Source organism: Caloenas nicobarica, chromosome 2, assembly GCF_036013445.1.
Source record: "Caloenas nicobarica isolate bCalNic1 chromosome 2, bCalNic1.hap1, whole genome shotgun sequence".
Taxonomy (NCBI): domain Eukaryota; kingdom Metazoa; phylum Chordata; class Aves; order Columbiformes; family Columbidae; genus Caloenas; species Caloenas nicobarica.
This window is the reverse complement of record NC_088246.1, coordinates 39,769,297-39,913,475: the sequence shown is the minus strand read 5'-3', so window position 1 is coordinate 39,913,475 and position 144,179 is coordinate 39,769,297. Positions and strand designations below refer to the sequence as shown.

At 38.8% G+C, this 144,179-nt stretch overlaps 5 protein-coding genes across 6 annotated transcripts; 3 read left to right on the top strand and 2 right to left on the bottom strand.

Moving 5' to 3' along the window:
* The first annotated feature begins 27,853 nt into the window (after window positions 1-27,853).
* SGO1 (shugoshin 1) lies at window positions 27,854-32,228 on the top strand. The gene is made up of 8 exons (XM_065629697.1): window positions 27,854-27,989; window positions 28,072-28,265; window positions 28,621-28,725; window positions 29,356-29,420; window positions 29,580-29,731; window positions 30,320-31,174; window positions 31,687-31,858; window positions 32,087-32,228. Exons 1-8 carry the CDS (start codon window positions 27,854-27,856, stop codon window positions 32,226-32,228), a joined length of 1,821 nt encoding a protein of 606 aa, XP_065485769.1.
* A 2,072-nt stretch (window positions 32,229-34,300) lies between these two features.
* On the bottom strand, window positions 34,301-77,704 carry KAT2B (lysine acetyltransferase 2B). Of its 2 annotated transcripts, XM_065628897.1 has the most exons (18): window positions 77,459-77,704; window positions 69,077-69,203; window positions 65,108-65,253; window positions 64,499-64,588; window positions 62,599-62,780; window positions 60,073-60,264; window positions 56,659-56,765; window positions 54,790-54,915; window positions 52,395-52,531; window positions 50,788-50,996; window positions 48,091-48,217; window positions 44,830-44,940; window positions 43,102-43,245; window positions 40,637-40,751; window positions 39,842-39,878; window positions 39,471-39,534; window positions 39,289-39,373; window positions 34,301-36,253 (listed from the first exon to the last, which is right to left on the bottom strand). In XM_065628897.1, exons 1-18 carry the CDS (start codon window positions 77,657-77,659, stop codon window positions 36,060-36,062), a joined length of 2,394 nt encoding a protein of 797 aa, XP_065484969.1. In that variant the 5' UTR covers window positions 77,660-77,704; the 3' UTR covers window positions 34,301-36,059. The 2 variants fall into 2 exon arrangements, with proteins under 2 accessions (XP_065484969.1, XP_065484970.1); XM_065628898.1 differs by lacking the exon at window positions 39,289-39,373 and having other exon boundaries at window positions 36,152-36,253.
* Window positions 77,705-78,744: 1,040 nt separating this feature from the next.
* Window positions 78,745-93,852, top strand: PP2D1 (protein phosphatase 2C like domain containing 1). The gene is made up of 4 exons (XM_065628777.1): window positions 78,745-78,825; window positions 83,756-83,901; window positions 87,945-88,966; window positions 92,482-93,852. The coding sequence occupies exons 3-4, from the start codon at window positions 87,946-87,948 to the stop codon at window positions 93,726-93,728; spliced, it is 2,268 nt and encodes a 755-aa protein (XP_065484849.1). The 5' UTR covers window positions 78,745-78,825; window positions 83,756-83,901; window position 87,945; the 3' UTR covers window positions 93,729-93,852.
* Window positions 93,748-112,510, bottom strand: RAB5A (RAB5A, member RAS oncogene family). The gene is made up of 6 exons (XM_065628778.1): window positions 112,241-112,510; window positions 105,483-105,733; window positions 101,507-101,658; window positions 100,298-100,420; window positions 98,354-98,447; window positions 93,748-95,407 (listed from the first exon to the last, which is right to left on the bottom strand). The coding sequence occupies exons 2-6, from the start codon at window positions 105,643-105,645 to the stop codon at window positions 95,292-95,294; spliced, it is 648 nt and encodes a 215-aa protein (XP_065484850.1). The 5' UTR covers window positions 105,646-105,733; window positions 112,241-112,510; the 3' UTR covers window positions 93,748-95,291.
* An 8,279-nt stretch (window positions 112,511-120,789) lies between these two features.
* EFHB (EF-hand domain family member B) lies at window positions 120,790-133,696 on the top strand. The gene is given in 14 exon segments (XM_065629784.1): window positions 120,790-120,855; window positions 121,150-121,212; window positions 122,342-122,485; window positions 124,286-124,466; window positions 124,970-125,080; window positions 126,164-126,293; window positions 126,670-126,753; window positions 128,545-128,612; window positions 130,009-130,163; window positions 130,946-131,153; window positions 131,525-131,731; window positions 132,257-132,438; window positions 133,536-133,647; window positions 133,650-133,696. Coding segments are annotated over 14 exon segments (1,758 nt in total).
* Window positions 133,697-144,179: the final 10,483 nt, after the last annotated feature.

The window sequence follows — 144,179 nt, the reverse complement described above, 5'->3', positions numbered from 1 at the left end:
GAATTTATCCAAAAGAGGTCTTACTGACCTCAAATCACAGGCTGCAGTGTTTGCAGGATCAAGGCTGAAGGTCTGGTACAGTTTCAGCATACTGACAGGTTGTCAAAGATCCTCTGTCATACAGGATAAGACTGGAACTGTTGGTCTGAAAGGCACGAGAATTGTAAATTGAGGGTATGCAAACTGAAATGTTTAAGTTCAGGCATCCTTCTTTAAAGTTGCCCTGACCTGGTAGAGAGTTTGAGCTGGAATAAAAGGGTGATGCACCAGAGTGTACCAGGCTGCGACACAAAGAGCACACCACTTGGGCCCAACCGTCTGTGTTAAAGTCTGCAAAGCCATTAATACCCATGAAACAGAAATGTGAAACAATACTGATATGATATCATGTCTTTGCACATACTATGCTTTGAGAGAGGTAGCAAAGCAAGATACAAATTAGTTGAGAACCAGAACTTCTGCACAATTACATATGATTCACTTACCAGAGCTCAGCTAACTGAAGGTAATGGAAGTCAATCAGGTCAACTCTGACCCTGCATTCTCCTAACCTGTCAGTCATATAGACAGACAGAAATACAAACCTGTTAATCTGACTTAAACTGAAATTTTAAAAGTCAATGATGACACCAGAATATTTTTAACAAAACCTCAGTCTTGCATTTGTTCTGTTTTCTCATTTTCTTGCATTTAAAATTTATGTTTTGCTTCACATACGGGAAACGTAATAAAAGCTGTTAACAACATGATATTAAGCTTCATTTGTGAACTGTTTGAGAAAAATCAGAATCTGTCCAGCCCATTAGTGAAACAAAAATTGTACAGGCAGAATTCCAGCACTTCTGAATAATTGAATCTAGATTTGTTCATTACAGTAACCTTCAGGGAACTATACCGCAGATCCATGACACCAGCAGCTTTAATAGGGATAAAAATGTGAATTTGAGAGATATTCTCAGAATTTTTCAATGCTAAATTGCATTTTACTCACAGACATCGAGTATATGCTCTTTGAATTTTCTTACACAATAAGTCATTAGCTTTATCTCATGTAAACTGGAGAAAGTGACATAAATACATAAGTGGTTTTGTGTGAGGGCTGGAAGACTCCTCTGTGCCATCTCCAGCTACAGGGTTCTGAAGAGGCAATGACTATGACAACAAAATGACTCAGTTACTCCACCATACCTACCAAGTATCAGTCAGACTGCTACTATAGGACAGATTTCTCCGTTGCATCACGTGCTTGCATTCACTTCCTGCCTAATTCTATGGCTTGGTTCTTGTAGTAATTATATTTATGTCAGAAAAAAAGTATCTCTGTTTTCTAGGCCTGTATGCTTGCAACAGAGTGTTAAAATCTTGTTGTCAAATTCTAATTCTCTCCTTATTTAAGCTGTTTCTACAAATTTGGCACTAAACTGGATGGAAAAAAGGTTTGCAGGTAGAAATGTTAGGATGTCCTGCTGTATTACACCTCAGCATAATGACTGCATATCTTAATCCCTCTCTATCTTGACTCCTTCCATATTTTTCTTCCAGGATCAATGAGCACAACTGATATCACATCTTCTGTACCCTCTCTTGCTTTTCTAGTCCACCATTAAGATGGAAAGAGAGATTTGAGAAATGGATGTGGCTTCACTTTCTGTGGACAGCTGAACCAGATCCATCAAAACAAAATACCACCCTACATTTGTAAGCAACTGATGCTACATTTGGGGTTAAATTGGGTCCTTTGGTAAATGTGGCAGACCATGCAATATTCCCCAACCAGAAAACTGCCCAAGTTTCTTCACTTTTAAACTATTACATAATAGAAATGACAGAGCAAACAAAATGCAAACAGTTTTTACTGGTTACAGCTTTCCACTATTTATAGCTTCGTGTCCCTTTTGGGAAATGCCATCCCAAAATTAAAACTTAATTTTAGTCTCCAAAATTAAGCAAGTCCTATGACTCAGTGGAGGAGAGAATGCTACACATGCACACTTCTAAATGGGGCAGGCAGTTTAGTCTATTAGAATTCATTAGAGAGTGAGTCATGACTGTGAAACTGAATTTACCTAGGACAATAACCTTCAAGTGAAAATAAGTATGACAGCAAGCCAGTTCTCATTTCAACAAGAAGTCAGGCAGCCTCCGTGCTTTCTTAACTGTGGTAATCCCTTCAAGTTCCTGCCTGGCAGGATTCAGGCTGCCTCCTCTACTTACATATATAAAAACTTTGCCACATATGATACCTGCAAAAAAAGGTCACATGAAATTGGTACTTGGCTTCCTGGAATGTTTAGTCTGTATAGCATTATTATCAAGACACTAAGAATTAATTCCCAGTCTAGTTAAGGAGTAAAATCAGAAAGGGACCACATACAAAAATAACATGAATAAGTGGAAACAGCTGAAGTAATTCCCTCTGCACACAGCAAATAAAGTCTAATAATAATTTATTAAAACAAAATGTTACATGTCAGTTGAAGATCTGAGGCTAAAGTTAAGTATTGGGAGTAGTATTTCAAGAATGAGAAGCCTTCAGTACATCACTCTTGATCACAGATTATTGGCTGTTGCTGAAATTAGAAATAGCTTCTAAATAATCAAATCATTGTCTGTCAACAGCTTCTCAGCTTGGCAGGAGATAGCCATACCCCACTATGCAAGGATATGGTTTGAGTACTTCTCACAAGCCAAGTGCAATAAAGTTGGACTCTTTCTCAGTTCTGACTTTGGAAAGTGCTGGGGATGGAAAGGATAACTTTAACGGTAGAGGATTTCCATCAATTTGGGTTCTGTTACAGGGTCATAGAAGTAGTGATGCTGAAGACAGGCTAGCTCAGTTTCAAACTTTGATGGCCACTGGCGAACAGCAAGCGCATGCTTTTCATTCTTTCCTGGTTGAGTGGTGTGCGGTATTCATGTACACTCAGGTGGTTCTCAATTTAATTTTGTCCCTAATGTACATAATTAACAATTAATACCGATGCTTCACAATTCATTTAAGCATACAGCAGCCCTCTGTTTTTCACAGTGGTGGTTGTGTTTCAACTCAATTGGGACCCTCCCTAAATCCATCCTCTAATAGCTTGCTTAATTTTATTTTTGTATTCCACAGTCCTTGATAACAGCAAACTAATTTCTGTAACTCTGTTTGATGAAAATGTGCTGATGGAACTCATATTTCACTTCATTGACTGTAATGAGCTATTTCATCAAACTGTCCATGTGACACTATTATAGAGAAAATGATAAATTTACTAATTTATTCACTAGAAATTCCATTGGAAATTTTAAAAGGAAAAGAAAAGACCCATGAAGTGAGTTACATTAGACTTCCACCAAATGATATGTCAGGGTCTACATGAAACAAAAGCACTGACTACTGCTACACTTAATGGAGTGTAAACATTAAGTGCGTTTTGATTAATCACTAGGTTGGCTGAAACTCAGCACAACAAAAACACTCACCACAATGCAGGTTTTCCCTTGTAACTGTTTTCAGGCTTTACCTACTCAACACATGTGGTGCTGCTACCATTAGAAATCAGAACTTCACTCATACACCACCTGCCTGTTCGTGAGACCTCTTACCCATGTTATGCACACAGATTTGGATAAATTCAGTAGCTGACAACTAAGTTTTTGGGGCAAAGAAACAATTCCTCATTTTTCCAACGATTATTTGCATTTACCTCTTTTAAAAAGGAGGTATCTGCAACCACAATGTTGTGTAGGATGAAACAGTATTTTGGGAGAACAGTAGGGAGTACATAATTAGACTATTCATCTCATGTTAATATTAGGCCTGAAAATAGAGACAGTATCACACAGCCTGCCTGACTTATTTTAGTTAGATGTCCTCCACCTGCGATTACAGTTATAATCCACGTATTTGATTGCTCTGCCACACACCATCCTGAAACCCAGGCACCAGCCTAGAGAGCATATCAAGGGGAAAACCACAGAAACAGCTAGGGACAATTACTGACATTCTTCCTTGTTTCTCACTTTGTACCTATGCAGGGGCTTTCCTCATCTGTACTCAAACCTGTAGCACACTCCATCTGCAATTGGTTATTGTGGAAAGGGATTTTGTAGGAGGTTAAAAATAATTAAAAAAAACCAACCACACACACACCCCCTTTTAATTACCTTCAGAGAAGTCCAAAAGCAGTAATGAAATTGGAAATAAAATAATATATCATATAGTGGAATATTAGTTTATTGGACCTTTCTGGTCCACACAGCATATGGGAAGCCATTTTACATAGGGAAGTGTGGCAGGGGTTGGTTTAGTTTTAAATCTACTTAACTAAGCTTGTCACTTTCAAAAAACTGCTTTCTTCGCTAGTCTAGTCTGCTTAAATGAGAAGATACCTGGAAGACTAAAATCCAAAACAGATGATTGCATAAAGAGCCCAACAACTATTTGCATGACATATCTTGTATGCACTTAAGGACACGACATTCACACATAGAGAACTACCACAGGGACACAGCAAAAGGGCTTGTTTTTTTCCCTCAGAACCTGAAAATTTTAAGACATCCTACTCCCTGCTCAAAGCTGGTGACAGCTGCTGAAGGCAGTGACTGAGGAGTGATCATCTTGCTGCTGCACAACGGATGTCTTCTTACAAGGAAAAACTGCTCAATTCACACCGTTTAAACAAAAAAAAGCAATCCAGTGATTTAATAATAATGTAATTAACTGGGATACAACACAAACCACAACACTGGACATTTCCAAAATGTTAATGGATACTTATAAATTTCTAAGCACACTAGAACAAATCCAAGGAGTTACAGCCCCTCTGAGTTCACAGTTGTACACAAACCCCACTGCCTTACACTCTTCTAGGAATGCAGATTCCCCTACTCACACCCACATCTTGCTGGAAATGTGGGTGCTCTTGCTTTGTATGTACCCATACTGACCCCTGCAAGCCCCATGTGGCCAAGAAAGCACCTCACAAGTTAACATACATAGGTCTCTACTTCTTGCACCCTGTCCTCTGAGTGCAGTCGCTGGGTTGCTCCAATGGAGACGATGCTCTGTTAGGTCTAGACAGAAGTCGTCATTCCAATGGGTGACTTGTGACACTATCAGAATAAGTTTTGACTGCTGCTCTGTTCCCACTACTTCTCTCTCTCCCCTCCTGTCACAAATTTACATGCTGCTTTTAAGCTTCTTTTCAAGTTGACTCATCCATTTATTTAAAAAGTTTCTTGGTTAGAGTGAGGGCCTTGTGGATACCCCAATGAGGTTATACCAACAGGTCAAAGTGTAAAAGGAGGCAGTGAAGAAGGTCTTCCCAACAGGAAGGATTTATCAGCTTGGCCATGTTTTGACCCTCATGTATCTAAACAGCATCTAGTCAGAAAGAGCTCATGCTCCCTCAATGCAAAGTATGCAGGAAGCTCAGCACTGATGGTACCTGACCAAGAAGATGGTGGCTTAGATTGCTACCAAGTGCCTTCTGGATTGAACTCTCTCTGCTTGGACCAGGCCTCTGGGGAAGTGCCGTTCAACCTCCCACCCTGGCTCCAGCTTTAGTTAGTCCTTGAACTGCCATAACATTGAGACATACGAATGACCAGCACCTTGCTATGCTAAGGTAGATAGTCCTTAGGAATATAACCTCCATAGATCCTCTAGAAGTACTAACTGTGCTTTAAAAGTAGGTAAACATTGAGGAATGGAAACTGCTCTCTTTTTATGAGACCAAGTATGCCACTCTCTAATTAAGATGTATAATTATACAAGTCCTGAGCACATCAAGTGTCATCAGAATCTTCCTAAGAGATTTCTGTGTAATAGGCCAATTAGTAGTCCCTGGATTCCTACCCTGGAACTTGAAAACATTGAGAGGATCCAAGAAGATCAGTTTTGATGCTATTAGTAAAACAGACCACATAGTCATCTTCATGCATGATTATCAGTAATCACTATGCTGATGATACTTGTACACTATTTGTCTGAGGAGAAAAGTTCAGTTTCAGCAGGCTTTTCATAAAGCGTAATAAGACAAATTAAACTGGCTCCAGTAAATCTGCAGTCTCTACAATACCACTGTATTTACACACCTCTGTTCCAGTGCCATTTTAGTCTTTTTCCTATTGCATGGATCGATGTAGCAATCGTCTATAACATAAACATGAATATAGTCTTGGCTTAATTTGGGGGAAAGAAAAAAAATAATTCATTTCCTCAGTCCTCCTTCAGCTCAGGCCAGATGGCCTGATAGCAGTTTGTCTGCAGAGCTTGTAGGCAACAAGGAGAAGTAAGCAGCCTCCAAAAGTCACTTCTGTTCTCCACACTGTGGCAGGGGAGCAGAAAACATAATCTAATCGAGACACTAAAGACGCTTCATTCCTCTTCACCAAAGATCCAAGTCTGGAGACTGTTACTATAAAACGCTACTGTGGGGTTGTGGGTTTGTTTTTTTTTTCCCTAGTGGAGTCACAGTCCTAAAAACAGTAAACAGAGTGGGAACACAGCGGAAAGATCATAAGCCTCCCAGCTCAGTACAATCAATATTAAATATTTGATCAAGTCTATTAAAATGGATATCAGTGCAAGTCTCCAAGGAAAACAAGAGCAAAAGTCATTTAACAGAAAAGACTTGTAAAATAGTTTTCGGAACCTGACTTTGTATGCAGAATAACCAAACATGGAAGACAGCAGACTAATAAAACCTTTCCCAGTCTCCTTACATATGTTCCAACTCCTATACAACCTTACAGCAAGATGGGTGTCACTCATCTATACAAATATGAAATCACCTGTTTATCACACTCTCAGGCTATGTTCTGCCCACTGTACCTTAGCTATGGGCATTATCATGATGCCTCTAATTTACATCCTGTTTCTTACAGCAGTGATGAGAGTGATCCCAGAATCACTTTGTGAAGCAATGGACTACTAATCCAAGTAGAAGTTGATCATAGAAAAGCTCACATTAAAAAATAGACTACTCAGCTGGCCAATCAGCCATCTAAAACACACATTTACCATAATTAAAAGAGCATAAGACACTTGAAATTAAAGGACAATATAAGGTAGAGGCATATAGACATGCAGAATTACTAACAAATCTCATTATGAAAATCACATGCAGGCTTTGTATCGCCAAGCTGTTGCCAGTGGAATTGAAACAGCCATTCCTTGACTGAAGTGCCCTAATATCATACCAAATAAATACAGAGACTACTTAGGAAAGATGAGACTAAGCAGAGCAGAAGAGTGTTTAGCAATCGCCAGACTACAGTTCAACTCCGAGGAAATTATCAGCATTCAATTCTATATTGAAATATCTTGTTTCATATCAATTAGAACATAATTTACACAGTACAGAAACTATTTCAAGCTACAAGTCATCATAAAACACATTCTTTCTATAAGATGGTGAATTCTATACACACCAAGATCTACCTATTTCTTGAAGCATGTGATTCAGCTGAAATTTAAGCTCCAGTCTCTAACACAGTGCCAAAACACTCCTGGCCAGCAACCTTGAAAATAAAACACACTTATGCACTGATTCAATTGCACGCTTGCTTTGAGCTGGCACAAGTCATTCATTAGGCAGTTCAGACAAAGTTTGCAAGCTTAACCAAACAGGTTATTTTGCAGCTTAAAAGAAACTCTTGTTGACACAGCAGTCCACGTGGCAGTGTAACTTATTTCAGCCCTGTTTGCATAGACAAGATCAAAACACCTGTTATGGTGCTTAGAGGCCAACAACCACTTGCATGTTTGATATCTGCACAGAAAATATGAAGAAGTTTTAAGAATGTTCCTAAAAAATGCCAGGTTTTCTTTCAGAACAAAGAGGGAAATAATTAAGCATTGTTTTAGACATCTAATCTGAGTCATATTAACCACTTTAAGAACTTCTAGGGCTCAGAAAGAATAAGAATTAACAGTATTCAAAAGCAGCCCAATTTCTATCCTGCCAATATAACCTTAGCAACACTTGAGTTTCTAACCAGATTCAGGTGACACTTTACTAGTACAGAAGGCAATTTCTTGCACTCTATCGTTATTTGGTAATGGACATTTAACAACCTGGCAAATCTGAAGTGTATTAAAGAGGAACAAACATGTTTTAAGGAATAAAGTAGGTGTTAAAATTCCTTTGATACATCACATTCATTTAAGAGCAATTCACTTTCAAGTTACAGGTCTCCTTGATGGGCATATAAAAAGGTCTGTTATATATAGATTTTTCTCATTAATCACTTTCAGAGTTCATTTACCTTTGATTCATTTATTAATTCAAGCAGGCTTCATTGTTCTCAGAAAAGGAAAAAACAAACTATTTCATATACTTTGGCATATTTATGGTAGAGTTAGAAAGAAAAAGACAGGATATAGAAAAACAATCCATAACCCCAAAAGAACAATATACTTCACCTATATTGCTAATTTCTCAGTCTCCTATAATTTTTCTGTCCTATAACAATGATATATCTAAGGGCTAAACCCATAAGGCTTCAGAAGAGAGAGCTTCCACTTCATGCAGGGGCAAGGTGAACTCTCATATCTGACCCTAACTATTCAGGTGACAACTATGTTTTATTAGACAGTGAACAGTTTTTAGTGCATTTATTCATTAACTGAAATTCAGGGAGATTTTGTGCAGTGCAAACCAGCAAGAGTTTTGCTTTATTTCCTGTACAAACAAGCAGGAGGTATGAAACTGAATTAACTGTTCTTAATTAAGAAAGGAAAGAACTAAGCAAGGCTCTGAATACTTATCAGCTAGAGAAAGGAAGAAGGAGCAGGCAATAGCAAGCAACAAAAATCACCTAAGTTACAACTGGTTGCCTTACCTACACCTAGAAAAATACTACAAAAAGTTAGGGAGGTTTCCTGGACTGGATCCTTAAAGTCTAGATACTCAGACTCACAGGCAAGCACCATGCAATTTCTTTTTTTGAGACCTAAGGAGCTCTGCTTCAAGGCACTTAGATAGTTTCGTTTGCCCCACTGCCGTAAGCACAGCACTATGTTCTAAAACTTACTTCTGACACTAGTTAGAAGCATTCTTAAAGTCTAAGCCTGCTTTTCCTTCCAGTCAGATTTTACTCATTTGCCTTTATATCAAGGTTAGTACTTACCATTATTTTTTTTTCCCCCCCCTTCTCTCCTCTATGGCATAACTGGACTCAGAGGCTTTTTCTCCACCTCTCGCTTGTGTTACTAAACTGAACCACCAGGTTCTAAGAAACACAGAAGTCATTATCTTGGCAACAGCTGACCACAATATAACTGCATCAAGGTGGTATTACAGCTGAAGCAATTAGCCCTGCTGAGTAACACCACTCATTAGCCAAGGAATTCAGCTAACACACCCATGCTGCCTCTAATCATTAGCAAAGTAGGTAGTTACCAAGAGTTGCAAAACAGGCATGGCTCTCTATCTACTTTGTTTATGCCAGGCATCTGGAAAACCAAGCTGACTACTTTTTCTGAGGGAAAGGGTGAGACATGTAGATTATTAGTTGGGCCAGCAAGTTAAATTAGTATGGCTGTTCCTCTGCCTTTCCCTTCTCTAGTTGGCATTTCTGTAGAAAAAGCAACTTAGCCTTATACTCAGCATTCAAGTGACAAAATAAATTCAGTCTACGGTGATGAGAATCCTTGAGCTAGCAATGACACTGCCTTTGGGATCAGGACCACTCTGCACACTTCTCTGATGGACCATTTTGTTCTGGCTGTTTCTGGGATCTGTCAACATGTCCCTAATTTCCTTTTGTATGACATACTTTCCATAGAGCATGCCAAAAAACTCATTTGGCTAACTGATCCGGCAGAAAAACCATCACATCTCTATTAAACTGTATAAAGGACAGAACAGGAACAGACATTAGACCTAGATAGGCCAAGATACTTTCTAAGATTTGAGGTACTGATGAACTGGACTGTGTACAGTTTCAAGGTAGAGTTGCATGATTGAATTCTGTCCAGAAATGAAATTCCTAAGGTCTTACTTGCTTTACTTTTACTGGCTGTAATTTTCTGTTTGTAGCTGACTACATGTCGAGACAAAAGGCAACAGAGGACATGAATAGCGGTTAGTATTTCATCATTGTTACTTTTTTTGGTAGGGATTGTCAGAGGGTTTTTTTCCCTAATTATAACTGTTCCTTTGAGAAGATAGTCAAATAATGATCCCAATAACCATGGCATAGATCTTTTTTGTTAGGCTATGTTTTATCATTAGCATTTGGCCTTCCTATACAATTACAGTTCATCAAGTATAAAAAGTATTTGTCAGGCTTTTAATTTTCCACTGGAATTCTCCATTATTGCTCACTTGAGTGTGCAGCACAAGCTTCTTTGAGATCCAGCTGGTAGTGACCGCTGTCATTAAAGAGGAATTCCAAGTGCTGCTCAGCTCTCCTCCTTGTCAGCAGCTCCCAACTTTCTCATGCAAAATCTATCAAGCCAAAAATGTCTGTGACTGTTCTTAGCCCAGTGCTGAATTATTTTGGAAAGCGTGAGTAAAATCAATTCAGTCACTTGAGTTAAGCCAGCATGAAAAATAAACTGTGCTTTCGCCATATGTCCTGATTGAAATTTTCAAGCATGGAAATCTTAAAAATGGCTAATTCTCCACACGTCAGTCCAGGTTGTTTTATAAATCCTCACAGAGGAAGGAAAAATTTTTCATGGCTAATGAAAAATGGTTCAGTAATTGTAAACTTATGAGCATTTAAAGTCACACATTTGTTTAAATTTCCCTGAAATAAGGGATGAGATAATGCTGCTCAAGTTTAGAGCTAACCAATTACCAGTAATGCTCCTTGGTGAAGTCTGGTTTAGCATACAATTAAAGTGTGGTTGTATCACATTTTAAAGTACTTTTTCTTTAAAAAAAGTGCAATAAATAACACCAACACAACATTAATTAATCAAGATCTATGATTCCAAGATATGCCCAGAAATATGTTCTTCCTCCAGTATCAACAGTCAAAGTATAAAAAAGAAAGTAAGGTAAAAATATTTAGATGAAACAAATGAAAAGAGCCATGGCACAGAGTATATTAAACCATTACAAGACCTACAATCCTTCAAGGAAATACCACTATCTAAAATGCAAATCAGTGGAGACTATTGAGCTAAAGACCATTTTCTCTCCCAATTTCCTTACTGATCACTTTGCTGAAAGTTCAATCTGTCTAGAATTAAAAGGACCAAAAATTGCATAAAAATTAAATAAAGATCTCAGAATTTGGCCTCCAGTATTTTCATCTGACCTATTTTTCACATCACTAGTAAGCTACAGCTTTATGTTAGAAAGGTAAAGCATCTGTGTAGTAGTAGTCAATAGTGTTCTCATTAAGAGCAGCCCATGTTCTTACAATTGTTTGAAACACTTTATTTGCCATAGCAGCGAGGTCAAAGACTTGCAGAAGTAAATTAATTGTAGAAATATTTGTCCTAGTTGAAAACACCTGCAGCTGCTCCTGAGACATGATGGTCAATGTCACTAACCTAATCTAGGAAGTAATGATATGAAAGGTAATGACCTTGCTAATGAAATAATCTTGTTGCTTTTAAAGAGGAAAACTTAAAAAAAACCACCAACAAAACCACTACCACCCTACAATAATGTTTTAGCATAAGTAACAACATTTAAATAACTATTAAGTCACTGTAGAAGCAGCATGATGGGATCAGTACCTCCAATGGTTCATTATCACCTATATTTATTCCTTTACATTTCTTTTGTTTATTGGAGTTACATGTGTTCAACTCTGCTAAAAATTGAAGTGTTTCAGAGCTCCATGTTTACATTGTGTGCAATGCTCAGTGACCCTTCATACAAGTCTGTTCACTGATCTACCAAATCTGACCACAGCACAGGCTCTCTCCCTCAAACAGTGTCCAAATGCTTTCAAAACAATTCATGTAATAGTTGATCTTGGTCATGATTTGAGGCTGTATGCTAGAGCGCTAATACCTTGTTGTTAGTCAGTCGTGAAATGTTTCTCAATGAAAAAATGCTTGCTGCCTCAGGCTGTGTCTCAGACAATTTAAAGTCAGATCCAGTATTAGGTTTTTATGATATTATATTTTTACTCTCTTCCTGGAAGTTCCCAACACCAATATAAATAAATGAGAGATTCATATTTTTAAACATTTTGATGCTTTTGCATAATTCTGAAATCATCATGTCAAGCAACTACTTCCTGTGAAAATCAATACCAAAAAAAATTTCACATTGTTAATACTGTGAATAGATGCCAATAATAGCGAGTCCTTCCTAGCAGAGCAGACATCACTTGACAGAAGATCCATCTGCTATGTGAGAAACTAGGAGTAGGACACCTGACATGTATATATCTTCCCCATGTGACTTGGTTTGGCAGGGATTCTCTGATTTGCACAGGACTTTGCACCAATGTGCAGCAGCTGCTTCTTTTCAATTTAAGTGTTTTTGTTATGGCCCTGCTCTCCCAGTAATTGCTTAGTGGCCTGTACGCTCAAACAGGGTGAAAGAGAGCAGGACCCAATTTTCCTTTACCTCAGGGGACTAAGACTTACTTTGCCAGGAAGCTTAATTACTTGGATATATAAGTTAAGGGGAAAGGAGATGCTCTGTGCTCTTCTTGATGTGGTTGTGCCACTAGGCAGCCAAGAGAACCTTGAGAGGCAACATTTCAGCAAGACACTGTTGATAAGACTTCAAGCTTCTCAATTAGTTTGCCCAGTCAATTAGCCAGGTTGCCAGTTCTCATACTGAGAATAAAGTCACTTTTTAAAAATCACCTTTACTTCCCCACTGTGCCTTTTACAGGCTGGCAACCAGTGGGTTTCCAGAATGGACAAAATCTGGCCACGCTCTGCTTCACCAGCAGTGTATAGATCCCAATGCTGGAGTAAGGACATACTCATCATGTGGCCACGTAGCACCCATGCCTGATAACCTGGTGTATCAAGCCTTCTGGAATGTGACAGGACTGTTTCAGCTGAAATGCAATTTGTGAATCTAAATCAGGATTTTAATTTGTGGAGCTATAAATATTGGGTGAATATCTGGATCTTCACTCAGTTCAAGAATAGGGTATTCTAAATATTCTCACAGAGATGTCTTTTAACAAGTGTAAAGATGAAAATAGAAGACAAACATAGGGCCCTGAAGATCCTCAGTTAAACATCCACTTCCATCTGTTATCTTTTCAGTTAATTCAATCCTTAACTCCAACAACTACAACTCAGTGCAAAATCTATGAAGCAGTGCTGCCATCTTACAAATACATGTGTACGTCCCAAGAACAGAGTATATACTGTGCACCCAGACACCTTTTATTTAGTAAATAACTCATGTTTAACATGAAACCTCCTTGTGCTTCTAACACAGTTGCCTAGTTGCAAATGCAATGTCAGGTATTTTTGTCTTGTGCAAAACTACGCTTCCATAAGCAATTATAATCTAATTAAAGCCATTAATGTTTATGCCCTAGGGAAACATTCGGGTATTTGTAGGCATCTATGCTTTTCCTGTCTTCCAATCCTTGTTGTAATTTATGCTTTATTGAGCACTTCTAAATATCCACAAGTTATTTCACCACCACTCCAAAGCTGTGCCACCCTGTAGCCTATTTAGAGCTTCTGTGCTTCTATTTAGAGTTAAATTGAATAAAACCAAGTAATATATCTATTAAAGTTTCAGAACTGGAGCTACAGCTTTTGGAGCCAGATTTTATAAACTTTTCCCTTATACCAAAGGATGTTCAAGGTTTTCATACCATAAATCATACCTTAATACAGTCCAGAAGTCTCTATGCCTTTCTAAGGCAAGCAAATATCTTGGAGTGTCTAAAAGAATACACCAGTGATTTCAAAACCTAGAGCACTACTAGAACACTCTATAAAAATTATTTTGGAGCTAGGAAGAATACATATCGAAATACCAGTGATGTAAAGATTTTAAGATAGTGTTGGAAAAGTTCCTGTTATTTGCCAATTATATAGCAAATCTTTTCATTACTAAATGAATAATATTTCATCAAGCACTAAGGATTTTTTCTCAAAGTTCTGGTAGGACTTGATCCCTAGATATGAAAGCCAGTATAAAGGATTCCACTGATTTAAGTAAGCTCTGGAGCAAACTTCTGTGTCTCTCTTAGAGCCAGGACACTCAGGCTATGAGGCAAAAGAAGGAAGGGTGCCAACATTACCAAAGGGTGTCTCTAATAAATTCCAAGGTTCCCAGGGCAGGACCTTTCCTACTTGGAACTGAGAATGTTTGGGTGCAAGGTGAAACAGCTGGTGAAAGAGCACATGATTTCATTTCAAGCAATCTAACTGAATTCCTGCAGAGGGTGTGGGAAGTGATCTGTGCGTATCATTGCTGTCAGCCTGAGGGAAGATTGTTGCTGATGGCCTGTGACAAGTGAAACATTTTCCCAGCTGTGTCTATACTAGTCTACCACCAAAAATGTCCCCATCACTGCAGAGAACAAGGTATTTTGACTACAGCAATGAAAGAAGTATTATCTCACCCACCGTAATTCCAGATTTCAAATATTTTTCACTCCATGTTGGTGTGAAACCAAAACTTCTTGAAGGTTTTCACAAAGAAAGTATGCTTTCGCTGGCACTCCCAGTTCAGGTTCAACATGTTGTACATCCTGGTCTAAACAAGAGACATAAGGCTAAGCCTTTTTCTAAATGTATCATAAGCACCAGGCTGTCTTGGGATAGATTTTATTCCCTAGTGTTGGAGCTGTTACATATATATGCCATCTATTATATAAACACTCAAACTTTCTACTGCAGCCAAGGACTTGATCCCAGTAGAGTTTATGAACTTGATCGTTGCGGTTTGGGACTACATCTACTTGTCCATCATCACCTTTTTTTGCATCGGGTCAAGAGAGCTGTCCCAAACAAAGCTAAATATACTTCAGTTTGACAACTAGTCATTTTATGACAAAAGGAATTTCAGTAAAATATTCCCAACCAGTGGCAGACCTCCACAGACCTATTTTTTTAGCTAAAGTACTGTTTAGTAGGGGTCTGATGCCCATATAATACAGTCCCATGATCAGGGCAGCACTTGATTGTGTCATTAACATGAAATTACTTAAGCCCATATTGTTACATACAAGTCATCCTAACTACGGATTAAGAAATCATTGTTCCCCCAGAATTATTCTTAGTATGCGTAGAATTAAGAAATGCAAGCAGACATCCTGTGCGGCATTAGTCTCAACAGTGTAAATATTTGCAATGTTTTTGAAGCTGACTTAAGAATATATACAGAAATAGCCTTCGTTCTACATGCTGTTCCTTCCACCATCCTGAGAAAAAAGGCAAAAGCTAAAATATTTTTTTCCATATTTTCAAACTAGGAACACGTCAAGCAACTCTGAACAGCTGCGTTGCCTGTAGTACTCAGCAGAAGTGCTCATCAACATTTAAGGATGCAAAACCCATATATGTCAGGTTCCTTCAGCATACTCTGTTTAGTGTCCATGTCAGGACACCATAACTTCAAATATAATGCTGAGAAGCTTTAATTATCTACTACTTCTATCACGTATCTCCAGCCTACACTCCACTGTCCAAGCTATTAACTGAAAATTTGGAATACAACTACAGATGAAAATGGATTTATTTGATTAATGTGTGTGTACAAGTGTGGGTTTTCTTGTGAACTATTCAAGTGTTGAGTTTAATTGAGCCACAGCTGGTGCTGACTGTGTTTTCAGAGAGTAGGGATTTACTGACTGATTGACTGTCTCTCCCTTTTAACCTGGATGAAGATGCCTTCAGTAAGAAGTGACATTTCCTGATGATCCAAAACCACAGGGAGAATAATAAAAAAGAGAACAATAAACTGAAGAGTACATAAAACCAAGTAGCTTATACAAAAGCAAGGCAACTAGGCATACCAATCAGAAAATACATTAAATCAGGGATTTTATTTGTAAATCTCCAATTCAAGCTGGGGAGGAGGGTGGGGGGAAAGAAAACAAATCAGAGTTACTATTCCAATGACAATGGAAATCTCCTTTGGAGAGGCAGAATAAATTAAATTAATGAACTTTTTAAATGCTTCAGCTGAGAACTTCTCTTCCTTGTTGCGAGAGTTAGATACAGCTGTTTAAATGCTACCACAGAGGGAAAGCAGAAAATTGTAAAAAGAAACAAACTAAAAAATTGCCTCCCTCTGTTCATGCAGGTCAAACACCCTGTGTGACCTGACACAAGTACTGCTTATCCTAACAAAAAGGGGTGAAGCCAAATGCAAACTGCCAGGGTGCCAACAAAAGTATAAAAAACCAATAAAGCTATACAGTTAAAAAAAAATTTTTAAATCCTCAAAGCCTCCACGGCCTTCATTATCTGGAAAAACACTGCAAAACTCAACTCTTTTCATCATTTTGGCTGAAAAGAAGTTCTGGACAATCACCCAGAAATAGACCACCACAGGGGCTCTTTCCAGCTCTTCTGGGTATGCAAAACCAGTGCTCCATGTTCACCCTGCCCCATTCCATCTTCCATCATTAACAGAGCCCATCCTGCCCTTCTGTAAGTGGGAAAGTCACTTCTGTATTTCATTTACTTTTTTCTGTTTGACCTTTGTTCTTTTTCACCAGTAATTTCACCGCTGTTTTTCCATAAACTGTGATCTGATCTTTACATGTAGGTTTAATATACTGTTGTTTTTACTTTTTACATTTTTCTTCTTTTTATTTTTTTTTTTGTATCTTGAAGGCAAATAATACTGCAGTTTTAATTCTACATAAGATACAGGTCTTGTTGCTGCCCACAGTTATAAATTAAGATGTTCTAGAAACATGGGTTTTTTTCATGATGTATGTTTTCCTTCACTGCAAAAGAATGGGTTATACATAGAAATAATTGAGGAAATGTAATTATGTAGAAAATATTAGTAGTTCTGAGTAATGCCCCTAATATGATTTTGTATGTAAAATCTAGGAAGCTGTAACACTAGAATTTCCTGTTCTTTCTCACTTTTTTGTACTAGTATAGGAAGAGTTATAAGAAGACTCTGTGCTGGGTTTGCCACTATCTCAAAGGCTTAAAAATCTCAACTGTCATCTGACTCAGTGGGTCATAGAGGGAGATGCACTTCTAAACAGACATGAGAGAGCTGTGAGTGAAGACATATAACGTGTGGGACTGTGATGTCATTATGTCGCTGGGAATTTTGCCTTCTAACTTGTTTTCTAAAGCACAGACTCCTCTACCTGGCTAATCTTAAGCTCCACACCCCCAGTGCTGTGGCTTCTCTCCTATTCAATAACTCTGTTTGCCAAACATATCTGTGAACAGCTGGATCACTGGGACAACCGACTTCTCCTGGCACACAGGGTCACCACTCAGAAAAGAGCTATTTGGCTGGAGCTCAAACAAAAGAGTCTTTTCCCAGTAAATGAGATCTGAGAAGTCTAAAGAATACATTGAAAGTGTAAGACTTTATTCATATACTACTCAGAACAACTCCTCAAAATTATCTATCCAAATCCATATGTCATGAAGGAATTCAATGCAAACAAATACAAAATAATGAGAGGGGAAAAAAAAAAAACACCACACATACAAAAACGCCAAAAAATACACACACTCCCCATAGTAACTTCTGATCACTGAGTATCATGATGGCAGAGACAGCTCTAAATTCCCCGAGTTCTTTGTTACAGTGTGCACACTAAATACATCGTGGAACAAGAACAAGTAGGTGCTTCTACTGTGGACACTTCTTTAAATAGTCTGCCATGCATATGGATAGAAAAGAAACAAATTAGAGGCAAAGTTGCTGAGAGTTCTCTATACTCAGCAGAGTATAGAGAAGGTGTTTACGGTTTGGTATACTCTCCTTTTTTTCATCTGAGAATGCTCTGTTCTCGACACCACAAACAAATTAGATGCCCTTCTGGATTTTAAGAGGAATATTTAAAAGAGAGATACAAAAATGGCATAGATTTAAAATATTAGCAGTAAAATAAAAAAATACACTGCAAGCTGTTAATAAGCTTAGCATTAACAGCCTGCATTTCTTTAAATCGTACCAAGAGTGACAGCTATTGCTTCATCCTTGCAGGTTTGCACATACATTGCCAAATATTCACACAATGTATTCCCAAATATAACACACTGTATTCTCATTTTATTCTAGCAAAAGGAGATAGCCTTTGCTTCAGCCAGCAAGTCCTTAACTTCTGTGCTAGAGTAATTAAAAGCAAAGCTATAAGACTTCTAATTCCTCCAAGGATTTATTGAAATCCCACAATTTTTTTATTATCTTTCTCCAACGTACTATTTATAAATCCTGCCTTTGAGACCTTTTATGCAAGCTAGTTGTAAAGCACATTCAATTTGCAGAGTAATCTGGCTCCACCAAGTGACGATTGCTGTGATTGCTGGTCTACATCTGGACCTAAGATAATACAAATGGGTGCTAAATATTAAACTAATTTGGTAATATTGAGATTTTGTTGGAGAGCATTAAACTTCAGTAATTCATATTTTGAATATATTATTTTGTTTTAATGTGGATGATAACTGAAAACACCGAAGCATTTTAAGGAGCTTGTTTGCCCCAATTCTCCTGGATCATGCTGAAATTTTGTCTTATTATTAGTGATTCCAGCATTAACACCTCTGAGAATAATTGTAGTAGGGTGGAAGGGAAGCAGGAGAGCAAATTATTTCCCTTAAATCCATTCCACAGCTTCCAGATGCTATGCAGTAGATAACTAGAGAAAGTCTGTTGGAATAGAAGGAATGTGTGTGAATGAACTTACTATGCAGTCTTTAATATAAGGTTTGAAAGAACATGCTTTGGAAGGCTCAAAACAAAGTGGATGCCAGTCACAGGTGTAAGGAAGGCTATTCTAATATGTTCCCTGCAACACTCCTTTTGAATGACAGCATATCCTAAAGGAAAATGTTTTAAAGCACTCCAGAGTGAGGAGCCTGAAGGCCAGGGAGATACCACGCAAAGCCAGACAGTGAAACGGAGATTGGTTTGGATGCTGCCTGCCTCAGCTTTGCAAACCCACTCGGAGAGTGGGATAGCTTTTGCAAGCTCACAGAGGCAAGAAAAAGAACTGCTGAAGCCTGAAACTACCATGAGGCAGTTGATATGTTTAAAATATCAGTTAGCCAGCTGTACATTTTACCATAAACAGTAGGATTTCTTTCACCACCATTAATACTTTTCAGTTTTGTCAGGAAGACTATGGAAAGACTGAGCAAACTGTCTTTCGTTAGCTTAGAGTTTTACTTCAATGAGATATTAGCAGGGAAAGCAATAAAATGGGTCAGCAGCTATTAGGAACTATTATAAACCCATGCACACAGATAGGCACGTGTGCACACACACACGGGGCATATCAGATATTAAGTTAATGTCTTTGACATTATAGTGTTCTCTGCCACTGTCCCTAGCCATAGAGGAGCAGATGGGCTATACAATAACACAGACACTGTTTGTTTTACTTGTCTTTTCTCAGTTACATGTTCTGTTCCTTCGAAAAGGCTGGAAGAGAAGGAAGCCCGCTCAAGACAACAGGAGATAACTCAGCATGCTCAAGGGAGACAAAGGTCAGAGGGACCACAAGAAGGGACAGGAGGTTCACAACGAAGAACAGCCTGGCTCCAGAAAGGCTGGAAAGAACTTCCCAAACAGAACTACCCAGAAACTGTGGGCACCCAGCAGCTGGGATCCAGGATCTGCAAAATGATGGTGAGCAAGGAGACAACAGTGCATAAATTTCATTTCTGTTCTGTCACCTCAAGATGCCTTAAGTTTTCCTTATATAAAAAAGTAGAAATGCAACTTTTTATTTAAATTAAGTGTGTCTTCTTTTTAGTTTAGCATTTTTCTGGTCTTTTGGGGAGCTCATTATAAGATGAAAGTCTGAGGCATTTCCACATCAAAGCTGTACTCCACTCTGCATCTTGTCACAGGAGGGAACAGACAACCTTGAAGACCAATAGAAGCTGCTAGTGTCCTAGATCCTGGTGTTATTCTCAGGAAGGGCAGGGGGTTGTGAATAAAATAACAGGGAAAAATCACCTTTGGATCTGAACTGATTACTTTTGAAGAACATAGAATCATTCCTGAGTTGGAAGGAACCCACAAGGACCATCGAGTCCAACGGTGCTTCTTAAAGACAGATCTTTGCGTAGATTCTTCGCCACCTTGTGTTAATCTGTCACTGTATATAAAGTAAAAAAAATCTTCTTTTTTCCCCAGATTTTAGACCAGGATTCTGTCCTTAGCATTCTGGGACTTTATTCCTTCAGAGTTATAGACTCCATACGATTTATTGACTTAAGTATCGATTAGTGCAAAAAGCAGTCCTTGGAATCCTGAACGATTAGTGTTAGTGGTGTTGTCTCTAACAAATGTCTCTTCCTACTCTAGGGTTAAAATCAAATTTACCCCAAACTGTAAACTGCCTGTCCAGCAAATAGCAACTTAATCAGATGAAATTGTGGGAGTGAGAAGCTGCAACACTGGACACTATAGTACAGTTGCAAAGTAAGATAATAGAATGATAAAAGGTAGAGAGCTACAGAGAAGCAGAAGTAGAGAAAAGTGTAAAGATAGCAGAGCTCGAATTCTGCCACTTTTCTGCTTTTCTGTCAGTCAAAAATCTTGTCATGTTTGAAGTTCATATCAGCAGCAATCCAGTTGCCTTTCAATATCTCTTTAGCACTGCTATGCCACTTACAGCTTTCACTGGTGACAGATTTGCTTCAACTGTTCAAATAAACATCAGAATGTTAGTGGCAGGCTAAGCTATGGAAACAAAACAACCGCAACTCTTATAAGCTATTTTAATGTCAAACATTACGATGTCAATCTGGCCATACCATTACTACTTTTGTTGATCCTCATGAATGCCGGTCTTTCAAGTCCCTCACTTCTTACAGAGATAGGGCAGCCTTAGCATGGGCTGAGATACATTATCAACAGGAGCACCAAATGATGGTTGGGGTGTATTGCTTTGTTATAGCACTGGCTGCTCTTTTTTTTTGCCTCTGTTTTCTGTCTGGAATTACCCACAGCATTTCACACAAAGCATTTAAGTAATAAAATGACTCTGCTTATTTTAACACGGGCAGGGTACTGAGAGCAGAACCAAGTAACTACTCCTGGGTAACGATATCTACTTCTTTGTATATCCTTGGTTGTAAATTACACCCTATCTTCTCTCCATTGTTCTCTGTGGTAGACTGAAGTCATTAAAAAGTGCTTGCGCAGGACCTGTTGTGAGAGAACAAAGTGTCAATCTATATCTATGTCTTCTACCTATGAACAATGATTAGCTCTTTGAAAGTCATTCACCCATGACCCAAACCTCTGAAAGCTGACTGCAGCAATCCAACCCCAGCAGGATGGAAAATTGCTTTTCCACACTTCATAAAAATCCTCCTTAACTGAATATTCTGATCTAGAAGCAAAGCTAGTTGCCCAGATGTTTTATCCCTGCCCAATGCCAGTGTGCATGCAGAATGCTGCTATTAATCTCTTCTGTCTTCTGTCCCTCATTGTGTTTAACTAGTGGCTTTAGGAGCTAATATGGATTGTACAGTACCTACTGCTATAAGGCCTCAAAGAAATAATTGTATTTAACTTGTACATATAGTCACATTTAAAGAGAAAGGTAAATAAAAAGAGATCAGGTCTAATCCCAGGTTTGCCCATATAAACCAAGACCCTCTCCACTAACATCACAGTACCTATAGAGAAGGTATATAAAAGCAGGAAGCTGGTGGCACTCTGCTCCACCAAGATCCACAGTTTCTGCATGTATCAATATATGTTTAATATTCACCTCCCAGATTATGACATGTGTATTAGTATTAAAAATCACTACACTAAGATGAATGAATTTCTTTCCATTATGTCAGATAGTATCATCATCACGATCAAGATCCACTATGCAGATAAGAGAGCACATTTTTGCCACTGTTATACCAGTGTGTCTCTGAGCTATTTATTCATCAGGAAAAAATGGGTGATAATTAGGGGAATACCACATATTTATACAGACACTATAAGGAAAAAAACCAGATTTGTTAGTAAATATTTCATTCAGCAGTTACACAAACTTTAAAAAAAAAAAAAAGTTTCCTTACTTAAAACTACCTGGAAACTCAGAACCAGTGAAAAGTCTCACTTCAGTAACGTGAGATAGGGGTTGGTATGAGATTTGGGGGTAGAAAATTTGAGGAGAACAAGGTTGCTTCTGACTGCATGCTCTGTAACTGACGCATATTGGAGAAAGTCAGGGTACCAGTCCACTGACAGATGGTATAATGAAATCAAGACACATACTCAACGGCAACATTGAGAAAATGTTAAACATTGATATACACTTCATTGACCCATGGTTCCTCCTTTGCTCATTACATCCACATAGGTTCAAGATTTCAGACTGGTACTTACATTGCTGTAATAGTGCCATGGGATCAAGGCACCCTTCTGGGATTTGGGTTTGCCCTGGCACTGAAAGGAAAGATTTGTGGTTGTGGCAACTCATACAAGTATGTACCACAGTACTTATAATAAATTACATCTGTAGTGGAAGGGACAGCTGTATCTCACCTATGTAATAATCATTGCATATATTAATATGTTCCTCTCTGGAATTTCTCTCATGAACAGATCCAGATACTTATTATTCCTTCACCTCCTTACTTATATTAAACTGATTAATAATTGAAAACATTTTAGAATATATATGTACATCAAAAAGACACTGATAATTAATGTAGGTATGCTGATTTATAGCTTATTTACTTTAGCTTAATGAAACACATGTTGTCTCACGCTTCAATTATCTCATGCTTGTTTTCCTCTTATATATATGGGTTTAGTTGTAAGTAGAACAAAGTATTTTTGAGAAAGGAAAATATAAAAATTGTAGTTAGAAAGTAGTTATGGATAACTTATAATAGAGAATACACTACTAATAACATGTTCCAAAACACAAGTGTTCTGCATTTTAGCAGCTCATGGGTCTAATCGGATATTTTTTTCTGAAATGTGAAAGAAATAGCACATATGGGCATACATAAAAACTAATGACACCTAGATGATGCTCGCAGTTCTTTTTAACCGTGCTGAAGGACAAATATCAATTGTCTGGCTGTCAAAATCTTTTCAGGTCATTATTTCTAAAGGATTTTCAGCCAAACTTGGTCAAATTAGTACAAGACCTTTTTGCTGTGCCAGCTTCTTCAAAAATGTTTGCTGCTGTTTTGTTCTCAGGGAAGCAGTGGGTGCATCAGCATCTTCCAGTCCCCACAGCTTTCACGTACCAAATATTCTTAAACTCCTGATACGACACTTCCAAGCTGATGATAGCTACACACATCCTATACAAAACTGAGGAGAACTGAGCATTTTGAAGGCAGTTCACAAATGAGCCATCTGATGGTCAAGGAGAACGATTCTATGATTCTATGAGTGTGCAAGTCACAAGAAACAAGAACAAAGCTGACTCAGCGAGCCATAGGAGCGTAAATAATCTTTCCTAACCCCAAAGGTAAGGGAAAGAGTGACAGTCATGTGTGCCACTATTCAGTTCACTCTCCAGCAAAAGAAAGGAAATACTGATAGTGCCTAAGAGCCACTTCTAAGGATGTCCTCTGAGAACACTTTGCAATATTAATTAATTTGGTATTACACATAATAGTATATTGTACCTACTTCTTCTTTGTCCTCACATTATGCACTGCATCGTATACATTGTCGTTTCTACCTCTGTATCTTCTTTTGATAGAAGTAGTGAAATATGATTTATATCTACAACCAGAACCTAACTGAGCTACTCTAACAGTTAAAACCAGGTGGTATGAGTATCATCACTGCAGTTGCCTGATGTAGGGCTGGATATGGGGCAGCTGAAAAGATGGGCAGGGTATTTAAGTTGGGTATCTGGAGGTTATCCAGCTACCTGCATGAACAAAAGCTTGGCATCGGTCACCACGGCATGGCTGCTCTTCAGTCCCCTACTGGTGATCACCAAAAATGAGTGAAAAAGTAGATATAGTGAGTCTAATAATCTGTCCTTACAGAGCCATATAAATTCATCCTGCTATTCAAATCAAAAGGAGTTTTAAAAATATTTTCCAGCAAGGACTGGATTATCAATACCTCTCATAAACGTCCACTAAAAAGTTAAAATTCTATTTATTTGAAGGCTTTGATATTGGTAGCAATAAAAATAACTAATTAACGTTCCATAGAATATTTCATATCTGATTGCCTGCTTAGTTGAGAAACACTACAACTTTCCAACTTTGAGCCCTTTACATAGACCAATAACAGAACACGTTGGAGATCAGTATGTAACATCCCACTCAGACTTGAACTCTGACAAGAAGTATCTAGAATGCTCCCAGAATCACAGCTCTAATTCCTGTAATTTGCTGTAATCATATGAAGCAACTCTTTCTTTGTAATATAAGTCCATAAATCCGAGAATAAATCTTTTAATACTCCAATGCCAGTCACCACAGCAGCTGTTTTGCCACATACGTACCTCTACTAGAAATAAACTAATTATCTAGAGCACCTCTGGTATCAATCACAACATCAATCTTCATAGAGGAAAATGCGAAACTGCTTACAGCAAAGAGTCACATGAGCTAGAAGATTCACTACTAGGAATCCCACACGATAAATAAATAAAATAATACAGAGAGTGTAACCTGCAAATAACCTAACAGAAATACAACCGTCTTGAGATGAGAATAATACAGGAATGAGCACACCTTGGTAAAAACGAAAATGCCATTATCAGGATATAAAAATTCGTAATAACCAAAAGATAATCTGCAGAAATATTTCAAAGTGTTTCTGAAAGAGGTGTGGCAAAATTGATGGGTAACATTAAATACAATAGAAAGAAAAATGGTGAAGAGAGTTTTTTTAATCTTGATGTAGGTATACTTAGGGAAAAAAAAAAGAAGTAATTAAGAGTAGCACTTAGATAGCAATGTGGAAAGCATTCTTTTTCAATTAAAGCATGGTTCATTTATTCACAATCAGTGTATTCGTGTCAAGCAAATTAATGACTAATGGTTAAAAGACCTTACTGGCATTGCTGGAAACTACCAATTGCTACTCAGCCAATGCAAAACACCTGCTATCTTTAAGTGAGACAGTTTGTATGGAAATGTATCACTTTTGGTAAGAATAGCTGGAGCTTAGTTGAAAAAAAAAGACAAAAAACCCACCAAAACAAAAAAACAGAAGTTGAGTTCAATGATGTAATTTCATCTGCTGTTCAGAGTGAGCTGTTTGCAATGGTTCAGATGAGGCTGTTAGCTGTTGTCGGGTTAAGCGTGCCCAATTATTGCATGTAAAACAGCAAGAGGCCTGTAGGAAGTGGATGTGAGGTTCATTGTGCAACATCAGAAAACCATTGTTTCTACTGTGTGTGTAATTCTTAACATCCAGTACTTACTTTTTTTTTTTTTTTTTTTTTTTTTTTTTCCCAGGCCTGTGGGATTTTTTGTTCAGTCTTGGGAAGGTTGTTTAGGGGCTGGAAGGACAGGTCACTAGGTGTTTGGTAGATTCAGCAAGCAGACAGGAAGAAGCAAAAAGATGTAAAGATAAACTGAAATCGTGATGCTCTGGTTTTGTGTGACACTACTAACTAAGATGGTCTAATGTGTTTAATTTGGTCATAACTTTTCATGCTGAACCCTAAAGAAATAGTAATTATTTTTAATGTAATCTCATGTCTCAAAAGGAAATCACCACACTGCATAATGAACTGTGTTTGCAGGGCTACTTACTTGCTGACAGGAAATACAACCCCAGCTTTAACAGTATCTGTTGACGAAGTAAGTTAAATTATATCTATTTACAGTACTGTAAAAACTACATAGATGAAGCCAGCTATCCTGAGCTGGAAAAACAAAGACTACATAATCTTCCAAGCAGCGAGAAAGGATAAATGCATACATATCATGGACTATGGTTTCTGTCATGACCTAATTTTTCAAGTTTGTAATCAGCTTGCCATACCACATCCAAACTGTAATGAATAAAATCAAGTGGGCAGGAGTAGGTGTTAGAAAAGAAAAAATGTAATAGCTACAAAATGCAAATTTCTCAGATACAAGACTACTATTTATTCTACTGTTCATAAGATATTGCTTAACTGATTTTTTTTAGTTCTCCCATCACAAAGCAGTGTTTAATCAGAATTCAGCACTCTGCGCTAAATATGCAGAGATATTAGCATATACTAATCAGTTACAGTTGTTACAAAAGTGACATAATCAAAGAAAACGCTCGTGGGCGGGGAGGGAGGTGAAGAGTGGCCTCAAGGCTGGTTCTGCAGGGGAGGCTTCCCTCAGGGCCAGGCCACGACCCAAACCTCAGCTCTGAGTCTCCAACAGCCCAGTCACACATGAACCTCACTAAGGGGCAGCTGCCATCATCTTATCGATGGGATTTTGGAATGGTTTCTTTCACAAAATAAGTGTTTGAAGATACAAAATTTACAAAATCTGCAGATTTCGTAGTATTTTCATTTCAGGCTGCCAACAGCAGGAGTTGGGAGCACTCCACAAGAAGCATGGTCCAGGAAGAGCAGGAAAGGCTCATCATGTTACTGCTGCAACAAGCAGTTGTTGTAAGTAGAACATCCAAGAGTGATGATTTTTCTCTCCTCGCTTTGCTGTTTTAAAAAAAAAAAAACCCAAACAGCTGTTGTTCTGCCTCGGGGTTTTTACAGTATGGCAGCTGAGGTGCTGCGGGTGAAAAAAAGGACCCAAGGCGAGCGCCTGGCTGGGGAGGGCGAGGGACAACATCCCCGCCATGTCCTGAGGAACCGCTAACGGCTGCAACCGCCTCCGGCGCGCGACACTGCCCGCCCCCGCCGCTCCCGGCTCAGGTGAACGATCGCGACAGGCGGGGGGGGGGCGGAGCCTCCGGTGACGCCCAGATGAGCGCGGCGGCCGCGGGGTGACGTCACGCGGCGGTCCCACCAATGCCAGGGCGCGGCGGTGGTTTTTGAACGTTGGGGAGCGGTGTCAACCGTCTGACCGCGCGCGGAGGCCGGTCGCGCGGGCAGCCGTTGCTGCCGTTGTCAGGCAAGCTGGGGCTCCGCGGGGGCCGCCTGCTGCCGGGGGCTGACGGCTGTTGGAGCGTGGGGGTGGCCGGGGTGAGATCGCCATCCCCTGAGGAGCAGGCGGCCCTGTTTGTGTGTGGGAGTTGCCCGGCGGTGGGTACGCCTTTCTGAGGAGGTACGGCTGGTCGGTGGGGGGGTGTCGCGAGGGTCTTCCTTTAGTGTCCCACGCTTCGGGGACACCCCCCCCCGCCCCGATTACCCCCTGGTACCACCCCGGTGCGGGCGCTTAAAGGCCTCGGCCTGGTCTTCGTCGCGGGCGCCGTTGTGTTTTGCAGTTTAAATAATGGGCAATAGTGACAGTAGCCGTGTTGCAAAAGTTGTTTTGAAAATGGCCACTTCTGTATGACTTTTCGTGTTTGTGGGTCTCTTCTGTATGTGTATATTTTATATTTCTGCATATTTTATATATTGAGGGTGACAGAGCACTGGAACAGGCTGCCCGGGGGGATAGTGGAGCCTCCTCTGGAGACATTCAAAACCTGCCTGGATGCCTTCCTGTGTAGCCTCATCTAGGTGTTCCTGCTCTGTCAGGGGGATTGGACTAGATGATCTTTTGAGGACCCTTCCAATCCCTAACATTCTGCGATTCTGTGATTTAACTCAAAATGCTATAAACTTTACTCTTGTTTCTTGGTTTCTATTCTGCTGTGCAACACCAGATAAATCAGTTCTTCACCCTTTATATTTCTAAAGGTAGAAGATGGCTAAGTGCTTGAAAAAGCCCTTCAAAGACAGTCTGAATGATATAAAGGAACGAATGAAAGAGAAAAGGTGTCAGAAATGGACAAGATTGGGTAAAATTAGCCAGATCTCCACTGTAAAGTGCAAAATAGCAAGTAAGATGCTAAAATATCTTAATAGTTTTCATAATTATTTCTGGTTTTGAACCAAGTAGAAATACTCACTATTCTGTTGCAGCCAACAGCTCAATGCAAATGAAGAGCCTCCAAGCAAACAACAAAGCTCTAGCTCAGGCTTTGCAAGAAGAAAAGATCAAACTGAAGGATGCCCAGGATACCATTCTTCATTTAAGGAAAGAGTATCAAGATCTGATGGTTCGGATGTTTGACTTGCAAAAAAATCATAGGTTCCAGCAAGCACAAGAATTTGAGGTATTTTTAATAATAAATTTATGGTTTAGTGAAGCTAGATATCAGAATCTGTGCCAATCCACTGATATCTTTATGATCTTAAATGTTTCATTAAATATTAACTCAGTATATAGAACAAGTTGTTTATATTTTCACCTAATCAGGTCATCCACTATTTTTTTTTTCTGGCTACTCTTTCTTCTTTAATTAAAATCTATCTTCTTTGAATTTTATTTTTTTATCACAGGTGAAAATACATGACACAATTATCTTCAGGATTTAATCACCTCATTAGACTGTTAAGAAGTTATTATATCGGTAGTTGATACTAGAGTATGACAGTAACAGTGTTATTTTCCTTCTTTTTTTCCCTTAGAATCAACTTTCAGCCTTGAATGTGATAATTTCAAAAGTTTCTCAGAATTTACTGGACTCAGTTCATCTACTTGGCCCAGTAAAGGATTTGTGTTCAATACATGTAGTAAGTACATTTTCCTCTTGAGAGGCAGGAAGAATTGTCTTTACCTGCAATATGCTGTACGCTTACCTGGGGAAGTGGTGGAGTCACCATCCCTGGAGGTGTTTAAAAGACGTGTAGGTGTGGCACTTAGGGACATGGTTTAGTGGTGGACTTGGCAGTGTTAGGTTAACAGTTGGACTCGATCTTAAAGGTCTTTTCCAACCTACATGATTCTATGATTTCTTTTAATTCTTACTCCTTCCAGCATAGATGCACTTAGTTCTTGAAACTTGAGCCTTATGACATGGGGTCCATGCTGTGGGAGTGTGTAACAGGTTGTTAGTGGGACTGAGGCTCTGCTATGAGGTGGTAGGGGCTGTCTGATTTTCTATAGTTTTGTGTCTTGCACCCTGTACTGTCTTCACAGTTCCTTCTCCTGTGCACTATCTGATTGGGCTGGTGATTAATGTGCTGGCTTGCAGGAGTGGAGTATGTGAGACGCCTCAGCACTTTGTGTTAGCCAGCCAGAAAGAATAAGAGTCAAGGGCTTCTCTGGTGTTTCTGTGGGTAACTTGACTGTTGTCTAGAATTTGTATATGGTGCAAGTTTGTTTCGGCTATTTAGTCACAGTAAGATTTATTTTGTTGACAGAATGAGAGAGTGCTTTCTTCAGTTCTTGAAAATAGTTCCAGTGTCGTAGCACAAATATGTTCAGTGTAAGTATATTTTATTAATACCTACTTATATTTGAAAACTCTGGTACACTAAGATTAATTTTCTGACTGGAAAAAAGGAAGAAATCCACTATAATGAAGCAGTGCATTGTGAGAAAATATATTGCTATTCAGTAAGTACTACCTTTGTATTTTCTCTAGAGGACCTCTGCAGTGTGCTGATGTAAATGATAAAATAGTTCCAAGTTGGATGGAGGCTGATAGTGATAGAAATGAGCTGGCTTATGCTGCGTCAGAGATCTGTGAGGAATCTGACACTGCCACTTCCTTAATCAAAATAGTTCCAGACGAAGGTAACTAAATCAAAGCTATCAGACATTGCTCTATTCTGAAACAGGAAAAAAAAAAGTGGGTACAAGTCTAAAATGTAATTCCTGCTTTTGAAGTAACTGTCAAGTAATTTTCCACTTACTATCATAAAGGTTAGTTATTAGTGTTGGCAACTGGTAAACTTCTTGAATGAAGATGCCTAGCAAAATGGGGGAGGAATTTGAAAATACTTGTCTTCTGTATAGCTGCAATCTAGTTTTATTATCTACCAGACAGATCAACAGGGTAAAGTCATCTTTAGTCATGCTTTATCATTTATGAAATCAACAACTGCTAACAAAGTAAAATACTCAGAAAAATAAATGACCTGTAGATAACCTTTCCAAACGGAACAGTTTAGAGCAAAATTCTAAGGTAGTATACCTAACTGCTTTCTGTCTGGAAGCTGTATTAAATGGAGTTTATCTTCATTGCCATGTACTGGTTTATACAAATCTGTGGAGAAAATTCTAAGAATAGTCTTAATTTTTGATAGGCTCAGAATTTGTACAAGACCTTTACAGGCTGTTACTATTTAGCTTTAATATGACTCTTTCCCCTTCAATTACAAGGGCAAACATCTGATTTTCATCTGGACAACACAGGGTCAGAGCTGGAAAATGTTTCTTCAAGTGGAGAGGATGAATTTGGTAATGCATTACCAAAAGGTATATCCACCAGGCGTCGCTATTCAAAGATGAGAAATCACAATGAACTTTGCACTAGTGTCTTGGACCATTCAGAAGCACCTGATTCAACAAGAGAGCTTTCTAAACAGGATGAAATTAGACTTACAAAAGGTCTAGAGAAGTGTACTGTAGAAAACATAAATTCAGATATTTCTCAGTTGAATGAAAACAAAGTAAGTTCAGAGCTGGTGTTGAGGCGGATAAATTCTGAAACGGCACAGTTCAACTTGGACAATAATTCTGATCTTAAACAACGGGAGTGTAAAAACAGAGGAGACTCTCAAGTAAGGAAAGAGAAACATCAGAAAGGAAAACTGGAACAGCCTAAAAATACTTCCAGACAAAGGCTGAAAAAAAGACAGGGTAAAGAGGCAGCCAAAAAAAAGCTGGATTTCTTGGGTGGCTTCAGTGATGCTTATGACTTTCGTTTTGAAGAGAGTGTCCATGTTACACCTTTTCGACAAAATAAGGTGAATGACACAGATACTAGTATGGATGACAGAGAAGACTTATCTGAATCTGATACCATCGAGTCAAGTGAGACTGGAGAAGATTCAGATGATAGCCTTTATGAACCTTACAAGAATAAATCGAAAAAAAGGAAAAGTTCAGAGGACAAGGAAGATACATCACCAGTCCATGCAAGGCCAAGGTCTAAAAGATGTTTGGCACAGCGTGAGCAGAAAATCCATAATGAAAAAGAGACTGAAAGCAATAAATCAAGTGACAAGTCTATTAGTAAGTGTAGAAAGTGTTCTGTATTTGGTTTAGTTTTATTGAGAGAGAACATTGTTTAAAGGATTTAAGCTTTTTTTAATTTTAGCTTTTTTAATAAATACAAAGAGAACACTGTTATAAAAATCATTAGATTCATTCTTCTGTCCACTTTTTTATTTCCTCAGCAGAAATTGGATTTAAATATATGTTTTGTTTAAGAAATTGATCAGTTAATTAATACTGTATTTTAGATGTGTTTAATGATGTATTAAAGCTGAGGAAAAAGAGGAGAACAAGATTATAAGTTGAGAGAGAAGTGGAATAACAAATCATGCTTTACCTGGCACTGCTTAATGTTAATTTATTTTTTCCAAATTAAAGTCCTGCATATTTGTTGACTCTTTTACCTACTCTTACTTAAGTGGAAAAATGAAGATAATAGTTATAGCTGAGAGTTACTTAATATGTTTGTTGACATATTCTTTTAAGCTAGCTCACCTGAATTGTTTTAAGTGTGCCTAATTTTTTGACAGGGCAGCCTTCTGAGCAATCTCGTGTTCATCTTGGTGATGTTACCAATACAGCTTCATTACTCCCCAGCACTGGGAATGCAACTGTTGTCCCAGAAGGTGGGGGACCACGATCTCCAAAACGCAAGCGAAGCTGCACTCTGGCTGTGAGCTATAAAGAACCAAGTATTGCAGGGTATGTGTCTTCTTTCCAGTTTGATTTGAAGTTCATGATATTCCATCAAATGTGGAGGAGTTAAGGGGATTGTTTAAATATGGGAAATAAGTTCTTAAAACATTCAGAGAGAGGTCTGATGTTAGTAATACAAAATAGTTAATGTGAAATTGTACTTAATAGCTAAAAGTTAGTGTTTTAAGTGAGGTGGGGAACAAAACTCAATTTTGCCGTTGTTGTTGTTTACAGGAAACTCAGGAGAGGAGATCCATTTACAGATACGAATTTTCTGAATTCTCCAATTTTCAAGCAGAAAAAAGATGCCAAACGCCGTTCTGTTAAGAATCAATCTCTGTCAAAATACAATGAGAAATTTGTTGGTTGTCGTTGAGATTTCCAGTCATGATGGCAAAACTGTGCTCAGTCCATGAAGAAAGGAAATCTTTTATCCATGAAATTATTGTTGCGCAATATCTTGCACAAGTATGTAGTTATTTCTGTGTGTCTAATATTAAGGATATAAAATCAAGGCGTTTTAGTTTTAATCCAGTGACTTGTTTTTAATGATACAAAAGACACAAGACTACTTTTGTAACTAAGGTGATTCCATTCAAACTCTTGGGAGGAGTATATCAGAAATATCTGAAGGAAAAGATCGTGAATGTAATTTTATGACTTATACCCTGCTTCATCTTAACAGTGGTTGGAAAAGGCGAACTTGTACAGATCTTGTTTTTGTAATGGTTGTAGTTTCATATTGAAGCTCATAATAAACATCTTTAGCGTTCGGAAACAGCTCAGAGTTGATTGGTGCGCTTTCTGCACAGTTCTGTATTTGCTTCAAGGGCAGCAATGTCAGCGGTAGGTACAGCCTACTCCTTCCCCATCTTACCTGGCATAAGCATGGTTTAGAAGCAAGATTGCCGGTTATATTTTGAATATGTAGCTGGAGCTCTGAAAAGCAGCAGTTTTAGGGTTGGTTGGTACTGCTCTGAATCAACTTATATTTGCTTTGTTCCTATCTGGTTATCTGTGAAGGCTGGTGACGAGTGCTCTGCTTTGGAGGAGTGTAAACTGCTATCATGGGACTTCACAACAACTTTAGCCCTGTTTTGCCAAATACCTTTACTAGAGGAAGATCTGCCAGCTCTGAACTGGTACCACAACAGGCATGATGCCGGAAGACAGTTATAAACTGTCCAGCACTGTCAAAGCACTCAAACTAGCTTTTCTTTACTTGAGAAACACGTAAGAAGTATTAAAGAGGAAAGCTACATTCAGAATAAATAATGGGAAAGTGCATTTGTCTTGCAAGATGGCCTGCTCCACCTGACCCACTTCAATAGGTGTAAGATTTCTCCCTTTCTGTAATAAAAATGTATAGCATTAATTACTGTTTTAATGGTAACTTCTTAGATTATTCTCTCAATAGTAATAATAAAGGCTGCAGCTACTGAGTGAAAATATCTGCTTACAACACAGCCCTTGGATGTTTGAACTGAAACTTAATCTTCCATTGTATCCTAAAATTCTAGCTCTGGGTGTCACCATCTTCATTCTGAAACTTTTCAGTACCATAGGAATTTAAGCAGAATGATTTAACCTCAGGTGGTCTTTTATTTCAGCAAACAAATCTGTAACACCTGTTTATCAGGGACAGACAAAGAACAATGTGATAGCACAGCAGCTCAAGGCAGGTGTAGTGGGTCTGAAGTTTGTTTGGACTGAGCAACCTAGAAGAATTGCTGCTGTTCCATCTCAACTGCAGGGAGGAATCTGAGTCTAGCTCACCTAATCTCAATTGATATTCTAGAAGTGTGTCTAGGAAAACGGCTAAACCTCTTGACTGCTGTTTGCTACCCTCTGAACAGTACACTTTTACATGATGTGATGCAGGATTAAGTCCTAGTGGATGGGGAAAAAATGAAAGCAAATCTTTCTACTCTAATTGTCTGTCAGGTAGTGGACAGGTGCAGGGTTTGTTTATGGTATGCAAAATAAGTGTACCATCTGAGTGACCTCATGGTGAGAGCAGGTAAGCACAAGCTCAAAATGGACAGTAGTTCACTCCTGTGTGTATTGTGTCTTGTGAATAAAGGACGCTAGTAGACAAAAATGAGAAAACAGCATGAGCATGCTTTGAGGGGAAGAATCAAAACTTTTGAACAGCTCAAAGAATTGTTTGAGATGTAGAGAGGATGGCAGTACCAGCACTGTAGCTCCAGTAGTATGGAGCTGGGAATGCTCACCTCTGCACACCATCCTCCTAGTCAACTCAGAGGCTTTTTTGCAAATTTTCTAGTGTACCGGGAAGCTGCACTGACTGTACTCTTGTAGATTCACTGTGCTCAGTTGTGAAACTGCTTCAGTGGGCATACTTGTAGTGCAAGAACTAATTAATGAAAACAAAGACCAAAATAAGTAGGGTTTTGTACATATATAATTTAAAACTATTCTGTACCAGTACAATATATTAATTTTACAAATGTAAAGTTCATCAGCTGTTAAAGCATTTGCAAAATGACATATCCTACTGTAACTTTATTGCACAGTATCTATGAAAATATTAATTCTTAAATTAGAAAACAAATGTTTCAATATAGAAGAGACAATCTGATTGAAAGACGATAAGAAAATCTACTTTGAAAATAAAAAAATTTCACAGGATACCAATCTTAACAGGTGCACCTGTAGGCCCAATCTACAAAACAGGATTATAGCATCCAGTACTGGCTATTTAAAAAAAAAAATACTCACTGTACCTTCGTTATAGATCTAAATGTAGGTCAGACTAATCTCATACAAAACACTATGGCAAGTCTAGTGTTAACATTTTGAATACCTTGTGTACCACATTTACTATTAATACTTCCAAGTAGTTCCTGATATCTACTTGCTGAATCAACTTGTGATTTAACATTCACAGACATTTTGCAGGAATATATTCTTTGACACACGACAGGATTGGGGATTTTTCAGTCTTATAACTATTGAATTTTACCAGTGTAACATCTGTAAATATAAAACACCAAGAACAAAAGTTAAATCTGTTTTTCACAAAAGCAATTATAATTTAAAGTTACAAACTCTAATTAGAAAATGCCAAGTGACAACTTTTTGGCTTATACTGATCTCCATTAGGAAGTTAGGTGTACCTCTTAAATGTAGTGTAAGCAGCAAAATATATATATGATATATATATAAGTGCTCAATTTGAAGATATACTAACTAGTTGTAAAATGTTAATATGTTCCTGGGTCTAAATAATCACAGTTAATAAGCATTTACAATAAAGCTTAGTAGAAAATCCAGTTTACCACAGAGCCAAGTATATAAGCTATAGAAGCTGTCATATATTGACTTTTTTGTGTACAATAGTTTTATCTCTGATGAATAATCTGAAGAATTTATTAGTGAATAATAGCAAATAGGATAGATCATGAACTGCATCAAAACCTTAACTCTACTAAGCCAATTGAAATTGTCTAGTACATATGAATCAGATTCTCTGAACTTATTTCGGGTACTTATGTCCTGCATAAGCCAAGTCACTATGACATTACACATCTAGCCAGATTTTTTTTTTTTTTTTTAATAGTGGTTATGAGATTACAATTTGCAGGTAAAATATTTATCAAAACCCAAAATGACTAGAAAAACTTGCATCTATCAAAGATTACAGGCAGTCCTTTTTCAGAACTGGCTGCTCTTCTTTCACAGCTTCTCAACCAGCTGAGTGTTTCTTTTAAAAAATAATATCTTATAAAAAGACTCTGCAAAGAAACAAGTGTTTCAGACCCTCCCAACTGTTGTTTTCCCTTACTGTTTTCTTTTTTACTGGAAAAAAATAATAAAACTTTATCAAACAGGTACTGCATTAGGTAAGCTATAACATTTGTTGTCTGAGAATTTTCTTAATATTCCCAAACATGTGCAATTTCCCACATGCTTTGTGGGGTTTCTGAGGCTGATAAACCTATTAAGAACATACGGTAACGGGCACACAAAAGAAATTTTCTGTAATTAAATACATTATAAAGCATTTTAATAAAATAATTTTTGTAACTTCAGTATAATACATGTTTGCAAAACTAAAAGGGTTTTTAAAAGTGCTAAGTATTAAACAGAAGTTTCTAGAAATCTTAAAGTTCCACAACTCAGACATATAATGGCTTCCCCTGCCCATAAAGTAGGCACACTGATTAGTTGTAAAAAACCAGTGTCACTTATCAATTAATCCAGCTTCTTTAATTTTTGTGTAGAAGAATTTCTCCAGTATATTGGCACATTTGTAGTATTCACTCTCGGGGGGGTTGTACTCTCTGCAATTTGTAAAGACTCGCTGCAAGTCTGCCATGAATAATTTCTTAGACACGTAGTACCTATTCTTGAGTCGCTCACTCATTGTTTTGAGATCTGTACAGGAGAAAAATAGATTAACAGCATTTGATTCAAATATTTTTGTATGCAATATCCCTTTAGACTGATTTGCCATTTAACATGAACTGGCAAAGCTAGGATTTGGAATTCCTAATTGCCTTCATCTAAGGCTTGGTCCCTTTTTTATCTTCAACAACAACTGAGCCCTGGAACTAAGCAATATTTCACTGTAAGAATCATTTTGTGTAAAGTTTATTTCTTCTTCTTTAAAAGATTAAGGCACCATTCTTTCGTGTTCTCATACTCCTCTGAGTTTTCACTGGGTGTTAGGTGTCCCTAACCCCACTCTAACTGCTCAGTGAGGCAAAGCTGTTGTCAGCTCTGCTGGAGGAGTCCTTAGGAGCATATAAGCACACAATTCAAACATCACAAAACAGGTATGTTAACCTAAAATCCTCACTTCTGTACAAACACAGCAGAGAAGAGACATCTGTCTATACTACAAGCAGTACTTGCAGCTTTGAAAAAAGATTAATTTTTTTCATCACTTTACATATGTTATAATTACATCTTCAAAGTTTATAGTTATGTATCCCTTTTTAACAGTCCTGTGAGAACAGATCTCTCATGCTTTCAACACATCATACAAAACCTTTACTTACAGAACATTCTTTAAGAAAAGTTTTCCTTTATACTAAAACAAATCATCCATAAAATACATAAATAATCTCAGTGTTGTTCACGCAGTCGCTTTCCCACTAATTCTTATCAGGCACTTAAAAACTTTGTCTACATTACAAGTGTTCTAGGAGTACAGGAATAGAAGTAGTAGGAGGTGTGCTAGATTCCTTGGCTTTTCTCACCTCAGATGCTCTAATAACCATTTTTTTTAGCAGTGCTTGAGCCAGGCTTCAGCAGAACCTTTGTTAAACCATAACAGAAACAGCTGAAATAGAGCAGACTTACTGCCAACAAGTATTGCAAGGAAAGCAGAGACCAAAGACCTCCAATGCAAAGGAATCAAACCTTAAAACTTAAGATTTAAAAATATGGTTGTGGGTATTTTTAGTTTGGTTTGGTTTTTTGGGTTTGGTTTGGTTTGTTTTTAAGGGAGATTTGACTTTGGTAAAATGGAGAAAAACCCTATCAAACTGACAAGAGGGGATTACTTAAGAAAAGTTTGATGGATGCTCTCAAATACCTCTTCCAATGATATATTAATTGCGATTCACTAGTGTTGCACAATATTTTGCAAAAGCAAAGGCTCATTGAGCTCCCACTAGGTCTGAAATTTAGGCGCCTACATTTAAACTAGATGTCTATATACTAATTATATTATCCAACTGAGAAGGCTGTTCAGCTCACCCTAAAGCAAACATTGCCTGGCTGGTCAGTTAAACTGCACTCCTCTAACTACAGTGAAAGTTTGACTCCATCTGTGACTCACTCGTACTGCTTTTGTACTGCAGATGAAAAGGAAAAAAAAAAACGGTATTCCTTGAAAATAAGCAACTGAAAGAGCACTTAAAACAGGAGAAGAAAGTGTTTACACATGAGAACTGACCTTAGGAGACAGTAAAAAAACCTATAGCCATACCTCTCAAATATTGTACTATTTATTCTGTATGCAAATGTAAAGACAAATGTTATATCTTGTATATGATAGCGTAAGAAAAGACTGCTGTTTCGTTTTAATTGAAAGTATGTCTGAGAGATTTTTGTACAGTATCAGTATGCTGGCAGCAAGAGCAGAAAGAAAGCAGAAGTTGATCATGAATCAAAATGCGGTTTAGTTGTTCTGGGTTCCATAGCTGAAAAGACAAATCCTAAAATGAGAGCTGCTACCCCCACCTCCAATGTGTACCTGAACAAGGAAAGGGCAGACAACATTCCTACTTTGGGCTTGCCAACCCAGGCAGAAAAGTTCTTTGTAACCACTTTTCAGATTAAAGGGCCATCTAGATCTAGCCTCTGCTCAGAGAAGCAGATGGAGAAAACTGCCATGGCAGGGATGCAACGTTCTTTTTCTTCATTGCTAGAAAACACATTTGTGTCAGAGATACAGGAAGTGTACATATATGTGCTATTTGGAATTGAAAAATTGAATATAAAAAATCTTTAAGCCAAATTGGTATACACAGGCTAGGAGCCTATGCAAAGCAATATGAACAAACACTTCCATTCACTGAGAAACTGATTGACAGTAGTCTGCCATGAACATTAAAAGGTTCAGAAACTATAATCAGAAAGACAGAGGTGAGTATTGCATAAACAATTAAAAAGTAGCAGGATTCAGTTTTAAATCTGCTGTAATACAACTCAAAAAAGCATCTGTTTAGAACAGCACTGAATCATCATTGAAATTATATGACTCAGCAGTCAAAAGCAAAGGAAAACATTATTGGCAGTTGTGTACTTCCCTTTGCAAGTAATCCTGAATAAACAATAGCTGCATGATTTAAAAATAAAAATAAATAAGTAAATGAACATACCACCTTGGACAACTTTGGCAGATCTAACATACAAAGATAAAAATTATCTTACAATCAGTTGCATGAAGCATTTTCCTAAACTTAAATTGGAACAAACTGTTAAGACTTAATTAGAAAACCCTGGTACTTTTGAAAAGGTTTTCTCTATGTGATTTAGAAAGCTTAAATATGTTTTTCAAAGCAATTTGAAAGCTCGTGTGTTTTTGAAAGTTTGTCTTGAGATTTTTTAACATACTAGTAGGATCTGCAATGACCAGTTACCACACACAAGAACATATTTGTACAACTTATATAAACCAGCTCAGTTCTGAAAGTTTCTAGCTGACTACACCATTTAAGAACTCTCTAGGGCATCCTAAGATTTCGCATGTATACGCTATACATGCTTCACAAAGGTCACAAAGCAGTCATAAATTTCAAATGACAGCATCGTACTCTTGGCACTTCAGAGCTGCAAGCTATTCAGCTGCAAGTAATATATATCTTTGAACATAAAACAATCAGATCACAATTTATCTGCTATGTCTCCAGCGATAAAGATTTTTAAACTCTATACTTAAAAAATGTTAATGGCATTACCCATGGGAAACCTTATAACTTCATAATATCCAGGAGCTTCTGTTCTCTTCACAGGTTCCATGAAGGGCCAAGCGCTTTGATGGCTCTTTGGTAAAGAAAAAAGTAAGGTATCTAATATGGAAACTCCATATTGGAAAATATTTTGAAATCTTTACAGAAGGTAAACTAGAACTAGCACTCACCTTCACCTGCTGCAGGATGGTTTTTAATGTGCTGTAAAGTTGATCTGAATCCTTGGGCTCCTTCCTTGAAAGAAAATATGAACACAAAAATATTAGCCTGAATCCCTTATCTTCATTCTTATGATGTGCATCTTGCCTAAAAGCAACTCCAAAATTTTGTGCATTTTGTGGAAGAGATAAATGTTTTAAAAATAAACCAAATCCCACATCCCGCCCCCAAAACAAAACAAAGCCAAACTCACTTAAGAACTCATCCCTGCAGATTATTTATCTATTTTCTGATGGAAGGAAATATCAAATGACATTGTTTAAAGACTTTACTCAAAGGAATCTCCAAATTGTTTAATCATTTTACTTTGTGCAGCACTTACCCTCTTTCTTTTCCGCTTGGTTTCCAGCCAGTCTCTCCTGTACACCAACAACAAGAGCGATTACGTGGGAACTACAGTAGGTCAAAGCATTATCTGAGTCATTGCAATTCTAAAAAGATGAGCCATTTCAGCACTGCTGCAGTAAAATGGGTTTGTTTCAATAAAAGCTACTCCTAACAAATAACACAACCATCTAGCCTACAGCCCCATCCAATTTCCTACATGCCTCTAGCTCCAGACTGCTGAAAAGATTCTAAAATATTGCTACATGAAACACATGTTTTTTCAAAAATTCAATACATATTTTACGACAACCTCTGTAAAGAATAATGATGTCAAAGTTATTCAATTTGATTCCTCTGAAACAGAGAATAAATTGCAGAAAAGCACAGTAGAAAAAAATGCCCCAAAAGATGATAATTAAATGTTCTAATTATGGTTTGCCCTGTACATCCATGTTTAGCACAGAACTCATCTTTGTACAGGACTGCACTGCATAACAGTGGTGCCAGAGGGAAATTGTTGACTACACAGTGATACAAATCAAAGAGGAATCATATATAAATAAAATTACACACGCGTACATAAAAGAGGAACAGCCTGGGATGCCTTAGGGAAGTCTCAAAGACAGCAATTGTAATGGAAACACAACAATCTTCACAGAAATCAAATCAGCATACCAAAACAATTGCATTTTTATCAAGAAGAAATACATTACTACATCAGTATTTCTAGACTTGGACCTTTCTTCGGCTGTTCTACTTCTGTTTTACATTAAAAGAGGCTGATACATACTAATTCCAGGAATGCTTTCTATAGGAATCTGCCGTACTCCATCTTTGAAGCAAGAAAGGCCAGGATAAACTTTTCTTATCTGAGCTTGTTTCCTTTCTATGAGTTTTTTAATGATCTGTAATAAAGCAGCAGAGAAAACAAAAAGCAATTAGTTTGCTCAAAAGTAGCCCAAAGGATTAATGCAAAACTGTGACGAACAGGAACACTCTCACTTCCTAATCTTACAGTCCGTATAGATGCACTGAAGCTGGTAACAGGGGTGAGGTACCTGGCCAAACACTGATGCTGCAGATGAGGCTACCAAGCCTCTCAGCTGCCTGTCTAGGCACAAATCTGGAAGAAAAGGAGTAATTGTTTGCTGTATTGATCACGAGCTGCACAGTTCCTGGGATGGTGGCAGCAGAGGCAGGAAAGGGAAATTTCCTGGAAGCAGATTTGGCAACTGGCTCTAATTCTAACAGCTGGTGCTTGCGAACTGCTTCAGCACAGCTCGTCAGAAATTTCAAGGCACGTATTTCAATGCACATCTTTCAATGCACATATATGTTCACATTTCAAAATTTTAGAAATACCTGTTCACCTCTAAGTCTCAGTGTAACTGTAGGAGTTGCTTAGATACCAGAGATACTCTTAATGAAGATTTTATCTTGAGGACATCATCATGATGCCAGTTTTTGGAACAGAAATTCTACTCTGTTTGTAAATGCCAGTAAATGCTTTTCCAGTTCTGGGGTACACTCTGTTCTGCTTTGCAATCTCATTACCTCAATGCTAAGTAATTTGCTTTGGTGCTCTTGATACGCACTTAGAGGCTTACCTAAGCTTTGTGTGTCCTCAATATATCACTTTCAAAATTGCTCACTTCATAACTGGGAGTAAACAAAAGCACAGACATTCAGACCAGCACAATTTGAGAGACTGTTTTGTTTGGAAATAATAAAGAAGGACATATTTTTATTTTTAAGGACCTTCACTCCCTCACACATGGTATTTTCTCTCAAATAAGAGGAAAATAGAAAAATCAGATTTTCAACAGAAGTTACAAATGTTACAGGAAATACCATATACAACAGCACCATGGCTAGATTCCAGCATAACGTCAAAATACTTTCAAACTAATTGTTAAATCCACCTTAAACCCTTCTTATAATTTAGGAATTAGTGCCTCTTCCTGATTAAAACAAGCTGCTCAATCAGTAACACTGATTACTCACAAGTCAGCAGGTCACAAGCCTTTGCATAAAGGGATTTTTCACATTTTTCAGAATGACTGTAAATGAGTTACAAATCAGGCAATGCAAACTCGCAAATCGTGGTCTGTGACCAGTACCCAGCATTGGATGACGTGGTCTTAGCAGCCATAGGCACATACTCTCAAGTTTTAAATAAAAATTTAGATCACATGAAAAGCTTCATTTCAAAAAGGACAGGACTAGAAAAGTCTGATGTCCGGTACTGGCCAATACCAGCAACAAACCAAATCAGTATGCAATCCACACTGTCAACATTCAAAATTCTACTTATATTCAGGTATCATCTTCATTGCTTTTGATTTGATCAGAGAAGTGAACACGCTTCATAAAGCTGCAGACTGGGAGGGCTATCTCTAAATTTCCTTGGAACAGGGAGAATAAAAAGCCTGATCTGTGTGTTGTATGGACACATGAAAACTTTCCCAGTGAGTGAAATTAAGAAACCTTGTAAACTAAATGTATAGCACTCAGATATTTTCTTTCTTTCTGCAGGCATGGGCCAAATAGTTCTATTGGAGGGCAAATTATTGTCTTGTGAAGATGCATTTTAACAAAATAAAAATTCATTATTATTATTATTATTATTATAATTTGACCAGCCTTGAAAGAATACATTATCCTTGTCATTTGTATTTCTTTGAAAACCAAAGAAGGTATATAAAATCAACTGGAAACATCTTAATTATTTTGCTAATAAACTGCCTTATTATATGGAATATTATTACGGAATGAATAAGTCAGGAACATCCCACATAAACTCCAAAGAGGGACAGGCTGGAATTTAAGACAGCCCATCCTTGATTTGTATATTAAAACGGTGGCAGAAAAAATAATCCTCTTTCTTTCCAGTAAAATACAGAACATGCAGTACAAACACTGCATTCAAAAGTCACTCTAATGAACACTACTCTCATGGAGGGAAGAAAAAAAATTGACAAAGCTGCAGAACAAATCAATCTCACAAGATTTTGCTTTGTTATCATCTATGACAAAAATTAGCTATGAAATACTCCTCAATATATCAGTACTTTTCAACACTTCTCTTATCATAAATTTAGTAAAGTAGAATGTAATGCTTCAACTGCAGAGTTCTGGCTTGGGACTAACTAATAAAAGTATACATTCCAGTGTTTTAAGCAGCCTGGCACTTACTGAATTGCTTCTAAACATTCAAATAGATTATAATGTTCAGCGTTTCATTTCAGCCTTTACCTCTTTTTGCTTTTTAATGATAACAGAAAATTCCGTGTAGGGGATCCTTGGATTTAATTCACAACCCATTAATGTGGCACCCTCATAATCCTTGATGTAGCCAACATATTTTGCTTTTGGTACTTTAATATCTTTGGAGAAACCCTGAAGAAGAAAAGAAATCAAGTTGTCGTGATGCCATTTTCGTTTTACATTTGTTTTAACTGAAATGCTATGATAACTTAGAACCAAATTCATCATAATGTTAAAATACAGATAATACAATGGAAAGAGTTATAGACCATGTTTCATAGTGTTGCCAACATCTCATGGGACACACCTCATACAAGAATAGTTAATTGCTTTTATATATAGTGGAGAAAAAGAGATGGAGGAAAATATTTTTACTGTGGACAAATTTCTGGGATTTTTCAAAAAATTTGCTATTTTAATATCAAAGAATGCCAGTCCTGTAGTCCTCAGTCAAGGAATGTTGGTGTTGAAGTCAATGAGATGACAGTAGTTTTATAGCCAAAAAAAACCAATTATTTTTTTCTTTTACTTCCGTATCTCAAATGAAAAAATAAGATAACAAATCCTATTAAAAGTTCCAAAGTTATACTACAGTCTTTATACAGTTCAAAAGCTAATTGAAAAACAAACCCACAAAAGAATTAACAAAGACAATAAAAAACCAGTGTAGGACTCTCACTTTGGCTGCGTTTTATTCTTCTGTTACAGTGGTATCTATGAAACCTCAGTAAAAATCAGGAACCAAACAAGAACCTCTGCCTCGAAATTTAACATCAAAGGCTTCAGACTTATATGGAGACTGAGCACTTCCAAATTGGGGTAGGGACATTTCAGACATGAAAAGGGTCTGTCTGTACAGATCTGACAGCAGTATTGCAAGCCCAGCTTTTATTCATTCTGAATGTGAGAAGAGTGAATTGTATCAGTTTTAAATACAGAATTATAAAACAGCTGAGGTTGGAAGGGACTTAAGGAGGTCATCTAGCCCCATCCCTGCTCAGAGCAGGTTCTCATCAGATCTGGTTGCCCAAGGCCATGTCCAGTCTTGAAGACTGCCAAGGACAGAGGTTCCACAATCTCTCTGGGCAACATGTTCCAGTATCTCACCGCCCTTAAGAGATGAAGGAAAAAAAAAAAAAAAAGTCCTTCTATCTAGTTGCAATTTTCCACAATCCAACTTGTGTCCATTACCTCTAATTCTATTGCTGTACATCTCTGAGAATAGTCTGACTCCATCTTCACCCTATCACCTGATCAGACAGTTGACACTTGTTCAATCTGTCAAATCTGACAGATTAGACACTGCAATCTTTCCTGAACTTGAACCTCATGCTTCAAATCAGGAGGAGCTGTGAGCACAGCTGAGGTAAGTTCTAGTCTGCCACAGGTATGTCTGGTACTTCTTTAGACTTTTTACAGAATCAGTGAGGGAATTAAATGAATGAAAAAGCAACCAACTCTTATTCAACTGGTTTTTAGATTTGACAAATTACAAGCTATACCATACACCTATATTTAGGTGATTCCACCATAGTCAAATGCATTATAAGCCAATAACACTATACAAGATGAACACAGAGGACATTTTGTAGATAAAAACTATACACATGAAATTGCATGATGCATTTTATCCAACACTTTGTCATGTCTAGTTGTTTAGTTCATCACTCCTAGATGTTAACTATGCACACCAAATAATTTCTTACATTGACTTACTTGTTTTTTGAAGTAGCCAATAGCATATTCATCTGCATATGTGAGAAAGTTGAGAATGTTATGTTTGATGTGGTATTCCTTCAGATGGTTCATTAGGTGAGTTCCATAACCCTGTGTGAAACGTACAAGGAAAAAGCCATCACAAAGCCTTTGGGGACTGTGCATACTAAAAACTGTGGACCAAGAGTTATTACAGGCTGTTTTTCAAAATATAGCCTTTCCTCTAGATCCTGTTTTAAAGATTTTCTCATAACTAACTTAGTGAGGTGTACTCAAGCCTCATAATGGTATCTTTGTGACCCAAAAGGGAATACAAAATATCACAGCTTCTAGTGTCTTGTTCACTTTTAACCTAAAAGAGACCAAAACCCAGACTATCTCTACAGGTAAAGTATGGCTCTAAAGAGGAACATTGTCCTGAAAGTTGTAAATCAAGGTGCACACATATTTTTTTTCCTTTTAAGTTAGATATCGACCATTAATAGTCACATACTTATAAAACTACATATATCGTAATAATAATTAGCCTTATCATGTAAAAATTGCAAAGCAGTAGGAATACCAAAATAACTCCTTCTAGGGGAACCCATTCTGAGACGAGATCTCTGTTTTACTGGGTTCTGTGTACCTGTCAGAGCAACAGCCTTTGTCTCAAAGGATTTATAATCTGAATTTATCATAGGGCATAAAACGGAATAGTGAAATCGTTAATGCCATAATAAGCAGCAGAAAATTATTGAGTCCACAATCAAATGAATGCCTATGCATTCTGACTGCACACAAGAATAATTTCCATTTTTATTCAACCCCAAAGTAAACAAAAGGTACCATTTATTCACATTTCTGAGTAAGCTATAGTCTTCCCTTTCTGCTGTGAGGTTAAGGAATGTAAAATAGACAGGAAAGCCCATAATAATGTGTTGTTCCTACATATGTTCCAGTTTTGACATCACAGGGAATAACTGGACACAGAATGTTTTTGAGTACTCTGTTCTTGAAAACTGAGAAAATTTTTACTTATGCACATAAGCCAGAAAAATAAATTAGAAAATATATAGTTCTGATTGAATCCACAATTTAATAGCCTCAAACATGGAAATAGTCAGATGAAAGCAAGTTAGGTTATTGTTGAAGCTCAGTACAAAAAATTTCATAGTGACACATTTTCTTTAAAACCCTACCAATCTAGGTACAAAATTTGTGCATTAGCCTTTCCTTTCCAGCTCATGTTTGGAGTATCTGGTAATCAGACCTCAAATTCAAAATTAAGACCTCGTATGTGTAAAAATCAGTACTTCTGAATTTGAGGAAGTTCTTAAAGCCATATGTCGACTTGTTAAAGTGGGATACATCATGCATGGCACCAAATACAAAGAAGTAGTTTCACAACTGATGACACATTAAGTGGTACAGCATTTCTTAGAAGTGTTCAAGATAATTAAGAGACTTTCTAACTGCAAAATTGAGTTCTCAAAGTCTTTGAAGAGGACAAAACATCTGAAGCAAAATTTTTAATGAAAAATGTTTTCCTTAAATGCAAGGTAGCAGTACATGAGCAAGCCAAACGCCTTACTTCCCTTATCAGCAGGGAGAAAGGAAGAGCTTATAAGAGACTGACATTTTATTTACACCTGAAACATTCACAATTCATACCAGTAATTCCAAAGCATCTAACCTCTGAGAAAAAAAAAGTCAACTTTGCATCTCAAAGAAATTCCAGCAATTACGATGACAATTACTTCAAATATTTTCTGCTTGCCTTCAAAGGATTTACTCATTCACACAAACACTTGCCTAAGTATGACAATCCTAAAGGGAAACTAAGCCATGTACAGTAAAATTTAAAATAATTTTGTAAAAAGGGACCAAACTATCTCAAAAACAATACAACTTCTAAATATCACATATAAAGGAAAACAGTACCCATACTTCTTACTCTAACCTCAAATTGAATTAAAACAGGAATTTATTTTTCCCAAGAATAGGCAGTTTAACCATGAGTGAATGTTTAGTTTTTCTCAGTTACCTGCTGGGAAGGGTCACCTCACTCAAATAGGAATGTGGGAAGGCAAATTTTCAGAAATAGTCAACTGATACAGCAAGGTGCCCAGAGCATAACAAAAGAAATTGTGAATTATGTGTGCATATGCAACCTAGGAGGTTTATTTGCTCTATTTTTAATGATTTATTTATCTATTTTATTTGCTCAGATTTATTTGCTCTATTATATTCTGAAAGGTTATTCCTAGAGAATCACAACACACCTTTGGCAGCCTAACTTGTGCACTGCAGTTGGTTGTTTTAGTAGAATAAAAACACCTTTTATGAATTAGTCAAGCTTAGAATAGACATAACTTGAGCATATTCCATTGTTGTTTGCATTTGCTAAAACACTTTGGATGCTTTTATGACAGGGGAATGCTTCTCTCTAACACCGGAGTTCAATAAAATCAAATATAACCCAAGTACTAACAGTCATCAGAGGTTTTCAGTCCCACTGTGTTACCTTTCTGCACCCAGAGCTCTTCCGTCAAAACAGGGCACGCAATTTCTGCACGTTCAACTGCTACCAACACTGAATTAACCCACATCTCAGATGAAACAGTTTCAACTGAAAAACAAAGCTATAGCACCATCTAAAGGCAAAATCTTGAATCAGATTGTCAGAGATACTTGTAGTCCCTAGGAAAGCAAGCAGGAATCTCTTGTATTCATAGTGCTCTATATCCTTTCAACACAGTTGCTAATTCTCAACACTCAGAGAACATTTTGTGAAATTAATTCAAAGAACAGTGTACAGAACAGACTAGGTGCTTACTTTAAGATGCAAGACTAAACTTAATTTTTTTGATGTATTGCATCTTGTTTGAAGTCAGGTAACGCCACAAAGTGATCAAATACAAATTACTGTCACAAGTAAGCAATACTTATTTCAGTCAACCATAAGGTCTTACACTACGAAGAGAGGCAATCGCTGATGACAGAGGAATAAATGGTCCAAGACGACGAGACCACTGGCCAGTATTGTTGAAAAAAAAATGTTTATTTAATTAAGTACAAGTAATCCCACTATTATGCTGATGATTCTAAATCTGCACATTTGTTTAGTGTATTATATTCAGAATGATTGTATCTTTCAAATTCTATTTCTGTTTCGCAACTCAGCAACACATTCAATGTGACTAACAAAATTAGAAGCATACGCAGTAGTGAATGGGACTCAAATACATTTAATAAACTCTAGTAGAGAATTATTTTTACCTTGACTTGCTCATTGGAAGTCACAGCACAGAAAACAATCTCCGTAAATCCTTGTGAGGGGAACATCCGGAAACAGATACCACCGATAACACGACCATCTTTTATTAATGCAAGGGTCTTGTGTTTCCTGAGTAGACAAAAACGTCACTTTAATACATGTACATAGTACATAAAGTGCCATTACATTTCCTTTTTTCAGAAACTTGATTCACTTCTTTCCATGATGCTAATGCAATTGCATATGCCTTTGTTAAGTTAGCTGCTGGTATCTACAGAGGAGTTGCTATTTTAACATCATGCTTTGAATTTACCATAAAATTCATCATGCATGCAGCATGGTCCTGGCCTTGCCAAGTATTCCTAGTACTAAGGTAATGCCCAATAAATAAGAGTTGTATTGCTTTTATTGACTCTTGCTAACAGTTATGCCATTGCGCAGTTCTCAGGATGATTTTACCATGACTAAATTAGAAATTAATGGAGTTACACGACAGTAAGACCTTTCTAAGGGATTTTTGTTTCATTGCATGCATGCTCTATAGCTCAGCTATCAGTTTCAAATGCAGCTGATGAAGCAAGAAATGATATTTCACATTTAGTGGAAACAAGACCAGAATAAATATCCATTTCTGTTGCATTTATGTTGACTGCCAGGAAAGATACAACGGATGCAATCTGAACTCCCGTGTCAAGGATTAAGAATTTTAGTGTCATCCTCAAGGTCTGGAAAGATTTATACTGCACCTGTTCTCCGGATTATTCAATACATGGTATCATATGGATTCCAGTATCTTCCACTTGACATAGGTTTGTGTGTAGCCACTAGTCAGCAGAGTCCCCAGTGTGTGTCCCTATCGATTCATGGCAGATGCTGGAGTTCTCTGAGCTGTCCAGGCAATGTGCTTCACTTCTTTTGGGTCAACTGTTTGGCACGAGCACATAAAGGAGGGCATTTTCTTCCTGTGGCAATATCCATACCTCTTTCTCAAGCACAGACTGCTCTCCAGACAGTTATCTATGCTGAAGAGCACTTAAACTACCACAATCCTCTCAGCCTACTAGAAGAGACTTTCCCAACAAGGGAGAACGTAGAGAAATGTTAGAGGAGGCCATGGCTCAACATCCATACTTCAAAATTTTGCTTTGACGGTCGGTTATGAGAGAACTTGTCTCCTTCAGCCAGTAGCCTCTGCTTAGCGCTGCTAAGGCTTCTAAACTCAGACAAGATACCGGTGCTGCCTCTCTTTCCCACCTGAGTGGTGCTTACTCCCACACAGGAGAGGTAAAAGTGCTGGCCTTCACAAGAAAAGTCCTGTTGCCCTCTGAAAAAAACTAAAAGGCCCCAAGATCAGTCTCCTGTGCCTGGAGACCAAAGTCCTGTCCAACAGTCTCCAGCACCGGGCTGTTTGTGCTTCAGACCCAGCAGCAGCAGTGTTTGCTGGCACCAGGAGAGCGTTGCTGAGGGAATGCTAGTGAGCCTAAAAGCAGAAGAGGTGGTTCCTGACATGTTTTCATAACCGCTGCAGCTACAATACCAGGCACAAGGACAGAGACTGATATCACCAGTGGTGGAGAAAGGCTCTTCCAGAAACCGCGCTGGGTAGGTGGCTGCAGTCAGCCAGAGCTCCTCAAGGTCACTGCTGATACACAGCGATGAGCCCACAGGCATCCTCCACTGTGAAGTGCTGCGGCAAGCACTAGGCTATCCTTGGGCATGGATTGCTCAGAGGCAGAAATTTTGGGAGAACATCCCAGTTGAGAGGAAGCAGGCTCTACAGGAAACACAACAGTGGAAAAGTGGACACTTCTGAGGAGAGCCACCCTTTGTGCTTGAGCAGCTGAAGCACAATTCAATCAGGACATGAGGGTGGGTGGAGCACCATGTGCAACCTGTGGCTGCTGCTACAGCCACCATGTCTCTTTTCAAGTGCCTGTGGTGTAGAGTCACACGCAAAGCAAGACAGAAAACTTGCACTGATAAAGAGAAAAGCAATGTCCTTGAGTGGGGAGTGATTCAAAGTTTTCTCCCGTGCTGACATAAATGCTGCTGTTCTTCATAAATCCAACAAGTTCTTCTCACTGAAAAATTTCAGTCTCTGCTGTCATTCAGTTCATGATCTTCACAGAGGATGGAGTAGCCTGCAAGTTAGTGTGGGCCTCAAAACCACTAATAAGCAAAATAAAGGTGGCCCCGAATTGCACGAGGTGGGGGATTAGATTGGATATTAGGAAAAACATCTTCACCAAAATGGTTGTCATGCATTGGAACAGGTTGCCCCGGGAAGTGGTTGAGTCACCATCCCTGGAGGTGTTTAAAAGACATGTAGATGAGGTCCTTAGGGACATGTTTAGAGGTGGACTTCGTAGTGTTAGTTTAACAGTTGGACTCAATGACCTTAAAGGTCTTTTTCAACTAAGACAATCGTATGATTCTAGAATTACTTTCTGACTTTCAGTTCTAACATTCAGAAGTATAAGATAGGACACAGCCTTCCCTCCAGACTCACTTCCCACAACAACAAGCCACTTGTCATTAATACAGCCACTGTGATGGTATTTGGGCACAATCCAATTAGACTGACCAGGAGCTACAGGGGCTTTAAAAGATGGGAAAAGGGTAGCACAGGCAGAGCTGCCCTCCATGCAACCTTGTCTGGCTCCTTCCTGCACCACTGCCTGCAAATCAGCGGTACTCACGGATCAAAGACCAAGCGTGTGATGTACTCCTTTGGCATTCGAGGCAGCTGATGGGAGAAGACGTTCTGCAAACCAACCAGCCACATCATGATCTTCTTGTTGGGCTTCTGGTTCAGGGAGTTGCCCACCACGTGGAATTCGATCACCCCCCTGCGCTCCTCCAGCCTCGCCGCCTCGTCCCGGGCCGAGTGTGCGGAGAGGAAGTTGGTCTGAGCCGTACAAAAGAGGAACAAAATCACATTTTGGAGATTTCACATCCTCTGACAGAACGGCCTTAAGGAACAAACAAACACCCCTCTTTTCTCCAGGCTTTTTACAAAAATAGAGCCGCCAACTGTTACCATTTTTTAGCAGAAGTGACACAAACAAATAAGCTGGATGTAAGTCTACACTATGGTGTACAAAGGCTTATTCAAACTTCTTTCAGTAAAGGCTAGGTAACAACAGTGACGGTTATGACTCAACAAGTTCCAAAATCTCTTGGGGGACAGCACTCATCCAGTTGAAACCTATGCCACCAAGTCTTCACATTTTCTTTAGTCTAGTCAGCTTGGACAAAAGTAGTGCATTTGCCTACACATATTGCGAATCACGTATTTTAATGGCAGTGCAGGCAAAGTCTTATTTTTTCATCTTAGTAATGCTTTCTACTATCTATGCCACTATTGTAAGAGCCTAAAAAGAACATTTTAATTCCTATTGATTTTCCTGTTACATATCTAGCAATTGCACCCCTATATTTGAATGGAGATGAAATTAATGCAGACAATTTATTTAACTTTTCTTTTAACAATTGTTTCACAATGCCAAAACATCTCTGCATGCACATACTGTTTACTTTTTAGAGCAAAGTTTGGCTGCTGGGTTTCTAGTCACTGCCAGCCCCAACAGCCAGACTGGCACAGCATTTGTAATATGCAGAGCCATCAGTCACAGTATATAGCTTGAGTAAGAAACGTAGGTGGTTCCAAATCTTCAGCAGTCTCTAGCTAAATCTTGGCAAACAAGAGCTGCTGGCAAAACATAGCCTGGCGAAGGGAACAGAAGGAGGAAAAGCCAGCCAAAAAAAAAAAAAAAAAAGTGCAATTCTGTACATGGCACAATTCTGCAATTCTGTTTGTTTTTCTCTTCCAGCAGAAAAAAAGAGCAACTGTGGAAGACAGAGCAAATAACTCTTTATATCAGCCCTTCTGCATTAGACAGAGGTTTTAACTTTGGACCTTTTGTTCTGCTGCAATATCTGAACACCATTTACCGTGTCTTATGAGCTACATCTGTGATTAATAATAAATATCGTACTCTGGAACTGCTCTGTAACAAAAGTACCTTGCAAAATAACCTGGGATCTACATTTTTACTGTCACTATTGCCAAGTATCTTTGCAAACAGTACACAATGCATTAAAAAATGTACAACCATTCTTCATGTTAACGATGTATTTCATCAATAATTTTTGCTCACCTAATCATACTCTTTGAAAGTCTCTATTTTTCTTACTGACAGCATGGTTAAGTTTTGTGGACTCTTAGCTTATCATACTCTATCCACATGAAACATTTCTTGAAAACAAGGCATTTGCAAACAGATCAGGTCTATATATTTCTCACCTCTGGCCCAAGCATTGCTGCAGGATCTGTAATTGTTGACATTACTTCATTGATTAACTCAATAGGAATATCTCCTACAACCCTTGGTTTTTTTGAATCCTCCAGAGAATAGGGTTCATTATTTTTTCTCTTTTCCCCTGTAAAACAAAACCAGGACAAGTCAGACTAGCTGTGAAGTCTAGCACTTCTGTTATATTCTTTAATTTGTATGCCAAGTATGGGGCTTTTTTTAAATCCCTGCAGAAAGAGAGAAACAACACTTATCACTGCTGCAATTTTGTCTTTGCACTGGGATCTTAGCATGAAGCAGGATGACTATACGTCTCCTTCTCCTATATCTCTGTAAATTCATAATGAAATTACTTCCTTTTCTTTTTGCTTCCACATCCTCTGCAGTGAACCTCTGTGCTGCTGTCTGCGAAGGTCAGTGGTAAATACATAAATTATAGTACCTACTTTTGGATAACATGAAACCCCATTTTGGGATTCACTGGAATTAAGTATCCATTATAGATCACTTCCACCTTTTTTCTAAACCAAGCAGCACATACAGTCTGACACATCACACATATTTGACTTAGAAAATCCACATGAAATTTCCAAATCAAAATATACCATGTTAATTATTAACTGCCCTACTAAGGGCAGACCAACATGTAATGTAGCAAAAGCAACAAATTCATGAAAGAAAAGTCCAACAAAGGCTAGTGGGTACAATAATCCTGATAGAGCCAGCTGCTAGCTCAGAATTTACCCAAGCAGCAAACTGCCAAATACTAGGAAAGCATACAAACAGGAATATCACTCCATGGTTACCTTCTTCCTCTATTCTTTCCTTAAAGATCTGGTACTGGTCATTGTCAGAGGCAGGATGCTGAATTTTGCCTTCGTGATCAGCACTTAGCAGCGATATAAGTTGGTTCCACATAATTTTAAGATCTTCTTTCTGAAGTTTAGGGCCCATTGTGCCCACTATTTTACATATATTGTATAGATTGTTTTTCCACAGCTATAGCGCTCTAAATATATGAAGATCAAACTGTTCGCTGCCCTTTTCCGACTTTCAAGCAGGACAACTTTTTTCTTAACAACAGAATTTTATTGTTAACCTCCCTTCACTGTGAAAACTGTTTATTCCTATTGTTTATTTCTTACTTTTTAAACAGTTATTCATATATGAATGGGCCTTCTTATTATTTCCCAAAGGATTAATTTCTTGGTTTAAAACAGAATTTTTGAAGCAATTTGTCAAAAGTTTTCTGGAAATCCAGGTATACAAAACTCTTTCCAAATGCTAATCACTTCCTTCACAGATACATACAATTCGTGAGTTCTAGAAAACGCACACTGAATTTCCACACATCACATTACCCACACATTTATCCACTGCATTCTTAATCAGTATATTATTGTTTCTTCTAACTGTCTGAAATAGGAGACTTAAAATTGACAGTTTCCCAAATTCTCTTAGGACCTCTTTGAAAACTAGTTTTGCATCTGTGTGTTTCAGCTCTGTAGTGCTGAGGGCAATTCCAAGGACAGCTCAGCTGCACAACTTAATAATTAGTTTTGTCAATTCCGTATTTCTTTCCACACTCTCAATAAAAAAACCAAAAACTAAACTCTTCTAGTGACTACTTACTCCTCATTCTGCTGATTTGTAATAAAAAAAAAATCTACTCATTCCCATTTTTAAGATAATTTCCCAACTTGTCCCTCAAAGAAAGTTGCAGTTTAGGAGCCACCTTAAGTCCCTCTGTAGCGAACACCGAGGCTAAGAATTCATTTAGATTTTTCTGCTTCCTTGAGGAATTACTTTACATGAGCTTGTGATCATCTCTCTGACCTACAAACTCTCTTGCCAGGCTCATTAATCCTGAGGTGTTTGAAAAAGGATTTATTAGGAGAATTTATGCATTCAACAACTTTTTTCCCTCAAAACTTTGCTTTTTAACCTGACCTCACTCAGGTTTTAAATTTAACCTGGCTGGTGTGTTTCTGCTTTTCTTTATTCCTCAACAGTGTGAAATTTCAGTACCTTGAAAGATTTAAAAAAAAAAATGCAATGTCCTCTTCTAACTCTGTCTTTATTTAAATTAAACCTTTCGTCATGCTTCACGATACACGTACTTTAAGTAAAGTGTTTTTCAACAACCTCTGACACCAGCAGACCATTGCCCATTTTAAATGAATTTAAACAAACTATTTTTTTTCAAATACAGTTGCCATTTCTGCTAGTTAAACATTACCATAGTGGAGAAAAAATATGTGTGCGTATGTCTTTTAGCAAAAACACCTCAAGGTTGCTATTGCAGAGTGAAGGCAATGGTCACCATATACGGCAACTGCTGATAACATTGACAGAAACCCAAAAGCAAGTCTCCCTCTTGGTTACCTAGGTTTGGGTCAAGGGCAGAAGAAACTTTGCAAGCAGGACTCATATTCCCACTGTTGGGCTGCTCCAGAGACGAAGGACTTGCACTGTATGAAACAGATCTTGCAACAGGAGGAGTACTGATAACTGCAACGGCATAAAAGGCAAACACCAAAAAAATCAGGACATGGAACCCATTATTACAGCGCTGACTGAAGGACTGTCACAACAAGGGACACAACTTCACACCTACCACATGCCAAGTAACAGCTGATGTTGTGCAACAGAGCAATGTCATCAGTTCACCAGAAGAGACATGAGAACTTTATCTCAACATATTTTTCCAAACTTCTACCTAACAAGGGACTGTATTACTGCTGCATGACAGAGTCAGCTTTACTTCACTGAACATACCAGGCTTCATTATTCTGCAGTGCTGAGCACAAGCTAAGAAAACAAACTTCCTTCATACACCTGCCAAGCCCATTGGCATTCAGCTTCATGAAAATGCTATTTGTAGGAATCTATTGAAAAGCAAAATCTCATCATTCAGCTTCAGCTGTCCATTTTCATCATGTTCAAAGACGGGTTGAACAAATCAACTTCAATAAAGGGAGAAGCTGTTGCACCAGTTAAGGGGATGAAACTATTATTTTAAAAGGCCATAGACTAAAATCTCTCTCTCTAATATATTAAAAAAAAAAAATCCCAAATCATTCAGTTTTCATTTGTGTCAGGATTTTTGGCAGGCAAGTGGGATGTCCAGGTGACAGCTCATAGTCTGGACACCTGCAGTCTTTCTCTTTGCATGCCTCTATCCTGGTGTCATCACCAGCAACAGCTCTTTTGTTCCATATTCACGCTAAGAATCCAGTGTTTAAAAGGTATGCATAAAAATGAAACACTGCAGAAATGTACATGACAGAATGAACTCTAAGAGCAACATGATTTAAGAGTTGCAATGAACTTGTACCTAGGGTATAATTCACCAGTTCACAGTGCAGACCAGGAATTTCTCACAAAAAAGCCTGTATCTGTCACAGTGGAATCTCCCAGCTACACTTCGAAATCCATCATCAGATAAAGTGCTAACATGATGGTTTTGTCAACTGATAACCAACAATTGATTCAAAATACTGAATTGTTACAAAATATTGAATTAAATGCCTCCAGTCTTTGCTTCCTAAAACACTGAAAACTGAAGTCAACTCCTGAGCTGCATAAGTGGATTTTAAATACTTTTAAGCAGAATGGAAGAGGAGAAGGGGAAAATAATAAAAAACCCCCCACATCATCAGTGCCTCCCTGAAATTTTAGGGATGATTTATACCTCAGTATCCTAACTGAGGAAAAGTGAATAAAGCTACAGAATAGCCGATGGGGCACATGAGTAAGAAACAAAGCAAGGAAAAACTATAGAAAAACAAGAAAATCAAAAGCGTATGTGCAAAATGGAATATCCAATGCGGAAGGTCACTACTTTCCTACTGCTAAGTCCCTGCTGCCATGGAGCTGGACAACCGGTGAGGGTCCTCATGGGAGAGGACTATGGTCTGGCAGGTGACCCACCATGGCCATTTACCCACTGACCATTCTCACTTGTGCACATTGAGTGCACTCGTGCTGCTTGAATACTCAGGTGATTTGCCTCAGCACGCAGCCTGCTCCACTGGCACCTTCAATTTGCTGTATTTCATCATCAAAACGGGATCTTTATGTGAGGAAGCACCAGCGAGTCAGACACCTGTGCTTACTCAATGCAGACTGATTTCAGTAGACCCTGCTGTTTATAAAGCTGCATACTTAAATCTCGTTCCTTAGAATTCATCACTTGTACAGGTTTATCTTTATATTCAGGTGCTCCCCAGCCCATCACTAAATGCAAATTACCTGTCTGGATTCCCAGCTGGCCAGTTTGGGAACTAGACACCATGAAATCCTGATCCCAAATAGGAGAATTTTGGCTGTACACTTCTTCTTCCAGCATCGACAGAAACCTAGGCACAAAACCAGTTAATATTTCAACTTAATAGGATCATTCAAAGCAGGTTCTTTTTTGGAATAAGCATTTGCAACCTTTTTTTTTTTTAGATTTAAAAATATTTAATGAATCAGTAAGAAAATTGTTGACCAATCCTTAAAAAAAAAACCAAAACACACACACGAAATCACAAGCCAGAGCAGACATTAAGTATTTGAATTCAGCAGAGTGCTTACAACTATGAAAATCTATCTTTGATTATAAGCAATATTTATCTAATTTGTACTAATAAATGCAGGAAGAAAGAGTTACGAACCACTTTTACAGAATGAAATTGTGTACTAATAGGAAAGCTATGAGTTGACAGATGCTAAGGTACTTCTGTTATATAATGATGACAAAATATGTCTATTTTGATAAACCGGTATTTTGCAGATGCACTTGCTTTCTGCCTCTTACAGATTTATAAAATCCCAGTGTTAGTTATTAACAATGGTCTTAGGAAGATACTTTCATTTCTTTAAGTGTGCTACTGTAAAATTTAATTGCACGTTTGTGCTTGCATACCAGTATTTTTAATCTTACTTGGGTACACTTATAGAAAGTGTGATTTTAAACCTTAGTATTATTATATGTGAAAGAAATTCCACAGATCAGCCTATCCAGCACACCTGCCTCCACAGCGCCAATATATCAGTTCTCTCTCAGAAGCAAGATAGCTGCTTATCTTACATTGCACAAAGGGAGTTTTCAGAACAGAAGTTGACACGGCACATTTTTACTCTCTAGAGTCATCTGTATGTATAGAAACTGACCAGCTGAAACCACAGGACTGTTGAGTCAGACTTTCTTGACCAGGATAAGGATTTTCAGGATCAAGTCCTACTCTGGTATTTTATATATAGGACATTTACACCTAAGCACAGCAACGTGCAGAGTTTCCTGCCATCTATACAGCCGATAGCAGCTAAAACATTTGCAACAGCTATTTGACCATCTGTGGGGGAGCAGAAGCATGAATTAAACCTTAGCAAAGGTTACCAGGGACTCTGCCTTCAGACCTCTCAGTGACTCTTTCCTAGGTGCGCACAGGTGTAACCTGTTGTGATGGACATGGTATGCACCTCATTATGCCTTAAACAGCTGGTTTTTGTAACTTCTGGCAGCGAGAAATAGATAAGTGCTGTGGAGACAGGACTTAAGTCTTCCTTGAGGCCTCCCAATTCTTTGCAAAACGAAGACATCATTAACTGTATCTCTTCCTTGAGCCCTCATTAATTTTGCTTGAACAAAGGCAGGGTCATTCAGTGATCACTGACCAGCTAGGGGAAATAACAAATCACCAGCTATCCCTCAAGGACCAATCGACTCAATTCTGGGCACTTCTGGACCCATTTCTGGAACAATCTCCTTAACTAGCATGAGGGGCAAGCAAAGGGAGGAGGTGAGCCACCCTCTCCTATCCTGCATGCAAATGAACTGAAGTATAAAAGAATTCTCACTTGGGACACTAGTAATGAAGTTTCATCGCACCCACCCCCAAGAGAGCTACAGAGATCATCGCTGGATTGACAGACCCTTGGAGTGCTTAAATCTTACCTTTCTTCTGGTATCTTAATCTATCTCTCTTTTCTCACTCTCTTTCTAACTTTATTCTGGACCCATAAGGGTAATACAGTTGTGAGATTTGTTGTTGAAGTCTTGTCGAGTTTTATGATATAGTTACAAACCTCTGCCAAGCCACTATTCGGTGTAATTCCACTGAGTTTTTAGCAAACTAGTGCTTTAATTTAACCTCTTGAGTAATTGTCGTTACTCCCGGTTACCGCACGGAGTATTTAAAAGCTAACTCTGTCCTCACCCCACTGAGTGGGACAGGACATGCGTGGGTGCTCCCTTTATCCAGGAAGGTGCAGCTGGGAGCTCTGCACCGAATCCAGGCACCGGCTCTGAGCTGCAGCTCCTCCGCAGGGTTCACTCTGCATCACGTCAGCAGAGAGACAAATGCTTCAGACAAGTACAGCCCATAAAAGATTTAAAACGTTATTCATACTTCCCACAGATCATCAGCAAACAGTGCTTGTCTTTTTTTTTTTTTTCCCAGCAGAATATTAAAAGGAACTGCAGTGAATAATAATGCTTCTCAAATTACTTATCTAGGCTGTAAAAGGCAGTGGAAACATAGGGGCGGGTGCACACCTCCTTCTTCTGCAAATCTGCTCCTTGTACCAGTGCTAAATCCTTTTTTATACCTGTATCAGGGCCAGATCATGATCCTATTCCCAGATGTACACAAACATTCCTGTATCCATAACAGTCTACCCCAGAGACAGTTTACATTTTTCAAAGTGGTAAAAGGCACTATTAATAACAGTAGAAGCAACAAATCCTGGCTCTACCCAGCTTTGGAAAGCTCCTGTTGTTCTTCACTCCCCTAAGCACTAACCCAGCTCCAGCCCCAGACAGTAGCTTGCATAGCATCAGTGCCACCAGCTCCCCTGTAGGTTCAGTTCCTTTGTTGTTAGGAGGGATGGACTTTTAAAATACGGGCTAGAGAGCCAAGCCACCCTCACAAAACAATGATATTTTTGATGTGATACACTGTTTTAACAGGGAAGCATACAATGAATGATCCTGTCACTACCATCACCCTTAACCACCAGCAAAATGTTTGAAATTAAGGACTGTCAAAGTTGAGCATGTTTCAAGACAAGTCATTCTCCCTCATACAGCAATATGTAATTATTGTTGTTTAATTGTGAGAGATCATCGTCAATATTCCAATACTGGAAGAGGAAGTCAATATGAAATTCGTGGGTTTAGGATTCACTGATGCAGCTTTATATTCCTCTTTATCAAATTAACACATCTCTTTCGGGGTGAGGTGACTACTTCGTTCCCTATTACAATGTTGAATTAAATAGAAATTCTTAGGTGTATACAAACTCCAGTACAACACTCCCTTTTTCAGTGCTACATCACAAAAGCAGAAGCAAGCATATGGTCTTGGAGATCTGGACCTATGTTGCTACCAAAGACTACACAAAATGCAAGTGACCAGCAATACCTGCTAATAGGCAATAAGCACAATCCCCCAGCAAGATGAATAATCCTTTTTATAAAGTAAAGCCCTAGCACAAAGGAAAACAAGCAGTTGTGTATGTAAAACATGCTAGTTCAAGCTATGGCAGAAAAGAAAGTGGCAGTATGTACTTGTTACTGAATAAATGGAGAAATTATTTTAAGCTGCAGGTAATTTTTCCATTTCCATGCCACATTTGCATACTACTGGTCTTCAATGCAGGTACATCATGATCTCTTACTTTGGAAAATGGGTGAGGATTAGTGTTCGTTTCTCTTGAGGAAGCTTGTCTTTTTCTTGCCTGGCCTGCTCCAGCAGTTGCCGTCTCATTACAGTAAAAACAGAGCGAAGCAATGTCCTACCAAAAACCTGGGTGGTTTCATACCGAGGTAGACTGTCACAGAACTGAGGGACATTGCAATAACAAAGCCACCTGTAAAGGGGAAAAAAGCCAGATAATTTTCACCATCTAACATAGGAATTAATGCACCAAAACCACTACTCACATCACTTATAACACAGCTGAGAGCTCTATGACCATATAAATCAGTTCCACATCAAGTCTGGACAGAGTTAAGCAGCATTTATATTGCCCAGTTTTTTAAAGAAATGACAGCCAAGTACTTTTAAGTCCCCATATATTCTTTCTCTCTGCAGTCCAGTTTCCACAAAGTGCTCATTCCAGACAATAATTATACATCACATAAAATTTATGTTGACGTCAGGGATTCTCTCCACAGCTCATTCATTCAGCCTCCCACGTCTCTTGCCTGCAACTCCAAAGACCATTATTTTCCCCTCTTTAAACTTTTACATTTCCACACACAGACACAAAAGGGATGACACTTTCAACTAGCTCCATCCTAATCCAACTGGACTCCCACTCTGATCTCCCACCAGCTGCTTTCTTCCCATTACACCCTGACTTGACACACTTTCATTTACCAGTTACTCCCTCCATAATGAGTTTTGCATTGAGAAGTACATATGAAAACACAGCATGTCGTGTTACTCTTCTTGGAAAAGGGATTATGCTACTGAAGAAGTAAATCAGGAGTACACTATGTAGGTCATGATATCTGTTAATTTTATAAAAAGGTCTTCAGTATGTGTATGTAAGTGAACAGTCACTGGTATCTGTAACTCTAGCTGAATCAGACCACAGCCATTACAAAAGCTCCAATAATTAAATGTTAAGAACTGGATGCAAACAGACTGTGCTGGATCCTGTACAGCTTTTTTCATCCAGACTCAAAGTACAGTCTATCTTAAAACACTCTCCTAAACTCTCGTGTCTTAATCTTTGCAAACACAAGAGTTGCAAAAGAGTCATGAGATGCAGTTGTTCGCAGACCTCTACTCACTGTTCTTGGCTGATAAAGCACACCTCTCAGAACACAAGGATGAGTGTAAAACTGATATAGTTTCACTGAAATCGTCAGGTTTTCCAGTGAAGCTGGTGACTGCAAGAACTCATGAGGTGCACCCATGATGCACAGGGGCTTCCTCAGCACCCTGAGCAGCACCTTGAACACCGCAGAGGGGAGAAGCTCACAATGACAGGTTAGATCAGGTGGAAAGAGGTGGCACTTTGGGTTGGAAGGAAGCTTAGTGACTGTGAGCAGGAAGGTTTGAGAAACCACAAGTGACAAAATTATTAACAACAAAAGTCACCAAGCAGAGCCAACGCTAGCTATTGATTCCTAATAGAAGTTGACTCCAACCAACCCTGCCTATCTGACATCTGCATCACAAACAAATGGAGGTCAAAGACCCACCAAATATGGTCTTAGGAGCCCCATGGATTATGAGCAACTGCCCTTTATGCCAGGTAGTTATTTGAGGTGACAGGTCATCTGAGGGCATCCCGGTCGGACACAGACAGAGCGCAATCTGCTGTATCACCACCCACAGTCTCAACTCACGCCAGGGTTTGCTGTTCTCTTTCACGGAACTGAGGTTTGTCAGAGGAAAGGCCACCTGAAGAGCAGGCAGAAAGCGGTGCTCATCCTCAGCCAGTGTCCCTGGCCGTTCCTGGGAACGGGTGCGCTGACAGGGACGTTGGGTAACTGCTGCCTGCGCTCGGGCGGCACATTAACTGTTGCCTGCACCGGCAGGAACCTCAACTGCTGTCGCTGCACTAACTGAAAAAGGCGTTGCACTATTGTCATGAGAAAAGCAAAATTAAGAGAGACCCAGCTTTTTTATCCTAGCTCTTCTTCCCCCAGTGACTAAGTCATTCCTTTGAATTCTGACAATGTATTACAAGGTCATAACAAGAACTAGCATTTTGAAGAACCTAATAAAATCTATTAATCATTTAGCATTCAAGCACTTACAAAATTATTTTAATTTTTCACATCTTCCATGATTTGGTTTCAAACTGTGGTGCTTTACAATGCTTAATGTTATCTTCATTCTTCTTTTTTTCTTTTAAGCTGAATAACAAATTGCCTGATTTTTTAGTACGTGAAATAAGGATCTTACATGAGGCTCGTATTGTAAGAAGACTGAGAGCAACTTTGCAAACACAAGACGTGTAAAAGTGTTGTTAGAAACAGATGTTGGCGACCTCTGCTCCCTGTTCTTGGCTGATAAAACACACCTCTCAAAACATAAGGATGCATGTGAAACTCTGATATAGTCTCACTAAAATCCTCAGGTTTTCATATCAGCTACATGACTGCAAAAATTCACAAGGTGCAACTATAAGTATGTACATGCCATATTTGTAAACAAGACACATAACAAGCAAAATCAGCATTACCTGGTATAATTCACTTTATACCCTGCAATATCATCATTGGGTGATCTTAGTCTTCGCTGAGAAGGTGTCTCCAGGTGCCAGTAGTTGATGCGGTTCAGAAACATTTTGGCCAGTTCCACTATGGTTTGCCTTTCCTTTGAGGGTAAGTGGCTAAATTTGTACTGCACAAAATTATTCACACCCTTAAAACAGAAGAAAACTATGTTTCATTATTTAGCCATAATTTTTGCAGGAGTGTCCTCGAACATTCCTCACTTTATGTTTATTAACCCTGAACTTGCATTACATGGGAAAGAAAACAAATACTGGAGACCATGAACTCCTCGCTCAGCTCCGCGTGTGCTGCCACAAGCTGGTTGCCCTGTACACAGCAGCAGGTTCACCCAGGCGTTTTTATTCTATCCACCTCCAGCAGCTGACTTAAAGGGAGAGAAGGAAAAATCTTTATTTTTCCTTGCTTTTCAAAGTAAAAAATTTTGTCAGCAAATAGAGAAAGATACAGGGGGTTTTCCTCTATATGCTCACATATGCACAATTTTGCTGATAACCATGCTGCATGATTTATTTCCTCTGTAATCAAGTATCACCAGAAAAACCCTCCAGCCCTTTTTCAATCGTAGACAAGGGCTTGTGGACTTCTAGTTAAGTCTGTGTCTACACATCACATTATTTCTTCAATAAGTGCCAGTATTTCACAAGTAGGTCACTTCATTGCACTTTGTATACTGTCAACTTTTAAAAAAACTACTGAATAGTTAAAATGTGTGCCTGAAAGTGCTTCAATACATATACATTATAAATCAGTAATAGTGCTGCTTAGCAAGTAATCTTGTGTGACTGAGCTGCTGAAATGCTAAAAACAGTTGAAAATATTTGTCTGTTTTAAGGGAAAATTATTTCAAAGTAAACTGCAAAAAGAATTAGCCTTACATCTCTATGCTTCAATTTGTCAAGCAAATTAAACAGTATGAAGAATGTTACCAAAAATTATATTGCACATAACCTTTTTAGTAGTATATTTTAAAGTCTACGAATGCGTGGGGATTACATACACTTAATCTTTGTTTATACTCAAACTAAAGAAGAACTTAAGGTGCAGACTTCCCAGAAATTCAGCAATAAAGTGTTTTGATTTTCCTACATCATAAGAAATGACAGTTGCAGGAAAATAATTATTACATATAATAGTCTTCACATTTAAATAATCCTGGTTAGCAATAGAGCATCCATTCATACACTGATGGGAAAACACTGAGCTCCTCTTTCAGTGAGGTATGTGAACCTCTGCATAGCCTTGCTGGAGCTAATGGGCCCACTTGTGTGCCAAAAGTGCATTCTCAGGACATTGCTAAACCAAAACCTGAATTTGCCGTATGTTCTTTATCCACTGAGAGTTACAAAAGCCTCAGCTATTCTTTGGTTTTGGCTTTGTTTTCTGTTTTGTGCCCTTTGAAAGAGAAGGCTATGATGTCACTGAATTGGATTGTAACATTTTCATTCATTCACCGAAGGCAAGTGTAATTTTAATATTGGATTTCAAAGCTTCAACAGCATTTTTCATCACTTGAAACAAAGAAAGATTAGAACTGCCACACATAAAAGTAGTATTTTAAGTTCATTTTCTAAAACCACAAAAAACTCCACTTCATTAAAGCACAAGACAAATGATGAGAGAAGTCGAATAATGTAACTATTGTACCAACACTAAAGAAGAAGCAGAAGACTTGTACAGTCTCCTACTTTGTCCTACGGAAACAAAACAAAACGAAACAAAACAAACAAAAAACCCAAACCACACAACACCAAATAAAATAAAATAATAAAAACAAACAAACAGAAAGAACCACACAAAAACAAACAAACAAAACATACCATCCAAACCCACACATTGCTTGTTTACCTGTTCAATGCTAGGTTTCTCAAATGGGGGACTTTCCAAAGATCCTTCTACTACAGGTTTTCCCATCTGTAAAATGCACTTCCTCAAAAGCTGTTAAAAATATACGCATTTTTTTAAATTAGCATATTTGCATACCCAGGGTCAATGGAAGTCACAAGTGCACAACACACTGCAAGCAGTGTTGAAAATGTCCTGGCTACATATCTGCTTGCTTAGTCATCTACATTTATAGCTACTTTACTGAGAATTGCTTCATATCTTCTTTGAAATGTCTACAAGAGGCCTCTCTGAGCAAATGTAGGCAGGTCAGTCAGCATCTACATCAATTGACTTTTCCCCATGTGTCAGTGAAGAGGGTAAGGCTTGCAGGTGGTTGCATGCACAGTTTATGAATGGGACTCAGAGTCAGCTCCTGAACCATCCGGATGTCTTTTGGAATAAGGTACGGTACACCGTAGGTACCACAATGTCTAGCCCACACCAGAGCATCACACTAGAAAAAAACCCCACACCTCTCACCAGATGAGGTCACACATGCATGAGAGGCAGTGAAACTGCCTTCTGTGTGAGAAAGTGAAAAACCTAAGATACTACACAAGTTCAGCTTACTTTGAATAGGTAGAAATAAACTTGCTTGGTGTCTGCATCTTCTTCTTTGTGGACACAGGTGAAGAGATACTCCACATCCAATACAATCCCCAGGAGCCTATTCATTTCTTCTTCAGACACATTCTCCAGGTGAGAAACATGAGCAGCTAAACAAAATAAAAATCCAAACCTGTAAAAAGCCTATTGAGAGAACCAATAGCACAAGTATTCCCCAAGACATCTCAAACTAAGCCTTAATAGTAAAGGCACTGATCCTGTAATAACCTATTTAAACAGGACATGATGTAACTGAAATATGTGTCACATTGGAGCAATTAGTAAAGATAGTCCAGTGGTGGTAATTCTCACAGCAGAGGAACGACTGCTGGTTGGAATCACGGTGTCTGTTACTTAAAACAGACCACACAATTTCTGTCTGTATTAATATGCTACAGTACATAATTAATACATACATTTTTGTCCAGGAGTTAAGCTTTTGAGACAAGGTTTCTTGACTAAAAATAAATCCATAATTCCCATAAATTAGGTAATCCAAGTGTTGATGCAAGTAGCACCTTATTCTGTGAAGACTAACAAAAAATCACTTCCGTAAATAGGCTTTTTGTTTTAAACTGGACATTATTGGCTAAGTCTCCTACTTTCATATCTTGTAAGGTCAGACTATGCTTTGTGTACACTACATTAACAAACCTTTAGAGATTGCATATGGTCATTTGTTCAGAAGTTTACAAAACAGCAACTTTCAACATATCACAGTTTCCAAGTGACAAACTCCCTTTTATCATCTCCAAAGGTAAACAGAGTTCCACATTTGTAATTTTCAAATGCTTGAGGTTTGTACGCATGAAGAGGGACATTCATTTCAAGCTGGTTTGAACAACTGGCTCCAGGAAAAGAGAAGGCAATTTAAAACAAAAAGTCAATTCCCAGAAGAAGATGCTTTCATTACAAAAAGCAACAATCTTTGCTTACTCCAGACAAGTGGTATGTATATCCTTTGCTCTGAAAGGACAAAAAAAATATCCTCTACAAGAAAAAGAAAAATATTTAAAAGGTTTGGCATATTAGTTTTTACACATTTTAATAATTGTTATCGATATTTACTTCTTAGATAAGCCTTATATTACCTTAGATATGCCAATGTGATTAGGACTGGTAAGAAATTTTCAGCATAAATCTGATTCTTTCAGGGGAGAGGAACTGGGGAGAAATAACACTTGACTTGAAAACTATCATATTTATTGGCCACCCAGCAAAAATAGTTTGTTTTGTAAAGTTTGGTATGACAGCTGACAAAACGTTTAAATTCAATAAATTGGTGCAGCTTCAAGCAAAAGGGACACCATGGCTGAGAACGTTCAAAAGATGCCAACAATCATTTCCACTTAAATGAACATTTAAAATATAATGCTTTAAGTTCTGAGCATATTATCAGAACTGAAAGGGGGACAGCCATCATGGGCTTTCTTGAAGGAGAAATATTCAGCATTCTGGGCAGAATAAAACGATTCCATTTCTGTCCTTGAGTCAGATGTGAAGTTTTAATATTCCCAGCTGTCTGTTCTGATCTTGTAACAGTAATAAATTCCCTCCTAGACAAGCACTACATTAGGAATTGATAATATACAAAAGAAAACCTTGCACTCAACTAACAAATGAATAAAACACCAGCATAAGAAGCCATTTCCATGCACTTTTCCCAACAATACTGAAAGTTACCTTGACTACTTAGTGGCCACACTTAAACATTTTATTAAACTAGAGAATTATTACCCATACTGTGACTCTAAAAGTAACATAAATGGATCATCAGCATGTATTTGCTACCAGTTACTATTTACTGTAGTCACCTATGTTTCTACATCAACCCAACAAATGATCTTTCTTCAGGTGTTCACAGCCCACTCCTAAATTGTTGTGGGAATTCATTAGTAAAATGGCTTGAAGATCAAAACATACCCTCAAAAACAGATGGCTCAAGCAAGACTAATGTCTAGGATTGCCTTTAGAAGAAAATCATAAATAAAAAAAAAAGGGGCAAAAAACCTGAACATCCTACATTTTACATCAGGTATGGATTAAACCAGTAATGGAATTTCCACACTGCTATTTCAACAGCTCTCTGAGGAAGAGAAAATACAGCATAGATGATAATCTGAAGCCTGCACACACTGTGGTCAGTCTGTTTTTAAAGGCATTCAGCAGGAACACAATGATTTAGAGCAGATGAGTAAGAATATTATCTTGGAAAACACCACTGAAAGACACATTTATGCCAGTAGTATAAGGAAGCAGACAGCAGCTTATTTTAGTTATTTCAAATGAAACATCATCCTCATTAGCTGCAGATGGCAGAATAAGAAACTTTACCTTCCTTAAAAACAGCAATAAATAAAAATATTGTCCCATAAGCTACAATTTCATTGGTACTGGTTTTACAGTACTGATTTTCCCTAGTTCCCTAGCTAATGAGCAATGTAAGATTTTTTAACAGACCAAAAATAGTCTCAGCCTTTAGAAGAGCTGAGTTTTTCTACAAAATACATAGCCATCCACAAATTTTGCTGAAGAACAGGGAAATGACAGACATGACATCTCATAAGATTAAAAAAACCTCTTTCTTCAAAGGCCAGGAATGAAAGGGACGGGTAACACAAGCTACCCTAATTGCAAAACCAAAAGCAGCACAGGGAAGCTGCATGATGAAAGGTTGAAACTAACTTGGCTAAAGCAACCAAACTTTCTGTGATACTGTGCATTTATTAGTCTTCTCTTGCAAGCAAACCCAGAGATTTGTGATATCAGGAAAGAAATGTGCTGAAAAGCCCACAAATAGATTAAATGTGATGAGAGCATAAAAATAAAACAGAGGAGAAATAGAAATAAATCCCAATTTAAATAAAAGTTTTCCACACAAAGTACAACATTGTTTTCAAAAGTAAAACATAAATGATGCATTGTGAAGGTTTTAGATTTCTTTTTTCTTATTTCACTGTCCTAAGTTTTGGACATCAACAAAACTTAGATAGCAACTGCTTCTTTTCAGTTAGTTCTGAATTTTATTTTAGCTAAATTTTTATTCAATATTTGCTAATGTATACAGAAAGAGTCATCAGCGTTTATTTTGGATAAGCACAAATTCCTAAAAAATAACACAGTGATTCACCACTCTTTTTTCAGGCTATGTCGGTAATGATTCATTATTTATTATCAATCTGAAAAAAAACCCCAAAGCCTCACGACAGTATTTAACAGTGGATTTTGAGCAGTTGCTTTCAAGATATACAAGCGGTCTGCACAATAACTTAGACAAAGCTAAGGAGTACAAGGCCAGTATTATTTTCTGTGACAGGAAAAAGGCACGGCTCTTTTTATAGGTAAGAGTATCTGTTTTACCATTGTTCAAGAATATTTTATTTTTTATTCTATGGTAAAAAAATGTAACACAGCCTAGAGGAGAGAGTCATTTTTACAATGAGGGTGGTGAAACACTGGCACAGGTTGCCCAGAGAGGCGGTAGATGCCCCATCCCTGGAGACATTCAAGGCCAGGCTGCACGGGGCTCTGAGCAACCTGATCTAGTTGCAGATGTCCCTGCTCATTGCAGGGGGGTTGGACTAGATAAGCTTTGAAGGTCCCTTCCAATCCAAACTATTCTATGATTGTAACTAAAGAATCTGACAAATAAAACAATGTGAGGTTAATGCTTATGTTACACAAAGTATTAAAATTGTAATGGGTAGCTTAAAAGTGCTTCTGCATTTTAACAGTTTAAAATGCCCGAATTGTCGCAAGTTGTACCTTAGTTCATTTCCTTCAAAACCCGCTTTGGGGTATACTAAGTCAATTGACATTTAGGTCCAATCACAACCCCCATTTCTAGGTCTCGCCACGGCATGTCGACTTCCGTCCCGCAGGAGCAGAGAGATCTGGGGGGAGCACGCGGGTCGGGGGCCGGGGGAGCCTTACCCAGCGCGTGGCTGCAGCTGCGGCACGGCTCGGCCAGGCTGACGCCCGCCTGCCCCAGCTCTGCCCGCGGCGGCGTGGGAGGCGGGTTGGGGTTCTTCCAGCCATTGCATTTACAGGATTCCTCGGCCTGAAATCAAAGCGAAAGGGGGTATTGATCAATGGCATTAAAAAAACAAACGAACAAACAAACAAACAAAACCCAGGAGCTTGCTGAAACTGTGCTATTTCAAAAGCAACAAAAAGTGACATTATTAATTTCAAATCTTCTTTTTGGTTTGATATTTGTTGTGGGGTGTTTTGTTATTGTTGCTTTGTTTGGTTTTGGCTTTTAATCTACCACACGACTCGGCTTTATTTTTTGGAAATAATCAGAAATAGAATAGTACCCTATATAGAGAGATTAACATGGTTTTGGTAAGCAAACTATGCTCAGAAAAATACACAAACTCTGGCTAATTCCTTTACAGAAAGCCCTAGCTCCTATATTAAAGAAGTATTCAAACATTTACTAGTATATCAACATGTGCAGATCCTGCCACCAAGACAGTTTTAATGATTTAAATACAAACAGGTTATCTAACAGGCAATGCGTTTATCACTACCTTATCAGCTACACCGGTAACAAGGAATCATGCAACTAAAAACAAGCCCATGACAACCCAAGCAGGGTTAATGAAATATCAAAATAGGCAAATCAATAACTGCAGTATTGGGGAAAGCTGGCTACAGCAAGGCTTGGCCACAAAAGCAAGGGATGCCGAAGACGCTGACCCTACCAATGAAACCTGCTGCTCACCCTGCAAGGTTTATTTCCACTCAGTGACTGTGAAACACCACCCAGAGTCTGCAGCTAAATGGGGTGACCATGAAGGGAGAGGTTGTGACTTGGGTAATCGTGTTTCAAATCATGCAGAAGTTCTAAGTCCCAATTATATTTATCCAAAGAGCAGCGTTACAGGAGGGGATTTTCTTCTGCATGTCCAAAAGATCTTAGTTATTTTGATGGTCAAGTACTTCTAACATCATTCGTGCTCCCATTTGAAGATCTGATTTGAAGGAAAGTGTGTTTTTTCTACTGTTCAGAGATATCTATGCACTGGGCTGTAACAAAATACTCATGAATTTGTAGTGCCAGGGCCTCAGTGAGGAAAGTATGCCAACTGCTGCATAATATTTATGACTGAAACAACCTTAGTAGGAAAAATTATGATGTTAATATATCCAGCACTAATGTGCCATTTTTCAAAACCAATTCTGAATGTATTTAATGCAATTTATTTCAGGAATCTATTTCATTTTCCTTTTATGTTTCCAAATCCCATCCTACCCAGGAGAAGCAGAAAGGATCACGGTTTGACAGCTCCTAAGACTGACAGCTTTGGAGATCGATGGTAAACTGTTCTTCCAAACTAATTTAAATGTTCAGCAACCTGACCACCAAGAAAACTGCTGCCTGCAGTTTGCTGAGCACAAGCTGGGCTCCTCCGGCAGGCACCAATGGGTACCACTGATGTTTTCAGCATCCAGAGCCACCAGCATGACTCAGAAATCCACCTGCAAATGCCCAGCAAAACCACTTCCCATGGAAGGGGGACAACCCGCATCACCTGAAGCCCCTGGCTCTCCAAACTCACTGCGTGGGTGCAGACCCCCTGCCACCCACATCTTTGTAATGTGGCATCAGGAAGGTTTCAGTATTAAATGGGGGGAAGATTAAAACTATTTTTTTAAAGTCTCATAAAATGAAATCTGGATGGATTTATATTGAATGTTATTTTTCTATCATGTTTTCTATGAGTACTCTGATTGGCAGAGAAGTGAAGATGGCTCAGTGTTATTTTACAGCAGAAACCATCTCTTACAGTTTCACAGGCATTGAGCCAGTTTTACTTTTGTTTGTTATCCAGGACCTCTTAAAATTTAATGACTAGAAAGAGAGATCAGTGATTGAGTGACACCTGTGAACCAAGGATTGCCCTGGTGTGGGGGCTTTGAACATCTATGAGATTATGTGAAACCACACTTTCAACTAGCATCTCAAGCTAGACAGAATCAATATCAAATAAGCTAATCACATTTGCTTTGTGGGAGAGGCAATGCTGCCATGAGAGTTTTTGCAGCTAAGACAAGGACAGAGAAACTGTCACAGAAAAAAGAAACTGTCAGAAAATGAGATTATTGCCAAAGAAAATTCAAGAGATGATCACAAAGAAGTTCTCAAACAAAAACTGATTGAATATTATTTTAGGGAAGTAAGATGAGATCCTTCCCATGCAGCTGTCCGCACAAATGTTCAACGTTGTAAATTACTGACATAATACCATGCTTATTATTAATTGCCTTAAATCATACCACAATAAAACATGTCCAAAAAAACCCCTCAAACTAGGCACAAGCTTTTTGAGAATTTTTTTCTCCAAGTGGAAGCAGTATTTCACAGAAGCTCACCACGCAATGTTTACTATCAAGCCTAAAAACTATAAACAGTGAGTAACTACACAAACTTTAGTGTCACACAATAATTAACAGCAAAGATGCAAACAAACAGATGTACGAATCGTGATAACAGCTCAGTTAAACTGCCAAAAATAAATATCAAGCCACCCACAGAAGAATAAAAACAGCGTGTTCAACGGCAGATTTTTTTCTGCCCTCAGTAGTATTTCCTCGCCAGATCTTTCTGAAGCAGATGTTAATTTGTATTGTTCAAATTATTCCAGAGACCTTTCTCAAACAACTACTAGGGTGGGTTTTTTTCGTTAATCTCTCTATAAAACATCAGAATCAGCATAAATGTTCTGTTAACCACGGGAAAACACAACCCGAAAAGGTCCTCTTTAAAACTAAGCTTTCATTGTAGATGTTGACAGTGCAAGTATTTTGCAATGAATACGCAATGTGCATTCCTCAGTGGCTTAAATTGCTGAGTTGTTTTAAGTCTTCCAAAGCGTTTCATTCAGTCAGTCCTTTCTTTGACTATCTTCAGCTTTTTCCTTTCTTCCCTCCTTTTTTTTTTAATGTCACTCATCTGCTTTTCATGAGAAAATAAAGTATGACTTCACCTCCGCAAAAACTTAGTTTAAGATCAAAACAGTTTTGAGGGGAGGAAGCATTTGAACTAGTACATCCAGTCCTTAGAGCCTTCTTTTCTGGGACATCTGCAGAGCTTTGATAAAGCCACTGGAGAAAATTGGGGACTTCTGCCTTACTGAAGCCTGCAAAGTAATGACTGTCATCTTTGCAGGCCAGGGGACAACAAACACCACACCTTAATAAAATTGGATGAGTGCAATATAATAAAACACAATCATTAGACACTGTTACCTGCCCCCACCAAGAAAAAACAAACAAACAAAACCAAAAACAACAGTGCTGAAATTACGTACATTTTGCACCATACAATATAATTGAAATAATTTTTGACTCCTTCCACGTTAGGTGGAGCATTACAATGTGGGAAATCAAGCTCTCTGGGAGCTCTGGGCAGTGAAAACCACAGCTGTGGGCAAACTGAAGTTCTGAAGTTACTGTTTCCTTTAAAATACTGAATATACTGATAGTAGGTCAAAAATGGACACTGAAAAAATACAGCACATTTTAACACACATTGTTAGCATTTTTATTTAAAAAGGAAGCACCTGAAAGTTACAACATTGCACATCTTGGCCCCTTTTCAGTGGGTTTCAGGTATCTAAATAATCATGAATAAATGAAAATATTACAGTGACTTATAGACTAAAACATTCCTCCGCTTTTCAGACAGTGAAATAAGCATAGGAGCATGCAAACTCCAAACTAACTTAATTACAACTTAAAAGACCCCAACAATCTTAAAACTGAGTTTCAAGACTGCTGTTGTGCTGGCCTCTTTCCAACTCCGAATCATGCAAGTTGCCCTGTCTGGTGACTAAGGTGCAACGCACACTCAAAAGATTATACATACACATTACGGATCTTTCTATTTCCAGGAAATATAATTACTATAGAAAAAACATTGATTCTCCTAACACAAAAGCTGTGTAAAATATCCTGTAAGTTTCTTTCCTGCGAGCAATAATCTCAAATTGATGCTTTTAACAAAGAACATCACACAAACCATAACAAATACATTGATGAATTTAAAATACATATTTTTCCTACTCAAATGTCCAGTAATCAGCAATCAGACAGTTAGACACTTTGCGGAGCTACTCATATGTATCAGGAAATTAGCTGACCTATTTGTCTTTAACAACACAAAATAATTAGTTCAATGTTCAGCTCTAAGGACGTGTTCTTCATTTATTAATCAATCCAAGTAATTTATTTCCTGCATTTTCCAGTTTCACTTACCAAATATGAAAATGATCATAAGAAAGCTTTAGATTTCTATTATGTCTCCTACACACTCCTGCAGAAAACAACTTCAATACATTTCCAGTTGAGCTTCAAGGAGCTGTACTTGGCACTATACAGAGCTAAGGAGTAATACAGCCAAGTCTGCCTCATTTTAATCTATGAAAGCCAGGAAAAAAAAAATTTCATTATGGAAACAGTGATACATATTTACCCTATGAACTCTGTTTTATGCGTAAGAGCAGGAAAATGCCATAGAGGTCACCCTAGGATGAGACGCGGGAAGCAGCGTCTCTACCAAGGATCAGCAGCTGCTCTGGAGCCTGGGACCCAGATTTTACTTCGACCTCTGCCACTTGCTCACCTGCCGCAGGGCCTCAGCCAAGTCATCTCATCATAACCCTTCTCACTCTCTGCTTTGTTTATCTAAAGCACAAAGTCTTTCCTCAAGAAGGATTATTCCCTGCTACTTGTGCAAATGCCATAGGCTACTAGGCTCTCTAATTACATTTATAAGCATCCAGGCACTACTGTAAGATATATATAATGAGAAATAACTAACTTTACAGAAAACTTAGTGCACTAAAATAGTACATATTTCAACTTGTTTATTAAAAAAACTCCCAGTGAGACTGAAGAAAGAGTTGTGTTTTCACATACTGTAAACCAATAGGGGAAAAAAAAAGCTGAGGAGACTTCCTCCTACATCTTCATTAAATATATTTATGTGTGTAAGTCACACAGTGCTGCTTTTATATAAAAGTGCTGCAAGCTTGCATGCCTAATGCTCCATTTCACACTGGACAAAACCAAAACGATGTATGCAGCCATTCATAATGTGCACAGATATAGCAAATGCCAAACACAAAACCTTGCACAGCAAACAGCACCACCATGGACTTCCAAAAGACATGAAAACTGTGCCAACTCCTAATATACACCTTATTATTTAGAACGTGCTTTTTCCCCACCACCACCCCACAAACTTGGGCATTTAAGAAGGTTTATTTTTTTTTATTTGGGTTTGTTTTGGTTTGGTTTTTTACACAGAAGAGCCTGTTCTCCCCCTTCCACCGCAACCTTTTCTCACAGGGGAAAAAGTCAAGTAAAGCAGCTCAACAGCTGCAACTCTCCTGTCCTAATTCTTTACCAGGAAAAAGAAACAAACCTCACATTTCTCTAGCCTGGGCAGCAGCTCCCTAAACTTCATCCTTGCTCTGCTCAGAATATGTGCACACTGAAGATGTCTTTGCCAGCAGTCTTCGTCCATGTTTCCTCTGAAGAAAAGCAATCACTGAAGAAGGACCAGGAGGTCCCTCTTGGAGACTGAGCATCCCATCTCAGAGCAATGCCTTCTACCTTTTCTGCTTAGCATTTCTGCTGTTGCCAGTGAGACTCACCCTTTACAAGGCCACCAATTGCTCCATCTATATGAGGGAAGCTGATAGATGCTACGGATGCCATTACAGATTTTCTGCACTCCAACTTGTACAGCTCTGTGTAGATTTACACAAGATTCACATATGACCACCATTTAATGCATACAGATGTCCCCTTCAGAGGTGGTGTGTTTGCCTTCTCTCACTCTTTTACACTCACACACACAAATGCAAAATTAATGGAAGAGAAGTTGCAACCCAAAGTATGAAAAAGTTCAAAGTTACACTCTGCATTGCTACAGTTTCTTGCAAACCACTAATGTTACAAGCCAAGTAGTGTCATTTTGGAGCACCTGCCAGATGTTCAGGAAGAAAAATAACACATTCTTCCACCCTGCTGGATCCTTCCCCCTTTATCCCACAGGAGAAGCCACTTGATTAGTTTACAAGGAGCTTCCCATCCGCCTACTTACTTGTTTTGAGACCTGAAAGAAAGCTGCCTGCCACTTAATTAAGTGAAATAGCAAAGGCAGGTTTTGCATTTTAATCCGAACGCAGAACAGCATTTAGTGCTGTGGCTGTGCCTAGATCCTGGTGGGAGAAAGAGGCCCCGGGGTGCCCTCGGCCATGGGTCCTGCTCCATCCATCACTGGAGTGCCACTGGGGCACACACCCAGGGCTTCTCACAGAAGAGGGCCAGTAAGGCCACCCCAGCGGAGCACCAGCAGCACGACCTGTCACCACACTGTACCTCACCACCAGAGCTCCGTGAGAGGGAAAGAAGGGCTGGCAGCATGCTACAGTATGCCCTCCGTCCCTCTGAAATGACACTTGTCCCCGTTCCGACACAGCACCTGTGGCAGCGCAAACGTGGGGCTGGTGAGCCCCCAAAAGAGGCAAGGGTTTGGGAGGAGACAAGGATGCCTGCACTTCTTTGCAGCACAGCTACCTCTGTGGGGCAAAGCACCTCAGAAGAGGTTTTTGCTTTTGCCCTCACGAAGATCATCTGGAGGTATATCGGAGGAAGAAAAAAGAACTGACCACGGAATGAAAAAGCAATTCACACACACACTCCAAACAGCCCGTGACACATCCAGTGTCATTTAACAGCAAGTCTTGGTAACTTTACAATATGGGGGTGCAAAGGAGACTCAACACTGGGAAAGCGTCAAACCATGCCACCCAACCTGCAATGAGGGTCACAGGTTTCAAGTACACTAGCTACTCTTTTAACTTACTGACACTGGTGTAATCTTGCAATGTCCTGTTTATGTACCAAAGCTGAAGTGGAGGTGCCTGCACACATGGAAACAGCTAAAAAATTGAAACGTGTGGCTTCCTTAATTTGCCCTCACATGACAGCATTGCGCCACACCTTCAGCATACAGTTAAAGCTCCTCACAGCACCAGACAGGACTACGAAGTCATACTATGATGCTTCTCCGTGTACGTTAGCATTTATTTTGGCCTTTCACTTAACTTTTGCCCTTTCAAGGTTTCCAAAGTAATGGAACAGAGAAAATAAAATGCACATTTCTCCCAAACAGCTATTTTCAATGACAAAAGCATTACTAGCGGATTTGACATCAGCACTGTCAATCTGAGTATGTCAGACCTGCTGTGCATCCAGGAAATGCCCTGACAGCAGCACTGCAGCCAGCGGCCCGTGCTCCGACCGCACTGGTCCTCCTCTGTGCGCCACATGTGCACGCGCACAGATGACAATGCCAGTTGTCACAGGCCTCCAAAGGCAGGAGCGACAGCTCTGACCTGGCTTCCTCCATCTCCGACAAACAGGCAAGTCGTGCTTCTCCCAGCAATTACAAAATCGCAGGTGGAGAGAAGGTACTTGTGGAGGAAAACCCTGGGCAGCTCTCCCGAATACAAGAAGCGAGCACCAGGCTGGCGCTGGAGAAGAGATCCCCACTAGGGCAGGGTGCAGGCGGGCGGCGGTGGCCACTGCCGACCCGGGCACCGGACAGCGGGAGGGCGCGACGTGACCGGCGGGGACACAACTTTCCCAAACCCGGAGGCCGCGCCCCTTCGCATCTCTGCCAAAGCGGCTGGCGATGGTGCCAGCTCGGGGCAGCGGCTTTTGCGATGTCAACAGCTCTGCGCTGCGAGGCCGCCGCCGCGCCCCCGCCGACAGACAGCCCCCCGCCCGGGGCCGGGGGTGCGCTCCCGCGGAGCGCGGACAGGGCAGGGGCCGCGGGGACCGCGCCCCATGGGCAGGCGGGTGCCCCCGCTCCCCGCCGGGATGTTTACGCGGCTGGCAGCTGCGGCAGTGCTGTCAACCCAGCGCTCACCGCCGGCACCAGAAGCGGCACCAGAAGCCGCCCCGCCCGCCGCCGTCTCCCGCGGAAGGACGGACGGGCGCTGGCGTTGGGCACCTCCGCTGCCGCCCAGCTAGGGCAGGAGGGAGCGCGGCGCTGCCCCCACGGTCCCATCTTCGGCGCGTTTGGGGTTTATTTTTTCGACCACCGGCCGGAAAGCTCCGGGGGAGCAGAATCCACCGGCACAGCCACTTCCGCGGGGAGCGCCGGGCTGCAGCCGGGCCGCCTCCCCCGCCCGGCACAGCCCTTCCCCACCGCCTCCTTCCCTCCCCTCCCTCCCGTCAATCCCCACCCTCCGTGGGCGGGTGGGCGCCCGCGGCCGGGCGGCCGGGTACCTTGCAAGCGGAGTAGACGCCCAGCTTCTCCAGCTTCTTGGCCCGCGGCGCGGCGCGCAGCTGCGCCTTCTTCCCTGCCGTGCGCGCCGAGCCGGGCCCCCCAGGGCTCTCGGCGGCGCTGCGGGCCGGGCCCCCGGCGGCCGGGGAGCCCTGCTGCGGCCCGCCGCCGCCCGCCGCCCCGGCACCGCCAGGCTCCGCCATGCCCGCGGCGCGGCGGCAGCCGCCCGTCCGGCCGGCCGGCACGGTGCGCCCGGCCCTAGACCCTCCCCTTCGCCGCGCCGCCGCCGGCTGCTCCCCGGGGGGGCGGGAGGAGGGATCCGCCGCTCCGCGGGCGGCTCCTGCCCCGCCGGGCGGGGGTTGGGGGGGGCCGACACCCGCCTCCCGCTGCTGCGCACCGCAGGGGGAGCGGCCCCGTCCCTGCGCAGGGGCGTGCAGCTCCCTGCGCCCCCGCGGAGAGGGTGGCGGAGGCACCCGCTGCGTGCGGGAAGCTGCTGCGGAGCCATCCCGGCCCTCCGGGGGGCTGCGGGAAAAGTTGCCCTAGAAAGAGGCGACATGGCTGGCTGCGCGCACTGCGCTGAGCCCGGGCCGGCGGCGGTGGCAGCGCGGAGCGGCCGCGCTCCCGAACCCCGGTGAGCCGGCGGGGCTGCCACAGCCTCAGTTCCCCCTCATAGTGCCGTTACTTTGTTTGGCTTAACCATTATATTTCTCCACTGTACGCTTTGTGGCAGCTCTTAAACGATTCATTTTTTCCCCCAGATTATTTCTAATTCAGTATAGAAATACCAGTCAGTTTTAAATACAGGAGAATTCAACAACTCCACTCAGTTCTTCTCATCGTGTTTTTGGGGCTGGCTTTATTTGCTTTATCCAGGAACAAGTGTTGACAGCACATCAACTTATGTTTTAAAGGGATTACCTTTTAATTGAAAGCTAAAATTAAGTAAATGATCCAGCCACAGAAACTGCACTCGGTGGACAGAATCAAGTGCTTCGGTTTTGAGGCGGTTACGCTCCGTTGCACATATGTAAAAACGTGGTTGAGCTGTGAGAAACCACAAATGGCAGTTCTATAGCACGGCACCACGGTTTCAAAGGTTGGGATTGAAATTGGGTGTTTGTGTGTGATCTACAGCTCTTTGATGTGCAAACCTGAAGCTGCAATATTAGTTTGGAAGGGAACTCCAGCCTATTAAGAGCTCTCACAGACGCAGGGCCTTAACACCTTGCACAGGGCAAGGAAAGATGACTCCAGACTTCTGCAAAGTTGGGATTGGGGAGGGCAGAAGAGGGAAAACACTCTCCCTGTGGTCTCCCTCTTCCCCCACCTTCTCAGCTCCTGGGGATACATTCAAGCACAAGGTTATATGGTGAGTTGGCTTTTACATTAGATGATATGGGTGAAAATGGAATAAAAAGCGGTAGTATTTTCATGAAAAAGCAGGTCTGGGTTTGGTTTTCTTTTTTTTTTTTTGGGGGGGGGGGGACACAGGCTGAGGTATTAAAATCGACGTGGGGGTTGATGGAGGGCGCGGTCGGGACCTGCAGCCCGGGCTCCCCGGCGCCGGGGGACCTCGGTCCCGGAGAGATCGCGGCGGAGGCCAGGGCTGGCTCAGGGCTTCCCAGCAGCTTCCCAGCAGCTGTGACAGCGACCCAGTAAGATGGCTGCTGCCATCCTCCGTGCTTTAAGACGGACTGTTAAGGTGGAGGAGCCGCTGCCCTGGGCGGCGGCTGTCCCAAGCTTTGCAGCAAGTTAAACGGGGGGTGGGGGGGAAGCAGGTTTATTTAAAATTTAACAGATAATATTTTAAAATTTTGTTAAGTGTCTAAATAAAGTTTTAAAATAACGAATAGCTGCTGTATGGTAACGGCCACCTAAGAACATCTTTGCTTGCATTTTTTTATGCCGGTTAGGTTTCTGCTTTGCTCTCTGACTTGAAAATGAAACTGTTATTGCTTAGTTTCACTTTCAGCTTTCCAACTACTCTTCCTCGGTAGCAAACGTTACAAGCAAAGAGCGCATTTGGCACAACAAATTGGCTCCTATGGACGACTCAATGTCCATGCCTGAACATAGACGCTTAGTTCTCCTGGGAGCTGCTGTGGCTTTTAAATCCCTCAATATGTTGTGGTTTTTTTTTCAAATCAGCAGCTTCTCCTTTAAACGGTAAGCTGATGATATTTAACCCAGCGTTAAGTTTGTACAGCTGCATATAAATGAATTAGAAATTTCAATTCTGAAAGTACGTTTACTATTTTCACACGGATAAGTAACTCCACTGGTGTTTATTAAGGCCACTCAGCATGTGTTTATGTCTGAAGCTGCACAGGTGAGTGTTCACAGGATCACAGCCCAAGCGAATGATCTTATTCTTCAAGGTCCTTAAAAACCTGAGAAGTTTTTATTTCCATTAAAGTAAAATCAAATATGGATGTTGTTACAAAGCAGATGCTGACTTTGGTTAAATTGTTAAATTCCCGAATATTTGTTTACATTTCATGGTGTGTTTATGAGGGTCTAATTGGAAAAACACTGCTGTATTGCATCCAATAAGGCACTGGTTACTGGTTAGTATAAAGGCAAATAATACTTTTATTGCAGTTCCTTCTTATTGCAGTTCCTGTCTTATAATACTATGTCTCTTTTTTTTTTTTTTTTTTTTTCCTTTTTACCTTGCTGCTCACCAGATAACGAGAACAGTAAATCTACCAGCTTGTGGCTAGGGATACAGTTACTATAGTAACATTTATAAACACTAATTTCACTACACATGCCAAACTCCTGCCTGCTACTGCAGAGGAGCAGCTTAGAAAGAAATCACTCTCTAACTGCAAATAGGTACGTCTTTCTCTCTTTTTTAACCTTAAGCCTGATTTAAATAATTGCTCTCATTCTAACTCTGTGCAAATATATTAAAAAAAAAAAAAAAGGGCAGCATGGTCTTGTGTTAAACTGCTTCCAGTGACAGGTAAAATATTATATTCACAGTTCTGGCAAGAATAAGGAATGAAAATATCATTATCTGGCTGGAAACATGGGACTATAACTTGGGCTGTGTTGAGTTGTGGTGGCTTCAGTGAGTGTAATTTGGCCATGGCAGGTTACACTACATTAGAAAAAAAAAAAAAAGTGCTTTGACATATGAGTGCATACATATCATTCTTGATTTCATATATCCAAGCTAGCTTTTTCTGTTGACTGAGTTTACCAGCAAGTACATATTAATTTTATAATTGTAATGCATTAATAACTCTGAGCAACAGAACACAACAGAATCACTCTGGTGCTTATTTTTCACCATTAAACACGCACTATGAAGATATTAAATTAGTTTCAAACTCCAAGCATTGTCCGAAAAACAGTTTTTTCAGTTTCTGTCCTTTGGGGCACATCAATGGGTTTGCACAAGCCAGCGTTCAGCAAGTGCTGGCGGGAGCAGAGTGAGCCTACCTGCCTGCGCTACTCAGGTGAGGAGCCCCACGACTTCAGGAAGACTACTCATCTGCATGAAGTGAAGCAAGCCAGGAGCTGGATGAGACACGAGTGTCAGCTCCTGTGGTTTCTCGTCTCTCAGGCTGCTGACAGCCCCAAGGAGGTGCCTGCTCAGAGCTGGTGCTCCCAGCCAACACGTGCATCTTGCATTTGCTGCTCTCGCCAGAATTCCCTCTGAACACCCAACAAGCTTAAGTACAAGAGCATGCGCTTTATTCCAGCAAAGGAGGCAGGTGCGCTCTTGATGCCAAGTCACAAAAGAGGAAATTAAAATGCAGTTTAGGGTGTGCCTGATGCCTGGTTATTACCTAGTTATCACTTAGGGCTTTTGAGGCCTATCTTGGTCACATAAATTAAAGAATGACTCAACTAATAGCAGCCAAGTGCCGAATGCTGCCTCTCTGAGAGGAACCTCCCAGCCTACTGCTGAGCTTCAGGGCCCGCCCCTACCCCTCATCCCCATCTCCCAGCTTAATGGGAGTAAGTCTGCCCAACTCAGCCCTCTCTACCTCTCCTTTTGTTCAAGATGGGACTTTCTTCCTGCTTTCCCACCTGTTTTTATTTTTGCCATTCAATGCAAATGTGAAAAGAGGAGCTCTTGCCCCTCCCAGGAATTTCTCTGAGTATAAAATCCTATTGTGTCCTTTCATTAGTGCATTCCTTGTGGGTGAAGTGGCCTCCTTCTTGGCTACCACATATTCAGGACTGCTATCAATATTTTGAGAATCACAGGAAGTATTAACAGTACAAAAGTTTTGTTTGTTATGCTGTCTCTAGCATCCTGTCAGCTTCCCATGGTTCTTACATGTGACTTAAATAATACGCATGGCAGACCTTCCCATTAGGCCTTTGTCTGTTACAAGGAATCTCACACCCCAATTACTCAGGTTTTTAAAGGAAAACAATGCGGAAAAAAAATGCAAAAGAAAATGGAGAAAATGTCACTGCAACACTCATGGCTGTTTTAATAACATAAACTTTTTGTTAGTGGTGGAGCACTTAGCCAGTTTTATTCACTTCTTACCCAGATGATGCTCTTCTTGACTGCAGCCAGAGTTTTGATTTAACACAAACCAAGTGGGAAAACCAAAGGCAGGGCTCACGCAGGACAGGACATTTACTGCCTTTGCCAGTACAATGTGAATTGTGTGTGCCAAGTTCAGAAGTTCTTTGCTAAAGGTATTTAGCTATCTGCAGTCACTACATAGGCTTACACTGTGTTATTTTGTGGCAGTGAGCACTCTAGATCACTTCATGCAAACATAGGATGTACTATCTGTTTTCCCCTTACCTTTTCTTTCTTCCGCCTCCCCACATTTTTTTGGTCTATTCCTTCCTCTAACATATTTTTCTCTTCTTCCTGCTACTTAATATGTGGCAGAAATCACCACGATTCTCTGGGACCTTGCTCAGTGTACTTTGCCTGTGCTTTGACAGTTTTGCTAAACCACCCCATTGATGGGGACAGACTTTTTAGCAGAGCCTGTTGTGATGGAACAAGGGGTAACGGTTTTAAACCAAGCTAGACATGAAGAAGGCATTTTTCACAATGAGGTTGGTGAAACACTGGCACAGGTTGCCCAGAGAGGTGGTAGATGCTCCATCCCTGGAGACATACAAGGCCAGGCTGGATGGGGCTCTCGGAAACCTGATCTAGTTGAAGATGTCCCTGCTCATTGCAGGGGAGTTGGACTAGATGAGTTTTGAAGGTCCCTTCCAACCCAAACTATTTTATGATTCCACCATTCCCATGCAGGGCAGGTTAGTTGGTGCTGGCAGCCTTACAGACCCCTATGCAACTGGCACAGGCTCACCTGGCAGTGGGTGGGAGGGAAGGGGCCTCCTTTCTGCTACCTGCGCTTGAGTAGACACTGACCAGAACCCTTGATATGACACTGATTTAAATAATAGAACTCCACGTTGAAAATTATTTTTATTTCTGTAAGACGAAGTTACGCTGGCCTAAGTACATCCGACTGGGCCAAGCCCACTCCTGGGCCTTCCCCATAACTGTGTGGGAGAGCACCTAGAAATGCTAAGAACTATGGACACAACTACAAGCACCATGGCTAGTCACTTGGCTAAACCTCAGAAACAAAACAGGTTAAACCTCCCATTTAGACTAACTGTAATTGCAGTGTGTATGGTTGGAAAAAGTAGAGAAACCCCAGGAGTACAGCAGTAACCCCAGGCTTGGGGTTGTGGTGTGGGGGAGGCAGGTTGTCTCTGGGCGGAGAGTGCAGGAGGCAGTTCCATTATCTTCACCCATCTTCCACCTTCTCCCACAGCTTTCTCCTTGTGGATCCCCAAAACTTTGCCTGCCCTCTGTGCCTTCCCCTCTTGTGCTGAGCACAGCGGGCTTGCCACCCCCACTCGATGCTTCACAGCCTCTCTACACCCCCTTGCTCTGCCCCACACAAGTACTCGGTGGGTTACAAACTGCCATCTCCGCCCCACCAAGACAGACTCAGCTACCGAGAGCAGGTGCAAAAATAACCAGGGTGTGGAAAGTACTGCTTTTGCCATGTTTCTGCTACTCTCATTTCCCAGTTTGATGCTTCTTCCCAGCTGCAGACCTACACCTCTGCCCAAGCAGACAGTGTTACAAATTATACCTTGCACCTAAGAAGACCTAATGATACAGGCTGTTTCCACTTTATAGGATGACAGAAAACCAGTGGACCTGGATTCCCAAGATTCTGGTTTTGAACAACACTTAAGAAGATAAACAAGGAGACTAATTATCTTAATTTATTCTATAATGATTTTAATTATTAATCACTTCCTTCTTTCTTGCCCATTATCAGGTCTACAGGTGGGAGTGTTCCCAAGTCCTGAAGGCAGGCTCTGCCCCTGGCATGCTCCTATGACTCACCAGGTTCATCTTTATCTCTTCCCACACCTTTCATAACAAGACTTCCTTGAAGCTGCATCAGTTGCTTCTGAGGATACAGTAAGTAGGCTACTGCACACACCTACGTTGACTCACTTGGGAGAAGATGTCATGTTCCTTTTGTATCATTCCTTCTGCAGATGATTTTGGAGAATGAGAGGACCGGCTCCGCTAAAACTGGTGGAAGGTGTAGGGCATGCATGCTGGATAGGCAAATGAGTTTGTCTTTTCAGGTGAAGAGTTTTTCAGAGGTCTTACGTGAGTTTACGAAAGGCTACATAAGGGTTTTCACATGAGATACTAGCTCTTGGCCCAAAGGTGACCATGTAAAACTGGAACCCAGTAAGGCAGCCCCTGCGCAGGTGACAGCCCTTGCCTGTCCCCTGGCTGGAGCTGTGCCATCGGTCAGCAGAGGAACAGGGCTGAATGCACGGAGACAACAGAAGCCATATTGTGGCATCACAGGCATGTGGGAAAGCAGGGATGGAGAGGACAGCACTGGCTGAGGCATGAGCAGAAGAAAGGCATGGCAAGAAGTGAGGAAGAAGGAAAAGACAGGCAAGGAAGCCAATGCTCATTCAGCAAGAATTTGCAGCAGTGAGGCCTGTTTATACATATTAGCTGATAATAGCGTGATGATAAGCTCAGGGAGACCGTGACCTCAGTTTTACATCACAAAGCCCTTCTCTGCTTCCCCGTCACCTGCAGGCAGGCAGGCATCTTCCCAGTGCTGCTTTCAGCATCAATAATAGTCACCATTTTCTAAGAGCAGAAGTATGTAGCAAATAATAATAATGAAACAAACCTCACAGAGGAAGGAGTTCAGGACTAGAGGTTGTATAAGTTAACTGCTGACTGACAAAGGTGAGGAAGAAGCACACTCTGGGTGGAGACAGGAATGACGTGTCAGAGGGAGATGACTGCATATGGGACTCCTCTCAATACAAATCCTGGATCCTCAAAGCCGAATTAGTGACGTCTTCACTAAATTAAAAAAAAATGAGATTGTAGTGCCAAACTGCAGAAACAGAAAATAACCTCACCTTGCTCTATGAATAGCAAGCAACTCCAAATGCCCGCAGCTAGAGAGGGTTGCCAGAAATGAGGTTTACTGGGATGATGGTCTCCTCTGCCATGCAAGTCCCTGGCCTGCCAGTCTTGTGCCCTCCCTCAGTTCTGTTCCTCTTACCGACAGGGCAGAGAGGTGAAACAGACTCCCTTTCCTAATAGCAGGAATAAGCACTGGCCAAGAGGGTCTTTGTTGTGACACAAACAGTACATTTGATCTTTGCTCTTGAAAACACAAACAATCTCAAACTGTGGTTCACTCCGCATTCTTCTACATTTTTTTTTTCTTTTTTTAAAAATCTGATTCTGTTTTCAGCTCAGAACATTGAACAGTGCTGGGTTTTGGCTCCCTAAGTAGGCACAGGGAAAGTGCAGTGAACTAAAAAGCTGAATTTTATCTTTCGCTTTCTGAGGCTGAGAGCACTTCAACTGACAACACAATACGTGAAGCTAAGCTGCCGGCAAAAAACTTGAGAGTCTGTCTGTGTTCCTGATGAGGAAAATGAAAGGAGAGAAGGAAATACAGACTAATCTTGTTACTTTATAAGAAATCAACAAAAGGAAACATTTCCTTTTTTGTTTCATTTTTACAAGGTTTTCAGCTATTGACATATGCAGTGTATGCATGCTATAAAAAAAATCCACAAACCACAACACATCAAGGCTACCCTTTTAATAATCATGAGCAAAATGATTGCAACTGAAGAGTTGCAGCATATCTTGTTGTTCTACGTGAATTATTATTAATATTATCCTGGTTATTTACACATTGTAATGAAGTGGGACTGTTTTGGTGCTCTGAAATTGTGATTTGTTAGCACTTACATCCACTTAGAGAGATATAAACATCTATAAATTATGTTTGTTATGAATTAAGTTTACCGAGGTCAAACTAACATTTGGTTAAGTTTTCAATTTCTTGTCTCTAATCCAAGGGGCTTTTATATACACTAAATGTAAAATGAGTTCATATTTAGAAGGCTGACAGAAAGCAGCTTACCAGATCTTCTATATATATATTAGTCCTAATTTTTCTCATGCCTGAATGCATCATCACGATGACAGCAGTGAAAAGGCTTGTGCGATCTCCCAGTCTCAAATTCAAACTAAGCAGAATAAAGAAAAAGGGATCTGCACAAGCATCTCTTTCCCTACTATTTTGATTGCGTGCCTCGTTACCTTGCCTCATTAAAGTGGTTGCAGCATTTCTAGAGGAGTCTGCTGCTCACCTCTTGTGGAGAGATGGACTTTCCCATAAACTGGTCCTACAGCAGATGGAGAGCCATAGCCAGCTGCAAGCTCCTCTCTGCAAGGACAAGGTATCCTACAGTGCCATTAGGGTTTTTTAAGTGGTATCACCTCTACTGAAGGGATCAATTATAAAGTTTAAAAGAAAATCTACCTCAGCTGATCAGAGGCATTTGATTCTTTAAGACATACTGATTTGAGCTGGCTGAGGCTATGGCTTTTTCTTTTTAATGCTCCTGTAATTCTCAAACAGTTGAAGGAATTTTGTTAACCATCACCACAGGAAAAAAAAAGTGCACGCCTTGAAAAACAAATCACGGAAATGCTTATAACCCAGAGGTGATGGACAGAAATAACAACAGAGAAGAAAATGTACTTCCCAGCTGAAATTCTGGAAGAGACAACAGTTGGAAAATAGTTACTTTAAGTTGTGGTTGTATCAAGTTTGAAGAGAGAGCCCCCAAAAATGGATGAGGTTGAAGCAGGATGAAATTACCAAAAGCTACTCTTGTGATGATGCTGTGGCATATTACTGCTGCAAAACCCCTGCTGTTTGCCCTGGTGGTGGATTAACAGCAGTTGACAAACTGCAAGTCGGAAATCTTTGTCTGGTATTTCTCACACCTAAATACTAAACACTAAGAGATAAGACAGCATTGAGGAACAAGAATGAGGAGAGACTGGGCTGAAGAAGAAGTGGAGGCTGGACCAAGGAGCTGAAGTGGGAGAAAGGAGGCACATGGGGACAGAAGGAAGAGGTCTGCTTTGGCTGGGGAACAGGAGGAGAGGCTTGTGTGGATGACACCCCGTGTCCTTGCAGTACATGGCCTCGACTCCACATTTTCAGCCTCACTGCTCTTCCACGAGCTCTGTTGCAAAGTGCATCTCTCCTTCTGTCCTGATGGCTGGAGAACACAGAGGGCATGTGCTGCTGCTCGCAGGTCTCAAAGCTCAAGCAGCAGGGCTGTTTCCCACAGACCTAAAAGCTCAAACGCTGCTTGGCCCATTTGACAATACTTTTGTTCTTCATTATGCCTTCTTGATTTAGAAACTGACACATTCAAAATCCATCCTACATGAAAGGAACATGAACATTGCAAAATCTAGCTCTTGTAAGCAAGAAAAACAATAGAATATTGTCCACATAAATCTAATTTATCTTCTGTGTGCCTAAATACAATGGTATAAAACAATTCAGTGTTTTCCAGTTGGCTCTTAAAAGTTCTCACAACCAAAACTGATGACAATGGGAGTGAGATTTGATTATAGACACCAATGCTTCTGGCCCTGTTTCATGCAAGACTGGCAGATCTTTTTTATCTTAATCTCAAATATGCCTTATTTTTTGTACAAGTAGGAATTACACTCCACTGCCATGTCTGGAAAGTGATGGATAGATACAGAAAAGCTGATAAGAAAGTACTTCATATTTACAGTTCTGACATTGTGGAGGCACAGGGCTATGTACAGAATCACAAGGAGGAAACAACTGAATGAGACCTCACTAGGTACAAGAATAACCTAATTTGTGTAATGAATTCTGTATTTCCAAACTTTTCACTTATTGAATTTGCTCTATTACTAATTTTTAAGTTATTAGTTACAATTTTTTACATAACCTCACACAGGTTTTCCAGTTTCTTGATCAGATATGCACCAGTAGACAATGATGCAATTCAGAGTTTATAAGAGTCAGAATAGGACTTAGGTAAACGTAGTGTTACCCAACATTAAAATATTTAAATATGAAAATGTGAAAACTCTTAACATATTCAACTCCCTTATAGAATGACATGGGAGGAAGAGTCACAAGACAAAACAAACCCACCTGATTTTGAACGTTCCAGAGATGAAGATGATCAGCTGGAGAAGGTCACAATTGCACCCGAGAACAATGATTCAAAGCACATTTCAGTTTTTTGCTCTGTGTGTCAACAACCGATATATCCATACCACCTTTTTAATCACAAAAAAACCCACAAAGCCCTAACTTTGCTGGACTTTGGTAGCCCACAAAGAAAGACTGACAAACGACTTTTAGCTCATAGACAGAAACTTATATCAGAATTGACCCAGATTGCTAAATATTCTGAGAAACAAAGGCAGAAAATTGATTATTCATTTGAATTCCTTATGGATAATTGCACTCCTACATCACATTGTGATCTTCCTGATATTACCAATCCTAGTACTTTTAAGAAAGTAAAGAATTCTTTAATAAATGCATTAGCAATTTGCCAAGATAAAAACTCCACATGGCAGAGGGACATGGAAGACAGATTTATCGTGCTCGACAACTACGGAAATAGGTCAGATACATGTTTTCTGGGGTTAGTTGATGGCTCTCATGGTGTGGCAGCTGCAGAAACAGTTGCAGCAGAGCTCCCACTTTTATTTCTTGACCAGCTTGCTCAAACAGATTCCTCCTACAAAAAGAGTAAGGATGAACAGCAAATTCTAGATTCTTTTGCCACAGTAATCAATGCAGATTACAAGAAAAAAGAGAAGATTTTCTCTGATAAACCAGACAGCAGCAAGACCAACCAGACCAATACTTATGAATGGATTCACAAAGCATATGCCAAGTCCTTTTGGAGAATGGATAGACTTTTACGACTGGGAAGGAATGAGGTTTCCAAAGTTCGCTGGAGTGGCTGTTCAGCTGTTACCTGTTTGGTGGAAAGAATCCCCAGCAAGGAGACAGATGGCACTGAGGAAGGAGGAAGAAAACATTCTGGAAACACCACAGACAGTCCATTAACCAGGCCAGCCAAAGGTGCTGCTGGGTTACTGCACATTGCTAATGTAGGTATGTGCATTCCACACTGGGACTTTTTTTTTTCCTCCACCCTATAAAAAAAAACATAAGCTAATCTAGAGATTTATTGGCAGTAGCTATTTGGAGACAAAAAGCTGCAATTGCTTTAACTTGATAATGTGAAGGAGACAAGATAATTCCCTTGCAACTGATATTGGTATCAGGCAATAAATATTATGCTTATCTAATAAAGTAACTTCAATATATTTGAGTTAAAGCAGTAAAGTCAATTCACTAATGCAAAAGACACAATTAAGAAACATTCTGTAATAAACAGGTGACCTCTGCAAGAGTAGTAAGGACTTTTTTAATTCAAGAGGAAATTTAAGGTGTTATTTTAGGGCAGCCAATCATAAATCTTCTGATTTTACATCTGATAAATCCCTTGTGTCAATGAAACATGCTTAAGATAGTCTCCATGAAAAAAATGAATAAAAAGAATAAGCGACACTACATTTTGCTACCAGCAAACTGAAAGCATGATCTGTGGGGATCATCTGAATTATTAATTTCTGAAATAGGAATTGGTTGTTATTTACTATTGTTATGGAAGATCTGTTTGACCTGTTTCCTTATGAAGGAGAACCCTGCTTTGCCTTTCTGTAGCGTAGAAAAATCAGATATTCATTACAATCAGAAACACTGATACATTCCTTATGCTTCTCCACCCAGCCCTGCTGCAGGCAACACTAGGCAAAGCTCTTGCAGACATAAGCAGCTCTACTCATTTTATGTTCCCATTTGGTGGTGTGTGTTACCAGTTAAGTTCCCATGTACATAAGGCAGCTGTAAGATTACAAGCAAGGCACTTGCTTTCCCATAAAGGAGTACACATGTAGAATTATATTAAAAAAAAGCTGTTGGGTGAATAGTTTCAAACAGATTTGCATCTACAGTTATAGTCTCCAGTGTCTTTCAGTCTCTGCTTGATGCACATGCCTAGCACTATATTACTTTCCTATTACTCTCCCTAGTATTAGTAAGGACTGTGCTAATACTGCACCTTTCCATCAACACAGGCACTCTTTCCTCCTCAGGTGAGTGTATTCACAAAACTCATAAGACTTGTTCATCTTTCTTCATCTGGAATTTGGCCCAAATTAGTCAAAAGGGCCAAAGATCAGTAGGAAAAGGTGAAAACATTCAACAGGTTCCATTTCTTCAGGAGGAAAAATACAAACAAACCAAAAATCAACAAACAACAAACCAAAAATATATTCCACATCTGGAAAAACTGATTCCACATTAAAAAAAAAAAGATTGCTTGACAATGATAAGCAATCCTCTGCCAGTCTGAAGAACACTATAAACCAACTCGAACACGCACTGACACCGTAATAAGTAACTGTGGTCTACTCCCTCCCTTTTCTCTCCTCCATTCTCCCAACACTTGTTGCTTTATCCATATTTCTCTATCCCCAACAAGCATTTTTGCAGCTACTAGAACTTTATTGTTACTGGTACCAAAATTGGTAGTTCAGCATTAGCTCAGATATTTTTGCAGGAGATACAGTCTACTGCAATACAGGAATAACTCACATAAAGGTTATAAGCTTTTCAGAGCTAACAAACGCATTTGCTTTCACCTAACTGGGGAAGAAACATACTTTTATTACAATGAGCTTGAGAGGTAGGATGAAGGTAAGAAAATTTGGTGGAGAATTCACCCAATCTAAGTTCTCTGGTTCTTGTTACCTGCCTCCATCCTCCCTTCCAGATAAGGTTTTATGCTGGCTACAATTAAAGATACTGTAAACTCAAGCTCTGCTCATGAGTTCAAGCTTGAAGTTGATCAGAGATGCTTTAAGCCCTTTATGATTGAAGTCCACATTTTTGAACCACTTCTAGATACACATTTATTTAATCTAATACACTTAATTTTCCACCAAATGTATCACATCATAGAAAAAGATTTGCACAACATCAACCTTCATTCCCACCCCCCTGGGAATGTGTTCTTACATTAGTACGGACATGTTCAATCAGCACCAGGTAAACAACTGAAGAGGATGAGCAGGAGATGGTGGCACTCGCCAACTTTGCCTTCTTCATTTAGTCCCACAGTGATAGATCAGCTAGTTTTTGTCAATCCTTTTGCCTTGTCTCTGGTTTGCAGACAAGAGACTTGCATCCAAAAGCAACTAGATTTTGCTCTTTCTTGCAGTCAAACTGTTCCACATGGGTAATATTATGCTCTTAGTTAGGCTTACAGCTGGCGGTCCTACTCTGAGGATTCAAAGGAAGTTTTAGACAATCTTCTAGCTCTCCATGGAAATCAGAGGAAGCAGGAGGGAGCAAGCACAAGGAAACATTCACACAGCATAACTTAAGGCATATACATTCTATAATCAATAAAAAAGGTGTGTCCTTCAGTTTGACGTTCTGAATCGTGTTCTAGAGAAGTGTGCCTTCACACGGCCTACGCTTAGCTGTCTCCTACACCAGACAATGCCAACACTTCCCAAAAAATAGAACTACTGTATAAGCAGTACCTACTTATAAACACTTTTCAAAGATCTGTGCCCTAGTCTAGTCAGATGATATTAAAAATACAATTTAAATGATCATACTGCGGCCAGCTTAGTGTCTGGAAAAATACCACTCTGCTCAAGTTCCTTCTGTAAGGCATCACTTTTGCCCTTATGCCAACACATGGAAGCAGACCAATAACCTCCCCAACACAAAAAAATGGTCTTCTCCCAGTGTAGCCATAGAGGATCTCAAACACCACATCACTTTGTTTCAGAGCTGCTTTCTTTTATTCTCTGCATTCAGTTTTGACAAGACTAGTCACTTGCAGTGTTGCAACTTCCTAACATGTTTCATTCTCACCATGCAGATTTCAAAAGCATTGAGGGAAAACCAAAGTACCTATTCCTACTAAAGGAAAGGCGTTATCTCATGATGGATGTGAGAACTCTTATTCCCTTGGGTCCCTTAACCAAGGAAGAGATTTAAGGCATCACATTAATAAAATGTAAATTCTACACATATCCAAATTATTTTCAGGTACTAGACATTTTATACTGCTAAAAATAGCCTGAACCTGAAACTTCCTGACTGAGTTTATTCAGCCATAGTATCTTGAAAGTACACACTCTCCTAGAAAACAAACAAAAAACCACACCATAAAACCAACACCTCCCCTCACAAAAAAACAGAGTATTTGAGAAAAATACACACTTCTGCTTAAAATACAGTCAAGAGGCAATATTCTGAATGAAATGTCACTTGGGACTCCTCACAAGAGTTTAGTTGCAGTCAGAAGAATAAGGTTCTGGAACAGTCTTCTGAATAATGACAGAAAAAAAAACAAGCACAGAAAACTTTGCTGTAAAAGATTAATTGACGGATATATTGTTGCCTGTGGCAGTAGATAATTAACTATTACTTCATTTTTTTCCCCAGTCCTTAGCAAAAGGCTGTTAATGTAACAGTAGTATCCTCAGAAAAACCCCCCAAAACCCCTCAATATTCTAATTCAAAAGATCTTATTTCAATTTTAGGTAACGCACATGCAGTCTTATGTAAAAATGGAAAGAGTCACTGCCTCTCGAAAGAGCACAGCACTTCTAATGCAAGTGAGAAAAAACGCATACTTCAGAATGGTGGAAACATCAGCACTAATGAACCAGACGGATTAGTGGAGGGGTACCTGAGAACTACACGGGGTCTTGGACATCATGGAGATCCGGTACTGAAAAGATCTGTTATACCTCTACCTCATACTATATCTGTCCCTATTGATGATACTTGTCAGTTTCTTATTTTAGCTTCTAATGGGCTTTGGGAGGTTTTGGATTATAATGAAGTACTTGCTTTAACTCTAACAACATTCACTCAGTATTTGAGAATGCATGAATGTGTTCAACAAAATGGAACTTCTCCATGTAAGTGTCAGTATTTGATGCCTCTCGGTGAAGACAACTTAAATGACTCAAAGGCTATTAAAGATCTGCAAGCTGGAATAGAGATACTGTATTCCAACACAGACATTTTTCTCAGTGACTCAAAAGGCAACTTGGAACAAAATAAGCCAAAATATTCTAGGATGAGCTATTTGCAAAGTGAAGATGGAGCCCCTAAGGAAAGTGATGACCACAAAAATCAAGCTAATCCAGAACTGTCTCTTTTCAGTAACGACAAAGTAAATTCACAGAACAGAGAGATAAAACAGTCTGATTCTAGCATGCAAGGTAGCTGTGAAGCACTGAGAGAGTTTGAGGACAGAGAAGTTAATCTAAGTAACAGTTTTCAGCCACAGTCACAGGCTGCAGTGCAAGAAGAAACAGACACTGACACTTCCTGTGCAACAGGTCCAAGTTGCAACCATAAAGAGCTGCAAGAGAATGTACTGGCAATAGGGTCTAAAGACACAAAACAGCCCCCAAAAGATATAAAAGCACGCCTAACCGAGTCAGGTCCACAAATGGCTGAAAAAATGGACTCCAAGATTTTTTGTGACAAACTTGCAAGTTATGCTGGTCAAAAACTGCAAAAGACTGTATCACCAGTGGGTTCTAAACCATCACCACAGTTTGAAGAGGACACAGAAACATACCCATCCAATTGTGAATCACAAACTGCAGGAGGAGGCAGAGTCACCTCTAAGACACTGTACGACAACGCAGCAAGCTACATCAGTGAACGACTCGTACAGACTGCATTAGCTGCAGGTTCAAGAGATAACATTACTATTTTGATTGTACTTCTGAACGGATGCGATAAAATACCCAATTACCTCAACATTTAAAAAATCATCATAGGATAACTGGAGTGGCACAGTAGATATAGGACAAGCTTACATTTAGCTGTGTCATGAATTTACTTGTAATCATCTTAAATGCTGACCCATATTCAGACATCTTGTCTGAAACTGTTCAAATACAATAAAACCTTCTGAAACTCGCAATAAAAAAGGTAATAAAAATCTATTTTTTTCTTTTTTAAACCATTTTATTCAAACCTGAGCGCCTCAATATAAAACTAAACACTGGTGAACTGTCATTTTCCTTGCTAAACCCAGATTACCGCAAATTTAAAATCTGCACAACTAAGTTTCTGCTATCAGTTCAACATTTAAATAGACTAATTCATCTCTTCTGACACACTTGGTAGATTTCATATAATGAAAATAACTAAAAGAATTAGTGCAATATACTGGACAGATCAAAATAAAATGTACTTTGGAAAACAAAGTTGCAAAGTTCATTACTGACAGACAGCAGTACTTATGTTACAGATACAGGAGCATCATTTATTACTGTTCTAGCCATAGAGGAAGAACTCAGAACCCCCTTTGATTAGAGAGGAAAAAAGTTAGCTTTAAGTAACTGTACATTCTGTATACCTTTAAGCAACTCTTAAATATTACAGAAAGTATTAAACAAATGTAGACTACAATGCAGAGTACCTATTTACAGTACATTAATACCCAAATTTAAAATCAAGTTGGATGTACATAATCATTAGTGCACTATTTTTTTTTCCTTAGGGGAAAAAAAACCCATAAAACTGTAATGGCCAGCAATGATCAAAACCAAGAAAGAAGTCACAGACACAGAGTTTGTTGTGGTTTTACTTGAAGAGCTCTTACAGTTTGTAGAGGGAAAAAAAAAAAAATCCTAAGTCAAAGTTGCATTTACTGGTTTGTACCCTCTGAACAGATTAGAAATGAAGTTAAACTTGATTTATCACTAATTCCTTTAGATAACTAACTGGGTTGATACAATTTACATACAGTGTACCAACTAAAACTCCACATTCCTGCAAGCATAGGGTTCTTAAAATTGTTAATGCAAGTATTATTTGTAATTAAATTATTAAACTATGGAATGTATAACTAAACAGTAGATACCTGCAGAAACAACTGGTTGCATCAATACTGTGAATAAATTTAAGTAATTTTTAGACCCTGTTTCTAAAAAGGTTTTAAAGCACAATTGAGAATTTCAAAAAGTCCCAATTCTATTTATTATAACAGTAATCAGTATCGAGGCTACAGGAACTGGCCAATTAGGTCCATGGAAAGTAGTTCTCCTACACTCCTAATGGCAAGTGATTTTTAAAACCTTTGAACTGAAGGAAGTTTATTCTGCTTCCATCTCCCCGCTACTGTTGAAACATTACAGCCAGTGGTGGATACATGCATGTTAAAATTTTAGGTCAAAAGAAAACTCTGTATCATGAACTTTATTATTTTAAGTCTCTTCGCTGTTTGGAAGCTGTACTGGGCCAGGTTAAGCACTCCAATTCCATGGTTATTAACAGTTAGGAAGCAGAAGAATATTCAGAACAGTTTAAAGCAATTGATGTTTTAGTTACTACAACATTGACTCTTGGGTGGTTGCGTGGGTTCAGTAAGGTCTACTCCTCTTCCTCTGGCAGAGTTGACTCCTGCATTCTGTGGTTCACTCTTGGGCAATTTTTTTGCTATAAAATAAATAATAAAAAAAAGTTAAAACTGAGTTTGCACCAAGATTACATTACTTCAGTACACAAACAGTCAACATTTTATTACTCCATAAGCATATCAATATAATCACTATAAAATCTGATTTGATTCAGTATGTTGGTAATAAAAGAAGTTAAGACACTTAACTACTTAATGATTAACTACCTTATCTATGATTCTCAAGAGTGAAATACATTAGTAACCTGAGCAGTACAATTTATCTGCAAAGGTATGCTGTGCCAGTAAACGACAGCTCTTGTGGGAATTCACACAGAACAGACTTTAAGATCACAATGTTAGTGCCAAAAGATACAGAAAGAATGAAAAGGCAAAAAATGGAGACAGAAATGGGCCTAACTACTGCCCATTTATCTAGGCAGAGTAAGTATTTGCATACAACATATAAAATGGCCCTCAGCACTAGATCAAGTCTCTTCTCTTTTTTTCAAGCTGTCTCTTGTCTCCAGCTCTTATGAGTCAATTGACTGTGATAATTTCTTTGTTGTCCTTGTAGCTCCAGGATAGCTCCTTGGTGACAAATGCTACCCTTCTGAGCAGCAGCTCCTCCAAGCAATTTTCTAATGGACAGAAAGCTACGTCCCACATAAAAGGATTTCAGTGAGGCTGTCTTGCCCATATTATCAGGATCCAACCACCATCCCTGTTCTACAGTTTGGCTGCATGCTTTGACTCCAAAGTAACTACTTTAGAGAGCTTTTTAAAGAACAACTTTTCCTAAAAGGAGTGAAATGCAAGTGTTACCACCAGAGCACCAGCACAGTACACATCAAGGTGTGTTGTGGTGCTAGATAACCTCAGGGTGCTAGGTAATCTCACCTAGGCTCCCTTTCCCACAGAAGGCTGGACCAGATTATCTTCTGAGGTCCTTTCCAACTTGAGCTGGTTTATGATTCTGTGATAGAATCCAAGAGTTCATGTAGTACTAAGCTTCTGAGACAGTACACAGGGACAAAGCACCAGCAGAAAAATGCCCTCAGAGCACTGGCATTTTGGATTCATTCTGGAACCATAAATTAACCTGAGTTTAATTGGAAGTTCTGAATGAGCTCTAAAGCAGCCAGTTTACAAGCAGTTGTAGCCTGCATCCCTCAATTCTGTCCATGTGCTCATTTTTCATTTTCTCCCATTTTTGAAGATTTACACATGGTCCTGAGAACTGAATCCATGTTGCGCAAAAGGCCATTTCAAATTCCATGCAATACTTGTATTCTTGTCAAGATTTCTTTTCAGGGTCCATTGCTGCAGAGATGTTTTTCTGATGCACTGACAAAAGCTGAATTTCACCCATTGATGTAAAAGAATACTTGCATTGACAACCAACCTTGCAGACAAAATACTCAGGTACTAATTGGGCATTATTTTCTCAAATTTACTTTGTATACTTCATTAAAATATGGACAGATAAGAATTATTGTTGAAATAAAAAAATAACAAAAAAATTATCAGATTTGGGGATTTTTCTTTTTAAAAACCAAGATGCACACTGCACCTTTAAACAAAATTATTTAAAAATTTCACTAGAACAGTGTAATTGAGCATTTCTGTATGATTAAATACAGGCCTATCTCGATCATTTATGAGAAAAATATACTTTCCATTCATAATGTTTTTTTCCCAAGTATTTATAGTTATTATGAAGCAAGTACTTGTTATGAAGTATTGCTATAGTGATGATTTGATCTGCGTCTGCTGGAAGTTTGAACCACACCACAAATTACCTTCTGCTTTACCGACTTGAAAAGCAGAACATTAAGAGCTCTTTAGAAACGTTTAATTTTGATAGCAATGCCATTTTTCACAAAAAGTGGGATATAGAGGTAACTGTAGTGCAAAATATGAAACAGATTTAATAAGGTTATTTGACACTATACATTATTATTCCCCAGTAGCAGAGCCACAAGTGTCATTAAGGTTATTACTAAATAGGCTGGTAACCAACCTAAAAATGCATGCTTTCTTTTTCCTCCACTTTCAGTGTTTTATTAACAATGAAATACATTTTTTTTGGTCTATCAATGTAATTCAGAAAATTTCTTAGTAATTTATGTTGACTATTACATGTTAACATCTTTAGAGAAATCCCTAAGATTATGTTAGGGCTAAAAATACGTTAGTAAATTTACTTTTCACATGAAGTATCCTTTACTTACACTTGGATACTGAATTTAAGCACACACATTGCTATCTTTGGCGCAACTTTTGGACAGCTGCATTTGGAATCAAAAAAATTTACCACAAGTGTGTTATTAGGAAATATTTTGTTTAGACTAAAATGAATACTTGACTTTTTTTTTTAAGTAAGTCCATTATGATTCTCCCATTTTGAAATGTTTCCAGCTTCAACTACCACTGTCTCAAAAAAGGTACAATATTCCAGGCTCTGCACCTAAGGTAGTGCAGAATCTACTGCAAAAAACATACCATCAAAAGGCACAGATTTATACACTTATGTTCTTACACTGATTTGATTAACAAATGCCAAGTACATCTTACAATCAAGAAAAGCTGTGTAAAGCTTTTTATTGTTACCTATATTAAAAAAAAGGCCTTTTCCATGGTATAACAACTAAAGCTTAATTTTGCTTGAATTTGAAGCAGTACAAGTTTTCATCATGGAGTCAAAACAGGTACACGGAACTTGCTGACAGAATTCAAAGGTAACCCAGCTTAGCTATTCCAAGTTAATCCAAGTGTTTTGGTGCTTGACAGAAAACCTGTGCAACTGTGCTTCAAGTAAGTTTATCTGACTTCTGAACATCAAAAAGGATCTGAAAGTGCCTAAGGAAATTTCAGCACCAGAAATTATTTAAGTGAAAACCAAAGATCCTGAGTTAGGAAGGCTATGGTGGTACATATCTCATTAAAACAATTCCCTTAAATTCTCCATTTGTTCATAAACTCACCAATTGCCATGAATATTTCATTTACGTTCATAGATGTTTTGGCAGACGTCTCCATGAACAATAAGCTGTTATCATCTGCATAAGCCTGTGCTTCCTGAAAGTTAAAATAAGAATGCATTACTTCATTTAAAAAAAAAAACAAAAACGCCAAACAATCAAAATCCAAACCACACAATCTTTACACATTGTATTTTTATGGCTGCTAAGGAACAATTTCTATACCATTTTGAAGGTTTGTTGAAACACTTATCTGACAATATGTTATTCATCAGTTATGAAGAAGTTACAATTCCACCTCAAGCAGTTAAACATCCAGGAATGCAATCTTAAAAGTCAGTACTTATCTTAAAAACATCCAGATGGAAAAATCTCAGGCAAAACTAAATAATAAATAAAAATATTTCTTAAAAAGACATCCCTGATCTGTGACAGCAAGAACGAATAAGCTCCAGAAAGTGCCATCAAATGTCAGAAAGTCTATTATTACCCTGGAAAGAGGCAGTTTGTGAACTATCTTGAATCTTTCAACCATTGAGGCAGATGAATCAGAACAGTTTCATTATCCTGAGAGAAATCCACCAACAAATAAGCAGTATTTACTATCTTGCCACATTATCTCCCTTTTCAGTCTGAATTTTGAGTTGAAATACACTATCTATAAAAAGTTTTCTAGTTTTGGCACTTCCTGTTAGCCAATTCAGCTGAGAACCCCCAGCTTCTTATGATTATGTAACTGGCTTTGCATTCAATAGGAAATCTGTAAAAAGCCAAACTACAGAATATCTGTGATGAAAAAAAAAAATTACAGTATACTATATTCATTTGGCTGACATCTGCTAAGATCTAGGTGACTATATCTGAAATAGCACATTAAGAAATACCCAGAAACCTGAAATGTGCTTTGCAAGGAAGAAGAATGTCAAGCCTGCCAGGAGCCCACAAATCCACACAAACAAAAACCCCAAACATTTGAAAAATATTAAGATTGTAATTGTACAAAAAAAAAAAGGTAGTTCTACTGTGGTAATTAAATTTGATTAAGTTTTTGACTACACATGCTTATGTATTTGTTAAATACCACTATTTTTCACAAGACAAAGGTTTTCTGTCACACAGTTGACATGGAAGTACAAAATTAGAAAACCGAGCCGTAGAATTCTGGCAGAAAAATACCTAAAACATTGCTAACCTTCATAGTCTAATTCCTATAGTTACAAAAGGATTTACTATATGCAGCAGTATCTCACTGACACCACATACCTATTAAATCCGTAAGAAAATTAATTACTAACATGATCTTAATTCAAATTCAATCAATCAAGAATGGACCAAAACCATCTGCAGTAGGTTTTATTTGCTTTGAAAGCTATTTTCTGATGACTTGGGCAAACTTTCTAGAAGATAAAACACAGCAGCGAGAGCACAGGTAATTCCATTAAACCAAAAGAGAATGCCATGAAAAACGCAATTAAAACTTGAACACTGCTTTAACAGTATAGCCTATGGAAGTCCAGCACAATCAATCAGCTTTGTACCATATGATAATCAAAATTCTCCTGATGACAAGTTAGAGAGAATGGTTTGCACTGAGAGTTACTGCTATCTCATCCATTGAAACTCTAGTTACTGGTAATTTTGGGTAGAAGACAGGGAGAGGTCACACCAAAGAACAGAAATTCAATTAACTTTAAAGATACACAAATACATTAGTTATTCCTCAAAGTCAAACTTAATTATTCAAAAAAAGTCTATTGGTACATATAACTTGTACAGAAATAGATTTTTCAGTAGCATACGTAATTTAATTAGTCTCAGATGACGTTTATATTTAACAGCATGACCTTTATAACAACTAGCTAGGTTGTGCATATAAGCTCCTCCTACATTTATTTACTTTCTATTCCAACAAAATGTTATTTTTATAAACAGAAGTTATGTACATACCTGGAAATCCACAGCTCTTTTGTTAGCTAGATCAGCTTTGTTTCCTGCTAAAGCTATTACAATGTTAGGACTTGCTTGTCGCTGAAGTTCTTTGACCCAATTTTTCGCTCTGGCAAACGACTCCTGTTAATGATTGCAAAATGATGCAACTGAGTTTTATCATCCTTTTGTACTCACCTATTATCCCAATCTCTGTTATCTATACTTCAGGCAAAAGGCCAACGCAAGGCTGCTACCTTTGTCCAAAGGCACACTCCAACTTGCCAACTGAGCTTTTAAAATGAAACATTCCTACCTTAGCTCTCAAATGTGCTTAGTTGGGATAGTGCTGAAAAAGTAAGTAAAGATAGGAAGATCTTTATGTAGGCAAAGTAAGGAAAGAGAAGTGGCTCAGAGAAAAAAAAAAAAGGGAATTTTATTTTGTCCTCTATAAGAATAGTATTTATGAGCAGCTATATTGAAATGGTCTCAAAACACTTTCTAATTACTGAGAACTGTTCATTATGGTACAAGGTTTCTGGGTTTTTGGGTCTTAAGTCTCATTTTACCAAAGAAAGTGATGATTATCTGATTTAAGTTTAAAGAAAAAGAAATCAAATAATCTTAGGTTTTGGTCTCAATGGCTTGTGCTACCTTTCCAGTCCTCACCCATAACTTGCAATAATACAATATTAAAGTAATGTCCTTCACTATCAGAAATAAACTGCCATAAGCAATGTGGTGAGCATAACAGCTCAGTTCTGGTGAACTGATTTAAAGGTGGGTTTGAAACACTTCTACAATAGAATTTGCCCCCCCCCTTTTTTTTTTTTTAAAAAAAAACCCCAAACAAACAAATAATTTAAAAAAACCCAAACAAAACAAAACACCAAACAACCCACACCACAAAAAACCAAAAAACAACCAAAACCACCTCAAACACCAAACCCCCCCAAAAATCAGAAATGGTCTTTTGGCAAAAAAAGTTTACAGACACAATATAACATTACATAGCTAAATATGAAATAAGTAGCCTGCTATAGTTGAATATGTCCCTACCCACAGCAGGAAGGGGTTGGACTAAATGACTTTTAAAGGTCCCTTCCAACCCAAACCATTCTATGAAATGATGAACTGATTCACACAAGTTAGTGAGAAAAATCAAGGAAAGATCAATGCAAGACTGCTAGCTTCCAAATCCCCCTTGTGTCTCCTTAATACAGTACTTACCTCATTTGTAATATCATATACCACTATAGCTGCTTGTGCTCCTCTGTAGTACATGGGTGCTAAACTGTGGTACCGCTCTTGCCCAGCTGTATCCCAAATCTCAAATTTTACCGTTGTATCGTCAAGACATACAGTCTGGGTTAGAAAAGCAGCTACAAAAGAGATAAAGGCGCTGAAACCAGAAGTCTGTTTATACCTCTATATTAATATAAAATTATGTTCATAAAGACACAAAGATAATTTCTTTGAACAATTCCAGCCTATTATTAGAATATAGTAGGTTTGAAGCAAGCATTAGCTGATAGACCACAACTCTGATCAACACAGAACAGTTACTTAAACAGCCAGTCTTTCCTCAAGCTAAACACATAAGCAATAACTGGAAAGAATTCCCCCTTTTTTGCAATAGTGAATCTGAGTTAGTACAAGCCTTCTAGATACATTTAATCCTGCTTCAACAGACTATACAGAGTACCAGCAACAGCATCCCATCATGCTATAATCAGTTCAGATTTTTACAGTTCTACAAATTTACATTACTTGAATAGTAACTGAACGCCTTGATTTTCAGCTCCTGACAGCTCCACCTTAGCTAATGAATATGAAAGAAAGAACCACTTCTCAAAAGTTCTTGTTCTTAAAGCAGCCATGTTTTTGACTTTGCAAGTAATATCTAGAAATTCAGCATGATTTTGACAGCCTGCAGTTTCAGGGGAAATGGCATCCATTGCCACTACAGCTCAATGCATGACCATAAATAATGGTCTTATAATTACATAAAACAGCAAGTAACTTATTCCAAGTCTTCAAACAGTTACTGGTAATAAAGATTGTCCATCCAGATAATGGTACATATTAGAAATAAAGAGGTGAGTACCCACACAATATAGAAGCCCACATTACAAAACTGACCTAGAATTTCAAGAATTTATTGGGGTAAAAAACTAAGAACAACGAGACAAAAACCAGACAAAACCAAACAAAAAAAACCCCAAAACCAAAAAACTCCAAACCCAAAACCAACAACAAAACACGAAACCAAAAAACCAAAATCAACAACCAACCACCAAAACCAAAAACACACATGCCCCACAAAAAACCCAAAGCACTGAAATGCAAGTTTTCCTTCTACTGAGTTCTCCTAACCCTTTGAGTTTTAACTCAGTCATCTGTTCTACCTTAGCTTTTGAAGTTTAAAAATAAGCACACAATGATTACAGTGGTCTGACAGCTGTCTTGATTACCTGCTTTACAGTCATGTTGTTTGCCCACTTATAACATATGCACAGCAGAAAACACAACAATTCCAAGAATTTAGAAGAAAGCTTGAGTAACCCAGCATAAATGCTTGGAGTTGTTTTTCCAGTGACGACAGACATTCAGTGAAATACTGTGGACTTGCCTGCTCTTGCTCCTTCCACAAACAAAAACCAAAAAAAATTAAGACTTGCTTGATGAAATGCTGAGTGAAGCCCCCTACTTGGCTGAACTGGGGACTCTCATCACTAAGCATGCTGACAGATTGTGGCCGATTTAAATCAAGTGTGTGAAGAGACAATGACCCATAACCCTTGCATACCTGAGATGTCACTCTGTTCCACATACTCCATGCACAGCTTATGAATCATTCCAGGAGTGCTGCAACTTTCAACTCATTACAGTAAATCAAAAGCAAGTCAATCTTGCTTTATAAAGGACACTGTAACTAACATACAGAAGCTGACTAGTTAAGTGGTCAGGTGTTTCTGCTTCAGGGGTATTAGCATCCATCACAGATGAGCAGGCAGGTTGGAGAAGGTAAAGGCTTTGATGTTCCAATGTTAAATCACCATTAATCTCTCTAAATGCTAAGTATCCAAGCACTGGCAAAACAGGCTTCTTTTGGTAGCTCCCTAAGCAGCCCAGAACCAAAATAAAAGAGAAAAAAACCCCTATGTACATCCTCCATCAGACTAAGGGTTTCCTCCTCAGAACCAGCTCAGTATTATATTTCTCCAAGGCAGAGACAAAATGTTAAAAAAGTTGAATTTGAAGTTCTCACAGACATTATTCTCTTCAACGGAAGAATGTACCTACACTCCATAAATGAAGGGATGTACTCAGGAAGATAACTAAAACAAAGGTTTTATTCAATGACATCCTCTTGTTTTTTTGAAAGGAACATATCAACCACCATAAAATGCCAGCTTATTTCTCCAAACAAGGTAACTTTCTTGCAAGGCTATAGTAAATTGACTATTAATCAGCTGTGCTAATTATCTGAAAGCCTATTAACAGTCATACTTTTGTCTTAAGCAACTAACAGGCATTGCTACATTAGTCTGAAGTGGCAAAAACACACCATCACCAAACATGTCTGCCTTTAACTGCACACTCTTCCAAGTATTTTTATTCAGATTCACAACACACATAAGCCTCTCTGTTAAAAGGCCCTTCTGTATACAAAGAAAATTATGCCTTAGGCAACTACAAGCTACAGAAAGCAACTACAAAATCTATAGAAAGCTTTTTCTGAATCTCCACATTGCTGCATTTAGCATCTCTCAGCTGTATTATATGGCATTACCTTATTTCTAGTTTATAAAGATGAGGTGCAAGTTAATAAAGAGATTACACTGAACTCTGTATATCTGAACTTGAATTTAAGCTCTTGTTTAAACTTTGTATAGATTTTAAAACAGTGCAACAGGATTTGGGTTTTCCTTAGTTCTACCTGGATACTAAAACAAGAAAAGAGGTTAAATGACTTGGAGATCATCAAAATTGAACAATGAATTTCACTTAATTTTAATAGTTTTATAGGTGTGGTTTGGTTTTTATTTTTTTATTTATTTTTTTTATTGAAAACCACACTGATATTGGGAAGCTGATTCACTATAGATCTTTTCAGAATGCTCTCCATATCACCACGTACCTGTAGGAGACAATAGGGAAACCCTTCACATTAACACCTATCCTAAAGCCACTCTAAAATGCACAAAGCCAAAAGTGAGCATTACTAAGACCGTTAAAGGAGGAAAAAAAGTGGTTCTCCATTTATGCTGGCAGATAGATAAAATAAATACATGTAACAGCTAGAAATAGGGTAAAAAATGATGCAATGAAATTCGATTATTCAATTTGTATTTTTCTAAGCTTTGTAGACTTTTTTTTTTACATTTCAACAACTATTCAAGTATAGAGACAGAGACCACTGAAAGAGCGTCACAAATATTACAATGAAACAGACTGATTCATGCAAACAGCAACAGGGACTACTAGAGAATATTTATCAGTCCATAAAATCCAGATTTTGTTTAAGTGTATATGCCGTTAGGTAGTTTTAGCATAATTTAAAATTTATCCAAGGAGGAATACAGCTCAGAGCACAAAACACTTCAACATAGAATATAACAGAGGAAATCTGCCAGACAGGGAGCATAAGAAATCTGTTCATAGTTAAATAGATTTTTTTTTTTTTTTATTCTAGTAGCCAGAACCTGTTTTGTTTGAAGTTGCAAAATGTAAAGCCAGCACATTAAATTCTGTGATTACTAACAAAAAAAGGAATATCTAGAAATGCAGTAAGTTCTCCCAAACCGAAACCAGGATGCAAAAATGTCAACACAATCTTTTCGGAAGATGCAACACTTTGTGTTCATAGAAAGCAAGTTCTTAATTCTTACTAAGCAGTTGTTTCATGCACTAAGCATACAGCACAATTAAACCAGCCACAGATCCACCCACAAACAGTATGTAAAATAAAGCCCAGTTTTCAAAACTATGCAGTTCAAGGATGCATTTGCTTTCTCCACTTGACATGGATGCTTGGTACCACCTTGTGCCACCTACAACTTTTAGCATAGAAAGTTATAGTTCTCAGATTTGATTCTTGCTGTCAATGACCCATTCTAGAAGTCCCATTGCATTCAAGGTTATCACCAGCAACGACAATATCAACTCAAAGTAAAACAAATCAATAGGAAAACTTTCTTACCTCCAATTGTACTTTCTTGAAACTCATGAAACTGTCCTTTTACAAAACGAAGCACCAAACTTGATTTGCCAACTGCAGACTCTCCTAAAAGTACTAGTTTGAACTGGCAAATTTTATTTCCAGCATTTGGCCCATTGGGTCTTGTTGCTCCTCGATTAGCCATGCCCAAATTAGAAAGAAGTCCTTTGTTTCAAGCTCTCAAAAACAAGTTCCAGGATTCAGATCTCGGTCGTGCCTCTGCCAGTTACAACCTGTTTATGAAAAGACAATGGACTGTATTAGATTTACAAATCGAGTAAGAAAAATCTAATTCGCCCATGCAACATGGATTACATATAACTTGTCCTAATATTTACCGAAGTCAATAGTCCAGAGCACAGCCAAGATTACTGTTAAGATGTCAGCTACAGAAAAATCGGTGACAAATGAACCAGTTATCTTCTTCAATACCTAGTCCTCCCATTAAAGCTTCGAATTAGGACATTAAAATCCAATTATGTTTCTTCTTCCAAGACTTCAGGCTCTTTTTTCTTAACATATCAAGGCTGAAGTATAACAGACACTCTGTGATTCTGACTGTCACATTATTAGTAAAATATCACATGACGAGAAACAGTATTTTTTCCCATAGTTTTGCTATTGTTAAGCAATATCCTGAAGTCAGCACCACTAAAGTGTGCTAAAAAATTAAGCAAATAGGGAAAACTCAATCACCACATCAAGTTCTTTGCAAGTATCAATTAAATTCTATTGTATATATCAAATGCAATTTCCGTAAATGAAAGTACAGAAGATCTTGATGTACAAATCATTAACACCTTCTTTAGTTGACAACTGTTCTTTGAGAAGCAAAAATATAAAGCCTTCCATATGTACAAAAATGGATTTTCTTGACCACTAACAATTCCAGATTACTTTGTGCAAGCCACCAGAGAATTGTCTCTTTGTTCAGCCTGGAGAAGATGAGGCTAAGGGGAGACCTCATTGCAGTCTACAGCTTCCTCAGAAGGGGAGGCACCAAACTCTTCTCTTCAGTGACCAATGACAGAACCCAAGGGAATGGCAGGAAGATGTGGCAGGGGAGGTTTAGGTTGGACATTAGGAAAAGGTTCTTAACCCAGAGGGTGCTAGACCACTGGAACAGGCTCCCCAGGGAGGTGTCACAGCCCCAAGCCTGGCAGTGTTCAAGAAGAGACTGGACAATGCCCTCAGACACATGGTGTGAACTGTGAGGTTGTCCTATGCAGGGACAGGAGTTGGACTTGATGATCCTTGTGGGTCCCTTCCAACTCAGGACATTCTATGATTATGATAAATTGATATTTCCGATACTAACGCGTCCTAGCAGATCAATATTAACAATAGAGATCTCTGTTAAGAACAAGTATGAGCAGTGTATTCCTTAGTCTACCTACTTTTCTAACTCCTTAAAAAAACCAACCAACCAAAACAAAAAAAAACCCCAAATCACATTATTTATTCATATGGACAGGGAAGCCTTTACCTCCTCTGGTATCACTTCTGAGCCTAAAAATCTATGCTCTTACACACTTAGCAGTAGAGATTAAATCTTTTTGCAGGTAGGCAGTGCTGTATGAAAGACAGGCATCATAACTTTCTGTATTCTCCTTCCTCCCACTTCCCAAAATAAAATTCCCAGTGAGCCCTTAGGAAGTACATCTAAGTGACAGTCAGCTCTCAGTGAGAAAAACATCTGCTTCTGTATTTCTGATAAATAAAAAACAAACCAGACTATAACTTTACCCTACCCTTGCTGATTACTTGCTACAAAAGCTGTATCCCCAACAAGTGTGCACAATTCAAGTATCTGGGATGCAAGCGAGTTAGTTTAGAGCACATTCACCTGATGCAGAAAATGGCTTTAATACACATATTGCAAAAAGGTAAACTAACATACTACTTTCAAATGACTTCTTGATCTTTCTTCCACATGGTAAAGCAACTACATTTTAAAACCAAGCAGTAGTCTTTAGTCATCTTCTCATTTCAAACCACTTTGCACATGTATCAGGCACTTGAGCATTCCAGTTTGCTACACACCTAGCTCAGACACTAAGCCTTCATACTCCTTCCTACCTCTACCTTTTGTAAGCCCAATACAAGTAATGAAGAATTTTCTTTTCTGGAAAGTGCTTCTAGTACTCCAGCAGAATCCCATCCTCCACTAAGATACTCCCTTACGAACTAATTTCCATGCAATAAGAAAGAAATCTTAGCATTATTTCTTTACCAACATAACGGTTGGGAAAAATTAAAAAAAGGTATTTTATTTCTCACTGTAAACAAAACTTGAATATAGGTCTTAGAAAAAAACATTTTCAACATCTTCACAACACTCCTATTTGCTTATGTTGCTCCTTTTCCAATACCTCTCAAAGTAATTTAGCTGTTTCCAGGTAGGATATTCCAAGCCTGTGTTCATCCCTGTCTGTCCTGAGTTTGTGTCTCATTTGACTACTATGCTATTCTTAAATCAATTTTTTTTTATTTGCACAACATGATCTAATAAATATCTAATTTTAGATTTATGTTCTTAAAACACATGAAAGTGTACCACAGTGAAAGAACATTTCTATGAAGCAAAAAAGCCCCTGCATATCCCACCACTATTATTATAAGTACTAAGATAACTACGTATTACAATTCTTAATTTTGGTTGAATACTTTCAAATACAGGAATGGATCCAGTTATTTTAAAAATACCAGACCTTTCATCCTTACAGCATAAACCAATTCATGCGCAGCTGGTGTACTGGTTCTCAGCCAAGACTACTCCCCTGCTACCTGTGCTGCTGAAATACACTACAGAAGTTGGGGAGCAATTTCAATAAAAATGGATCAGTGACAACTGTTAATCTTTCCTAATTATACTACAATCAAGAAAGCAGCAAAGCATAGCCAAAATATAGGTAGCTCAGAATACTGTTAGCCATTTGTTTATCTTTTCCTTTAGAAATGCAATGAAGACAATCAAGTTATTTCTGCTTTATAATGAAAGACATCAGTTTGCTGTAGCATTCTAGTGTGTTTGGATAACATGAAATAATGTAAACCCCTTTAATCTTAACTCATCCCATGTTTTTCTAGACTCTGCAGCATTACTAAAGACATCAGGGCTACATCCAATGACCATGTAAGTTAGTTCTCTTTGGAGCAAGTGATTCTAGATGACACACAGCAAGGAAATCAATCCACTACACTGGTAACTTGCTATGACTACATTTTTGTTTGCTGTCTTCCATATCAAGAACAAAAGGAGGCATGACAGAAAAAGAGGTAAGATTGATTTAACTCGAATCATATCTATTTGTTGCAACTGGTCATTTACAGCTTTTAGTTATTCAGATTTATGTCACTTCCAAAACAGTAATTACTACCCCTTGCAAAACTCCTTCAGGACTCAAAGCTGGAAGCTGCAGTTATTAGAGAACTTCAAAGTTTACACCCTTACGACACCTCTCTCCCCTTACCAAAAAAATCATTCTAGAGACTCAGATACCATGTACAAAAATAACCAGTGGTTAAGCTGATAAGAAATCACACTACCTGTGAGGAAGGCCATCAAGTCCCGGAAACATACTGCAAACATCATTCATTCAATAGTCACATCGATAAATCTAATAACTTAATAATAAAACCTACTACAGTCATTCCACCCACTTTTTAACAGCTCAGGATAAAAAAGAAAAAAAAGCAAGACTCAAAACCTGATAGAGCACATCCAGATGACTTGGATACATTAGAAGTCACTAACACCTTCTATAAGTGTATATGGAAATCATCATCTCTTGAAGTTTCAGATGGTATTGAAACTGTTCAGTAAGCTCACAACATGGCAGCATACAAACATGAAACATGAGGAAAAGATTATATTAATCAGAAGAGAAGCAGTACTACAGTCTAATGTAGCCATTAGAGAATGAGTTTGGCCTGTTCTTTTAGATTTGTGTGCTGAACACAGAGCCTCACAAGGATTTAAAAGTATATTTCAATGCTACAGACCCCATGCACACTACAAGCTCCAAGTCACATTCACCCTCCAGTTCCCTAAGTCATCTGTAAAATACTAGCCTTGAGGATCAGAAAAAACCACAAACAAAACAAACCAACACCATGCAAGAGAGGAATACTACATTCAGTACCCTACACACACACACTGCAAATTCAAGTCTTTTTTGACAAATCACTTGCAAGGTAATTTTGAAGACTCACTTGAAGGGCTTAGCAGTCATATCTATTTCTTACTCTCAGCTTTGGTGAAAATCTCCAGGAAAAGGTCCACTAATGTGCCCCCACCCCCCATTTTCATATGCTAAGTAAAATTTGAAATCTATTGATGTCTTTGGAACATGTGAAGAAAAAAAACTTCGAGAAGACATTTTCATTCATCTACACAAAAGCAAGTATGCAATTGTTTGACTAGAACCAAGCTCAAACTCTTAAACAGATATGTACAGAAATTACGTAAGGGAATTACATATATAAAAAAACTGCTGAGGAAAATGCTATGGAAGTTTCTTAGAGGGATGGCTTCATATGGATAGAAAAGAGGGAGATTTTCTTTAACAGAGTTTAATATGAAAACTCCAGCACATATTAAAAAGCAAGACCCATTTTGCAGTCTTGGGCTCTACAAATACATAGGTCCTTCTGGTAAGCAGGAACTTTCACTCTTCTCATGAATATCCCCCAAAGGGACAGCAGCTCCATGGTGAAGTGCCAGAACAAAGTTTGGAGCATATTATTAAGGAAGTACTCCAGTTAATCCTACCAAGTAATTCAGCAGATGCTGGGTATTCTCAGCACTTAAGATGAGAAATATATATGCTGCTATATAGTCTTTGTTAGTGCATTTTATTTATGAAAGAGAAGAGTCACAAGTATTTTAATAGATGACCACACAAATTTTAGTACATTTCAGTCTGTGTACAAAATACCAACAGTCTCAGCCAATACCTACAAACTCACAATTTAATGGCATAATTCAGTCGTATAAGTGTTCAGATCAGTGCCTATTTTAAACTACAAGAAAGTTAATACAGACATATCAAAATAACAAACACTAGTGACAAAAGCCCACCTACTAAAGAGATTAAGACATCTAACACTGTTACTACAATGAATGTGATTAAGTGTATTACCAAATACAAAGACCACAACACAAATTCAAGATAAATTTAAAACTGGAACATTCTGCCACTTTTATATTTCAGAGCAAATGACAGTGTTTCTTACCATGAACACACTGTTGCAGTATTTTCTATTAAACTTTTCCACACTTCATGAACAGTGACAGATCATACAATGGTGAAGTTGCAACCATTATCTGCTTTAATTTTTTTTACACTAGACTATCTTGAATGTTCTAAAAAGTAGTATCTAAAAAGCCTTATTTATTAGGCACTCCTACTACCCAAGTTTCTTGTTACTCCCTTCCAGGTCTGGCAGAGTCAGTGTGGCATCTTACTGCAGTGTTCAAGACAGTGATACATACAACTATCAAAATCCTTGTCACATATAAGCCAGTTTATATTGAAACATAATGACACAGTAAGTTAAGCAAGTGAATCAACACAGTCACTGCAAAAAAAATTATAGCCTTCCAATTAAAGATAATAACCATCTCATAAGCTCACATGAATGATGTATACTACCAATTGCTTTCAGATAAACTGGTTTATCATGCAGAAAACGTAGGTAACAACGACTGTACTACCACTGCGTCTAGCCATCCCACTTGAGCCAACATCTACCCTTTTCCTGACATTTCTTGTTACAGAATAACAATACCGACATGCAATCTAGCCTGCTTGAAACTCTGAAAAGTCACTACCAAACTGGAAAAAACAAAGATGATACGCTTTTTACTTAGTCTGAATGTTATGTGGAAGAAGCTGATTAACTTCAGCTGCTTAATTAGCTGTTCGGCCTCTCTTTTCCATTCCCAGACTCTAAAAGAGGTGTAAGGTAGGGGAAAAAATGTAAAAATCAGCAAAAAAGCTGAGAGAATAACCTTTCATGGTCCTGTTGTTTCAAACATTTTGATAGTTCTTAAACAACTCAGCCTCCCTCCAAAACATAAGAGGGCATAGGTTTGCTTCTCCACTGTACTCCAGCTTCATGTCTAGTTCTAACTAAGAGCATACCCAGTGCACTAGGCCTGTCGTGACACCGCAGATGGCGACGTGCTGTCTGAGCACTTCTTACCGTATTCACCGTCCCCCCCACCAGCCGCAAGTGAAAGGGAAAGCGAGGGACCCATCTCCCAACCTCTCCTACCATATCTCACAAGCAACTCGAAAGGAACAACCCTGCCCTTGTAGCTGGACACACACAGTGATAACGCACTACAGGAGAGCCCGCAAGCAGGGGAGGATCCCCGCTCTCTCCTACTCGCTGGAGTCCCGGGCCCGGCCCTCCAAGCCCCGCCACCACCACCACCACCATCTCCCCTCCCCCCGGCTCCCTTCCAGGCACAGGAATAAGGGGAAGTGAGAAAATCGGGGGCGCCATTTTGAGACGGAAAGGGAGAGACCAACCTCTCCTCCCCGCACGGCGGGCTGCCCACCTCAGCAGCCCGCACCGGGGCCCACGCTTCCCGCAGGGGCCGGCGGCGGCGCCCGGGGAGGCGGCGGCCGGCAGCAGCCCGAACAACAGACGCCCCCCGGCCCCCACCCCCGCCGCCGGGGACCCGCCGTCCCGCGAGCGCGGCCCCTCACCCGCCACCGCCCCCTCACCTGGCCGGGCCGCAGCGGCCGCGAGCGGGAAAGGGGGAGGACGCGGAGCCGGGGGAACCGGGCGGCGGCGCAGCGGCGTCTGTCCGTCCGGCGGGGCTGGCGGGTGAGCCGGGGCAGGGCGGGCGGAGGAGGGGGAGGCGGCTCAGCTCGGCGGGGCGCGGGAGGGGGGTGGGGGCGGGGGCGCAGCTCGGGCCTCACCCAGCCCCGCCGCCGAGACTTCCGCCGCCTCGGCCCCGACCAAAACACACACTCACACGCACGCACTTCCGCCGCCCGCCTCCACGTCACGGCCCGCACGCGGCATGCGCTTCCGGTTCGTTCGCCCGCCCGTCACGTGGTCCTACTTTCCCACCTTTTTCTCTTTCCTCCTTTTGTTTCTTCTTCCCCCCCCCCACGCTCTGCCCGGCCGTCGTTGTGGAGTTGGCCTGTCAGCAGAGTGGCAACTTCGTCCGTTTGATCCGCAGGGTGTCCCGTGCCCCCCGATTCTCCTCAGCACCAAGGAGAAGAGTCTCTGGGAGCCACCACGCATCCGTGCCAGTCCTCCAGGGACCGCGGGTGCAGTGCAGCCTGAGGAGGCCTCCAAGGTGCCAGGGGTGGGAGCTGGGTATCACACACAACCACAGAATGGCTTGGGTTTAGAAGGGACCTCTGGAGATCATTGACTCCAACCCACCTGCTAAAGCAGGTTCATCTAAAGTAGATCACACAGGAATGTGTCCAGGTGGGTTTTGAATGTCTCCAGAGAAGGAGACTCCACAACCTCTCTCAGCAGCCTGTTCCAGTGCTCTGGCACCCTCAAAGTTAAGTTTCTCCTCATATTCAGATGGAACCTCCTGTGCTTCAGTCTGCGCCCATTGCCCCTCATGCTATCATTGGACACCACTGAAAGGAGTCTGGTCCCATCCTCTTGACACACACCCTTGAGATATTTATAAACATTGATGAGATTCCTTCTCAGCCTTCTCTTCTCCAGGTTGAACAGACCCAGCTCTCTCAGTCTCTCTTCACAAGAAAGATGCTCTAGGCCCCTAATAATCTTCCTAGCCCACCGCTGAAGTCCCTCCAGTAATTCTTTGTCCTTCGTAAAATGGGGAGCCCAGAGCTAGCCTGTAGTTTCCTGGGTTGTCCTTGCCCTTTTTGAAGACTGGAGTGACATGCAAAAAAAAGCTATGGTTTAATGCTTTAAAAGAACTGGTTTCCAAAGCTATTAGTCAAATGAGTTGAAAGAAGTAACTACACTGGAAAGTCTGAGTTACAATTGGGAATTTACCTAACTTTTTAAAAAAATAACCATTGATAAAGCCTTAGAGATAGGCTCATTATTGGAAGAATCCTGAAACTTAAGAGAACAGATTGCTAACACAGAACAAGTCTTGATGTCTTAGTAGGTGAATACAAACGATCTCACTTAGTACATGTGAATATTAACACACCTTACTCTAGAGACTGTTGGACAAGCATCATTGATTTTCTGTATTGCTGGTGTATTTTGTGAAGCCTCTGTAGTCCCATGTGACTTTTTTATGTCTATAACTGAGGAAGAATGCTGAAAAAATTAGTAATAATTTGGAGATGGCCTTTAAGAATGGTTAAAAGACTGGAAAAACCTTGCCTCACAGTGGAAGATGTGTAGACCTGCTGACCTTGTAAGAGAGAAGAGTAAGGATCCCTTGGTCACAGGCTAAGTGGACTATATAGGAAACAAACCAGTAATGATAAGTGTTTCTTCAGTCTATCAGATTTAACAAGATCTAATAGTTGGCATTTGAGGGAAATAAAAACCAGAACTGGCAAGACATTTAATAAGTTTATCAATAATGATATTTAATCATTGGTACAATTTAATGAAGATTGTTTAGGTAGTCTGTCACTGGAAATACTGAATCAAGATTCAATGTTGATGTCTTCTCAAAATATGCTTTAGTTCAACCACATTTATTTAATTGAACGAAAATTAAGTTAGGTAAAGCCTATGGCTGATGTTATACTAGAGCTGAGGCTCCACTATGTAATTAATTCATAAAATACACGACTACTGTTAGTTGTTCGGTCAGTCCTCTTGCCAGTGCAGGCTTATCTTCTCCTGTTGTTGCTGCTACTTTAGAAATATGCTGAGAAGAGAAAAAAAAGTATAATCAATCATGTCACAGAATTTTTTTTTAATCATCTCCACTCTTTAGTGCTGCTTTAGAAATATCTTGCTTCTTGTAAAATATTATAGCTGACGGCCATGTCGATGAGAAGGAAATCAACAAATCTCATATCTGGCTGCTTTGGTGGTTTTTGGGTTTTTTGTTGTTTTTTTGTTTGTTTGGTTGGTTGGTTGGGGTTTTTTTTTGGGGGGGGGTGTTTTTTGTGGGTTTTTTTTGTTTGTTTCAGGGGGTTTTTGTGGTTTTTTTGTTTGTGTTTCTTTCTCTTTTTTTTTTGTTCTTCCCTTCCCCAGTATGGACATTTCAATACTTTAAAAATTATTGAAGTGAATGGAATAGAACCAGACTTTTATTTTTCTTTTAATCTTCTTCAATTCTTCTTTTCCATGTACTTTTCCATTGTTAGCAGATTGGTCTCAGAGTAATAATTTCACCATTCTGCTTTACGAAGTAAAAGTTAATCACTTACATAAATGGTTTTTGTAAGGCCAATATGTAATTTAAAAAAAGTGAAAAAGACTTCGAGTTCACCAGTGATGTAGAATGCCAGACTAGCTCCAGAGAAATGTGTTTGAAAATATGTGGGTTTTCTGAGCTGTGAGCTTGCTGAAGCTTACCATAAAGACTGTTTTTTAGAACATTTGTAAGAGTTGCCCCTTAAATCAGGTAATACTGCCCTAATGCACTCACTGTTTATTTACCACAACCTTCTGACTGGTTTCAGTATGTTCAACTGGACTGCAGGATTTGCTAAGCAAAACATCAAAATCCTGATAAGCAGATGTTTTTTACTATATACGTTATCAGCATATATCCAAGCACCATCCAGCATCCAACTAACCTGCAGCTGCTTCCTCACTCACCTCCCTGTCATGAGACAGAACAGAATATGAAGAACAAAAGCAAGAAAACTTGTGGGTCAAGATAAAGGCACTTTAATAGATGAAGGAAAGAGGTGAGGGGTAAAGGCCATGTGAAGGAAGTCACTTACTACCCCTCCCCCCACCAACAGACCGATGTCCAACCGGTCTCCAAGCAGCAGCTGTCTTGGAAGCCAGCTTCTTCTTCCTCTACCTGCAATTTTTATTGCTGTGCATGATGCTATGTGATATAGAATATCCCTTTGGTCAATTTGGGTCAGCTGTCCTAGCTGTGTTCCCCTCCCAAGTTTTTTTCCCACCCTCAGAGTTCCCCCTTGGTGGGGATGATGACAAAGGAGGGAGAAAGAGAAAGCCTTGACCCTGTGCAAGGACTGTTCACCAGTAGCTGAAGTATTGCTGTGTTATCAACAAAGCACAAATAGTCACACATCCAAAACACAGCACCATACAGGCTGCTGTGAAGAAAATTAACTCTATCCCAGCCAGACCCAGTACATACATGAACAGTTTTGCATGAAAAATAAAGAAAATACTATGCTGTAAATCTTTAGAATGACTTGAACTTAAATTTAGAGATTAAATGCTCATGTCATGTGTGGCATTTCATGTTTCACTTAATCTACTCAAATGAAGAGCTACTGATGAAAGCTATGATCCTGGTCCATTTCTGTTTCCAGCTGCAACCTTATACCTCTTGAGTATGTTGTGATACGCTACAGCTGCAGAGTGAGTTGGATCAACCACTGTTGTAATGCAAAAATTATTCACCAAAAGACATAGTTTGGCTCAGCTGACTGAACCAACTCATCTGTGGCTGCAGATTCACTAGATCTGGTGCAGATGAGAGTAAAGGAGCATGAGTTCAGAGAGGACAAAGAGCCAAGAATCACCTTTTTGGCAGTAAAATTTGGCTAGGTGTGATGTGAAACCACACGCTCAATTTACGCAAGAAGAATGAGAGAAAATAAAACCATAATGCAGCAATGTTCAGAAAAGAACTGTAACATTCCATATGTAGGGATCAGATATTCCATACTTCTAATATAAATAAATAAATGCTTTCTAAAATCAACATAATCTTTCAGATTAGCAAATGTATCTGAAATTTGAGGCTGAGTGGAATTTGTGATGCAGTAATTATATTCATGTGATACAGTTGTACTAATAAAAAAGGCCAATGGAATAATGTATTACTTTTGCTTGAGAGATAAGACAATTTTTCTCTTGAAAATCCTTTGAGCAGACTTAAGATATGTTGTAGTAGGCCATTTTGCTGAAACTGCTAGCATGAATGCAACTCTCACATGCTTTTTGTCTGTGAAGTATATAGGTAGTCTGTGTTTTGGATTATGTGATGGATACACTCTGAGACTCGGATCCTACAACAGCAAAGCTACGATACTGGTGTGCTGTGAGAAAGTGTGTGTTACCTGCATGAGATTCCTACTGGCTAAGTAACTCCCCGACTGCAACACTGAGCTATAGTATGCTCCTTTTGCTTTGTGAAACTCCCAGATTGTTCATAGCTGATTGACACTGACATACAGGGTCAGCAAACAGCAAAGATTCACTGTGAATTTATGAAACAGAGGCAGGAGAACGTGTGGCAGTAAGCAAGTGACTGAGTTCCAGTTACTGTGTTTTGGACTTGACTGGTCTGTGAATGTTAATGGTGAAGATGAGTTTCTTCTGTTGTGGTCTGGACAAATAGCTGCTTAAGAAAAGCTCTGAAATCACCCAGATAGCTCTATCAGTGCTATCAGCTCTATTTTATCTCATCTTGGGTCATACAGCAAATACCAAAGTGAAACTGTTGGATGATGTTAACGAAACAAAAATTATGTTAGTGTGTCATGATTTTCACCAGATGGATTTCTATCTATTTCAGCATTTCTCTGCAAGAGTGTAATAATATGCTCTGTTCAGTCTTTTTGTGTTTAAATATGACTCTAGATGTGTGGTAATAAACGGAAGTTGGCTTTAAAGGACATGCCAAACCTCTTTATTCTGTTTGAACTTCTCTATTTTTTTAATGTGTCCATCTGCTATAATATCCTTTCTTCTGTCTCTGCTTATGTATATTTTCTCTATACATCCATTGATTTGGTCATACCATAGCATATAGAATGTGTGCAGCACATACAAAGCAGTAATTTTCTATCCATAAATGAGTTGAATAAAACTTATGAAACTAACCAGGCAATAACAACAGCAAAGTATATCAGCATGGCTACTTTCCTTTAAGAGTTTCACAAAATTTGCAGCATTTTACATTGAGTTCTCTGGCCTTCAGAGACCTTAAGGCATTTACAAACTAAGTGTCTTGTCTGCCATGATGCCAGCACCATGGTCAGAATGAGAACTGTGTTGCAGAACATGGGGACTTTGTGCTTCATAAAGAAAGTAAAATGCAGGGGTTTAGGCAGTTTCCATTCCTCAGGTTTAGTGTGAACAAAACAGAAAGAGACACTCTATTGTGGGAATTGGATGTCAGCAAATAGTGGTAACTTTTGAATGATGAGTACTGCTAGGTAAAAAAGTACTGCTGTAGAAGGGAATATTTTTTTCAACTTTTTTCAAAACAGATTTCTCTAGACATCTGATTTTTTTTAACATAGGAGATGACAAATTCATGCTTTAGTCAAGAAAAGTTTTGATCTTCTTTTCTCTAATTGAGTTAATTTTTTGTTGTTGTTAATTCATCAGCTTATCTTTACAATTTATAGATCTTTCCTACCCTACAAATATTCTTCCTGCAGACCAACTAACTCCCAATCTAAGAAAGAATGAATATGTCACTGATTCCTAAAGTGAGCAGGATTATGCGGAAAAGGGGCAGCTCTCTCACTAGAAACATCTGCACGGAACTTTGAATTCACATTTTTTATCTGCACTGTAGACTTCAGGAAACACCTAGAAAATATAAGTAAAAAACCCTAGCTTTTACTACTGTATCCACAGATAATATGCTGAGAATGCACTTACCCTGGCTTTGACCAGGCTGAATCCTGTCTACTTTTAAGGCAATTCATATCATATGAAGGCAAAATCTTTCCAAATACACCCACTACTATTTTAGTTTCATTTCTGTGACTTGAAGATTCACATTTTTAAGAATGTTATTTTTTTTCTGATGGGGGTGAAAATATGGATGCATTTTTTACCACTTAATAATAGTTTTTTGTATATAGGAGGTGAAAGAAATATGTTCTTCTATACCTTTTTACTGGCCGGTTTTCTACAGTATCCACAGTAATTTATAACAGAAGCCGCTCCTGCAGATAAAAATGTTTTCCTGCTTTCTCTAGCACCTTGATGTGTCTCTCATGTCTCGCATCCAGCGAGGCATCTCCCTCTTCCACAAAGAGGCTAGCAAAAGCAAGCATTTCTAAGAGCAGGTTTTTGGTCTGAAGGGGTTTAGGGCCTGCTTCTAAGAGATGTGGAAAGATAGCTAACAGAAGCATGTATGTTGTTACTAGCTTTCAAATTGATTTATACGGGCCTGCATCTCTGCTGAAAAACATGGAGGGGAAAAACAGAGAAGGCTGAGGACTTCTGCTCTACTTGTTTCAGCAATAGGTATTGGTTTTAGATTGCAAGGTCCTCTTTTTCTGCCTTTGTTAGAACCCACTCCATAGGGGCTGAGTGGATTCTTTCAATTAGCAAGTGTGGCCACCTACTGGGGAAAAAAAAAAAAAAAGTAAAAATAAATCAGAAATAACAATGTACAAAATGGTAATAACTTGAGCACAGGTAGATAGCCAGCTAGAATTGCAACAAACACAAGAATAAAAACTCAAGTCCCAGTTTCCTGTGTCATACTATTACAATATAATTTTTGCGATGCTATACTTTGCTCTTCCTATGTATAAATAGTTCCCTCTTCTGACAGCTTTGTCCTTACCCAGCTACTCCTCTCAATCAGATCAAATCCATCCCTGATTTCTAACACCTGCAGTTTTGTTTAAATCACAGTTTAGCCTTTACCAGATAGAAATTGCATATGACAGAAGAACAGATCACAAGGCAAGAGGTAACTGATCACTTTATTTATTAAACTACCAGCAATTACTGCTTTATTTGGCAGGAGCACACGAAGTAACAACAAATATGACTGAAGCATAAATGAACTGAACATGTTAACAGTTTACAAGAGCTTCTTTAGTTCCCAAGTGGTCGTGGATGTTAGCAGTGCTGTACTGCCATGTCTACAGCAGGAAAGAAAAAAAATTGAAAAAGAGCACTAGCAGTGGTCACAGCTGGATAATAGCCAAAGACAGCATATGTTACCTGGAGAAGATTAAGCTATGTTCCCGTGTGCAAGAAGTTAGCTGACCATAATACTGACATCTTCTGTCAATGCCTTCAACAGCCAGAGCTGGTAGTCATGCATCCCTACCACCTGGTGGCCCGGTCATGAGAGAGCAATCACTGCCCCAGCCTCCCATCTTCTATTTGTAGGAAAGGATCCTGAGAATTCAGTTTTAATTTAGTTTCCTTCATTTTAAATCCTTATGAAACACGTTAGAGCTGAGAATAAAATGGCAACAGCTGGTAATGTTTGTTAATTAATTAAGGTTAAGGTCTGTATGTTTATCTAAAATTGGTTTTGCCGTCATAGGACTACAGAGAATGGAGCAGGATGTGATTAAATTTAGATGTTTTGCTGGGAAGAAAGGGGAAGTTTGCTAAATCTCACCTGAGAGTAAAAGTCTTTGTAAGAGCTGAGGAGCTTTAAACAGCAGCAAAACTTGTTTAGTCTTACCCATGCTGCATTTCTGAAATAATCCACATCTGTTTCTGAAAGGCAAATACAGTGGTTTAAGTAGGTGATGTGTTGACTCATTTTAAGACAAACTGTAAGAGCCATTCACCTGTCCTGATACGTGGCTGGTGCTGACAGGCTTCTCTCACCCACCTCTGTGCCATTGTATAGATGGGAGTTGCAGTTTTCTCTAGAGGAACAGTCTCAGTATAAAATATTTTATGTGTTTATACATGTGACAACATTTGTGAAAGGGGCTGTATTTTTTATTAGGATAATTAATAAAGATTTAAAGTTTGATCAGACTTTTGACCCCATAAGACCTTCTTTCAACCCAAAGATGACTCAACTCACCTATCTGAAAGCTGTTGGATTTTCAAGGGCTTTAAATAATTGGTCTAAGCTTTAACTTTTCAAGGACTTTAAATAATTGGTGCAGCTGCAGTTGAACCTTAATTATTCCTTAGATCGCAGTGGTTACAAAATAGCCTGAGTGCAATTTGTTTCCTGGATTTCTCAAGGGGGCCTAACAGGGTGAAGGACAGTGGGTGCTGGATGTGAGGGAGGTGGTTGGGAGGGCTGTGAGGGGTGAGGACGCTGGGTGCGCGGGAGGTGGCGGCAGGGCTGTGAGACGCGGCCGAGCCGCCCGCCCCGCACGATCGCTCCGGTCGCTGCCTCCAGGTGACGCGGCGGCGCCGCCCGCCGCCGTTACCAAGCGAGCGGGGTAACCGGCCGCCGCGGCCCCGTGCGCCCATGGCGGAGCAGCTGCGGCCCGTCTACGAGGGGAAGTTCACCGACAGGTTTCCCGAGCTGTCGGCCGTGAGTGCCTTCGCCGCAGGGGTCCCGCCGCTGCCGCCTTTCTGCGGCCGGGGGCTCGCCGTGGGCTGGGGAAAGAGGCTGCAGGAGGCGCAGCGTGTGCGGCAGGCAGGGGCACCTCGCTGCGGTTACCTGTCTCTCCCCTAAAAATGCGTGTGGCTCTTGTGTTTTTCCCCTTTTATCAAAACGGGGGCAGTTACACAACATCTCATGCAAGGTGTCGGATCTCAATTTGACTAGTTGTGCTTGTTAGTGCAATGGGTTTGGTTATGCCTTGGTTTTTGATGGTGTTTTTAGGCTGGAAAGTTGTTTCCCACTGGCGAGACGGCTGCGGATTGCCTCACTGAGGCTTTACCCAGGGTGAGTTGGTTTTTCAGACGCTCCTTGTGAAACTTCTGTAATAATTTCCCATTAGTAATTGTGCTTTAAGACAGACCTTAAATAAACCAAACCAACAACAACAACAAAAAATGAAACCAAAATAAAACAGTGAAACCCTGGTCATTTTTTTTTCTACATCACTTCTCTTTAGAAATTACACTGTGTAACCTCACCTAGGTGTTCCTGCTCCGGCAGGGGGATTGGACTAGATGATCTTTCGAGGTCCCTTCCAATCCCTAACATTCTGTGATTCTGTGATTACAGGTAGTTTCTACAAAACACATATAATATATATGTAATAGCTCGTAGGATTGTAAAACGTTTCTGGCTGTTCTTTTTCACTCTGCATGTTTTGCAAGATTTATCATGCCTGCTTAGTTGGGACTAAATTGAATTGTTTCAGACAGTTTTTCTTTGGTAATATAATTATAACAATTATTATTACTTCTGATGGAGGTCCTTCTTCCTCATCAAGGATGCCCCTCAGAATTGTGCTTGCCATGGGTTGTTCCCCATGCCCCTGAAGAACTAGAGAGTACTGAGATACAAACATCCCTTAAATAGCAGCTTTTCCTTTAAATTGGTAATTAGAAAAACAAAACCACAAAGACCCACCCCCCCTAACAAACGCTCAAAAGCACACCACAACAAAACCAAAATGAAACAAAAAACAAACCCACCAAAACAAACAATCCCCCACCAAACAGAAAAACCCATCAAAGTTGTGGTTAAAGTAATTTCTGAAATTGTTTCATTGGTGGTGGAATTGTCAATCAGGCTGAAGGTAATAAATGTAACATCTACTATTCATGAAATATAAGTGAAGAAGCTGTTATCCCTTTCAAAGATGGAACCAGATAGTTGAAATCTAGCAACTCTCTCATTACTTTTGTTGCTGGTTTGATAAATTTAGGCTGGGCTATGTTGACCTTATGCTCAGAATATGGGCATCTTCAGGAGTGCATGCGTGTGTTATAGCCCAAAAAGGTCTTCATATTTTGTTCTTACCTCTGTGGAATCACACTGAAATGACTGCGGTACATTTTCTTTTCGTTAATATTTTGTGAATATCTGGTGTCAAATTGTTTTTGCTTTGCCTTATACATAGCCCATTACTCCAACTCCTGTGCGAAAGTTTCGAAATACAACAAATCCAGCTCCTGGTGTTGAAAGAATATTCTACGGCAGAGCGGATGATCCTGACATTGCAGCTCACTTGACACATGGCGTAGAGTCACGTACTTCGCCCAGTGTAAGAATGTGACTCATTTACTTTTGTTTAAGAATGGACCACTTAAGAATGTCCTTAATAAGTGCAACTGATTTCTTCATAGTCAGGGATAAAGCTACGTTTACACTGTAGCATTTCACAACTGTTGTGGATCATCTGAATTCTGAGCTCAATTCATAGGATTTAACTAGCATAATTGAAATAGGAGAACACTTGTAGTGCAATGATTTTTCTCTTATCAGTGACTTAACTTTTGCAATGACTACTGAATTACTCATTTCAACATTTAAGTAAATGAACAGTCTTCTACCCACAAATTTTGCTGCTTGCTTCTTTACTGATTACAGACCTAAACCTGTTGAGCTCTTAATGAGAGCTGCTATCTGAGAACGTGCTTAGAGTTCAGTGTAATTATTATGTATCCTTTCATACCATTGGGTTGAAACTGATTTTGTTAGCTAAAAAGAGATGGTTTGGATATGTTAGACTATTTTGTGTGTATTCTTTACTTCAGAAATAATTTTTGTAATCTGTAATCAAACAGCTGAAGATATCATTGCTGATTTTTGTCACACAATTATTGTTCAAATCTCTAAAAATAAGAGTTGTGTTAGTAAAATACACTTTTATGATGCATTTAATCAGGTAGGCTTGTAAATGTATAGTTTTCAATTTTACAAATGAAGTTGGGGCAAAGAGGAGTTCAGTTCTCAAAAATGGATCTTGAAGGTGAAACACGTTAAGTCCTGATATCAGAGGATGTCGAGTAGGACGTTTATTAGGCATATCCAAAATGGGAAAAAAATCAGGTTCTTGGTGTCACTTCCTGGAAGTTTTACATTGAATGGCTTGATTTGTTTAGCATGTACTGTCAGTGGAAGACTGTTTCACTTTACATTATTAATTAAATATTAACTGGAGGAAGAGTTGGAATCTCAGTGAGTTCTCTAAGTGTACATTTGGATCCATTTTATTTGCCATTACTTTTTTCTATATTCCTTTATATAACGTTCAACAAGAGTCTAATATTATACTAAACCCTCTCTAGACTGCCCATTACTTTGGTTAACCTGAAAAATCAAATGATTTGGGAAGATCAAAATACCCTGTTTTGACATTTTTGAAACTTTTTTTTGATATTTTCTTTTTCCCCCTTGAAGTTTACCTAATTTTACAAGTAACTTCTATTTACCCAAGCCCAGTGTATACACTGAGAAGAAAATTTTGTCTAACATAGTGCTAAGCTTTGAAAAGCCTGCTGAAGTAATTTCTGTTGATGTGTCATTTTAGTATGTAATGTTAGTGTATATCTTGAAATATGATGTTTAAATTCTGCATTGGCATAACTGAGAGTAGCTGTTTAGAGAACAGATAGTCTTAACCACTAGACAATAGATGTTTTTAATCATAAGCACCAGGAGACTTCAATCCAAAGGTGTTACAACTATAATCATTTTCACACTTAAGCATTTGGCTATATTATAATTTGACTGTAGTTTCTAGTATACTCTGAGAACAGAAACGCTACAGTCTGAAATTTTATGAATTAACAAGTGGAAAAACTCACATAGAAGTTCTGTCTCACAATATGTATTTTATTTAGCTGGAGATTTAGCATAGCATTGGTTACTAGTGGTCTCTCAAAATACGGTTTTGTTTTACAACTTAGATAAACATATGTAAGTGTAACCATATAAGATCTCAGAATACTTAACGATCAAACTTTTGTTCCTCTGTGTGTGAGGGGGTAGCCATATTGAGGTGTGAATGATTAAATTTTGCTGCTTTTCCTGCCTCTTGTGTTGTTTGTGATGTCTTTAGGTAGCTTCATTGATAAATCCACTTCCTAAAACTAATTTTCAACAAAAAATACAAGACAAAAAAGAAGCAATCTACCTTAGTAATCGTCAAGCACCCTTGGGCAGATCACATGATCAATCTTCTATGTTACCTAAGGGCTTGGATATAATTAATACTACATTTGGAACAAAAGTCATCAAAGGTAGGAAAATTTAGCTTTAAAACATATTTCTTCTAAACATGAGATAATCTGGAATTTAGTATCTAGCACATATTTTCTGCTTGCAACAATTCCATCCTAATAGAAAAGTTGTTATTATACCAGTTATTGAAAGGCATAAAAATGTACTGGTATTTTTCAGTTACACTGAAGAAACAATCAACTGAGAATATTTGGTAACTAGTAAGGCTTTTGGCCCTGTTCTTTTTTTATTTCCCTGGAGATGTGTTTAGGTAGCTGAGAACTTACCTTCCTTTTTTCAACTATTCTAGTAGGTCTAATAAAAGATATTATCTTTACCTGTGAATCTTTCCTCCGTAGACCGGAGCAAATCACATATGTGCTGAGCATGTAACTCTATTGCAACAGTTATGGTCATTAGCACCTTCTCTAATAAGATATTGTTTAAAATTAAGATCCAGCCAAACAAAACACCCACCCCCCCCTTGCCTCCCCTAACCATATATTTATTCCTTACTTTCCAGATGTATCAGCTGGAGATCTCGTAAATCCACCAAAAACTTTTGAGGAAGTGGATAAAGAAGCCAGAGAAGGACATGATCTGTACATTGTGTCACATGATGACTATTATGCAGGTAAGTTCAAAGGCTGATGAGAAACTGCATAAAGTTCTGATATAAATAGAAGTAATTGTTCCTCTTTGAGTCTTCAACACACATTATATGCTATTTTTTGAGATATAAACTATTACTTTTTACTACTATATTAATATAAACTTGTAATTTTATTTTCCTTCTTCCCCACCTTCCTTCAGTGTTTTAGTGGAATTGCTCATTATGTTTCTGTCTCCTTTGCAACTTCCATCCACAAGATCATGGAGAGGCCAAGCCAAAATGAGACAGCAAAAAAAAGTGTCAACTATATGCCCAAGTTTTGAATAATAACATAAAAATTCCATGCTGCCAGACAGCTAGAGGAAGCCCTTATCAGCAAGCATGCAGCAAATAATATTTTTTGAAAGTTCTAATTGCCATATCTTTCAAAAGGTGATTGAAAAGAACTTGAAGAAACAGAAGGACATTTTTTTTTTTCCTGTGACAAGAAATGTGCTTGCAGCTCACTTACATAGAGTACTTATGTGATATTCTTGTACGTGAAACTTCATTTTATGGGCAAGACTGGATTAATAGATTAATGAACAATGAGGGTAATGTCATGTTTACAGTGAAGTCAGTGACGAAGCAAGGGTACAGCACCTCAAAACCATTTTTTTTTTCCTTCTAGCATTTTTGATTTTTAACAAATAGTAAATTAAATGGTACACATATGTGCTCAGGTATGGACATTATAAAGTGATTTTTTTGCATGACCCTCACTACTTAGGCTGCCTGGTATTTTTTCACTAATTCTGTTGGGTTTGTCTTTAATCAGACATAAGAGGACATCCAACTGTTTTACCACCAGTGCAGTTTTTGCTTTATATTTTGCCTTTTATTGACAACGAGATTATTCCTAACTACTTAATAAACATGAAGAATGCGAGATTATTCCTAACTACTTAATAAACATGAAGAATGCAATTTAGTTGTCTTTAATTGAACAGAATTGTTAATTAGTTATTTGCTTTTTTTTCTTCATTGTTTTGTCCAAGATTGAAGATACTTGGAACATTTTTATTCTTGAGGTGTTTAATGCAGATTGAAACACTTTTTCCACAGGAGAAGCAGTAAATAGGAAGTATGACTCTCCAAACTTCAGCAAGTCTTTTCTTTACGGAATAGAAACCCCTCACTTTGATGATGGGCGAAATGTATCCAAATGCTTAAATTGGCTTTGTGATCTGCAATCGTAAGTTGCAATGAGTTCACTAGTCAATTAGTGGTGTGAGTTCTTGAGAAGAGTGAATCTTCGTATTTGAAGATAATTTTACATCTCACAATCCCATCTTTAACTATATTGAATTGAATAGGAAATGCAAGGAGAAATTTTCAGAATAGTTTATCTAAATCAGTTCTACCATAGTATAGCAGCACTTGGCATGTGTTTAGCATTATGTAGAAACACCTTTCATTTTATATAGAAAGATTTTTCAATTACTAAATTTGTGTTTGTCTTGCAGAGGAGTTCCTGTTTCCTTCTAATGTAAATTAATATATTTTAAAAATATTATTGAAAAAATGGTGAATATTGTTAAATATGTGAGAGTTATTTTCATAATTTGTAGGAAGAGAGCAGCACAAATCGTATCAAAACGAAGTGACGATTTCAAGGAAAAATTTCAGCCTCAGCTTGGAAAAGTCCTTGATCCGTAAGTGAGCAAAGATACCTTCCGAGAACAAAATTCATTCCCGTTTGTGAAGTCTCCAGTGTCTTTTTCTGTCGTGGGTAAAAATTGTAAATGTACACTCAATGTTTCCACTGCAGCAGTCAATTACAGAAAGGGATTTTCTACTTGCCCTAATTAGTCTGATAAATACACAGGTTACTGATGAGGGCTGTATTGTGTCTGTATGGTGAGCTTAAGTCGTATTTGTTTAAATAGTCTATATCTGAATTGATCAGATTGATTTGCATCAGGCAAATTACAAGCATGCTGTAACACTTCCTTATTTTTTCCTGTCTTTTGCATTTAGGAAGGTTTGCAGGAATGGAAATGTCTCACCTATTGTTTGGGGATTTTACCGTTTTTCTTACTCTGACCCTATTTCCGGGTAGCTTTGTTACATTAACTGTATTCTCACTTTATTACTTCCTTGGAAAAGGACACGTAATTAAATTGTATTATTATCTAGCTGCATATATAAACCCTCAGTCATATCATTACAATGATTCATAAACATTGGATGATCTGGAACAGCTTTTTAATTTTTACAAAACGGTGCTTATGAAGGGCTGTAGTAGTCCTAAGGTACAGTGTGGTCAGGATCCAGCTGTGCTGCAAATCTAGGGCTCCTGAATGTATATGAAGACTGCCTTTGCAGATGCTCCAGATTTCTGCAAAATTGTATCTGAAGTCTTGCAAACTACATTATTCGCTTTGGTAGCGAAATTTAACTTTAAGCTCAAGACTGCAGGCTTAAGTAACACTGGAGAACTATGCTCATAGTACCTGTAGGGAGTAAATGCAAATGTGAGCCGGTTTCTCCTCTCCCTTTCTCTGTGTCCTGCCTTACTGTGAAGCAGACTTGGAGTGTGAGCAACATGAGGCAATGTGATCAGTCAGAGAATATTGGTTGCAGTGCAAACTCAAACCCAGCACTAATATTACAAGACAGATACAAGCTAATCTGATTTTATTTAGTGAATTTTACACCATCCACATCCCATGTGTAATATGAAAATGATAAAATAAAAATACACAGTAGTTTTTAGATTACAGTGCTTCCATCTCTCCGTGGATTTGTTTGCTTGTTTTGTATTTTGGAACAAAGCACTGATTTTTCTATTCAGTTTTGATGGAGACTTCTGATTCATGTAACAGTTTTAATTATTAAACGTAGAGATAAAATGAACATTGCATCTTTTTTCAAATTAAGAAATAAACAGTCCTTTAATGTCAACAACAGCATCTTAATCTTCTGGTAAATAAAACTAGGCCAAGTTTTGCAGGTGGATATTGGCTTGGTTTTGGTGGACACAAAACTGCATGTGAAAAAGCATGTGAGATTTTCCACTGTAGCCAGAAGTACTTTATTCGGAGACGTTATTTCGGTTCAAGATCTGGTTTGTCTTAAACTTTCCTCTTTGACTAGTATGTTATAAGGACTTTTCTCACTCGTTTGTGTCACTGTCTTAGGAAAAATAGTCTCTGCTAAAATACTTCTTTTTTCTTTTCATGAGCATAAATGTCCAAAATGTTAATGTTTACATTTGGTTGTGTTATATTATGAATAGTAAATGTTCTAAACAGGTTTATAAAGGGATACTTTTCTGGAATAGCAACTTGGAAGCAAAGTGCTGACAAACAAAGTTCAGGTGGACTGTGTATCATCCCTAATTACATAACAGATGATTATATATTTTTTAATAGTAACATAGGCTTTATTTTGGCTATTAATAAACTATTTGACAATTAACAAAGAAATGTGCTTATTGACAGTATAGCAGAAACTATGAATGTTCCCCCAGACCATACATTTGGAGTGTTACTCCATCCAGATGAGTGTGGTAAGTTCAGGGGTAGAATAACATCTTATCTTGTTGATGAAACTATGCTGAAGTAATTACTGTTGGTTGTGTAGTATATCATTTTCCTAAAATCCTAGAGGTGAGGTACAAAAATGTACAAGTGACACTAAATTTTTTGAGGGAAAATTTGAGACTAATTGAAATTGCTAGCAGAAAAAACTCGAATGTCAGAAATGAAGAAACTTTAGTTTTTTGGTGGTTTTTTTAAGCCTCTGTATCTGAATGTAAACAAAATGAGAAATGGCAGAAAACTCATATTGACATCTAAGTGACAAAGTTAAAATGACTATTTAAATCACTTACATGTATTTTCTTTCAATGATTTTTGCAGCACTTCCGTTTAAAAAAAAGCAAAAGTAACAAGCATTAAATAATAATAATAAGTTTTTGAAGGTAGCAGGGAGACAGAAAACAGAATGAAAATTAAAAATTTTTGCTTTTTATTATGACAAAATTTTGAAAAGTAGTTAACTCAAATAGTCAATGTTGGAATTTATGCTGTTTTAATGTTATGTTTAATGACTAGGGAATACAGTGAATATTTAGGCAGCAAAAAATGGAAGTGGCTCAAAGTTATTTAATTATTCAAGACCAGAGAAGGCTTCTTCAAATTCTGCATAAGCTTTTATATATGCTCTACTATGTGGGGTAATAGAGTTAAATATTTTAATTGTGTAGGTATGCTTGTCCTATAGACAATAGCAGAAGGAACTGAACAAAAAAATTCATTATTAACAAGTAGAAAATAATGCATGTATATTGCTGTTATTATAGAAGGGGATTAGGTGAGCTACTGCTATTTTTTATTGGACTGTGGATGAACTTGCACTCCATAAAGTGACCTTGGGAATTGGGATGAAGATTGTAGCTCAGTGTCCCGAAGTGTTTAAAAATGGTAATAAAGTTAGGATATGTAGAAAATGGGAAGAGTAACACAAAAATAGTACATTGTCTTTCTAGAAATCAGTGGTATATATAATTCTCTGAAATATTGAATTGACTTTTCCATTGGTTCATGTGAGTATCCTGAAACACAACAGACTGGAAGCAATAGGTTAATCTGTGTTCTTTTGTGCTCAACTATCTGGACATCAAGTAACTTAATGCTGTCAGAAGCTTTTAGAAGCAGTGGATGGATTTTTGAAGCCTTATTAAGATATTTCAAATTTTTTTATATTAACTGCACATGAGCAGAGAAATCATCATATGGAGCATTTGATGTTTAAATGAAATGTCCATTTCAGATGTTTAGCAGTGCTGAAAATCAGCATCTTGAAACTGAAATTCTCCTTTTCCTTAAGAGTGTGAGCCATTTTTTTAAATGTCCATTTTCTGTATACGCACAACTAATGGACAAAGTGTTTATTTTTTATAGGAGTTGGTGATCTTATTCACTGCCGGCTTCCCTGTGAGCTCCTCCGTGGTAAAGATAGAGAGAGAGCTGTCTTGACTGCAGTCCGGCAAAGTTTGAAGAAAGTTAACTATGAGAATTTTGACATGTTACTAGAAGCATTCAGGCATTATGATAAGGTTAGTGCTTTGAAAAAATATAAATGTAAAGGAGTGTGTGAAATTAGCACTCCTGTGACAACCTGGGGATACAGACATGAAGAAACACAAGTATAGTAAGTCAAATACAGATGAAGACTATAAAGAAAAGGTAACTTTATAGTAATTATATGTTTAATATACTGTGATATGCTATGGAATTAAACACAATAGTATTTGGAGTATCCAAGTTAACAGCAAGTGAGTGACTTGTGGGCAAGAGTATTCTTAGCATTTTTTGCTCTTCAAAATCAGGTATTTCTTCCTAAAATAAATATGGTTGAAGGGCTTATGTTCGTATTTTCTTCCAAGCTGTACTTTTTGACTGAGTCACCAAGCATCAGAATTTAATATATTTCCTTTTTTTCTTGCTGTAAAAAATATAATTGACATTTACTATATAACATTAATTGTAATGTATACAGAATGACTGATGCCTTACTTTCAAAAAAAATCTTGGCTTTACCTCAACATTTATGATTAGATTGTTATCTTGTCACAATACTCTGTCACTCTGACTTTTTTTTTAATCTCAAATCACTGTATTACTTGTTGAAAACTATTTATTGACACTTTTATATTTGGATTTTTGATTTCTAAGTTACTCAGGGTTTCTTTTTTGACTCAGCAATGTTACTTTTCTAAAATGATGTGCCTAGCCCTATATATATATATTTGTGTATATAAACACATATGTTTATGCATTCCTTTTGGTGAGGCCTTTTTAAAACGGCTGTCATAACAAACTCTTCTATTTATAATAGAATGGTGATGGGATGATAGACAAGGAAGACCTGCGAAAGTCCTGTTTTCAGCTTAATCTGAATCTAGATGATGAGCTCCTGGATTCCTTGTTTGACTATTGTGATTTGGATAAAGATGGTCTGATTAATTATCTGGAGTTCGCAAACTTTCTGAACTGGAAAGACAAAATGGCTGTTAAACAGTTTGAAGAAAAAATAATTACAAAAGGTAAATGACTTAATACTGGGAAATTGTGGAGATGATCCTGTTCTTATAACAGCTGTTGAAAGAACATTGCTGACAGAGTAGGTGCTCCTTTAGAGGGGTAGGATTTAGATTGTATTTAATCCTTGCCTATCACCAGCAGAGCCTCAGATACAAATGTATTTCAGAACCCCGGAGTTCTGTATTGCATGCTGATAATATCCCATAAATCAGGAGAAAGTGAAAAATCTCATAGAGTCATTATCAGATATGCAGATTAATTATCTTATGTGGTCTGCTTTATAGTTTTTCAAGGATTTAAGCAATGTTTTTTACCTCTTGGTCTACAAAGTGCTGATAATAAATCCTGGCTGTACCATAACTTTTGTTTATAGGGAAAAACTTAAATGCACCTGTTCTGCCTGAAGACACAAAGACAAATGAGGAGCCACTGCTGAAGCAGGAAGATCTTGTGTTAAAAGAACCAGGAAGCTCAGAAAAGACACCAAAAACGCTTACAAGATCAACAGATCGTGTATCTGCAAATTATAAAACAACTTCTTCTCAGTATAATGCCGTAGTAGGTGGTCTCCCAACAACCTGTAAGTAAAATGGACTGTACTTCTCACTTCTGAGCATTGTTTAAGACAAAATCGGGAAAAAGTTTAAAAAGTATTGCTACAGATTCTACTAATGTACAATAGTGAATTAATTTATCTAATCTAAATTTGTTTAGGATTGTGACTTGGAAGTTGGCATGGCTTGGATGTTTGGCATGGTTAATCCATTCAAAACATGAAAGTTAATCTAGATGTCTTTGAGAAATTACTAGTGATTTTACGAGAGCAATATCTCATTGAAATCACCTAAAATGTACTTAGCTGGAAATACTGGATAAGTACTAGAATATTACCGAAAGATTTCCTGTTGTCATGCTTCATGATGTAGCTGAAGCGAAGAATTCTAAAACATGAAAAAAGAGATGAGGAATAAAATTATATAAATTCTTATTCACCCTATGTGAGATGAAATATAAAATTTGTTATTTCACACAAAATATTTTATTGTCCCTGGCACTATCTTTACACACAGGCTTTTCCATGCTACCTGTTGGTTGATTCCCACAGGTTATCGAGTGTGTGGTGTTCCAACTATTCGCTCAGATATTCCTGCTCCTCGGATTCGCCGCGTCAATGACAGAACTAATTATGGTGATGAGGCCAATGCTTATGGATTATTGTTCCCTTCTGTCTTCAGTCAAAAGGGAGTGTATGAAAGCGACTTTTTTAAAACAAGACCAAAGGAAGAGGTATAGTGTATTTCTTCAGAATATTCTTCCAAGATAAACATATCTCTAGCCGTGTAGGAGTGGCAAGTCATATTATCAAATAAGCAGGTTGTAAAATTCAGTGTTGGCACATTACCATCTTTCTTTACATTCATCCAACTATCTGAAAAAATTGTACTCTTCACATTCATAATTATTCATAAAGGTGGTAGATATTAATTTTATTGAGATCCAACTTCAATAAGTAATATAAGGAAGTATGTCAGGTTATTGCTACTCACATGCTTGAATGCTGTGTCACCGAGGGTTGCTAATTAATCTAAGTCTTAAGAGTCTATGACTCATCATTTCTACAGTGAGAAGAGCAAAGCAGTTGTGAAATTTCTGTCTTTGCCTATATTCAAACTTCTGAGCAAGGTCCCAAGTAATGGTAGACTTAGCCCTGCTTTTGTTATGTAGTTAGGCAGATGATATGCAGAGATCTCTTCCAACCTGAGTTATTCTATGATTCCACAAGTAGATGTCTTTAGAGGTGCCACAAGAAGTTCTTTACAGGTGTGTAAAACTAGTTTCTGTCACAGAGGCATGTTCAGTGGAAAATTTTACCCAAGGTGTCTCTCCTCAGACAAACTTGCAGGTTTTGCTAATGACAAATTCAGCAAACTGTTCAAACAGACCTTTTAAGTGCTCTGCTGAGTCAGGGCCATAGGCTCAGATCTGCAAAAGATCTGTGAATACAATAATTTAACCTGATTTATGTTGATAACTGCAAACAGAAAAAATGCAATGGATAAACAGGACCTAACTTGGGACTTTTAGAAAATTTTTCCTTTTCCCTGAATCTTCTGTTTTTGATTTTTCCAATGTTGAAGTTGCAGTAGCACTACTTTATTAACTAAAGACAATTTTGTACACCACAGCTTTCATCCCAAGAAGATTCAGATTTACATAAATAGGAACATCTTTGGTTAAGGATGCAGGATGTGGTCTGTAGTTTTTATTTAAGAGTGGGAAAATATTATTTGGCAAATAGAGTCTGGATTTTACATAAACTAAACAGATATTGCTAATATAAATAAAATGCTGACCAGAATTACATGAACTGTATTACTTTGTAGATTAAACAAATCCTCTGCAACATGGGCATGTACACTTCAGATGAAAGGTTTGAAGAGATATGGAAGCAAGCTGGTATGACACATCAGAATGAAGAGGTTTGTGTAGAAAGCATCGTGTACTGGATGAGATACATGGATCACACACAAAACCCAGTTGCTAATTCTAGTCTTTAGGTATTGCATTTATTTAAATTGACACCAGTCATGATTGCTGAATACAATAAACATTTTCAATAACGTGTGTTTACAGAAGTGGAGTTCACTGTTTCTTGTCTTTCTGAATAGTGGGTTCACCACATGTATATGAATCTTGCTGCAGTCATTGCAGTTAGTAGGAACTGGTATCCACAGGAATAAAAGGGGATACCGCATGTTTGTAAATGGAATGCAAATATTTATTTTATCTTCTTTATCTGTTTTTTTACAGAGTTTCTAAGTCTAAATAACAATACTTTGAGCACGGATACATTTTTGATTTTTGAATTTATCTTTTCTTTAAATACTCTAGTAGGATTTGGAGGATGTTGCTGGCCAAAAGTTTTACTGAGTCCTACAATGTTTCTCTATGTCTTAAATACTAGGAATGCATGTGTAACGCCAGCTTAGGATTTCATTGTAATGCTTTACTCACCCAATTGTTACGATTCCTGTTCTGCCAGTGCTCTAGGTGCCTGTAATTTACTAGCTTGTTATATGAGATCCACAAGCCAGACCCTTTTGTACATCATTGTTGTGGCATTAATAGTTGCTGTCCTTCATTAAGTAGAAAAAATTTGCTTCCTGGTATCTCTAGGGAGCAGGTGGTGGAAATGCTGCTTTATGAAGGCAGCTTCTTTCCTGCTGTGAATGAAAGTTGTTCTGCGCTGTTGTTGCCTTGCCTTCCCATCCTTCTGGAACCCTGTGCATGCACTGAAAAGCACGCAGGAGGCAGACTGTGAACATCCCAAGTGAAATCATGACAAAGATTAATGTACTGCTAATTTCCATTGAATTTATTATGTCAGGATTTTACTGCCTCCAGTGACATTCTCTAAAGCTCCTCTTCTGCTCGAGTAAGGTAGGAGTTCCCTCCTGTACCTTTGTTGTGGTATGCTTCCAAAAACATCAAACAGAATTACTTAAAAACCAAAACATTGTTTTTCTACTTTAATAGGAAATTTTAGATGAAAGGTTTAAGCTCGCTTCAGGGGGAAAATAGTTACCATATCTGCATGTGTGTATGAGAGATCTGTTGTGTTTGTTCAGCAGCTGGAAATTCTGTGTACGCTATTTCTTGAACCTACTGTAAAGATACCCACTTCCATTCCTCTACTTTCCATAGACTCTTTTCCTTTGTCAGTGAAATGGAATTAATGTTTTTATTGGGCAGTCTGCTAAATAAGTCTGGGAATAAAGAAAAGTGAAAAATCATAATTTAGCTTTTTGTATGTTTCTAACCACAGACTAAAGGTTTTCTATTGAGTATGGGTTTAAAATGAACTTGAGGTGGTGGTCACCTAAGCTTACCTCTTCTGAAACTTTGAAGGATTAATCACTCAACAGAGCTGTAAATTCTACTTGTACGTTCTTGGTTTTCATCACAATATACATTGGAGGCCCCTGAAATATTTAATCACTGTGACACAGTTACTTCTGTGGTGGTTCCCAATCCTTTCCTTTTGTGAAAAGCTTTATGCATACAGAGTCTTTGTGAAGATTTTTGTGTTTAATTTCTGTTTGACTTCCCAACATGTATGAATTCAATGACATATTTATAGGCTTTAGTACTGCTACTTGTGTTCTGTGATTTATTTTTTTATGCTTATCTTAATACATTACAATTGACAGAAAATAAAGAGTTCGGTTTTTTTCTACATTGCAGTGTGATTGCCTTTATCTAGGTACACAGTTGATTTAAGCGGGACAGCACACTACTATTCACTAACCTGTGGGCTGTATCCAAGGCAAAGTTTTCCAGAAAGGGCTGGCAAAACAACTTCACTATGACTCAAAAGCCATGAGTTCTAAGAGCAAATGCACAAATTTAACACTTGAGTCAATTTGTTCTGTTAACGGTTATATTACAAAATCACAGAGACTGTAAACACGTTGACTAAGACTTTGTGGACAAAAGTAGTAAACAGTAAATCCTGATAAAGGTAAATATTTTGGTAAAAATCAGTGAGTTCTAGGTATCTTAGGCTAAATTTCTTCATAGAATTTTCATAGAAATAGACACGGTATAAAAGACACAGGATATTCAGACATCATTTCTCCACTAATCTTTTGGTTCCCTGCAGTGATTATTCTAAAGAATAGCACATTTAGTAATTATGCATTTTTAATTGGTTCTGTCAAATGAATTGAACTCCCCTTAAGTTCATCTTAGAGCAGATGTATTGGTTTCCAGCAACAGAGCAGAGAGCAATTCCTTTCTACAGAGGTAGCGGCCAGTGTTTTCTTCTCCCCAAAAGCCATGCCAAGGCTACTAACTTTCAACACCTGAAAACACTTACCTGTAAAAGATAAGGCTGAAGATTCAAATGTGCAAAATTGTTTGTTATTCATCCTATATTTCTGGCTCTTAATATTTAGAATATGAATTAGCACAGATAGGCATGCGGCTAATGTGACTTATTTGACAGTGACTTGTGCTATGTAAAGCAGATGTTAGACTTGATTATTCTTTTTACGGTTGTCCAATGGAAAAATTTGTCTGCACAATGGCTTGTGTTTGAGATGCTGAAAGATCCAGCCCACTGTGTCCCATAGAAATGTGTGTACAAATAGTTGTAGACCTTGCCTTGGTATTGTTACTATATGACTTAAATACATGTTTTTAAAAGAGTTAAGTATTTTTTTTTCAGTGATTTACCTGACATAAGTAAACTTCCTGGTCCTGGAACTATTTCTTAGAAGTGAATGGCCAATTTTATTTAGTTGTTTTGTTTTTTAAACAACTGTATGTAATTATTTGGGTGCTAAATAAATGCTAATAATCCTTTATACTAAGAAGAATACTTCAAATGGATGTCTAAGCAGAAAGAAGGTATTGGGGCAGAGTGCCCAGAAATATGACTTAAGTCTTTATCTTGCCAACAGATATGAACAGGTAGGATGTTTTTGGAATGGCTTATGCAGCCTAATTAGTTGGTATTTGCCATTAGGAGGTGTTTCTTTGGAAACTGGTTATTTGCATTTGACAGTCTATCATTGGGCACCATCTGCCTGTGTGGTTTCACCTTGCTGAATGGCCAGAAAGCTTTTCTAGCAGATGAGTATGAGTTTAGGCATGCCAAAGAACCGCTAAATGCTACATGGTTGAGTAGCTGGGGTAGGATCTATATTTCTTTATTACTCTTTAAAACTATATTAATTTTGAAAATGCCAACATAGATTACGCAAACCGTTAGGTAAGATTTTGGCATCTTTGATCAGGATTAATCCGTGAAGGGAAAGGTAGTCAAAACCATCTCCACTGTGTTCCCATTTGCTAAGATAGGTGCTGCTTGATTTCTGCCAAATGTGTGAACTTGTGCTTGCCAGGTCCACATTCTTGATTTCAAAACGTCATAACCATGGAAAATTTATATTCCTTGGGACAAAAGCATGTGCAGCTATGTTATGAAATTATACTCTAGGAGATTAGGTGATAAATTCTATAATACCTAAATAGTAAATCTTTGGTGTATTCTGCATGTTTTCATAACTCCTCATTCCAGTGCCTAGATGCAAATGAAAATGTCAAAACCAAGACCTGATCTGAAAAAGGAGAAGGGCCTGAGTATCACTGATAGATTTTAATTCATGTGGTTTTTGTGAAATATCCCTTCCTCTAATAATAGAGATCATATGTTCTGCATCTTAAAAAAATCCAGGCAATAATCTTGCGTGTGGCGTATACTTACTAGATAAGGTTCTACCACACAATCAGATCAAAAGCAGACAGAGTAACTTAAGAACATGTACTTCTAGAAATAGCTTTTCTGTCAGTCTTGAAATTTGCTGCAGATTCTGGAAAATACCAGGTATTTCTTCACATTTGAGGTGGAACAAAAGACTGAAATAAGAGAAGAGTTTTCTAATGGTACCAGTTAATGATGGGATGATTTTGTTTTCCCCGCAGTTTTCAGCAGATTATAGAGACATACATATGCAGTCCCATATGGATGTTTTACTACAAGTGTCCTCCCCACAGTGAGTGACAAGGCTGAATGCATAATAAAATTTAGGGCAATTTTCTGCAAGTGAGATAATTATTCTATTTGAAGAAACAACAAACAAATCAATTTCTAGACACTGTCAGAGATACAGATGTTTATAGACCTTTGTCACTTCCCTAAGTCCTTGCTGGGGACTGCTTGCCTACCTATTACCTGTATAGAAATTATTCAGTGTTCTTTCAGCATGTTACTTTTCTCTGAAGTTTTTCTGATTCTGCAGCACATTTTCTGAGATACAGTGAACATGGATTTAAAAGTGGCAGGCGGGAGCTTTCTCTGTGCTGTCAGTTTATTTCCCCTAATAACTGTATTAGGAATGATTATTGTATTTCAAACATTTTGTATGATTATAGGGCAGCGAGAACAGACTAGGTCAGTAAAGCACTGCTGAGTGCAGCAACCTAGTGATACGTAGTTTTATGCTTAATGCAAACATGTTCCCCTATGACCTGCTTTGCTCTTCTAAATACACTGAGTTGAGTGGATTTGATTCCAGTTTGCATATTGTTGTGAGAACAGAATTTGGTTCCGTTTATACACCTGGACAATCTATGTGTTTTCTCTCATAAAGTGCTTTGGAGGTGTTGGATGGAAGGTGAAGCCCAAGATTAAACTGCTTTTGCTTTAATAAATACTCTGTTTCAATGCCACCATGGCATATATAGCAAGGTAAATTGTTAAGCTGCTAGTGAGAGATGTTTATTGTACTGAGATGTAATTCTTCCTCTGCATAAATTCAGCAAAGGGATCTAGCTACCTCATACATCTATAATAGGCCTAGATTAGTGCACAAGCTCCTGCTAACCTTCTGCAAATAAAGATCAGATTCAGCCTGCTGGCTTTCTTAAATGCCAGGTCTCTTGATCTAGGGCCAAAGCTAATGCTATCTGCCAGTGTTCTTTTTGTTGTTCGGTCTCAGTGGGAGTGTAGAATAATGCTGTCTCTGTACTTACTGGTCTTCTTCTTCCACTGTATTTATATAGGTAAGAAAACAGCACTCGTACAGTGATTCATTCAAAGTACAGTACCGCTGAAAGCCAAATGTGAATGGATTCCAGACTTCTGATCTCTCAATAAGCATTTCCTTTGAAGTCCTTATTTGTACCCTCTGTAGAACAGAAAGCAGTACAAAGAATTTCTGGGTAAAAAACCAAGCTAATGATTAATTACCTCATTTGAACTGGACTAAAATTACAGTTAAAATAAATAGTAACATGATGCATAGGGCACTTTTTTTTTCTTTTTTTAAAGTTTGCTTTTGTCCTTATGCTACAGGCAGGGAAACAAAGGCTGATATTGCTATTTTTTTTAGGACAAGTGTTGTGTGTTTGTAGCTGCGCAGCTGCCTGCTGAAGACAGTAGGCAACTGTCCCTGCATGCATGCAGGCATATCGTCTGTGACAGACCTGGTTTTCTTTTCTCATTTAATCACACAGGTGGTTAAGTAAACCAGTTAACCCTTGTTAAATCATCAGTTAACACTTGTTAAACCATCACCAATGGTTAATACATCCTTGCTTAAGTTAGTACACAGTTCACCTCTAAAGTTGCTTTGACATGAAATACCAGTAACACAGAGATAAGATTGGGACCAAAAGCTTTTCTATCATAAAACATATTTCTCAGTTGAATAATAATTGTTTCTTAAAAGGTGGGATTTTTTATTTTATTTTATTTTATTTTTTTTAATTGCTGGAAGCAATAGCAGTAGCCTATGTTGTCACAGAAAGTGCCAGTACTTCATTACAGCCTTTTTTTTTTTTTTTCCCCCTTCTAGCCATTTGCCCCCATTTATTTTGTTTGTCAGCTTTTCAGTTCAGACAATTTACTTAGGAATAATAGTGGGGATAGTAGGAACACACTGCCTAATAGTGTTTGCAGGTAGTCAGAGATATGCTAACAATGCTCCAGTGTCATGATTATTGGTCTTATTATTTGAGAACAAGAGGAACTGAGAGATTATTGAATATAATGCTGCTTGACAAACATTTGTTCATAAACTGGGGATGGTTCAGTTGAGTGGTGATTGTTTCCCATTCTACTGCTTCTTCACTGGAGAATTAGGTAAGCAGAGTGCTATCCTGAAAAGAGCTTTGTGTGAATTGAAGAGCTTGTGCCCTGGGGCTTGAAAGATGTCAGATATCATGTCAACTTCTCCCCCTGGTTAACCAGTTAACAGAATTGGTGGGGAAAAAAAGACCCTCTTTGGAAGAAAAGGAAAATAGGCTGATGTTTTGTATGCTGTTACAGTTTCTGTGGATTATTCCCTTCCTAAGTGCCAAAAAAAAGGAGGTAGGGAAACACAGTCTCTCCTCTTTTTCATTATTCCATTGAAGAAAGTAGAACAAACACAGTAAGAAGAAAATCGGAGAAAGTGGGTAAATTAGAAATGAGTAGTGTAAGAAAAGATACAATTTTTTGTTTTAATGAAGAGAAAAACTTGCATCAAAATGAGTTTGTTTGTTTTTCTTTGATAAGAAGAACAAAAGCCTGAAGGGACTTTTCAGGCAGCTCCATCCATTTCTGCCAAAGAGCCTACATGGAAGAAAGCTGTGATTCTCTAAGGGGAAATGCCTGAAAGTACATTGACTCTTGAAATACAGTGGAGGGTTTGTGAGGAAAGATCTATTTTACTTGTCTATAGAGTAGTAGTCATTTTTCAATAGCAGAAGATGATTTGAAATGTTGAGAAATGTTGTGTATTGGATTGTATGACAGCAGTGTGCCACATTGTGTGTGCCTGGCTCCCCAGCATGTGCAATATACAGCAGCTTTTATAGAAAGAGTTTTTATACAGGATGGTTGTAGTATAGATCATATTTGTTTCATGTCCAGCTACGCTTTCTAGAACTGTAAGTCTGATTATAAATTCCTGTAGTGAAACAGGAAATAAACATCAGTTTAGAAGTATCTGAAGGTTGTAGATGGGTTATTGAAAAATTCACTAATGGAGAATTGGTTTTAACCAAAACCAGGACAATATGCCTTCCACATATACATAAATTTGATTACCATGTAGGACAATTTTCCTTGAGATGGATTTTTTTAGTGGGTCGTGAGGACAGGATGAGGGGCAATGGCCACAAACTGAAACACATGAAGTTCTGTCTGAATATGAGGAGAAACTTCTTTACTTTGAGGGTGCCAGAGCACTGGGACAGGCTGCCCAGAGAGGCTGCGGAGTCTCCTTCTCTGGAGACATTGAAGACCCGCCTGGACACATTCCTGTGCGATCTGCCATAGGTGAACCTGCTTTAGCAGGGGGGTTGGACTGGATGATCTCCAGAGGTCCTTTCCAACCCCAACCATTCTGTGATTCTGTGAGATTAATTTACTTGTTTGGTTTACTACTTTTTTTTTTTTTTTTTTTTTTTTTTAACCAAAGGCCTTGCTTTGCAGCACAGTGTTGGCTCAACACTTGCTCTTGATGATTCATGTGAGTTTTAAAGCTATTTATTTTTACCAGGTGGCAGTAGAAAAGATTGTAGAAGAAGAAGAAATCCTTGTCTGTGAAAAAAAAAAAATTACATTCAATTTTCCACTGCTGTAGCTTTTTAAATTGAGTATAGCTGAGAGAAGAGAGAAGAAAAAAGAAAAAAGAAAGAAAGAAAGAAAGAAAGAAAGAAAGAAAGAAAGAAAGAAAGAAAGAAAGAAAGAAAGAAAGAAAAAAAAAAGAAAGACGTGTATTTTTATATTTCTCCTGGCTTTGTGGCAGCTTCTGAGCCGCAGCCGGCGGAGCGGCCGCTCCTGCGGCAGGGGGCGCTCTCGTACCGCTGCCGGTTCCGGTGTCGCTGCCGGTTCCGGTGTCGCTGCCGGTTCCGGTGTCGCTGCCCGTTCCGGTGTCGCTGCCGGTTCCGGTAGCGCCGCCCCGGCACAGGCCCCGGCGGAGGCCCCGGCACCGGAGCAGCAGCTGTTGAGCGGCGGGTGGGAGCGCCTAACGCTGCATTTTCCCCAGTGAATAGCGCCAGGTGATGTACGTCGCTCCTGTGGAAGCACGGAGTGAATGACGCCCCGTTCTCCCTGACGAGCCTTCGGGGGGAACGTTATTTTGGAGATGTCTGATATCGTGCGCTCATTCTGGTCCATATAACCTTGCTCTCTGAGAGAAGCTAAATGCAATAACTCCGAGTATTGTAATGTGTAAATAAATACCATATAATACTTTTTATCCTACTAAACATCTGTGTTATTAATCCTGTTTTTTTGTAGTGTTTGTGTGACTTGATTTCCACATACAAATTTAAGCAAGTAACAGATTTTCAGTCAACTTCAGTAAGTATGAAACCAACTTGTAAATGGTTATACAGATTAACCTGCGGATATTTTTTTGTCTGTGAGGGTTAGCGTGTATTTATAGTAGCCTTATTTTATAGCTCAGAGATCTTCAGGAAACATCACATTTTGTCAATAATGGAAAGTTACATAAAAAAACCTTATCCCTTTAATGATTAAGTTTCTGATTTGACATGTGGCAGCCACAGTGATGATTAAAATGGGAAGAAGGAAAAATCACTAAAGGATCTCCAGAAGCCACAGGATGTTTTATGGTAGTGTTGCAATAACAATTTACAATAACCTAATAATTACAGGAAAATATTAATTAGTGAGTGCATGTATTAGAGAAATATTCATGTCCTAGTTGTTAATATACAGGTTTTCATCAATTGAAAGGTGAAAAAGATTTTTTGTTTGTGTTTTTTTGTTTTGTTTTTAAGTATCAATAATATAAGATACACTTGGAGTAAAAGTATGGAAAAATTACTTTAAAAAATTTCAAATGGTTACTATATTTTACTACCGACAAGCCTGATAACAAACATGTTTTGAGTTAAACATCGAGCTACGTATAGGGTTTTCAGCAGTGAATCAGTTACTCTGTTGCTCAAACACATACTGGTAATGCGTTTTCTGTTTGATTCTCATATCCTCTCAATGCTAAACTTACTTCATGATAAAATATACTCCAATTCATTCAGTAACAAATTTACTCTAAATATCTACCCTCGGGAACTGTTGCAGAGCAGGGGAGCAGAGCTGGGGGATGACACATTTCCAGCTGTTCAGTTTGAGCTATATTAAAACCTATCAGTCTTTCTCTATAGAAAGCAAAATGAAACCAAAACAAATTGAGCTGAAAATCAATGAAATTGTTCCCGTGTTAAGCAAAACCTGAGAGTATATGATTTTTTTTCTCTTAATTCCCTATTTGACAAATCTGTTTTTCAAATAAAACCCTAGACCTAGACCCAAAAGACATCTTTCTGTAATGTCATAGAGATGGAAGAAAGAAATACAAAACATCTCCTGTTTTTATGAGGACAGTTTTGTTGTTTGTTTGTTTGGGTTTTTTTTAAGTGCTGCACACTTAACCTGCGCTTTTTTTTTTTTTTTTTTCCTTCCTGGGACCACTTGAATTACTTTTAAGAGGTCTGGTATTTCGAAGGGTAGGCCATCAGCATTTTCTAAAAGTAAAGGCCATTAACGTTCCTCACAGAGTAACTAGAAATGTAGGCACTCACAGGCAGGAGACACTACAAGCAAAGTAATATGTCTTTATATTACTTTACCCATCATCTTCCCATGATTCATACTCTAACTTTGTTACAGGGTTCCTGAATTTAACTTCTTCTTTAAAAGAAGTGAATAGGCAGCAAGTCCTAAATCGCTTGTGACACTCTTGTCTAATGGCAAAAAAATTGAGCCAACTTCTCAATTCCCCACTTGTGTATTGCTTTTTCTGATGAACATAGGGGAAAATTAAGTCAGTCCTGATCTTGTCAAGGTGCCTGATGTTTTATTTTTTTCTCAACATTTTCTTAGGGGTTAGTGAAAATTCTAAAAATTCAGCTGAAAGAGCAACTACAACTGTAAGAGTATTTTGACTTGATTTGAATCTACCCTTAGGGTTGAATGAGAATGATGCTTTGCTTGCAAAAGTGCATCCTCTCCAGTGCCACCCAACAGCAAAACGTTGCAGCCCTTGCAAAGAAAGTCTCCATCTTGCCGCTGGCAGCACTGCAGAAAGTGATGATAGTGACACAGAAGTTGGTGACAGGCTGACACTGCATATTAACCTGTGGACAAACGGTTCACGGTCAGACCATAGGGCAAGTTGCTTGAGCCATGTTCTGTACTTTGTTCAATGTGTGGGCTTGTATCTGGAAATTAGATTGTTTAATTAAGGGCTATTCACCTACCCACTGTTTTCTTACGGTACTTGAAAATTATTTCAACTGCTTTCGTGAGTATAACTGATTAGGTTAAATGGAAATTATTCTCTTGGAGCTAGCAAAATTATGTCTTTCACTTATTTGTGCTGTTGAATTCATTCACTGCCAAAGCTTTCATCTCTGACTAAAATCTCAGAACTCCAAATTGACATTGAATTTTGGTTCTCCCCTTTTTTCTGCAAACTCTCATTCCTGACATCTTTTCCAAAGTT

Bases quoted from the DNA above. Each gene is read 5' to 3' on its own strand.
- SGO1 (XM_065629697.1), top strand. From the start codon at position 27,854: ATGGCTAAGTGCTTGAAAAAGCCCTTCAAAGACAGTCTGAATGATATA. The intron at 27,990-28,071 runs GTAAGATGCTAA...ATTCTGTTGCAG, and splicing joins TGTAAAGTGCAAAATAGCAA to CCAACAGCTCAATGCAAATG. The intron at 29,732-30,319 runs GTAACTAAATCA...TTCAATTACAAG, and splicing joins CAAAATAGTTCCAGACGAAG to GGCAAACATCTGATTTTCAT.
- PP2D1 (XM_065628777.1), top strand. From the start codon at position 87,946: ATGACATGGGAGGAAGAGTCACAAGACAAAACAAACCCACCTGATTTT. The intron at 88,967-92,481 runs GTATGTGCATTC...TTTCAATTTTAG, and splicing joins ACTGCACATTGCTAATGTAG to GTAACGCACATGCAGTCTTA.
- KAT2B (XM_065628897.1), bottom strand. From the start codon at position 77,659: ATGGCGGAGCCTGGCGGTGCCGGGGCGGCGGGCGGCGGCGGGCCGCAG. The intron at 65,254-69,076 runs GTAAGGCTCCCC...TATTTTGTTTAG, and splicing joins CAGCTGCAGCCACGCGCTGG to CTGCTCATGTTTCTCACCTG. The intron at 50,997-52,394 runs GTGAGAAATATA...TGTACGGCTCAG, and splicing joins CAGCAATGCTTGGGCCAGAG to ACCAACTTCCTCTCCGCACA.
- RAB5A (XM_065628778.1), bottom strand. From the start codon at position 105,645: ATGGCTAATCGAGGAGCAACAAGACCCAATGGGCCAAATGCTGGAAAT. The intron at 100,421-101,506 runs GTAAGTACTGTA...AATCATTAACAG, and splicing joins TATATGATATTACAAATGAG to GAGTCGTTTGCCAGAGCGAA. The intron at 95,408-98,353 runs GTGAGTTTATGA...TTTATTTTATAG, and splicing joins TGAAATATTCATGGCAATTG to CAAAAAAATTGCCCAAGAGT.